Raw genomic sequence first — 102,286 nt, forward strand, 5'->3', positions numbered from 1 at the left:
TCACTTTAAAGTGTCAGTTATAATGAATTCTTCAGAATTTCTCATGACAAACTCCATGAATATATAAAAACTACAAGCTCCATTAGGTTAATTAGCTCAATTGCAATCTTATTGTTTATTTGTAGAAGAAAAAAAACTTTGTTTGAAGAGATGGGTGTCATAGTGATGATTATAAAGTCTTCTAACTATTTATGTTCAACATTCCAAGAAAAAACATTTTCAAATGATGGTGAAATTGGACATATGATTTAAAAGATGTCTGGAAACCAAAATTTGTCCAATATCAAATTACCAATTCCTCTGACTGATATTTGACATAGTGACCTAAACATTAATCTGGGTCTTCTCTTCTTGATCATTATCAAACCAAATTTGGTATAGCATGGACCTGTGTTTCAAAAGTAGCTCCTTTGTATTTAACATATTCTCAACAGCATTACAGATCTGATCTTCCCTTATTTGGCATTATCAAACAAATTTGTTTTAGATATTGATCAGGATTGAAAGCTTTTATTCTGAAATACATCCTGTCTTGTGTGTGTCACCTTTTATACATTTTAATCGTTGCTGTTGGCCACTGATGGACTTATTTTATATGTCCAAGGGCAATAACTCGAAACTTTTTTTTCTTCTTCTTTTAAACTTGGATCATAATATCCTACTGTAACAAGAAGTGTAGGCTTGAGAGCACTTAAAATGCAGTTTCCTCTACAATTTACAGTTCCAAAGATCATAACTCCTTTTAATATAATAGATTTTGGAGCTTGTCACAAGAAAGTAGTCTAATTCAGTGGTAGTTGTTTGTGGCTATATACTGTTTGTTCATTATTTTGTACTTAAATTAGGTTGTTAGTTTTCTCATTTGAATTGTCAATTCTGGGCCTTTATATAGATGACTATACTGCATAGGCATTGCTCATTGTTGAAGGCTAAACAGTAAAGTAGAATTATTACAAACCATTATTCAACTTCATACCAAAATTTATTCTGCAGACACATCAGAACATCAGAATATATTGGCAATAATTTAAATGTGCAAGTCCAGGAGCAGAAATTCTGTGCGGTCTTCTTAATTGTCTGGCCTCAATATGGATATTACAGATGATGCATAAAAAACTTAAGATATACCAAAACAAAATATAATTTTATTTCTTAGAAATATTTTAACAAGTAACATTTGTGAATATGGTATAACATAAAATTTATAAAAGTAAAGACACTTTACTTTTAAATATATAGTATATCATGTATATTTTTTATATTAAAATAAGAGGAATAAAAATGCCAGTTTTACAATTTTTTGAAAATTCAATTAAAAAAAAGAAACATTTGTAAGTTTATACTTTTAGTCTGATATTAAGACAAGAATTAAGAAAATTAAGACCTCTTGACAATAGAATAACTTATATGTAATGTTTCCACCATCTAAATCTACTAATGCACCTGGTCTAATTATTGCCTAAAAATCAGATTCTGTTCATGTGTAATAAGTGTGGACACACAAACTTGTCTCTCCTAAATATTTAGTTGGATAAACTGGTTATCCAACTAAATATGTTTATCATAAACATATTTGTCTAATAAGAAAACACTTAAAAACTAATACAATCACCAAAACATATATATTTTATTCAACAACAATATTGCACTCACTGTAAACAATTGCCTTTCTATCATAAAGCTATCTCAGTGACAGTCCCTGTTTATTACTACCAGATGTCCAATGAATCTTCAGGTAGATAAACTGCATTTAAAACATGTTACTTCATAATGAAGAGTAAAATACAGTTGCATCATAATATTGTCAATTTTTAATTTCATAGTCTAAAATTTGTTAAAAAAAGTTTACCAGTGTAAATTATCCAAGATTTCTCCAAAAAACTCATTTAAACAGACGTGATTTATTGTTATATGTTGTACTGTATATTTTTTAGAGAAGACTTAAATGAACTGAATTGTGGTGTCACTTATATTCATAATCCCCTGTTTTAGTGATTGCAATCCCTCCTATGTACAATTTTTTTTCTTTTTCTATAGTCTCACCACATATAATTACATTAACATGTCAATCTGTCACCTTACAAACACATTTATATATTAAAATATCATGGCTAAGTCAACTGTAAAATATTTAATGTCAATGTCAAAAGACACTTATATGAGCCCTTATAGAGGCATCTAAAGGCAAATTTGGTAAGTCTCTGTGTTTCATTTAACTTTCTACATTTTACTAAAAGCACTTGAATATTATAAAGAAGTCAAGCATTGCGTTATATTTCATAACGATCTGTAATGGGTCAAGGTATATATATACAAACAATATGTAATATCGCTATTTTGTGTATTTTCTTTTATTAATCTTTGAGATAATTTTTAGAGATTAAAAATTATTGCTAGTAATAAAAGGCCTGTTTTCTTAGTTGACTCTTCATCTTCAGCAATAAAACATTTTGTAGCGGTAATGTCTAAGTGTTGCAAGCGATAACATTATACTTTTATCATTTTTACAAACATCAATTTAAATGATTACTTCACACACTGTCAGGTTTTTTTTTTTATTTGATATATTGTACCACAAAAATTAAGAAACATTTACAAAAGTAAATAATCTTGTTTCTCAAAACTCAAGACATATACACATTTATAAATAAACAGTAGCCCTGAAACTGTTGAATATGCCCTTAAGACTTCATATTAAAAGGTTCACAAAATTTATTTTTAAAGTAAATCACAAATATATAAATTATAAAAAAAATTCTCAATGGTACAAAATTATAAATTTGTTCAACAATATCTGAATATTTATAACGTAAGTAGTAATGTAAATTGATTAAAAGACATCAATTGATTTGAGTATTTTACTTCCAGTTCACACAGTTAAATAACTTATTTAATTTCAGTGTAGTCGTCTTCTTTCATGAAATGAAACTGCACATCAGATTCTCAAGTATGCCATCATGACTCTGTATGTGAAATACATCAAACAGACAGTAAGACACTAAATCATTGGTTGAATAGTTTTAACTCTTCTAAAGTACCTAGAAATCTGTACTGTTATATAGTACCTAGAAACCCAGATTGTTGACACAGATATGTGGTATAACATTGAAAGATCACTGGTTATAGTTATTTCATTCCTGTATATTCAACCCTCGTTCCCCACTAAGTTCAAAGTCCACTTCATCTTGAAATTCTTCATATGTATCATTTGGCACTGTTCTTAAGAATGATGGACACTGAAACAGACAAATATTATGTAAGATTAATTAATTCATTCTTATTGCTTAAAATGTCCAGTGACCATGGGAAGGAATAAAAGGGAACCTCTCAGGAGTTATAGTAACAAGTTTGAGCTTTCTAAAAAGCTATGGACTGCTTCGCTCTATCCTAATTTAAGGAAATATGTGTGCATGTGGTTGTTGAATAGTATTGGAAATGTGGTATTTTTAGATATTGATTAATATAAAATGGATGTACTTTAAGAGTCAGTGCGATATACACCCATGCTTTTCAGTAAATGTTTTATATAACTTGTATGAAATTAAAACAATTATAAATAGACACGACTCTTGAGGTGTACCTAGATTGTCAGAAGTTATAAAATACAGATAATGCATTTTTGTAAACATTGCATAGGAACATTGTTTAGCAAAGCAATAGTGCAAATTGCAGAGTAAAAAAGCAAATAAACACACATTAATAATTGATATTTTAATATTGAATTTATCTGTGAAATATATGCATAGAAAAAGCGAACATGAATTAATGACAGTTGATTGAAACTGAAATACACATAGTTATTTCCAGCATTTGAAGTCTTATCCTGACCGAGAAAAGTCTGTCAATCTTTACTGTAAATTCAGAAATTATTGCGTGCATTTATTATTGCAATTTTGTCATTTAATACTTAAATGCAATTTTGACAAAAAATCTTGTTTCATTCATATCAAATATTTCAAAATGCGAGTTTAAATAATTGCGTTTACAACTCTGACGCATTTTTCGCAATAATAAAAACCTCGCAATAATTTCTGAATTTACAGTATCTCATTTAAGCAAATAGCTGTTGCTTTATCTCAGTCGCATCATAATGCAACCAATCAGAATCTATCATGTGATAAGTTATCAATTCAAGATGGTGTGTATGTTAACTGAAACGAATAGCTCTGCACTGTGATGCGAAGCTACTAGGAGATAAGTTATTAATTCAAGATGGTGTGTATGTTGACTGAAACTAATAGCGCTGCACTGTGAAGCGAAGCTACTAGGAGTTAAAACATTGAAAGGAAAGAGATCTTTCTTTGTAAGGGAAAATCTATAATATAAAACTTAACCTTCATTTTGTCAAGTGACATCAAATTTGAAAAGCATTGGTTCAGTGGTTTACAAGTAATTGCACAGAAATGTCATAAAGTGCTATTTTCTAATTAAATTGTGCACCATAACTCTTGAAAAGTAAAATTGAAAATCTTCAATACTAAAATCTACCTCCATTTGTCAACAGTAAAATGAGAAAGGCATTGCCCAAACGGTTCATAAGTTATTTCTATGAAACAGGTGGCAGCCACCACCCAAATAACATATAAAAGAGAGATAACTATGTATTGTTTTGTTGTCACACCACTAGCCCAAATTGACGACAGTTCGAACATTCATTAACTTGTATAATCTCATCAAATAGTTAAGGTATACATGCCCTAGACTGCATTTCAGTGTTGATGTTGGCCTCATGTTTTATTGTTTTTTCATGTTTATTTTTCATTTTATTTTCAAGAAGCTTTTTGAAAGAATATCTTACTATATGATCCTAATTGTTGAAGAAAGGTAGATGTTTGTCCTCTAATCTTTTTTGTTTGGAGAAAGGTGTCATTTTCAGTTATTTCAGTTATGGATGAAAACTTTTAATAGATGATGTATTTCTTATACCAATCTTTTATTTCAAATTATAATAAAAAGACTCAGATAGCTATTAAATTGACTAAAGACTATAAAAATTGACAAATAGAAATGAAAGACGTTTATTTTGGCATCAAAACAATCACCAGTAGAATGTCACATAATATGTAAATGTAGGTAACAATCTAACAGTCTAAGAAATAACAATAATAATATGCATTATGAGTATATGATATGATAATCTAACATTAAATGTCAAACGACCTTTAATTCTAAATAAGTTAATATTATCTACATTATTGCTTTCCATATTCTTCATGAGTTTCAGTAAATCATCCAAAAGTTAAACTTTACATCCAAAACATTCAGCAAAAAAAAAAATCACATTAAAGACAACTCACTTTACCTACAAACACACATGAGCACAATTTTTCAAAAACTTTAACCTGAAGCAGGACAGACAGACTGATGAACAGACAAATGAACAAACAAATGAACAGACCCACAGACCAAAAAAACACAATGCCCCTATGTGGGGCATAAAAATCAAAGGCCAAAAGAAGTAGGTTCAATAAGGCCCAAAAATAGCTCTTATTTGCAGTTAAAACTCAAAACTTAAAATTTAATTACCATTACCACAATGGATAAGAGCCATATTATATAGGTTCCGTAATAAGTCACAATTAACACTCAGAATTTGATTTTCCCTGACTTTCAATGAAAATAGGTTCAATTTCCTTTATGGATTGGAAACAGCTGGAGTGTTGACAAGAAAGGTCTTTTAACTTTGTGTTTGTTATAACAAATTACCTTTAATATTTAGTTTGTTAAACCCTGTGCTATAGGTATAACAAATTACCTTTAATATTTAGTTTGTTAAACCCTGTGCTATAGTTATAACAAATTACCTTTAATATTTAGTTTGTTAAACCCTGTGCTATAGTTATAACAAATTACCTTTAATATTTAGTTTGTTAAACCCTGTGCTATAGTTATAACAAATTACCTTTAATATTTAGTTTGTTAAACCCTGTGCTATAGTTATAACAAATTACCTTTAATATTTAGTTTGTTAAACCCTTTGCTATAGTTATAACAAATTACCTTTAATATTTAGTTTGTTAAACCCTTTGCTATAGTTATAACAAATTACCTTTAATATTTAGTTTGTTAAACCCTTTGCTATAGTTATAACAAATTACCTTTAATATTTAGTTTGTTAAACCCTGTGCTATAGTTATAACAAATTACCTTTAATATTTAGTTTGTTAAACCCTGTGCTATAGTTATAACAAATTACCTTTAATATTTAGTTTGTTAAACCCTTTGCTATAGTTATAACAAATTACCTTTAATATTTAGTTTGTTAAACCCTTTGCTATAGTTATAACAAATTACCTTTAATATTTAGTTTGTTAAACCCTGTGCTATAGTTATAACAAATTACCTTTAATATTTAGTTTGTTAAACCCTGTGCTATAGTTATAACAAATTACCTTTAATATTTAGTTTGTTAAACCCTTTGCTATAGTTATAACAAATTACCTTTAATATTTAGTTTGTTAAACCCTGTGCTATAGTTATAACAAATTACCTTTAATATTTAGTTTGTTAAACCCTTTGCTATAGGTTTTCGGGGCCTAAATTGGGTTGACTCTAAAAATAATTTTGTTAACTTTCATAAAAATCTCTATTTTTGGCATATTCAGAACTTATAAACACCCATTGCAGATATCACATTCATCTCACATCTTAGATCTCTTTAATTAAAAAGGGGAATATAAAAATAATAACGTTGAAACCATTTAGTTGGCACAATTTAAGCTGAAGATGCAAATATTCTATATCTTAGAGAATAACATAAAATTAATGTCCAGTCAAATGAAAATGATAACAAATTATTACATAAATGTATAAATTTTTAAATGGAAAAAAAAGTACAAGCTGTAAAAAATATGTCAATACAAAAAAGCAGATCTGATACGTATACATTTACAAAGCATGGAAGTATGTAAATATGACTTAGGTGTCTATATGTATTGCACTTACTCTATAAAATATTTTATATACAAATATCATTAATACACAGTGAAAGTTAACCACTTGTTTAAACTAGTGTTCTAGCTAAGTTTTCAAAGGGCTTTCAATGCCACAAAGAACATAAATTACAGTTGTACTTTATTACTACAAAAAAATCTTCATAATAATGCCTACATAACATCTGGGACTAAAACATGGTCCCAGATAACATACCCAAACAAACTCATATATATATACACTTTCATGAATTAAAAATTGTCTCCTCAAGGCTTAGTCTAAAACTGAAAAAAATACAAAAGCTAGGACAGTGGCATGCATTTATCTGTAAAAATCTATGGCTTTCTTTACTTTTGACTGTGAATAATCAATATTCCAGATGAATGTTTACCTATAAAATCACCTCATACCCAGTAAAGTCAATGTTGATGGTCATAACCTGGATAATAGGATGTCTGCACTTAATCCAATTATACATTACCCAAAAAAATACAATTTGTCAATGAACAAACTGATGTGTCAAACAAGATTTTGAACAATTATGTCATGTGATCACACAACAACTGGGAACCTGTTTTAGAGAACAATTATGTCATGTATTTTGATCACACAACAACTGGGAACCTGTTTTAGAGAACAATTATGTCATGTATTTTGATCACACAACAACTGGGAACCTGTTTTAGAGAACAATTATGTCATGTATTTTGATCACACAACAACTGGGAACCTGTTTTAGAGAACAATTATGTCATGTATTTTGATCACACAACAACTGGGAACCTGTTTTAGAGAACAATTATGTCATGTACTTTGATCACACAACAACTGGGAACCTGTTTTAGAGAACAATTATGTCATGTATTTTGATCACACAACAACTGGGAACCTGTTTTAGAGAACAATTATGTCATGTATTTTGATCACACAACAACTGGGAACCTGTTTTAGAGAACAATTATGTCATGTACTTTGATCACACAACAACTGGGAACCTGTTTTAGAGAACAATTATGTCATGTACTTTGATCACACAACAACTGGGAACCTGTTTTAGAGAACAATTATGTCATGTATTTTGATCACACAACAACTGGGAACCTGTTTTAGAGAACAATTATGTCATGTACTTTGATCACACAACAACTGGGAACCTGTTTTAGAGAACAATTATGTCATGTATTTTGATCACACAACTGGGAACCTGTTTTAGAGAACTTCAATTTGAAAATAGAAACTGTCTTGACAAACAGCTCTTTCTATATTGGTGTTGTGCATGATATTACACTTGCTAGAACACTAATTTATACAAAGACACATTAATATATTAAAAAACTAATAACTTAGCACCTAATGTTGTTGCAACTACTCTTACAATAATTCTTAATAACAATCGGTGCACTTTACAAAATAGTATACCCTGTTGAAAAGGTTCAAAACAAATGCCACAAAGAGATTATTACCTCAAATATTGATAGCAATCAGTTCACCAAAATAATTACACGTAAATTCATTTTATGGAACTCATAATTCACATTGTGTTGTTACATAGATTTGCTTATGTGCATAAAATAACTTCCATCTTTTTTTTTTTAAAGAAACTGGCTTCCATGAAATCTATAGATTAAATCAACAATTTAAAAATTTTCACAAATATCATTTTACACTTCTGATCTCAGCAGAAACCTGTTAAGCTGCTAAATTGTTTGTACTTTTTAATATCACTATTACATTTTGACAAATATAAATATAATATATGTATAAATATCATAGCATTACATTACATTTAAAAAAATATAAATATAATATACATATAAATAATATAGCATTGCAATCTTTATATCATGCTTTATTTATCTGTAACAAATGGCACAATATAAGTAAAACTGGTACCCTCAAGGTGTATAAATTGTCTCATTGGCACTCATACCACATCTTCCTATTTCTACATTCAATTCCTGTATAATTCAGAAAAATACCATAGTTGCGTTTAAATTAATTGTATTTTCATAATTTCTATTATTTCAAAGTTTATTTTGTACTAAATTGAAAACGAACAAAAACCAGCAATATAGCTGTCTTTAGAAACAAATGTACAGTACATGGACTTAAAAATTCCTCATCTACATCATTTTGCGATATATTTCATATAAAAACACATATTTTTAAAAAGGTTATTGCTGGATTTTAACAAACCATGCAGAATTGCTTATGTTTTTTTTTGTTTATTTGGTCATAATTATGCCTTCAGTTGTTTTCTTTTTTACACAATGTGTATTTGAGTAGAGAGCAGTTCTTAAATCACAGGTACACTACATGTTTCTATGACCAATATAATGTTTAATAAATCTTGATATGTAGTGGAGACAGTTATTAATGTGTTAGTCTTGAACATTTAAAAACTTGAAAAATTATATTCTCAAAATAAAATTGAGAATGAAAAGAACTACTGTAGTACATTTTGTAATTAAATTAACTTGAGAATGCCTGTGTTACATTTATTTCAAATATTTCTTCTTTGAGTTTTATCGCCGTCATGTCAACATATGATATTACAAAGCAAGCTTTCAAACAAAAATGAAGTTTCTTATCTAGAGTTAAAAAAGAGCAAAATACAATTTTAAGTCAGCTAATGTTCCACACTTCAAATGTCTGGATGGCATCAATTTTTAAAAGCCATGTTTTTTTTTTTTCTCAGTGACTGAAATCTTCTTTTGACCTGAAGGTCATCTTATTGTAATACCAGAGAAATATCCTATGCAAAACATCATCTTTAAATCTTCAAAAAGTCATAAAGTCATCTTGTTGGAATGCCCGAAAAATATCACATGTAAAATATCCTCTTTCAATCCTCAAAAGGTAATCTTGATGTAATGCCAAAGAAATATCACACGTAAAATATCATCTTTGGGTCTTTGGATCATCTGAAGGTCATCTTATTTAAAGGTCATAAAAAATATCACAAAATAAAACATTTGTATTTTCTTGGATCTTTAAAACATCTTTTCTTTCAACAGATACATCAGACAAAATGACAAATTCAAAAGTAAAGCCATCAATCTTAGAACTATTCTATCACACACAGTTATCACAAGTAGATCTTCCTTGTATCTTCTCATAATAATAAAGTGTCATAGTAAATATCAGAATGTAGAATATTGTAGATCTGAACGAGATTCTGAGAGGAGAAGTTGGTATCGTGGATAAAAGCTGCGTAGTAGCTGTAGGATAGAAAAAGTATAACAGGGTAAGGTTATTTGCAGGGGTGTTTTGGAAGACAGAAGGATTATTATGGATTTCAATATTCTATAGAAACAATACATATAAGAACCTGGTATGATACTTGTAAATTATGAACTTCTCTAAGTCCCTACTTGCATATAATGTTATAAAGGGCACAACTTGGGAAAAATAAAAGTAACGCTAGTATTGTGTAAAAGTTTTATAACATTTGGTTGAGACAAACTTAAGTTAGAGGACAGAAACGAAAAATTCAGCAATTTTACCATTTGTAAACGGGCATAACTCTAGAATGGTTAAAATGATGACACCAAAATTTAAACTCGATCTGTATTTTGTGGTAATAAACATTTTGTATAAATTAAGTAATATTAAAGTTGAGACAAACTAAAGTTCGAGGACAGAAACCAACTTTGGGATGTCTGTATGAACAGAGGAACAAGGGTAATCCTTAATGCCCTTTGAGGTGACATAAAAATTGGTTGAAGGGTTCAAAAGTCATTGTAAGGAAATAAGAGCAAGTGCCAGTTCCTACTCAACCAAAGACAACTACTAAACCACTAAAAGAATTTTGACCTCCATTTTGTCATCAGTAACAACATATTAAAATTTGATAAGAATTTGTTGAATTTTTCAAAAGTTGGTGAACAAAATTGACATAAAGTGCCATATTGTATTTGATTCCTATCAGACCAAATCTCGAAAAAAATATAACTGTAAAAGTGAAAATCAAATATTGAACATAACAACCATTTGTCCGACATCAGTAACAAACTTTTAATAGGGCAAGCATTGAACAGTTCTACATAACTCCAGTTTCATAACTTACCCCCTATTCTATTTGTAAAATCAACATATGCATCTCAAACCAACTCAAACATAATCAAAAGACAACAGTGTAAACAGAAAAGAACCATGTACGTCTGCTACCATTCCTCCATTATTCCAAATTAAAGGTTGGTAATTCTATCTTCTAGGACTAATATAAATTCTAAATAATAAAATACATGTACATGCAATTCTCCTTTTAGTATGTAGAACCTTTGCCATTTAGTGATGATGTATATTAATCTGTGATTTATAAAAATATGTATGTGATATTCTATTTACTTACTGGTATTCTAGAAAATATTTCTATTTCCATGGTAACAAAACAATGCCATACCTGAAATAATTAATAGTAATACAAATGTTTTATATAAAAACAAGGTGATATAGTATGTAAGGTTGCCAATGAAATCAATATCCCTAAACTTGCTAAAAACAAAAGGACAATCAAATCAAATGTATAAATGGCTCCAAAAATTTCAGTATTCAGAAAGCTTGGCAAAAGGCATTGAATAAAATACTAAGGAGTATCAGATTCAATATATCATTCATAGAGTCTTTGCTTAGCCCTCTACATTTTTGTGTCTGGAACCTCTTGTCTTTGCTAGTTTTGTAAAACTTGGTGCATTTGTATGTTTTGGAGTTTATTGCATTGTGGCATCAATTTCACTGAACAAGTATACACTAATGTTTATTGGCAAGCTGAAGCCGGCCTTGGGATGCAGGATTTTCAAATTAAGTTGAAGACCCATTTGTGGCTATTTTATAGCCTTTGGTAAGGTTGTTATTTCTTTGACAAATTCCCTGTTTCCATTTGTTATTCTATCAACAAAAAAGGTTGAATCAGTTTCCTAAAATAAATATGTTTGTGGTACAATTCATTATTATTCAATAAATGAAACTTACTCATAAAATAATTTTAAAGATATATATATATATATATGCATTAGATACGTTAGATTACTTACCAGATACAAAACAAATCCAAAATAGAGGAGTATAAGTACAGCTACACCAAGGTATATAGCCCAATGGTGGGGTAACTCTTGTATATACACTGCCACAAAATACATATTAATTCCTATTACAACTAATGCCAAAACACCAGATATTATCTTCATTACACTACAAAATATAAAGAAATAGGTCATAGAAAATAATTCCTTTCACAACTGCCGCCAAAACACCAGATATTATCTTCATTACTCTACAAAATATAAAGAAATAGGTCATAGAAAATAATTCCTTTCACAACTGCCGCCAAAACACCAGATATTATCTTCATTACTCTACAAAATAAAAAGAAATAGGTCATAGAAAATAATTCCTTTCACAACTGCCGCCAAAACACCAGATATTATCTTCATTACTCTACAAAATAAAAAGAAATAGGTCATAGAAAATAATTCCTTTCACAACTGCCGCCAAAACACCAGATATTATCTTCATTACTCTACAAAATAAAAAGAAATAGGTCATAGAAAATAATTCCTTTCACAACTGCCGCCAAAACACCAGATATTATCTTCATCACTCTACAAAATAAAAAGAAATAGGTCATAGAAAATAATTCCTTCCACAACTGCCGCCAAAACACCAGATATTATCTTCATTACTCTACAAAATAAAAAGAAATAGGTCATAGAAAATAATTCCTTTCACAACTGCCGCCAAAACACCAGATATTATCTTCATCACTCTACAAAATAAAAAGAAATAGGTCATAGAAAATAATTCCTTCCACAACTGCCGCCAAAACACCAGATATTATCTTCATCACTCTACAAAATATAAAGAAATAGGTTATAGAAAATAATTCCTTTCACAACTGCCGCCAAAACACCAGATATTATCTTCATTACACTACAAAATAAAAAGAAATAGGTCATAGAAAATAATTCCTTCCACAACTGCCGCCAAAACACCAGATATTATCTTCATCACTCTACAAAATATAAAGAAATAGGTTATAGAAAATAATTCCTTTCACAACTGCCGCCAAAACACCAGATATTATCTTCATTACACTACAAAATAAAAAGAAATAGGTCATAGAAAATAATTCCTTTCACAACTGCCGCCAAAACACCAGATATTATCTTCATTACACTACAAAATAAAAAGAAATAGGTCATAGAATATAATTCCTTCCACAAATGCCGCCAAAACACCAGATATTATCTTCATCACTCTACAAAATATAAAGAAATAGGTTATAGAAAATAATTCCTTTCACAACTGCCGCCAAAACACCAGATATTATCTTCATTACACTACAAAATAAAAAGAAATAGGTCATAGAAAATAATTCCTTCCACAACTGCCGCCAAAACACCAGATATTATCTTCATCACTCTACAAAATATAAAGAAATAGGTTATAGAAAATAATTCCTTCCACAACTGCCGCCAAAACACCAGATATTATCTTCATCACTCTACAAAATATAAAGAAATAGGTTATAGAAAATAATTCCTTCCACAACTGCCGCCAAAACACCAGATATTATCTTCATTACACTACAAAATAAAAAGAAATAAGTCATAGAAAATAATTCCTTCCACAACTGCCGCCAAAACACCAGATATTATCTTCATTACACTACAAAATAAAATGAAATAGGTCATAGAAAATAATTCCTTCCACAACTGCCGCCAAAACACCAGATATTATCTTCATCACTCTACAAAATAAAAAGAAATGTTTAATTCTTTTGAATGAACACCAATGTTTTTTTTTTTTTTTAATGAAATGGAAACACCATCTTGTCACACAAATTACCACAAACCAAAACAATTAAATGACTTTTGGGCAAAGCAAAGAATAGTAAAAGTAAAGCCCCCAACTTCAAACTTTATCTGTGTTTGTTGGTTTTAAGTATTATTTGAATGTTTTAGTTGTTGTGTAAAGTATGTGGAAATTGCAAATTTGCCAAAATGTATTTATTTAAAAAGGGACATAACTAGAGAACAGCAAATGTGATGCCACCCATATTCAAACTTGATCTGCTGTTGGTGGTAATAAGCATTGTGTATGAGTTTAAGAGCATTTGGTTGTGGAAAAGTAAAGAAAGAGTGTGGAAAAGTAAAGAAAGAGTGTGGAAAAGGAAAATTTGACAATTTTTCCATTAATAAAGGGACGTAACTCAAGACGGTAAAAATGATGCCACACATATTCGTACTTGAATAAGTTTCATAACATTTGGTTGAAGAAAAAGTAAGTTAGATAAAACAAAAACTAATTTTGGGAAGCATGGACAGACAAATGGAGGTACAGATGGACATCTTACTTAATGCCCTCTTTATGTGTTTCCAATCCATGTATTTCATTTTATTTTCTGTAATTTGTTTACTTAATAGCTATAAAGCATTATAGTTCTTTAACACTGTTGTTTGACATGTAAATTTCTATTATATCATATCACGCTGAAGTATCTACATCAAATATTTACCACCATATAAATCTATTTATATATTAATAAAAATCACCAGCATTTTCACCTCATCGTACTTACATTCCATTTTTAAAATCTCCCATGATATCTGTAGAACTTGTGAAAGCTAAGATTGGTATCAGTGCAAACGGTAATTGTAGACTCATCAGTACATTGAGAAGATCGTTCATACCACTTAACTGTTCTATACCCTCGTATATAGATATAAATATGGTTGGAGCAATGGCAATAGTTCTAGTCAATAAAACTCTCTGCCATCTTTTCCATTTTAAATTTAGGAAACCCTGAAAAGAAATACATAAGAAATTTTTATTAAGTTTTAAACAAAAAAAAATATCTTTGGTCTCATGTGGATAGTTGTGTAACTGGAAATTATACCATATCTTATTCTTTTATCATAGCCGCAAGGGTCCGGAAACGGTCATATTTGCCATTCAAATCAAATCAAATCAAATCAAATAATTTTATTGGTGTAAATTCCTATACAGAAATGATACCAGTCGACATTTACAAAATACAAATACAAAAAATAAACAAACAAACAAACAAACAAAAAAACAACCAAACATATTTTCTCAATGATCATGATAAGAGATACATATTTTATATTTACATTGCGTGGAGGTGTTATTCATACAATATTATTAATTCAAGCTGTTACAATCAGCTTTAATACTATAAAAGCTCTTAACAACATTATGTTTGCTTTAAATGGATGTTCAAATCATACATATCACTTATTCCAGCTACACTTGCAGTACTAATGTCCGTATCATTACTTTTCAAAATGAAACTAAACTTATCTTGTTCACTCATATTAACAAAAGATGGAACTATATCACTTAAATTACAAAAGTGTACATTTCTATTACGTTCTAATGCTTTACATTGAATGAGGAAATGGAACTCATCTTCAATTCCATCCTTACAAATTGGACAAATTCTCTGTTCTAAAGGTGTTCTAGTATATCTACCAACTTCTATTAGTAATTTACTATTACTTATTCTGATTTTACCATTTTAGAAATAACACTTTTGTTAAGGTCCAGTAGAAGATATTTTTCTAATTCAAAATTATTTTTAACTTTGCGATATGTTCTTAGTTTATTACCATGACTATTACCATTATTAGAGTCACAAAAAAGAGCTTGTTTCCAGTATTTTATGAATTCCTCTTCTAATTTCTTTTGAAATGAAAAAAGTAATTTTTTCTTTGACATAGTGTTTTGATTTTCCCAGACATGCTGAAAACCAAGTTTACCTAATAACACTTTTAATTTACTACAAAAACCATTAGGAAAGTTTAAGTCTTCATTTTATGCTTTCTTTACCATACTCTAACTGTCCATATTAATGATATGAAGCCAGAAGTTAATTGTATTTTTAAGGGCTGACAATGAAAGTGGGAATTAACCTAATTCAGAAAGTACAGCATTATTAACAGCACCTTTATTTACACCCAATAAAAAAATAGCAAATTTTAATTGAATTTTATTTGGACTGAAGTTTGCATAATTTGACTCGATGGTAGTATTTTGTTTCACTAAACTAATAGTAGCCCAAACTTCACTGCTATATAACAGAATAGGTTTAACGCATGAATCAAAAAGCTTTAATGTCCTAAACTGAAAGTATTTGGCCTAAATGAGTAATTGGGATTTAGGACAAATTTTATTTTTTGACAGAAATAATTTCGGATATTTCATTGACTCAATGTTTGAAATCGGCTTTCTTAATCGCCATTTTGCACTTGTGATCACTTGTTGTTGTTTATAATCCTTTTCCTGTAATAAAACTGCCACTCCAGTATAGTTTGGTAATCTTAAGGGCCTTCCTAATAACTACACCAAGGCCTCCGGGAAACATTGGCTAATGATCACTACTTACTTTTTACGTGTGTTTTTAATTCACACCTGACATTGATCACAAGCTCAGAATAATATCTTAAAAAAAATAAAATTCTCTGAAAAGTGTATTCATTATGCCCGCGTCACACTGTCCCGATTTTTACGCCGATGGCAACATGATTATGGAAATTTTCAAAATCGGGACTGATCGTATCCAGATCGGGCTATTCGTAGTGCCATCTTTAACCATCGTAGAACCATCGGCCACTTTTTCTAGCCTTCGGGGACAACTTCGGGAAGGGTTCTAAATTTTTTAACATATTAAAAAATTCCCGAAGGTGCGTCCGATGTTGAAGGTTCGTATTCAGTTCGTATCACCATCCTCACCATCGTAATGTCACCGGGAATGCATCTTTGAACATCCTATTGCATTCGTGTTTCCATAGTTTCCATCGGGCAGTTTTGACATTACGATGTCTACACGAATGAATCACGAAGATACCCGAAGGTCTTACAATGGCAACACGACTTCGTAAAGACCTCGTAATAAAAGTTCGAAGGCGACAAGATGGAACTACGACGGCAATGAATTCAGCTAAATGTAAGTTAATTTTTGCACTAAAATACATTTAAAGTGCCATGCGCGATATGCACTGGTCAGTCTAATACGACAGTTAAGAAAGACGTTCACAAAACATGGAGCTCATATCATATGATTCTATGAGAACAAGAAAGGCGACAGCATTGTTTCTATTTATTCCAATGGAACAAGAAGAGCAGCTATTACAGGCTCAGGATTTAGTTTTACCAGTAAAATATTATTTTTTGTCAATTTTTCATATCAAGTAACATAATGAAAATCATAAACGCGCCTCGTACACCAACACTACAGGTACACGTATATAGGGAAACCAACTTTTTCTTCATTATTCTGATTTTTGGCATAATTATGGGTGATTATTCAGACTAGTGCACACATTTTACAGTTCAAACAAGGCAATGCCGAGCTTGGCATCCCCTCGTATGTAACATATTGGGGACAAATATGGACACTATATTTGTATATGACACATGCAGAAAATGGTAGATTGAATATGCATATTTGATACATAAACTATTTTTTTAGAAATCAACAAAAACATTCAGTAACTGGAAATACCTTTAATATTGTCTTTAGAACAAGCAGGTAAAAAATGAGCAACCAATTTCCTGTGTATTATGCTATTTCAAGGAGAAAAAACAAGTCCATCTGCATGACCTTGACCTTTGGCCTTGAACGTAATAAGGTCAGATCATTACAAGGAGGAACAATATACCAAATGTGGTTAAAATCTTTTGAAGCATATTGGTTTTAGAGTGTCCACAAGAGCAATATTGCCTTGTATTACAACTGCCACTGTGACCTTGACCTTTGAACTTTAAAGTCAATAGCGCTTAAAACATTATAACGAGTAGCACCATACCAAGTTTTGAGCATTTTGGTTCAGGAGTGTCTATAACAATTTTATCTACACGCAACTTACATGTTGTAGGCCAGGGGATAATAAACTAAGTTTTATAAGAATTAGACAAAAAGATCGATTTCCCGCCATGCATGGCAGACTTGTACAGAAACGATATGTCGTCGAAATTCTGTTTTACCCTTCAAGCCCACGATCTTCCGTCTTATGATTTAACCAGAAATTAAATGTACTATATAATATATATTCAATATTGATCAAACAATTTAAAACGCGTGATGCCTTCGGCATATAATTTATATGCATTGTAAGCTGTACACGACGTCTTTTAGACATCGTAATCCATCTTGTAGCCTTCGTAACCCATCGTGTAGCCTTCGTGATCCATCGTGTAGGCTTCGACTGAGATATTAAGCTTAAATACCCGTCTTCAGTTAACCTTCGTATGTCCATCTTTTGCTATCGTATATAATTTCGACACCATCGTATAGACTTCGTTATTCATCGTACTTGCTTCGGTCACTTTTTTGTATTTTAACGAGATCGGGACCAACTTCGTACGAACTTACAATTTTCGCATTCGGGTGTCCATCGTATAGAAAAATCGGGACAGTGTGACGCGGGCATTATTTAATTACTTTTCGGTAAAGACAATCATCAATTCTTATTTAAAAATTAAACCTAAATTTAATTTATATGTTGTAAAAAAAAAAATTTCACGAGTAACAATGGCTAGCTATTGCTTTATTTACTATGTAATGGGGAAGTTGTCTTCAGGAAATTAAATATTTAATTGTAAAATGCAAATTGATTTCTTCATGCTACAGTAAACACTTTTAAAGGTAATAAATTAAAAAGCAGCCTGTGATATCCTGTCAATTTGATAAACAAAACTAATCCGGAAATTCTGTAGTTTAATATTATCGTAAACTTCCGGTTTTAATTTTGTCAAATTGAACGAAACATTAGCAATGTCTGATAAATAAACCTTTTTGAGTCATTAAAATCATTTCTATTTTAAACTGCTGCATTCCCTAAACTGTTCTTGAAGGTTTTTAGAAAAATGGTAAGAAATTTACTTGTAGTAAATGCGATGCAACAGCAATTCAAGTTCGTTGATGCTATGAATCTAGTTTGACAATGTCAATGACATCGACATCGACATTGATGACAACAATTGGGGCACCAACTTTAAATATTCTCAAAATGACCGAAATTGTGTGAGAAAATTTCTGGATCCTTGATTATAAGTTTGCTGCAAACAAGAAGAATAGACATTCAAGTGAATAAAATCTAATAGTTTGGTACACAGGTTGCCAATATAAACATTGTACCAAATATCAAGTAGTCTAATTTGTAGCTGCTGACAAAAGTGTTACAAGAAAAAATTAATATCAAAATTGCCTATAAATAATTAAGATCACTTCTCCTCTGACCTGTTCAATCAAAGTTAAGGTAATAACCACAACAAATAAAATATTTCTGTCTTCTGTTAATGTTTGAATACTAACCTCCATTACAAACTGTCCTGTGTAGGTTCCTGTCATGGTAGAACTTTGACCTGCTGCTAAAATTCCTACTGCCCATATATACATTGCTGCTATCCCAAATTGACATCCCAAAAACACACCCTAAAATCAAGAAGTATGTTGGCTAAAAATACAAAATATTCATTTATGAATAAATATATACATGTTTTGGTTGGTTTAAATTTTCATGGTTATATCTTTTTTAAGGGTATCTAACTTCATGATTTCCCTGTTTCCTCCTATCTGACACTACAAATTGGTATTCTCTCATGTAATTTGATTCCTGGTTTCCCTCTATCAATTTTCTTGGAGAAAAAAGTTAGGTGTTCACAAATTTTGACAAACAGTTGATAAAGACATTTCTTTTCTTTTTAAACGTTGTATCCATAGTAGGATAATGCTAACATTTTTATAAATTTACACAAACTTTGCTTTTATTGAGTACTGGAAAAACCCTGTAGAGAAAAATGTGAATTGATACTTTGAAAATGGAGCTACCATTGCTCAAATGGTAAAGATAATATTTTATACATACCCCTCTATAAATATCAACTTGGACCTCTGTTACCTAGAAATGGAGGAAATATTTATAGCTGAAGTTTCATCTTATATAGTATACTCTACAGAACTAATCTATTCATTAGCTGTAAATTAAGGACATAATAGAAACAAAAGAGAATTTTCACATTCATGTCATTTGGTCTCTGGTGACAATTGTCTCATTGTCAGTTAAATCATTCTTTTCTTTTTATTAATACCTGACCTTTCCTCTATCAATAAGAGACACATCACTTCTTTAATGTAAAAAAAACAAACTTGATGAAAATAGTTTTGAAAGGATACTTTTTTGGGAATCATTAATATACCTACATGAATTGTGCATGGCAAATACACTTAACATTACTTCTTCAGGAGGTAGCATTCACTAAATTGAATTCAAAACTGCTAGACCATGACATAGAGGTGATATATACTGATAACCTTTTAGAAAATATCATAGTCTATGTACATGATGTACATGTAGTTCCTATCCAACTAACCTAAGCAAAAAACTTAATATTTAAAATTCCAGTTGTCACATTGAAATATAAACATAAAGTTCTGTTTTCCAATCAATTAAGGACCATATTTTATTATATTCCAAACAGCAAACATGAAACTCCTCAATATCAAACTTAACTACCATTTTGTCATTAGAAACAACATATCAAAATTTGTAAAGGATAAACTTTTGTATTCAAGACAATAATCAACTTATATCATAGTTTATACTTACATTAAATAAATATGCATAAGGATTCCCTTCTGCTAAACATTTATCGTACTGAAAGTAAAATGTTTGTTTATTAATCCTGAATCTATTATAGCTATATATTATATATAGTGTATTATATTTTTCTTTTACCTTTCAGGGGTACCTTTGACAAATGACTTGTGGAACTTTTACCTGTATGTATAAAGCATAATAATAAATCTAATGTACCGATATTCATGATATTCAAAAGTTAGTTAAATTTTACCTTTAAAATTATGCCTACTTTTCATATTCCATTCTTATAAATTCATTATTTTATGATATTTTAAATTCAAATACATAAATGAAAAATATAAAAAAAATCTGTACAAAACTCCACTCTAAAGTTTACAATTTATGTTTTGCTATCCTTCACAGAAAATACAACTGTCAGATTTTAGAACCAGTTATATCAGAATTAATTTTCACTCAGATAATGTAAAAGAACTTTTTTCATGTAAAAACATTCCAACTATGACTCAACTCTAAAGCTTTAGAAACAAGTGAAACTGCCAGCTACTACTCACTGATGATACACCCGCCCCAAGTGGATAATTTTAATAGTGTAAAAATATACAAGTGTTCGGTAAACAGGAAGTTGTTGAGTGATGAATCTGAAAACGCATCACACGGTATAGCTGACTTATTTAAACACTGAAACCCAATTTCAGAAATCCTTGTGTTGTAGTTCCTGAGAAAATTGTGACGAAAGATACTCATGGGACGGACTGACGGACTGACGGACGGACAGATGGACAGAGGTAAAACAGTATACTCCCCCCTTTTTCAAAGCAGGGGTATAAAGGGCGGGGGGTATAATAATAACTAAAGTCAAGTTTCTTGTGGTAAAGTAATTAAGACAACCAATACTTACTATATCTTCAGGACGTCGGCCATAGAAACCTTCAGCAAACACTGATGTTACAAAGACATTAATGATGAATGAGACAAGTAAGGCGATGGCAGCTTCTATAAAGAAATATTTGTTGGCTTCACTCACTTCTTCTTTCTTTGTTCTGTCTACATCTCTAGACTAAAATTATAACAGTATAAAATAATCTGGCATTCCTTTATGAATTGCTTTTACGTAATTTGAGTAAAATATAGACCATAACTGTAGAATGCATTCTTATTAAAAAAAACAGGCCATTACAGCTTAATTTCTATATCTATGTTGTTTATGTTTGTTTACAAAGCTGGTAGATTTAAATAAGATCCATGTCAACTTAGTGATCTTTGAATAAACTTATTTTTAAAGGTTATTTATTTAACAACATAGCAAAATCTTTAAATATTGCTTTTTTTAAAAAGAAAACAAAACTAAATTTACATATTTACAGTTACTCATTGTCCTAAATCCTATTGTTAACTTATATTTTCCATTGCACTTAGCCATTCATTTCTAAGATTGCTTATGAGGTCTTGACACTTAATTCATTGGAGTGTACAGATTGATTCTGTAGTTTGGAAGAACATGACCCATCTTTTTGTGCTTCTTACTGATCTTTTGAGTGAAGCAATTTGCAACTGACTTTTAGTTTGTTCTTATATTGTACTTTTACACCTAATTCCCAGGGTAGGGTAGGGTTGAGCTCTCAAAAACAATTTTTATAGGTGTCACATTCTTTAAGTGTCTGTCCCAACTCAGTAGCCTTTAAATCAATGGTTGCTTTTGCTTCATGTCTGTCCTACTTGTTTTATTTGTATATTGCACCCTTATAAATTAGGCTGCAAGTTTTCTTGTTTGAATTGTTTCCTAATTTTCAGGTCAGGTTATTATCATTGTTGAAGGCCAAAAGGTAATCTATAATTCCTTATATCCACATCTTTTGATCCCTGGTTGATAATTGTCTTATTGGCAATCATACTACATCTTCTTATTTTTATATTAAGTTTTACATATGCATTAAAAAGTTTATTAGACATGTGCAAATTCTATTCACTAAATTGTTAACACAAATGTATGGAAAACTTCAAATTTTATAGGTCTAAAAGGCTTGCGCCAAAGTGATATTTGTTTACTCAAATGTAAATTATGCAATTTACATGAAAAAGAAGTGGTTTCAATAGAGATAAACAGGTTATTATTTGATTATTTTAAATGCCAAAAATTTACGATCACAACTAATAAAGGATTTGACTATCTAAGTGGACATGCAGAACATTGAAGTGATGTTTACGCGCAGCTTTTGATTACATTTGCACGCATTTATTTTATAGGTGAACTCGGGTAAACTCAGGTAAATACAGGTAATAAATTTTTGAATACTTAATTATTTATTTATTTTTTCAAGTACAAGGACCCTTTCCGTTAGTCTTAGTTCCCATTCTCACCAACAAGGAGGTGGAAGTTGATTTCTAGCAGGATCAGTCCGTTTTTTATAAACCAACTAAGTACATTATTGCCAAAAATGACTGGTTATTAAAATAACATATTTTCTGTAATGGCCCTGTTTTTCTGTAATGGCCCTGTTTTTTTCTGTAATGGCCCTGTTTTTCTGTAATGGCCCTGTATTAATGCCCGGTTTGTCTGTATAAAGCACAGTTAGGGTTTTTAATAAGGTTAATAAAATTAAGTTGTAAAGAGTATAATACTTTTTTGTATTTTATTTAATTTAGTAACCAGCAACCAACATTAAAGAACCATATATAGGGATCACTGTTCCTCCTGTTTTTCAACACATGACTTCTGTCAACTTAATATCTTGGATATTTGGTATATTAACACATACACTTTTATTCAGTTGGTCAATAAATGTATTAAGAAATGGGTGTTTTTATAATGGCTCTGTTATATGTCCTCGGTCAGTAATAATGGCCTTGGATGTCTGTAATGGCCCTCGGTGTTGCCTCGGGCCATTACAGACTTCCTCGACCATTATAACAGACCTTGGACATATAACAGGGCCATTATAAAAACACCCATTCATTAATACTATAATTATATTCTGTCAATACAGAAAGTAAATTCATATTTATACTATGAATTATTTTTACCCGGTTTTTTGCAGAAAAACGAAACGAGCTGAATATGAACAATTAGATATATAATATTTGAAGTAACAAATATTTTCAAAATCAATAATTGATCGTTATAGTCATATCTATTATAAAAATTAACAAAATTAGAGTCATTTCTATCTTTATATTATTTTTATTTATATTTCATTTATTTTTATCTTAGTTTACCTGTAAAATAAATGCGCGCAAACGTAAAATAATTTAATCCCCAAATGCGCGCAAACGTAATGCGCCCTACCTGTTATCATGTACAACCTACCTTGACAAGAGCAGAATGAAGATATATATTGTGTGGCATGATTATAGCACCAATGATTCCTACAGCTTGTAAAATTTGTTTGGGTCCACAATCTGCACAGCCTGGTACAAAAAGTCCCTTTAATAGTGCAGGCTGGTCTGGAGCAACCACCACATACTGTAAAACAAATTAATAACAAATCTTACCATTCCTTAAAATCATTCTATACACCAAATACATGAGCCTTGTAGAACCTGAGATATGGCGACCACAAAATCTTATCATTGACAAATGAAGCATGAAAATCAGGTCAAACTCAAATGAACCCTCCCAGATGAACAGGTCCATCCTACAATCACTCATTATGCCAAATAGAGTTCCTCATTTACTATGCAGTCTTCACGCTGAGTGGCAGCCCAGGCAGCCTAGGCTTGTAAAATTGCTCTTGGTCCTTTAAAAATCATTTCTACAGGCCAACAGAATCAAACTAAAAAATTTAAAAAAATTAGCTCAGGGCCTGTAGATTTAACAGTTCATTGTGAAGACTGTATGCATGGTATTCACTTTGTTGAATTTATTCCTATCACTTTTAATAACTGCCAACCAAGCAAGACCTAGTCACTTATCCTATTTGCTAATTATGTGGATTAAGTATAAATAAGTACAATATTTTTAAAAACATACCTCATAACCAAACGTTACTGCCATCACTGTAATGAGGAATGTGAAGAAGAATTCTAATTTACGTAATCCAAATTTGTCCAAAAACAGGAATGTAAAAGTGTCAAAAATTGTGATCAATACACCAGCATACAATGGTATTCTAAAACATACAAAAAACATGGTCATGATAACAATTCAATACAATTTTATCTTTGTAACAATAACGTTTTAAAGCATCAAAATATATAAACATCCAAAACCAACCAATGATAACTTTAGTATTTCTTGATTTAAAAAAAAACACGAAAGACCTTGATAATAATAATAAACAGAAGAAATACAGTAAGGTCTTTCCCTTTTGAAAAAGGAAAGACCTTAATAAGAATTGTATACAGTATCAATGAACTGCTTAGTTTGACAATCTTTTATATGATAAACCATTAATATTTCTATTCAAATAATTTGACAAAATGCGTCTCTGTCAAAAAGATTGCAAGATGAATAATAGATAATGTAGAAATGGCTGCAAAAGAAATTATTTTGGGGTTCTTTATTGTAGGGTAATTGCACCTTTACTTTCTTTTTTTATATTAATGGTTTTCCCTTGATTTCTTTTTTTGAACTGGCTGGTTTTGTGCACTTGCATGAAGACATATAAATGGACATGGATGCCACATTTGTGGACACCAGATTTACTCTTAATACTGCCAACTTTATTAGGCAAAAGTAAACCTGCCATTGATGATTTGAGACAAAAATTTGGTGAAGTGAAAAACTATTACTGACCTTAAGTGAGAAAAAAGTATTCAAACATTATTTTGATGAACTGATTCAGTCTGAATATCTTAACATGCTTTGATAGTGATGTAATTATATTCTATAACTTACTTTCCATTAGACAGTAAATAAAATGCAATGGCTGTTCCTATAACTTCTTGCATATCAGAACCTAAAACAAATAAAGACTGAAAAAGTTTTACATATACTGTGGTTCAATATTGTTGGATAAATGAAGTCAGACAATAGGAGAGCTCCAGTGGGAAATCAACATCTTTTTCTAATCATGAACTGTGTATTCATAATTATTCATGGGATACCAATTTTCAAAGATTCTGTGGGTTAAGGTGCATCACAAATTTAAATATTCAACAAATGTCAATTTTCTATCGGCTAGCATGCAAACATCGGTCAATTTTCTATCGGCTAGCATGCAAACATCGGTCAATTTTCTATCGGCTAGCATGCAAACATCGGTCAATTTTCTATCGGCTAGCATGCAAACATCGGTCAATTTTCTATCGGCTAGCATGCAAACATCGGTCAATTTTCTATCGGCTAGCATGCAAACATCGGTCAATTTTCTATCGGCTAGCATGCAAACATCGGTCAATTTTCTATCGGCTAGCATGCAAACATCGGTCAATTTTCTATCGGCTAGCATGCAAACATCGGTCAATTTTCTATCGGCTAGCATGCAAACATCGGTCAATTTTCTATCGGCTAGCATGCAAACATCGGTCAATTTTCTATCGGCTAGCATGCAAACATCGGTCCATTTTCTATCGGCTAGCATGCAAACATCGGTCAATTTTCTATCGGCTAGCATACAAACATCGGCAAATCCACAAAATCAAATATCCATGAAATCCTTTTTTTCTTCAATCCACAAAAATTGTTATCCATGATAATAGATGAATTAACAATATACTGAAAAGTTGGAAATTTTACAGGGCGTTTACCTTCTTCAATTTCACAATAAAATTAGAATAATCCATCTGCTTAAATTTTTTCTATATAATGGACAAAAAACAATTAAATCTCATCATTATGATTTTTTTTGCACCAGAAATCATGCAATTATATGATAAAATTTAAACTTTGCAATTTTCGATCTGTAACCTGGATGAGATGTAATTTCCCAGAAGGGAGATAATTCAAAATATTTTCTTTGGGTTCTTGATTTAAATAATAATAAGGGATCGCATTAATTTTGTAATTAGCTCAGGTCATGTCGATACCACTTAAACTTATTTCTCTTTCAATCAATCAACAATATAAAGCAATAAACAGTAAATATGAAATTATTGAAACTTTGACTGGTAGAGTAGGTCATAAGATGGCTTGAAAGACATCTTTAGGCAATAATATAATATAAAACTTTACCTATAATAGCTATCTCTATCATTACCCATAAGATAATACGAGGAACTTTAGCATATTTTTTATAGCAAATTTCTGCCAAGTGAAAGCCTGTCACAACTCCTAATCTGGCAGAAAGACGTTGCATCAACAATCCCAGAAATGTGGCAGACATTAACACCCATAACAACTGTAAAGCAATAGAAACAAATATTTATCTTTAAGAATAAAATATGTTTATTTAAAAAAACTACATGAATAATAATCAATAGAGTTTTTAAGACAATAAGAAAATCACATTTTCAAGGGTTTTAATTCTTAAAAGAAAGTCAAATTGAAGGTTCTTGTAAATTAAAATGATTCATAAGTGGTGAGATATAATCAATGTACATATTTCATGATGAATATTTGAGCAAATTAATAGTTTCTTTGAATTATGTTCTTATTTAAATAACCTTTTATTTAAACCATTAACAGTTAAGATCTATGTAAGGTGGCCTTCTAGCCACAGTACTACAGGAGAAACTGGTCTTCATATAAAATTATAATCATAGAAAGGATGATCAACCAAGGGAGATAATCATAAAACTTACCTTAAATCTAGCAACAGAACCAGCTTGTAAATCTGATTCTATATTCCCAGGGTCAAGGTATGCTATACTCATCAGGAAACCAGGGCCTGTGAAAGCCCACAACTTTCTAAAGCTAAAACGTGTCTACAAAAAAGAGCATATATATAGGGGGAGGGTTGAATTCTCATAAACATGTTTAACCCCGCCACATTTTTGCGCCTGTCCCAAGTCAGGAGCCTCTGGCCTTTGTTAGTCTTGAATTATTTTTAATTTTAGTTCCTTGCGTATAATTTGGAGTTTAGTATGGCCTTCATTATCACTGAACTAGTATATATATTTATTTAGAGGCCAGCTGAAGGACGCCTCTGGGTGCGGGAATTTCTCCCTGCATTGAAGACATATTGGTGACCTTCTGCTGTTGTCTGTTCTATGGTCAGTTTGTTGTCTCTTTGACACATTCCCCAAGTCCATCCTCATTTTTATATTTATAAAATATTAGATGATGTCTTTCTTTTCTGGTGTCAGAGGTTTGATAGATTGCTGCCACATTCAAAATAACATCTAATATATATATATCAATAGTTCTGTAAGTTTTAACTTATATACAATGTACCCAATTAACAATATGAGTTAATCCAGAAATGTAACTCTAATGGATCTTATAATGTCTTTTTATTTGTGCTGACCATATCTATTATCAATAAATAGTAAAAAATTTCATTAGGAACTAGATAAGGATGATCCAACAAGATAAATAAAGTAAAAGCAGGATAAAAACGTCCTTAATTTGATATAAGTGTGTACATGTCTTATATCCTACTTAATTAACATTGATTTCAATTTTCTTATTACATATTTTTAAAATATGTTATCCTGAATATGCATCAGACACAAAGAAATTAAAATCAATCAAATGTTTTCAATGAACAAATAACACAATTGCTGTAGTTTGAAAAAAAAATCAATCTTAAAAATTTGAGCATATAGACTTTTGAAATCAATGGTAAAACTCTTCAAGTCTGTTTACTTTAAACATAAAACTTCTATTGGAAAATATTCAATAAGTCTGGACAGATTTTTATTGATTGTCATTAGACTTTTGCCAATGACTGCTTGTGGTTGAACATTTATTCAGATATCTGTTTTCTGCACACTAACCTGAGGAACCTCAGGTATTTGGATTATCTCTTACCTGAGGAACATCAGGTATTGGGATTTTCTCTTACCTGAGGAACATCAGGTATTGAAATTTTCTCTTACCTGAGGAACATCACGTATTGGGATTTTCTCTTACCTGAGGAACATGAGGTATTTGGATTTTCTGCACTCTTACCTGAGGAACATCAGGTATTGGAATTTTTTCTTACATGAGGAACATCAGGTATTGGGATTTTCTCTTACATGAGGAACTGAGGAACAACTGAGAACCATCAGGTATAGGGATTATCTTACCTGAGGAACATCAGGTATTGGGATCTTCTCTTACCTGAGGAAAACATCAGGTATTTGGATTTTCTCTTACTTGAGGAACCGAGGAACATCAGGTATTGGGATTATCTTACCTGAGGAACATCAGGTATTGGGATCTTCTCTTACCTGAGGAACATCAGGTATTGGGATTATCTTACCTGAGGAACATCAGGTATTGGGATCTTCTCTTACCTGAGGAACATCAGGTATTGGGATTTTCTGCACACTTACCTGGGGAACATCAGTTATTGGAATTGTCTCTTACCTGAGGAACATCAGGTATTTGGATTTTCTGGTCAAAGTATGTTGATGCTACAGAACTAAAGTGTTTTTTCTCCATTTCTCCTTCCTGTTGAACATCTCCATTAGCAGAATCATTCTTCTCCATTACATCTCCATTCCCAGGATCAGTCTTCTCAATCACTCCTGATGAATCTGCCATCATCTATTTCATCAGATCTAAATTAGAAGGAAAAAAATGTCATCCCCTACTGTATTCAGTGATTAAAGTTAAAATTTTGGCATGGTAGCAAACAGCTTAAGTTTTGTAGCCAATATATATAGATCTATACAAAAAAAGTTGAAATTGAAGTACTTCCACACTGAATTTTAGGGCCATTGGTGAGTCGGCCCTGCTTATTTTAAACCCTGGACTTTTACATCTGGACGGGAGAAAACTTTAAAACTAGATATATGGATGATGCCCCTTCTGCTCTGCCTTATGCACCAGTATTGTTCCACAAACTTTAGATTTGACAAACAGTGCATTTAAAGTATGCCTGCAACCTCTTATTTTAGAGGTTTTCATAAACATCCAAGCAATATGTACTAACTGGAGCTGAAAAGCTAACACATAAACAAGTTTGTCTTTCAGACATGTGGTCAATATAACAATAAAAAGTTTCAAATTATAAATGGATTACAATTGCAAAAAAAGTTTGAATTAAAATAAAATTTAATTAACTTTTTAAAGAGTAATTAATTAAAACTTAGAAATGTAATTTACTGCAATTAATTTCGAACTGTGATAAAATACAAGTACTTTAGAAATGTATACATGTAATCATAAAATTAAACAATTACTTTTGCAACTTAATCATTTACAATTACAATGGCTTTTGAAACTCAATTAATTACAATTACAATTTTCTTTCAACTTAATTAATTTCAATTACTTTTCAACTCAATTAATTACAATTTTGAATTACAATTATTTTTGCAATGTAAATAATTACTTTAGAAATGTAATTAATTACAATTTGAGGGCCCTCATGGGGTTTTTGATTATGTGATTACTTGGCCGTTTTTTTAATGATTATTTGATTATTAAGCCAAATATTTCATGATTATTTGATTACCTAGGACTGTATTTTTAGTTTATGATTATTTGATTACTAAAGATAAGCAAATATTTAATGATTATGTGATTATATTGGCAAAAAAATGGTGATTATGTGATTACTAGGACCCCCCCATGAGGGGCCTCCAATTTCAATTACTTCAGAAATTATTTTCTGTATACAAAACTGATTATTATTATTAATGTCAACCTGTAGTACAGATTGTATTGTGTAGTGATATCCGGTAATAGGTGGACATTGCACAATTTAAAACAAGTGTCTGTCTGTTGTTGTATTGCATGTATTGCAATACAAATGCTGCACACAAACATGACAAACAAAATCATATGAAAGTCAAAATAATGAAAATAAGAATTCACGTGTATCAAAAACTATTAATACATCAATGACAAATACACTCCGTTTAAACCTGATGAACTAGAGTGAAGTGTAAACTAATGTCCTAATGACTGACAGTCATGACACGACACTCAAAATCAAAATAAAAATACATGATATTTTGTAATTTGTCTTTTGATACCATTAAAACATAACAATACCTGAATAGCTGAATTTAAAATCACTATATTACATGCTTTCGAGATTTTTACTGGGTAGCAGCGCGAGTTGAATACATTATACAGGATCTACCTTTGAACATGCAGACGGGCACCTGATCGGGTGATATAATAATTACCTCCCCTTAATTAACTCTTTCAAGAGAAGGCCGAAAAGGTCTTTAACTCATCTGAGACCGCATTGGGCGCTCAGAAAACATATTTCTCAGATCAAAATGCCAACTGATGGTAAAAAATCTGCAAAACAAAGAGAAGAATTGGAGAAAAAGGTTGTATTTATTTGGGAACTTTCAATATTTTATAACATTTTGTCAAATTAGTCGACAGTTTGATCAAATTATTAAAATTTCTGTCTACAAACTGAGGTGGCAGAAACCAGTTATTTTACAATAAATCTTTAGAATTTCATGGATTTATGATTTTATTTTCTTGAAAATTCATTCAAGCTTATATACAAATAAAATGTATGGTTTCAAGGAACTAAGATGTGTGCGTGCTTATGTTAATATATAGAAAACCTTTAAATTTGGGTGTCTGTCCAGCATGGAAATTTAAAAATTTATAAATGCATGGCAAATAAGGCAAAAAATGTGATGCTCTGATACCAATCTAATCCTCACCTGCAAAATCCTGCTAAAAGCCGACAAGAATTTTAGCCAAAATTCAAGAGAGAAAGGATATTCAGTGAATAAGAGCCTTGTCCGAACCTATCCTTACCATCAAAATCTCAAGATATTTTTGTTTACATAAAACTGAATTTTTCCCCCACTTTGATTGGATGCCGTCAAGTGAGGAGACCACAAATTTGACATCTGATTGGACCTATATGTGAAGGAAATCCCCAACCTGTGTATGCAACTACTTACTTGTGTAGTACAATAGCCTAGAATTTACATTCATTTATTTTTTCAGTCCACATGATGCAATTATATACCTCAATATTTAACTATAACAAAATTTCTGCGTGGGACACATGTTCTGGTACACCAAAACTGGTACCTGCCACCTTTAACCACTCATTGAAAACAATATAATACCATTTTTTTAGTCTGATTGAGTTCTATAGTCCTTTACCATTAAAAATACATGCATTTTATATGGTTACAGCACAAAAGAAAACATTAATAGGCTTTGTAAGACCAAATTTATTAAAGCATTATTTGCGTCTTTTGCCGTCAAACTGCTTTGCATGCCAAAAAATTAGAAAAAAATGATTGTGTTCATATTTAATAAATTTTATTGTGTGAGTTGTCTGGTACAGTGTATGGATTATCCAACAGTTTTTAAAACTACTTAAGTTTATTGTTTCATGCATGATATAAAACCACTTACAACTGATCTCAAGAAGTATTTTCCCATTGTTTGAGGTATAAAATAGTCTCAATTCTTGTCACTATCATTGTTCTGTTGACTGCAGTGCTGAAAAAGGCTTAGTTTTGAATAAACTAATATTTTTGGTACATATGTTTCACTTTGTAGATCCATGATGCACTAAACTAAGTGTACATTTATTCGCAATCAGTCTCATATCTCTTCTCCACATGAGCTAGCTGTGTAGGCCGCATGTTGAAATTTTAGAATTGCCACACTATTGCTGATGAGAGAGACCAGTTTTCTTGTTTCTATAGCTTGTCCTACAGTATCAACTATGTAGTAGACCTATAAAAAAAGAAGAATTCATATATTCATAGTTAAAAAGTAAATAAATAAGAAAATGTCCATATCATATGAAATAAATCATTATAACAGGTAATATACAGTATAATCAGCTTTTTCTTGTACTATTCTGAGGCTTATTTTACTTTTTTCTCTCTTTTTAATTGCTATTTCTATATAATTTATGAAATAAAATCATTGCTTGGTGAACATAATCATTTTAAAACTAATCAATTGAATATCATTGTTTGTATTGGGATACAGAGTTATCTGTCTTGATATTTGATAATTCTTAAAATCCATGTAAAATCTATTTGCTTGCAAACAGACCTATACATTGACTGTGAATAAAAGAAATATATTACCACACACCTGTAGAACTCTTAAAAAGGCACATTTTGTGATATGTTAAAATCATGTTTAGGCTTAAGGTGGCAGAAACCAGTTATTTTACAATAAATCTTTAGAATTTCATGGATTTATGATTTTATTTTCTTGAAAATTCATTCAAGCTTATATACAAATAAAATGTATGGTTTCAAGGAACTAAGATGTGTGCGTGCTTATGTTAATATATAGAAAACCTTTAAATTTGGGTGTCTGTCCAGCATGGAAATTTAAAAATTTATAAATGCATGGCAAATAAGGCAAAAAATGTGATGCTCTGATACCAATCTAATCCTCACCTGCAAAATCCTGCTAAAAGCCGACAAGAATTTTAGCCAAAATTCAAGAGAGAAAGGATATTCAGTGAATAAGAGCCTTGTCCGAACCTATCCTTACCATCAAAATCTCAAGATATTTTTGTTTACATAAAACTGAATTTTTCCCCCACTTTGATTGGATGCCGTCAAGTGAGGAGACCACAAATTTGACATCTGATTGGACCTATATGTGAAGGAAATCCCCAACCTGTGTATGCAACTACTTACTTGTGTAGTACAATAGCCTAGAATTTACATTCATTTATTTTTTCAGTCCACATGATGCAATTATATACCTCAATATTTAACTATAACAAAATTTCTGCGTGGGACACATGTTCTGGTACACCAAAACTGGTACCTGCCACCTGAACAGCTGAAGCTTATAATTTCATCATTTTTAGGGAAAGATGACTTTTGTTACTAAGTGACAATTACCACTGCTACAACACTGAAAATTCCCAAGATCCCACTCAATTTGACTATGTTTTTATTTTTCATAAGATCAAATAATATGATCTGGAAGGATTCTTCTGTAGGGGAAATTCGGGTTATTTCGATCAATAATCAATTGTGCGTTTTTAGAGATGGCTTCCATAGAGTTGACATGTTCGAATTATAAAATTCAAATTGCGTCGGAAAGACGCTTTACTTTACATGCATACTTCTCTGCGTTTTACCTTCATTTACCAAGTAGTAACGGCAAAAGAGCAATAGATGCCGAGATCTAACTTCGGCTAAATTCGATCATGATCGGTCAATTTCGGTCACACATTCGGGCAATTTCGATCACACAGTCTGCATGTTCCTACCTTTTGGAAAACCTCATTTTACCATACTTGTGAGCAATTGACGATCTTTACAGGACATTAATCATGGAAATTAGATCCAATTAGGATGACAGTCTTGACAATGCCAGTTTTTATTAAATATAATTCTTGCCATGTTTGTTTTCAATATTATGTTGAATTTTTAAACATGCGTGCCTAATTTGATTAAATCTGTTGAATGTTCTCATCGCTGGTTATTCAGGAAACATGTACATGTACATGGGTATATAACCCCTCTTTTCGTACGCAGGATTCAGGGTTGTTTTTAGAGCGTACACGGTACATGTACATGTACTATCGTACGCGGAAAAAAATATATGTTCTATGCTAAAACGTTTTGCGGGACTTAATAAAACAATTAAAACGTACGCCGTACTCACTGCGATTGTTTTAGCGTACCTTGACTCAATTTATGTACACATGTAGCAAGCAATAAATATTCCCTGTTCAGTGTTAAGAAGAAACCGGTTATCTGGTGTCACGACAGTCAGTTTGTGTGCGTGTGTGTTTTTGCTTTTCTTTTTTTGGTTTGCTTATTTGAACTTCCGTGTGACCAATGATTTTGTAAAGTTAACTTTTACGTCCAACCCAGTTCCTGAGAAACCCAGTGTGTCTAATTTTTCATCAAGGCAGAAACAGTTATCGGTTCATCAATGATTTAAAATTTTAAAAACATCTTCTCTAGCCAAAAGTTAGGATCCGTGTAGAGAATAATAAAGTGATCGTAACTTTGGCTGGCGAAGATGAGGGTTGAATAATTTGTTTTCTATCTATACGAGGTCTTCCAGGGAACCGATATAACTTAAGTATAAACAAGAAATTGGTATGGGCTTTGCTCATTGTTGAAGGCCGTACGGTGACCTATAGTTGTTAATTTCTGTGTATTTGGTCTCTTGTAAAGAGTTGTCTCATTGGAAATTACACCTGCAAGTCGTGAAAGGGGAATGGTGGACAACATATTGCTGGCAGACAGACAGGCATACAATGTAGACAGATAGGTTAATACCTTTAGAACCCAAAACTTCGTAAGTAAGTAAGTAATTATTTATTATAGTGAGTACAGTAAGTAAGACAAGTACAATTACCAGGAACTTTAAGGCACCATTGACCAACCATTTTTAATTTAAATTTTATACATTTATATCAATTTCCGATCTCACAGCTTTTATTTCCTTTTCTATTTGTTTCTTAGCATTTATCATTTCTCTAATCTTTAGCCGCTTTTCCTTTGCTTGCTCTTTTTTCAGTTTCATATCCTCGATCTTTCGCTTACTCTCTATTACTTCATCAGATGTCAATATTCTGTGTCCTGTCACAGACGTTTTGTTTATTCGAGCCTTTTTCTGCGGCGGTGGATCAACGCTAAAGATAGCATTTACGGATGCATTCCAATCAACAGTAGTTGACGAACAAGGTGTAGATAGGGTCTCTGCTAGTGGTTGAAACACCGAGTCGACTTCATAAATAGTTTCACTGAAACTGCTATCGAGGGAAATGAGGGATTCAACTGCCTCTCTGGTCTCACTATCAACAATTGGTAGAAGAACATCTGCATGGAGAGTGTGCATAAAATGCGGATCTTCTGGACTTCCTGGAACATCGATGACATTCTGTTCGTATGACTGCACCTGAATTTCATTTAACGGGACGGTGTCAGTGATTTCAGTAGTGATACATCTAGCTTCGGGGCCGGCTGATGGTTTTGTCCTCACTACGGTGACTTCTTCTACTCTAGACTCGGTTTCGAAGGACTTACGGATCACCCATTGTAACGGATGTTCATTTGTGTCAGGCTTGTTGATATCAAAGGCAGAGGCAGGAGCAAAGGCAGCAGATGGAATGTTTAAGGGGTTCCAAGGGAATATTCCGCATGATCTGAATCCTGATATTATGTTCTCTGGTTTGAATGCTGTTTCGAATGCCCTCCTGAACAGACCTGGCCAAGTAATTTTATTAACAAGATTGCCAGGATTTTGGCAATATTCTGAGCAGATCCTATCATAATTTTTACTTAGAGGACCGAAGACAGTTCGGTCCAAGGGACAGAGATAATGTGTTGTGTGTGGCGGTAGAGTTAATAGTGTTATATTATTTTCCCTAGCTTTTTCTATTAGCCCAAGCACTTCGTGTGAATGGTGACCGTCCAGTATCAGAAGTTGCGGCCGCTGATTTCCGCATTTCTTCAAAAATATGTTGGTGAACCATTCAATCCCTAGGACATCTTCCGTCCATGCTTTGGCTTGGTAAGTCCATGTTGCACCTACTGGCCCGTCTGCGGTGTTGTAGCTCATAACTGCTTTTTGTGTTTTTCCTTTCACGATAATAAGTGGGGGCATTCTGTCACCTCGGGCATTGATACACCCGAATATTGTGTTTCTTTCACGTGTATTTGAAACCCTTCCAGGTATGGTCCTAGACGATTTGGCAGCGACTACTTTGCTTGGGGTGTGTTCAAGTGGGACACCTTTCTCGTCCATATTCCAAACTAGTTCTGGTTTATCATTCAACCCTAACCTATTCATCTCTTTCTTTAAATCCAGAAAATACTCCCCTACTTTTACGGAGTTGAGCGCTCTTGCTCTAATGCTTGTCAATTTTTCCGGAGATCTAAGTGTAACAGTGGGATTTCTGCCCTTAAACCCATACCACCAGTCTTTGCCTGGTGTATTGTTCTTGAAGTTTTGATCAAGATTAAGCTCTTTGACTAAGTGCCCCACCTTTTCCATTACTTGGGCCTTATTCATGCCCAATCCCATTTCGGCAGCCTGGGCACATTTTTTTACGATTTGTTTCTCTATTTCTATGGGTATTACTGGCTTGCGTCCGACAGGTGTGTTATCTTTAACTCGACCTCGCATGTGGTCGCTTAACGTGGCTTGGGGTATTGAATAGAGAGATGCCGCCTTCCTCTGTGATACTCGCCCACTCTTGATGCCATATATTGCCTTGATGAAATTTTCATCGGTATATGTCCTATAAACACTTTGCTTCCGTTTCTTTGGCATTGCTGAAAATTCATTAAAACACAATATTTACAAGATAATTGACTACATAGAGATAAAATGCATTTAGAGACAAAACCATAAAGCCATGCAGAGACCTTAGAACTGGGAGCTTAAGAAAGTTGGAAGTTTATTAAATCTTTATAAATAAATTTTAGTTTGCAATGGGAAACCGATATTTGCAGCATGTTCATTCACACATGCCCAGGTGAGCGATTCATTCACCTTGGAGCCTCTTGTTATGTATATCGCGCTTCATCTGAGGAAAGCAATAGAAGTTTATTTTCAAAACTGCAACTAAAAGATTTAGCTCTAATGAGTATTTGAGTATTTTGTAGGTCTATTGACTAAACAATTAAATTGTTATATATTTTTTTTATTTTTCGTTCAGATAAGTCACTTAATTTTAGCGTCTTTGATTTCAAACTGGAAACCATGTAACTTTAAAAGGTCTGTTGCTGATTTCAAGTTTATTTCTTCATTTACTTTTAATCCAATTGTACATAGCTGCTGAGGTCCCACATGTTTGTTCTTGACCAGTGCGTCTTCTTTTGGTTTTAGTCTAATTACGTTTGATATGTTCATTTTTAAAATTCTTGTTATCACAAAAGAGTGATTTTTCTTGAGGTAGGCCTTTCTTTCCCCGTCGTATAGTATGGCCACTGCATTAGGATCCTTTGGATTCTCTGGTTCCCGTTTAACCCTATACCCCAGCCCAACTTCCAGATGTCGATGTCCCCAGTGGTGCATGCCGACGGCCAATAGATTGGGTATAATGAGATATTTCATGCTGCAAAAATATATTTAATATATATGAATTTGGTCAAATGTCGCATTGAATGAGTATACAAGTTAACGTTATCGGATATATGGCATGTTTTCGCAAATTATTGTAATCTTTCAAGAACAAATTCCAGAATCAGAAAAGAAGAATTCGAACAACGACACATCCACCGTGCAGAGAAGGAAAACGGCAATCTTGTGAAAAAATAAGTAATTTTACAGTAGTTTTACTATCACGTTTTAGGTCATAGGTAAATGTTTATGGTTTTGTCTCCAAATATAGGAACTTATTATTTTAATGTCAACAACATTTACTATTGTCTTTGTATTGTTTTATAATGTTTTCTACTAGAGACATAAATTTGTCTCTGTTTGTACCAAGTCAGGAGTAGTCTAGGCAAATAACTTTGCTAATATTTATTTTATCTTGTCAGAACTTCACATTTCGACATTTCACTTGTTGTTCACAGTAGGGGTATTTTGTTACTCCCGTTACATTGGCGGGCGGATTCAGAAATTTAAGAAAAAGGGGAGGGTCCACTCAGGGTGCAGGAAGAATGGAGACATTTTTTTGTGCAGTTTTGCCGAAATCTACAAAATTTTTCAAAGAAAAAGGGGGGTTCCTACCCCGGCAAGCCCTTTCTGAATCCGCCACTGCAATGATTGATAATTATTCTATTCAAAGATGATTGTGGTATAATATCGGCAATTTTATTTTTAAAGAAAAATCATCAGAAATCGTTATCAGCATTATGAATATCCATTTGTAAATCCTAAATGATTTGAATAAAATATAAAAGGATGTGATCGAAATTTGCCGACAATGAGAAATTATGTTGCGGGTAATTTCGATCGTTTTAAAAGTCTTAAAACAATGACAGTAATAGACTTTTAAATGCATACAAGATGTTTTTCTATTCTTTAATATTATAATTTCAAGAATGAAAGGTTTTAACACTAAAATTATATGTTTACTTACTTTTGTATAGCTAAAGAACCGTATAGTGAAATCAAATAAAGTTTTCAAAATTCCCGCAGAATTGTGGGTGTGGCGGATAACGGTACTCTTCGGCCAATCAAACGACGCGAAACAGATTGCTATCATGTGACACCCCATGCCGCTGGTCGAGAGAAATGCCGCAATGCGACATAGTGTATTGGCTTTACAACAGTGATGGGGACAAATGTACTAAAAAGGGTTAAACGATGTGATCGAAATTGCCAGCGTGATCGAATTATCCCGAATTTCCCCTATCTAATGGATCATATGGGCCCTGCCCAGGGCCCCCAAAAATAAAATCAATGGGCCAATTTGAGAATTATTAGACGGAAGCAGGACAAATCGCCCCACTGGCAAAACTTGCCACACCAAATCACCCCACTTTTTCACCAACTCTCCCCACTATTAAAAAAAAAAAAAAATCGCCTTAACCTGGTTAACCAACTCACCCCACTTTTTAAAAAGATCGCCTCATGCACTTGTGAAAAGGGTTAAATCCAGTAAATTTTCCCCCTGTCAACTGGCCCCACTTATTGAAAAAAGGAAAAATCTACTTCTATATACAATTTTCAGGTCTACCAACTAGCCGCACTTAAATGAAAACTTATTTTTGATTTTTGTAATCTACACAGAATACAAAAAAAAAAAACCGAAATTTACCAAACTTTTTTAACATTCTTAAAATATAATTTCAAATACATTTTCGTATCATTATTGGAGAATAACTTTATACTTGTAAGCTTAGTTATTTGTATAACAATTGAAAAGAAACCTGTATCATAATCATACAATTGATGTGTGATAAATAGAGAATATCATATGGCTTTTTCAATATCGCATCCGTATCAACCCGAGACACCAATATAATCCCAAGAGCTCTGCTCGAGGGATTATATTGGTTGAGGGTTGATATGGTGTGTGATGTTGAAAAAGCCGTATCATATACACTTTATTATATACATATACCTCAAGTAGATGTTTTTTATGTAACATGACGGCATACAGATTATAGGTTTGACATTACGTCATACAGATTAGGGATTTGAAAGCCTTTGCAACAGTGACTGCAATTGATGACGTGACGTCATACAGATTAAAGGTGTGATAAAGCTTTTGCAACCGTGCTGATATTGATATCATCACGGGTGGCTGATACAGCACGCTTGCCAATGATTGTATTACACATACAATTTATCTGTATTTACTACTAAGTATATAATAAACATTTATATATAATTTTATTGCAAAAACAGAGATTTTAACAGCAATTTTTTTTTTTTTTTTTTTAACGATAACAAATATTTTATTCAATCATTTCCTGATATATAAATACTAAGTAGCCCAGGTCGCATACTTAGGGACCCCTGTATTTTAACAGCCTCACTTGACCAGGGAAAATATCAAATGAGCAATTTGATTTTATAGCACTTCACTTAGGTTTTCTAAGGTATTGACGTGGGCAGGGACAAGATATACAATGGGATTGCATCTTTTTTATAAATGGTTTATCTATTTGTCATAGTGGGGACAGTTGACACTGTATTTCAGCGGGATTTTAACACTTTTCATAAGAGGGGCATGTTATCATACCTATTTGCAATGGGAGTTTACCCTTTTCATACATTGTCAAAAGTGGGGCGAGTTGGTAAACAAGAGTGGGGCGTTTTTTTAAGAAAGTGGGGCGATTTGTCATGGATTCTATTAGAACATGTTGTTGAATAAGTACACCATAGGTTTATAGCAAAAAAATGAAAATGTATATTATAGCAAAGAGGTACTTGCCCCTAACTTGGTCATGTTGGTATGAGTTTATATAGGATCTGCTTACCCTTCTGAAGCACCTGAGATCACCCCCAGTTTTTTGTTAGGTTCGTGTTACTTAGTCTTTAGTTTTCTATGTTGTGTTATTGTACTATTATTTGTCTGTTTTTATTTTTAGCCATGGCGTTGTCAGTTTATTTTCTATCTACAAGTTTGACTCTGGTATCTTTCGCCCCTCTTTTAAGAATGACATTTATGAAATGTAAAATCACTCAGAAATTATAACCTTTAGTTGCCTACCGAAGAAGTTACAGTCGATTCCACTTAATTGCATACCGCTTAATAGCATAATTCGGTTAATTGCATAGTTTTCTCCTGCACAAAACCATTTCCCATTCATGTAATGTTAAACTGTCCGGTTATATGCATAGCTCTACAAGTGGCCTTTCGGTTTATTGCATAGAAAATTATTGCCTTGATGTCTGCGCAGGTAAAGTTTCCCATGTTCTATTTTAAGCCTCGAGGTCATAAACATGTCAAACAGATATTGTTGTAAAAACACTGACCATTCTATCTCAAAGGGTGTTAAAAATTGATTGGATTTAAACAATTGTTCATAGATTACATTTGGGGTTAATTTTAAAAACAATAACTCCTGCTAATTATCGATCATAGCTCTATTAATTGGGCTTGGGTGATCTGTATTAATGTTAAATATTATAATAATAATAATAATAAATTCTTTATTTAAAGAGGGTAAACTCAGTTAGTTACAATAAACTAATCTTCCCTGAGGCCCTCACATACAAATTACAATACAATCAAAACAGATATTTACACATAGTTAATTTACACTCATGTAGTTCAATGTATTGTTATTAACATAAGATATAATGCTGTTTAAGATGTATACATGTAGTCAAAAAATCAAATGAAAATGAAAAATAAAAAATACATTACAAATACACTGTAGCAAACATTTCTTATCAGGGTTGTATTAGGTACTTCTTGATACTTTGCTTAAAAGTAAAAGTGTTTTGAGCTTTACGCATTGTGTGTGGTAGTCCATTCCATAATACTGATCCAGAATAAGCAAACAGTGATGTCGTTAGAAGCCGATTTTCGCCGGTTATTGTCGTTTTCCCGCCGGCTATTTTTGCATGAGTAAAAAAAAATAATAAGATAAAAAAGATAATCAGGTTAATATTAACAAATAATTGTTCAATGCATCAGCTTCCATGATTAAAGTCGCGATAAACAAGGATGTAAATCAGTGTTTACCTTTGACTAAATATAGTTCATGTAAATGCAGTCCGCTGATTGGTCGTCTATTTAAAGTCGGTAAGTATTGGGTATCGGGATCGTTCGCCCTGATTACATGTTCGCCCTAGGTTCGTTCGCACTGAGTTTGTTCGCCCTGGTAATCCGTTCGCCCTGGGTTCGTTCGCCCTATTTTCATTTATGATATGTATATATTACATTAACGAACGAAATATATATTTATATATATTAAAATTTATGTATATCTATTAACAGTTAAATACAGCATATTAATTAAATAAAATTCTTGGCTGCATTGTTACACTTTATTTTATAATTACTTTTAACAAGGATTTGTATAGTGAGACTCATTATACAAATCCTTGCTTTTAATTACTGTTGATTGAATTTTTATTGCTGATTAGGTATGATTTGAAATCTTTGATATCACTGATTGGTATATGAATTGCCTTTGATGGATTAATAATGAAAATAACATTTTTCTCAAATAAAATAGTCAGCTTGGATGGGTAAAAACACTGATGTACAAATTGTTAGGCATGAACTTATAACCTAGTAGCAGCTAGCTGTAGACAACATAATACTTTGTAAATATTCGGCGAAATTGTAGACCGACTTCAACATATTAAATTAAATACACACAACACAACACTATACTAAAAAATAAAAATCGTAAATATTCGGCGAAATTGAAGACTGACTTCAACATATTCAATTAAATACACACAACACAACACTATAATCAAAAAATAAAAATCAGGGCGAACATACCCAGGGCGAACAGGTATCAGGGCGAACGGTCTCAGGGCGAAACGGAACTAGGGCAAACTGTAATCAGGGCAAACCGAAATCAGGGCGGACGGACCCGGATTCTAAGTATTGTATGTTTGCAAGGATAAAAAGAGAGACGTTCCGATGGACATTATGACCCTGTTTGGTTTTGTCATCAAGAGAAGGAATAGGCCAAGGATGACAATAGCATGTTATGAAAATATATCAGTCAAATAAAAGGAAGTATAATATATATAATGTTGTCAAGAATCTGGAAAACAGCACCTTTTGTAGTTCACATTTCAAAGCCCACGACCACGTGGTGTCCAGAGAATGAAGGTCAATAACGAAAGTAGAATATTGTCGACCACAAATAATTTTTAAAAATATCTTTAGTTCAAAAGGATTTTAGTTTACTGCTTACTGAACAGTTAACAAATAAGAGAAAATAAAACGACATAGCTTGACAACATGTTTGAAATACGCGTACAAGTCTTATGAGAAAAAATGGGGTCATTTGTCACTAAATACGTACGCAAATAAATCGATCAAGATATTTAATAAATTCGATTATTATTGAAATATTATTATAATATTTCACCTATTATTTCACAGGCACTTGCCTGTGTATTATTTACATATATTCAAGAACAGACTTCCCAGAAAAAAATCTAATATAGATTAGCCTTGCCAGGACTACGGATTCTCATTTAAAAAAAAAATCAAATGTGATTGAAGTCAACAACAAAAATAAGACAAAATTAACATTTTCCCAAGCATCTAAATCACTCCCAGGTATGCTCAGAATGCAGGAATTTTAGTCTAAATTTTCAAATCTTTTTGGGGAGAGTATACGATTTTATAAAATATAGCACCTCATCTGTAACAGTTTTAACTTTGAAATCGAAGCTCCAGCTGACTACTAGTCAGTGAATATTGTTTTTAATTTTGTAAAAACAAAACCAAAACTTTTTTAATATAAAATTAAAACATAATGTTCTCAATGTCAGAATTACAATTTTCATTTAAAACTAAATTATTCAAGTGATAATTCAAACCAGAGACAATATGTTTCTATTCAAAGTAAGATTTTTGGATTCTTTCAGTTCAAAAATATTTACTAGCAGTCAACCTGCAGGAAAATGCACAAAAATGTATATTGGTCCATCAAGATGATCAATGATGTGATCACATGTACAGAACATTTACCCATCATGTTGCTAATTTTAGTTAATCATTTACATTATCTTCAGTAAAAAATGATGTTTTCAGAGGTCTGAATAAGGGTCTAGGACACCCCCAGAATGCAGGATTTTGCACCATTTACAAAAAAAATCCTGGGGCCCTTAAGCGGGCCCCAGACCCCCGGCCGTAGAAGCGACGAGCAAGCTCGTCGCAGCGAACGGCTTCGCCGTCCGCATATACTTGCCGCCTATTTTAGAAATTCAGCCTGCTTCTTCAAAACTTAGTGACATCACTGGCAAAGGATTTCTTAAATAGTTCAGCTTTTGGCTTAGGAACTACATGTATCAGATTACCTTGAGTGACACCTCTTAAGGAGTAAGGATTATAAATTTATAGGGCATTTATAAATGGTTAAAGAATTTTATGCATCAATCATTTATTTTTAATGTTTTATGAAAAGAGCATTTACTTTTAATTATTATATTTTCTCACTTTCAACACTTGTTTCCAGCAAATAACCCGTACAGGGCCTCATTACTGCTTTGCAGATACGAAACTAACGAGGTGTTTCTTCACTGTCCAACTGCATATCAAAGGCAATTCATTACACATCCATTGTTAAAATAATTATAAACTGTGAAGTATTGTTTAAAAGTTTTTTTAATCAAAGCATAACAATGTACATTGTACATATGGGTCATAGAAACAAATCTATTTTTAGAACAGTTCATTTTCGTATCCCAGGGAAAGGAAAGTCGGAACGCAAATAAACTAAACTAAAACAAAATGTGTTTATAATCTTTATTTAAAGAAACAAAATAAAATAACACATATGACACTAGACAGATAATTTTTAACCGGATTTTTGTGACAAAAATGTCGGTTATTGATTTGGGGATGTACGGCGGGCGGGCGGCCGGCCGGGCAGCAATCAAATGTTGTCCGTGCATTAACTCATGAACCGTTCAATCAAAGCTTTTAAAGTTTTAATATGTTGTTACTGACAACTAAATGAAGGTCAAGAACAATAATGGCGATTTTGACTTTTACCGTTCAGGAGTTATGGTTCTTGAAAGATTGAAAAATGGAGTTTCCAGTCGTGTCCGTGCATTTACGCATGAACTGTTCTACCAAAGCTTCCCAAATTTTAATATGTTGTTACCAATGACAAAATGGAGGTCAAGTTCAATAATGACGATTTTGACTTTTACGGTTCAGGAGTTATGGTTCTTGAAAGATTGAAAAATGGAGTTTCCAGTCGTGTCCGTGCATTTACGCATGAACAGTTCTACCAAAGCTTCCCAAATTTTAATATATTGTTACTGATGACAAAATGGAGGTCAAGTTCAATAATGACAATTTTGACTTTTACCGGTCAGGAGTTATGGTTCTTGAAATATTGAAAAATGGTGTTTCAAGTCGTGTCCGTGCATTTTCTCATAAACCATTCAACCAAAGCTTTTGAAATTTTTATATGCTGTTACTGATGACAAAATAGAGGTCAAGTTCAATAATGACGATTTTGACTTTTACCGTTCAGGAGTTATGGTTCTTGAAAGATCGTAAAATGGTGTTTCCATTCACGTTGTTGCATTTACTAATGAACCATTCAATCTAAGCTTTTCAAATTTTAATATGTTGATACTGACTACAAAATGGAGGTCAAATTTGATATTGACGATTTTCACTTTCAGCATTCATCAGTTATGGTTCTTGTGATATTGCCAGGACACAAATAAATGTTAATAAATCCGGTTTGCTGTCGTTGTGACAGCCTCTTGTTATTAGAATAAATCAACATTCATTGTTGTATATGGATTTCTTCATGGATTTCTTTTACTGATCTGTTCTATCGATGTTATTTGGCTCTGTCATTTGGCATTTCGGATATAAACATACTCCGCTTTATTGCATAATTTTGTCTGACAAATAGGCTATGCAAATAACCGGAATCTACTGTATTAGATAATTCATAAAAAAAAGGTTTAATATTGTAAATAACATTTTGTTCTTTTAATATGGCAATAGTCATAAAATTCATTATTATTTTATGGTTTTGACTAAAATCTTTACATTCAGACATATTTTACATGACTGTTGGACCAAATACCAACTGTAAACATACCTTTTTATATGTAGCCTTATAGGACACACAAAACTAACAGACAACATTGTAACTTAGACTGGACCTGTCTGTCCCTTTTCTGTATAACCAAATTGTGTATATGACATGAAAACAGGTCAATATCAACTCTAGCCTGTATGAATTTATGATACTGATTTTTGAATATCCTTACAGTACATGCATGTACATGTATCTGTCATACTTGTGGTGCACTGATAATTCAAAACATCATTTAACCACTTGTTTAAAGGTCTATATTTGGCAGAGTTTTATCACTATCAGACAAAAATATCAGGTACATGTATCAATCCTTATACATGTTTAAAGGCTATTTACCATGTGTCAGATGCGAGTTTGTCAGTATATAATGTTTGAAATTTTTTTTGTAGGTTGAAGATTTTAAGGAGAAATTTAAAACAGATGTGAGTACAGAAGGAATGAATGATCCAAAAGCTAAACATGAACAATATTAGTTTATAGTATATCTACTGTCCAGTAATTCGTATTATGAAAATAAGAAAATCTGGTATGCTTACCAATGAGACCAAATGATGTAGAATATAGCATACATGTATAAAGCATTTATAGATATGATCAGGTATACTGCCGTCAATAATGAACAAAACCCACACCACATAGCAAGCTTTAAAAGGCCCTGAAATAGCAAATGTAAAATAATTCAAACAAGAAAGCTAAGAGCCTAGATTATGTACAAAACAATGAATAAAAAACAAATATGATATATACAGAAATAAACAATAAAACGCTGAATTAGAGGCAATTGACCTTTACTGAATTGCAGGCTTCTGACTTGGGATTGGCACATACATCATGTTTAAACATGTTTATAGGTATAGGCACCCAACTATCCCCTAACCTTGGACTGTGGTTGAATAGCACAAGTTACACAACATAAGATTAAACTACATAAATCTGTTGAATTCATCAGATCTATACACAGCAAAAAAACAACTAACAGAAATACAACTTGAGCTTCATAACTTGTCAAAATGAGCTTCATAACTTGTCAAAATCCTTGCTGGACATCTAATAACGAGGCTAAAAGACTCAAAAGTATAGATCTGAGAGTTTCTTAAAGCTAGTTCAAAGCCTGGGTTTTTCCAACACTGGTAGACAATTCTATTATTAGCAGAACTGAACCAACTGAACCCATGAAAAAATATATGAAAATTAATCTAAGTTATTAAGCTGTTGTAACTTTACAAGAACTATTGTATTTATGAGTTAGCAAAACAATTGTATATAAATACATGTATGTTGACTTACATTAATAACTTAATATGTTATAGGGAGATCATCTTGTACATCATGTCTTCCCAAGTAAAATATTAGAACTTGAAGATATATATCAGGTAAGAAATTAATATAAGAACTTTTTAATTATATTCATAGTTTAAATCGGATGCTGGCATTAGAATCAGGGTAGATATTAGTCTTTAACTCAGTTTGACAGCTTCAGACATTCTTATGTTTGACCTTTTTCAACTGGACAATAGGTACTCTATTTACAGATAATATTTTTGTTTTTAGACCTTTCTGGCATAAGCTGATCTCAACAATATATAACATGTTTGTTAAATACAGCACAATTGTCAAAAAGTTGATATGTATATCAACTGTGTAACTGTCTTACAATTTATACCAATCAGCTTATTCCATGTTATTGTGTAATATTTTATTTCTGTTTTCAGTCATTACATGTGAAAGATGCTGCTACTTACCACACAGATTTAAATATACCCGTTCCTGATCCAGTTCTGTTCTACAATAATGATACATCAGAGGTATGGGTTAATAATAACATAACTCGATGTCCATACAATGTCTATACACACTAACACAGACTGATACAAGCTGCCATTTCTAGTTTGTTAAATATCCAATGTTTCATGCTTTTTCAGTAGGCAGATACGTTTCAAGGGGGAGTAAAAGAATTTAAGGGTAGAAAATGTACATTACCATTTCTGAATAAGAAAGTAATTTTGGGTTGGTGAATAAATTACCAGTATGCATGAAATAAACCATTTATTGTATTGCTAGTCTAACAAAATGACATGAGAACCAAGTTTACCTACCAATGATATATTTTCACACCATAAGATAAGACACTATCATAAAAAAAGTATGTTAATAGATAAGATGACGATGTATATATAGAAATGTTATACAATATATAAAAAAGTAAAATCATTGATAATTGATAATGATATCCTACTAGTAATTTCCTTTCTATGCAGTATAATCGTTTTATGAGAAAACTGTTTAGGATAAAAATCCCATGTATCATGTAATAATTCAGTAGAATATTTATTTTATCGTATATTCCATTGTTTTTCTTTCTCAGCCTGAACGTAAAAGAAAGAAGTTAGAACACAATAATGATGATAAAGTAGAAGATATTGCAGGTAATGTAACTAAAACTAATTGTAATTAATTATTCAAAACATATTTTATATATTTTCAGTGATGTCCCTGTCTGAATTATAATTATCTGAAATGATGAATTGTTATAAAGCACCACTTTCAACAGATTCAGTTTGAATTTGAACTGTTTTACTTTTTTTTTTTTATCTTTCAATATTAATGCCCCTTAAGAGGAAATTGCTAAATTATTGATTTCTGCTTTAAAAGTCAAGAAAGCCTCCACAAATCATTTGAAATTTGGAAATGCTGTGAAAGACCACTAGACTAAAATCCATAGATAGTCTTCAAATTGGCTAGTGACCTTTAACCCTCAGAAAACCGAGACCATGACAATTTCACGGAACTTCACAAACCTGATCATCCAAAACTTAACATGGACAATGTATTAACTTAACTGAGGTATCCACCCATAAACACCTTTGATTACATATTTACAAACGATGGCACTTGGCATAAACATATTGATGTAATAACTGAAAAGGCATAAAAACGACTGAATGTTCTACGAAAATTTAAATTCATTCTTGACAGACAAACACTTCTAACAATATACCTAACCTATATAAGACCATTATTAGAATATGCTGATGTTATCTGGGACAGCAACACACATCTTTTTGTACTGTGGACACGTTCTTGTTGTTATTTATTTTAACAAAACTAGATAGCATATTCCACTTTGAAGATGATAAACATAAGAAAGCATATCAAGTTGTAAATTGTACACTTTCACAGTTTATTCATGCACAAAAAATAATTATATGTGATGTCAAAAGAAACCTTTACTATTAATGCTTTCCTCAAAATACCATCAAACTTTGGGTCGTTTTAGAACCATTGATGTGTTCACTTATAATTTGTAAAAAATGATTGAATTGTTTTAGGTACAAAAGTTCAGATTTTGCCTAATGGACCAGTTCCTTGTAATAAGAGATTAGCAGGGTTAGCAGATCAAATAAAGCCTTATATACAAGAACTCATTGACCATGCTAATATTGTAAGTACTAGATGTAATAAGAGATTAGCAGGGTTAGCAGATCAAATAAAGCCTTATATACAAGAACTCATTGACCATTCTAATATTGTAAGTACTAGATGTAATAAGAGATTGGCAGGGTTAGCAGATCAAATAAAGCCTTATATACAAGAACTCATTGACCATTCTAATATTGTAAGTACTAGATGTAATAAGAGATTAGCAGGGTTAGCAGATCAAATAAAGCCTTATATACAAGAACTCATTGACCATGCTAATATTGTAAGTACTAGATGTAATAAGAGATTAGCAGGGTTAGCAGATCATATAAAGCCTTATATACAAGAACTCATTGACCATGCTAATATTGTAAGTACTAGATGCAGTCTTCTCATATCTATGGGGTGATAGCTATTTGCTTCCAAGGGAAGTAACTTTATCTTATTATTTTTTTAAATGTTTCCAGAAATTAATTTTAGAAACACTGATAAATTTAAAAAATTGATTGATTTGTATTTAAGGTGGTACCCAACACCTGCACTAAAATTAATTTGGCTCGTTTAATTTTCATAAAATTTTGACAAAGTATTTACAAAAATATAAAAATTTCAAAAGATCTGAACCAACCAATTTATCAGAAAAAGAACACTGGTTATATAGCAGTTTGACAAACACTAATTTTGATCATTGAGAAGCTTAACATTCCCTTAACAACACAATGTAATAAAAACGTTTAGCTGATTTTACAGAGTTATCTCCCTGTAGTGTTAGGTACCACCTTAAGTCATTTGAAAAAGCATATGTAATTGCCATTACCAAACAAATTTAAAAGATCAGCAATTTATAATTTAAAAATAAGTTGCTTGATTTATATTTAATGCTGACTTAGAAATTTTAAATGTCATCATTCTTAACTATTAGAAAAAAACTTTTTAAGTTAAAATAAAAATCAATGAAAACAATGTGAAATTTATTGTATTTCCATTATTTATTTTAGTTGAAGATGTGGATCACACTTTTGATACCTAAGATAGAAGATGGTAACAATTGTTTACATTATTTATTTTAGTTGAAGATGTGGATCACACTTTTGATACCTAAGATAGAAGATGGTAACAATTGTTTACATTATTTATTTTAGTTGAAGATGTGGATCACACTTTTGATACCTAAGATAGAAGATGGTAACAATTGTTTACATTATTTATTGTATTTCCATTATTTATTTTAGTTGAAGATGTGGATCACACTTTTGATACCTAAGATAGAAGTTGGTAACAATTGTTTACATTATTTATTGTATTTCCATTATTTATTTTAGTTGAAGATGTGGATCACACTTTTGATACCTAAGATAGAAGATGGTAACAATTGTTTACATTATTTATTTTAGTTGAAGATGTGGATAACTCTCTTGATACCTAAGATAGAAGATGGTAACAATTTTGGTGTATCAGTGCAGGTATGTTACTTGTTGTCAGTCAAAAAACTATATTTATTGTTGAAATTCTGAGGCATCAGGCTTTCCAACCAAGATATACCTGTATAAGCCACTAGATTTATCACAACTTAGATATAGTTCCCAATAACCAAAATAAATTTTCAGAACTCCAGTTAAAGGTAGCACAATACAAAGATTTTATACCTCCAATTCCCCAGTTTTAAAATGCTGTAAATTTCTTTATAATGCTTGAAAATTTATAAAAGTGGTATCTATGGATAGCTAACAGATTACTCTTTCAAATTTATGCAATGTTGATATAATACAACAATTATGTAAATTTGCTTTTTCATGGATCCCCCAGAGGGTTGATTTTATTATATGTTGTTCCTAGAGCCATTATCTACAAAAGGGTGTCTCACGTTTTGGATAGAATATATAGATCAAATTTTACACCTAATCAAACATTACCTACTTTTATGTGGTAAGGATGTTTACACTAATTACAAATTTATGAGAGAATGGATAATAGGATAGCGATAATTTGAGACACCCTTTTGTAGCTCCTGCTGTGTTGATTAAGATAACGTTAAAATTTCTTACACATGTAGTTATAGAGATGAAAGAGCTAAATTCATTCAAGTGAACTGACCAAGATTTTGCCATTAATTGCATAATAATTGATTACATAATGATTGCATAACAAAAATATTGCATTCATTTAAAAGATTAATCTTTTTATCTATCTATATGTACCTCTTTAATTAATTTACATGCAGTTTTAAGAAAGTAACAGCATTTTAAAGGTTGGAGATAGGAAGTAAAAAATTCTTTGTATTGTGCTACCTTAAGCAATAAATATTAAGATTGATGCATTTGCCCCAGTATATTGCTCTTTACTAGTATGATGATATATTTTAAGACAGGAAATGCATTTTCGCAATGAAGAATGAACATACAATTTTGATTATAAGAAAGTTTTACTTAATTAGGTGTTGTCCATGCTCTAAGAAAATTGTGTTTTTACATTCAACACCATACTTAAAATTTCTCTTACCATCCATATCAAAACCAATGACAAATGTTTTAGAGAAAAAGTTAGTAAAAGATCTATGTAACTTCTTTCAAAAATGGAAATTATTTTACATTCAGACTTTGAAAAAGATGTAACACAACTTTCAATTTATTGATGGGAAAAAAAAACGTAATAGAAGGTTGTGGAAATGAAAATACATATGGAACACTACAACTTATAATATTCATTGGTAACTTATTTTTGTTAAAAAAAATACAAGCAATATTTAAGTGAGTTGGAAAATAGTATACAGCATAACCTATGTACAGCCCTCCCCTTTAAAAGTTAATTCTTGTGGACCAAATCTTTTTATTTATTGGTCCAGGATTCTATTCATGTGTAAATTTAGTAATCCACTGATATTTACACACATTAAACTCCTTATATCTCCTAAAAATTATAATTATTCTAAAGAAGTGTAATATATTTGTAAGTCAACAGTTTATTAATAATCCAGATGTCATTTCTTTATAAATAGTATTGTCTGTCTCATTTATTTGTACATTGATTGTATTTTAGGAAGACACTCTTGGTGAAGCTAGACAAGTAGAAAGTGAGGCAGCATCATATTTAGACCAAATCTCTAGATATTATATAACTAGAGCTAAATTAGTATCTAAAGTAGCAAAGTACCCTCATCTTGTAAGTATTACCATGACCTCTGTATTCAAAAACTTCAAAAACCTATTTCATAATAATATTTTGGACTTAGATTTAGAAAATGGGAGCGAGATGCTCTGGAAGATATATTAAGATGAGTCCTTCAAGAACTTATTAATCCATATTAAAAAGGGTTACAAAAGGAAGCTATATAACAGAAATAAAGGCATGCAACTTACTGGTATATAATTGATTTTAGATGTAAAGGGTATAATTGTTAAACCAAAAAAAAGTATGTGACATGATGGAATAGGTTTGATTGGATTTTATATAGAAAGATTTTAAGACATGTTGACATCTTGATGTTTTGCTTAATGTTTCATTGGGTTGTTGACGTAAACACTTTTTTGGGGTTATTCATGTTCGAAATTATCATTAAGAGATATAGGAAGATGTGGTATTAGTGCCAATGAGAAAACTCTCCATCCAAGTAACAATTTATAAAAAGTAAACCCTTATAGGTCAAGGTACGGCCTTCAACATGGAGCCTTGGCTCACACCAACCAGCAAGCTAGAAAGGGTCCCAAAAAATTACTAGTGTTGGAACAGTTTGAACTTGAATCTTTTTAGCTCACCTGTCCCGAAGGGACAAGTGAGCTTATGCCATCACTTGGCGTCCGTCGTCGTCCGTCGTCTGTCGTCCGTTGTCTGTCGTCGTAAACTATTTCAAGAATCTTCTCCTCTGAAACTACTGGGCCAAATACTTTCAAACTTTAACTGAATGTTCCTTAGGGTATCTAATTTATAAATTGTATCCGAAGTTTTGATCTATCAACAAACATGGTCGCCATTGCTAAAAATAGAACATAGGGGTCAAATGCAGTTTTTGGCTTATAACTCAAAAACCAAAGCATTTAGAGCAAATCTGACATGGGGTAATATTGTTTATCAGGTCAAGATCTATCTGCCCTGAAATTTTCAGATGAATCAGACAACCCGTTGTTGGGTTGCTGCCCCTGAATTGGTAATTTTAAGGAAATTTTGCTGTTTTTGGTTATTATCTTGAATATTATTATAGATAGAGATAAACTGTAAACAGGAATAATGTTCAGCAAAGTAAGATTTACAAATAAGTCAACATGACGGAAATGGTCAGTTGACCCCTTTAGGAGTTATTGCCCTTTATAGTCAATTTTTAACCATTTTTCGTAAATCTTAGTAATCTTTTACAAAAATCTTCTCCTCTGAAACTACTGGGCCAAATACTTTCAAACTTTAATTGAATGTTCCTTAGGGTATCTAGTTTGTAAATTGTATCCCAAGTTATGTTCTATCAACAAACATGGTCGCCATTGCTAAAAATAGAACATAGGGGTCAAATGCAGTTTTTGGCTTATAACTCAAAAACCAAAGCATTTAAAGCAAATCTGACATGGGGTAATATTGTTTATCAGGTCAAGATCTATCTGCCCTGAAATTTTCAGATGAATCAGACAACCCGTTGTTGGGTTGCTGCCCCTGAATTGGTAATTTTAAGGAAATTTTGCTGTTTTTGGTTATCTTGAATATTTTTATAGATAGAGATAAACTGTAAACAGGAATAATGTTCAGCAAAGTAAGATTTACAAATAAGTCAACATGACGGAAATGGTCAGTTGACCCCTTTAGGAGTTATTGCCCTTTATAGTCAATTTTTAAACATTTTTCGTAAATCTTAGTAATCTTTTACAAAAATCTTCTCCTCTGAAACTACTGGGCCAAATACTTCCAAACTTTAACTGAATGTTCCTTAGGGTATCTAGTTTGTAAATTGTATCCGAAGTTGTGATCTATCAACAAACATGGTCGCCATTGCTAAAAATAGAACATAGGGGTCAAATGCAGTTTTTGGCTTTAAACTCAAAAACCAAAGCATTTAGAGCAAATCTGACATGGATAATATTGTTTATCAGGTCAAGATCTATCTGCCCTGAAATTTTCAGATGAATCAGACAACCTGTTGTTGGGTTACTGCCCCTGAATTGGTAATTTTAAAGAAATTTTGCTGTTTTTGGTTATTATCTTGAATATTATTATAGATAGAGATAAACTGTAAACAGCAATAATGTTCAGCAAAGTAAGATTTACAAATAAGTCAACATGACGGAAATGGTCAGTTGACCCCTTTAGGAGTTATTGCCCTTTATAGTCAATTTTTAACCATTTTTCATAAATCTTAGTAATCTTTTACAAAAATCTTCTCCTCTGAAACTACTGGGCCAAATACTTCCAAACTTTAACTGAATGTTCCTTAGGGTATCTAGTTTGTAAATTGTATCCGAAGTTATGATCTATCAACAAACATGGTCGCCATTGCTAAAAATAGAACATAGGGGTCAAATGCAGTTTTTGGCTTATAACTCAAAAACCAAAGCATTTAGAGCAAATCTGACGTGGGTAATATTGTTTATCAGGTCCAGATCTATCTGCCCTGAAATTTTCAGATGAATCAGACAACCTGTTGTTGGGTTGCTGCCCCTGAATTGATAATTTTAAGGAAATTTTGCTGTTTTTGTTTATTATCTTGAATATAATTATAGATAGAAATAAACTGTAAACAGCAATAATGTTCAGCAAAGTAAGATCTTCAATTAAGTCAAATTGACCAAAATTGTCAATTGACCACTTAAGGAGTTATTGCCCTTTAAAGACTTTTTTCACAGTTGACTTACTTTAAAAAGTCTTCTCCTTTGAAACTGCTGTATCAATTTCAGCCAAACTTAGGCTAAATGAGTTTCAGAGTATCTAGTATAAATTTTATATTTTATTTCCTTGTATGTCAAGAAACATAGCTCCTATGGCTAAAATAGAACATAGGAGAAAATGATTATTTTTTTTGGCTTTTGAAGAAAATAGGACGATCCAAAAAACATTTAAATAAATTGAAAAGCCAAAATAATCATTGATGAGAGATTTAACCAAAAGAATTAAGGTGAGCGATTCAGGCTCTTGAGAGCCTCTTGTTAATTTATGCAATAATTGAAAAATGTGATAAACATATTGGTTTAATGGTTAATTTTCTGCTTGTTTGTTTTTATTTAGGATGATTACAGACAATCAGTGAGAGAGCTTGATGAGAAGGAATTTATCAGCATACGTCTCATTTCCTGTGAATTACGTAACCATTACGTAAGTAATACTCCAGTAAAAGTGTTTTTCTGCTCATGTGGTCCATAAGCAGTTTATATGTTTACATGTTTAACCCCGCCGCATTTTTGCGCCTGTCCCAAGTCAGGAGCCTCTGACCTTTGTTAGTCTTGTATTATTTTAATTTTAGTTTCTTGTGTACAATTTGGAAATTAGTATGGCGTTCATTATCACTGGACTAGTATATATTTGTTTAGGGGCCAGCTGAAGGACGCCTCCTGGTGTGGGAATTTCTTGCTACATTGAAGACCGGTTGGTGACCCTCTGCTGTTGTTTTTTATTTGGTCGGGTTGTTTTCTCTTTGACACATTCCCCATTTCCATTCTCAATTTTATATCACTATTTTGTATTTGTTTGTTGTCCTTTCAAAAATCAAAACTATTATCATGATTATAGCAATGTTCAAAGTACTAGTGAATTGTTTCTGGTTAAGAATTTTTTATAAAGGGAAATAACTTGTATTTAGGTATGAACCATGCTTTTATAAATCATGTTGCACTAGATTGAGCTCATATGCTAACTCTTAATTTACTTTTTCTATCACTGGGAACACCATCAGTTCTACTTGAGAGTTGTATACATTTGCTTAATTCTAAAAACGGAAACTGCCTGTACTTTGAAAATGAAGAATTGGAATAGAACTTTAATCATCCAATGTGTCAGTTGTGTCACATATATACCATGAGCAAATAGCCAACAGTAAAATGCTGTAAATTAAGAAATTATTGAATGACATCATTTCTTGCTATTATTGAAGAATGGATGAAGATGCAAGATTCAATGGTTTAATTATTACAGGAAAATCTATAGAATGTGAGTTCTTATTACTGAGATACTCATCCAGTCACATTATTCCCATTAATATACACATTGTGATTATTTCTGAATTTACAATAATTGAACATTTTTTTCTTTGTAGGCAAGTCTGCATGATATTATATTGAAGAATATGGAAAAGATCAAGAAACCAAAAAATGATAATGCCCATCAAAACTTGTACTAAATATTTACTGATTTAGATTGGTGCAGGACATTTCTCTACAGTTGAATTGTTGTTGTTTATTTTACTAAAATATGTTATTTAAAAACATCCACACAGAATTTCAAAAAGAAAAAAAAAACTCAAATAAAGTGCTATGGAAGTGAAGTCTAAAGTAAAACATTTATATTCAATGATTTTAAGTTTAAAAACAGATTCAGATATGAACATGTATATTAAAAGAAAAACTAGTTTGAATTGAAACTATTTACTTTTCAGTAACTTTAAGTATACCAAAAAAAAAACGGAAATGGCATTTATTTTTTATGAGTGGAAAACTTGGGAAAAAGAAAAATTTCTTGCATTGAATATGTTACCCATGAGTAATTTAAGAAACCAGTATGAAAATTAATGTTTTTCGTTATAACTTGTTACATCTTCAAATCCAATATCAATATTAAAGATCATCTTGCAGTTGCCAACTTTATTTCAGTTTCAAATACATAGGCATTGTGATAAAGACATGAATTTATAGTTCCAAATTACTAAAAAATATCATTAGGGATTTGAAGAGTTTCAAGAAAGCATATCAAAATTATTATGGATGTCAGTAAATAGTCTTAATTTTGTTCTTTTATTTTAACATTTAACATTTGGGAGCAAGTTTGAGAATGTTGAAACAATTGTAACTCTTATTGCAAGGATGCATTTAATTTGTGACATTTTCATATCAACTCGGCATTAGGTGTATATGTGTAACATAGTGTACAAAAACATGTATCATTATTACATTGGTAATTGCCATGGTATAAACACATAAATGTGATAGTTTCTACTCATATAATTTTGACAAATACACAAAATTTTAAAAACATGTTTTAATAAATTTGTTCAGAATTCTTTTAAAAAATTGCAGGAAAAAAATGATAAAATTTAATTCACTCAATCATTGAACATTTTCGGAAATTTCATGGTCTGTTTAAAATAGAAGTATCTAGTACATGTGTTTCTATAAATTCATTGTTGAATCATTTATAAACTAAGGAAGAAGTTAGTTGGTATTCTTCAGGGCATTCTTGTACATTAAAAAATATCTTAAAGATGAATATGTTTTAATATAATAATACAAAAATTAAAAGTAATAACTCGAACATATTCTAAATAATTTAATAGAGAATTACAGTTTTGAATTAAACTAAGAAAATAGACAAATTTAATGATACTGTATATGTGTAATTTACTAATTCCTGTTCCGATATTCAATTCTAGTCAAATATTTGCAAGTGCTTTTGAAATGAATATATTTAGATAAAGATTGTTCAGGTGGAGTTTCAGTAAATCCATAGTTTAGTTACCTGTAATAAAAACTTAAAACACCTACATGATTTAAGATGTAAATAAACCAGTAATAACCATTTTGGTATGATTGCATTTATCTTCTGAGTACAATAGATAAGAGTAATGTGAGAAAGTGTAAAAACTTAATCTCTCCAAAACCTAGGTATGAAATCATTGTCTGAAAGTTCATTTCATTAAATCCTCAAAGTGCTATTAATATCTTGTATGTTTCAAGATTTTCTAGGTTTGCATGATGTTTTGAATATTTCATTTCATTATAGAAATAAGTCTTGCTGTAAAATGTTGGTTAAATACTTGACAGTTTTAGTTTTCCGAATTAATTTATAATACTATAGATGTTACATTCTGTAACCGTGATATCTCTTCAACCTCTTCAACCGTTTCAATATTATCTGCAACATGCAGTTTTTCAATGAGGAAATAATCTGTTTATATCTTTATGACACACCATATTTTAAAGTTTTTAGTGCTATGACAGAAATTTTTATCTGTGTTATATACATTTTCAGTTCATTGCTTGATATTATCATTTTCATCTACCAGGCTGTCATCTTTGTTTATAGTTCATTATGTTATACCAATAAAGTTGTTGCAAAAAATTGGAGTTGATGTCAGATCCCTAGAAATAAAACTGATGTCCTTATCTACATTTAAAGATTGTGAATGAATTAAACAGAGAAAGAAGTATCTGCCATGAACTCCTTATTCCATTAGAAACAAAGATAGCCACTGTTCCAGTTAATGACTGACCAAGCATATAAACATAAGAGAGGTTCAACTTACTTTTTATGCTCTCACTTCATAGTGAAGGGGGATTTTAAAAAGTGTTACCCTCGTCTGTCTGTCGCATACATCCCCTAAAGTTACCCTTCTCTAATTTAAGTTTGCTACAACCAAATGTTATAAAACTAACTTATACACTGCTTTTTACCAAAAAAACACAGTTCAAGTTTGAAATTGGGTGGAGTCACTTTTACCATTCATGAGTTATGCCCCTTTATAAACTTGAAACTTGTATTTTTATTTTCCGTTCTTACTTCAGTTTGCCTCATAAAATGTTTTTTACTAAATGTTGAATGCTGTACAGTGATAATTGATAAAATGATTGCAGGTAGCAAGGTCAACTGAGCATTGAAACTAAATCTGTACTTCAACCACATATATACAGGAGTAGAATTATCCTCCAATCTTGTTTGATTTGGCACCTGGTATTTTTCCTTGTGTTATTTCATTGTTATTGTGCTCCAGAATGATCTGATAAGTCAAACTTTCTGATAATTATAGTGTATTCTTATGGTGTTTTTCATCACTTTCCCACATTATGCATGGGCCTGTGTCAAGTCTGGAGTCTGTATTCATGTAGTTGTTTGATGTTGCCTGTCATTACTTCTCCAGTAATAATCATGCCATTTGGTTTCACATTTGGTCTTCCTAAGACCTTTCATAGCTCACTTTTCTTTATTGGGTTGTACAAGGGTAACTGGTAGATTTTACATCATCATTGTCCTTTGGTCTTTTGTGGATTAAAGTATCAATGGCAATCATACACCATCTTCACATTTTAATATTACTATTAAAATACTGGTCATCCCTCTGTAGTGATAACCATCAACACAACTTTGATAAATATTTTTATTTTTATCTTATGCATTGCACTTCTGCATTCATAACATATAAATCATTTGTCTATTGAAGCAATGGACATGGAATTCAGGAGGCATACAATCCAGAAACATACAATCCTTTCTTTAATGATTTAGGTGATTATACATGATTAAACACTGGAAACAGATGAACAATCATAGCATAATCAATATTGTAGTGATTAAATGATTCACCACAAGAAAGCAATTGATAACATGGCGAAGAAAAAATGAAGCCTATCTTAATAATTAAACAGCATTATAGGCCATAAAAAGCTGATATATGATCTAACATTGTATCTTTCCATAATAATTATTTATTACTTTAAACTTTCCTTTATGTTACCTTTATTAGTGTTTAAATATTCATCAATATTTGTTATGAAATAACTGTTAAAAAGTATTTAATTGTTAACTCACAAGTTTTGTCTTAAATGCATTTCACAGAAAAAGAGGAATGTAAAAACGTTTTGTGCCAATGTAACTTAAGAGTGCCAAAATATTGTCAAAAAGGTGTGCATAGGCATACAATATGGAACAAACTCGAAGCATAGCGAATACAAGCAAATACTATCACTTAAGTTTATACAGTTTATATCACAAAAGTAAGTCTTTTTATATTGTTGAAGAGTTTAAAAATTGTCATGAGGAAACAATAATTGTTTCTATGGAATTCAGTACTCCTGTAAAGTCATTTATGAAAAGGTCACTCATAAAATAACCAATTTTATTCGAATTAGTCATTTTTGTTAAGGGTTACCAAAACAGTTAAACAGAAAAGACCACTTGCAAGAACATTGAAAAAAAAAAGAAAATAGACCAAATGATGTGAACAACCTGTTTGAATTTGTGAATACTTTAATTGTGTTTTTTAATCATTACAATGAGATGATAATCATGCCATTCTGTCAACATCTTATTCAACAAGTCTGTTGATGTATTTTAATAATCAGAACACCGTCAAATAACACATTATCGACTCTTCAAAGTATATAATATACATAGCAATATTTTACTATAGCTTTGGGACCAGTATTTTACCACTTAAATCATTGATAACAAAATCTAGATATTCCAACAACCGTTCCTTATAACATATAGGAAAGTTGTGTATTTTATTTGATGGTAAGGGAGAATCATATCACACAGTCACACAAACACATAACAATCCTACATAAATACATAGTACAAGATACAACTCTCTAACAAAACATTTTCTCCTTAAAAGTTATATCATCTGTGCTATTGAAAGTTTTAAGTCATCTTTTAATCAAACTGATCTTATATGTAAAATACAGTTAAAAAAACTTCTGTTCTATTTTATGGTCAAATCATTTGCATCATCTCAAAATCTTAACAAACCTTCAAATGTTCAATTCTACAAAACAAACACACACACATTCTCCTCATCTTGCCTCATTTCTCAAAATCATTGAAGATTTTTAAGTATACATTCGTAGAAAATAACAATCTACATACAGTCTGAACGTCTCAGTCATTTTGACCAAATAATCCCTTCTAGTAAAACAAACCTATCAAATTCTAACTTGGAAAAAAATTATGCTAAATTACATTACGAGACAAAAGTACTGAAAAACTAGTCTTTCCACACATGACATTCATTCTATAAATAGGGAAAGGAAGTCAAGCTCACAAATAGACATGGGGCAACACTTATTATATTTATAGCACCAAATGTTAATGTGTAAAAATTATATATCTAAGTTTAACAAAATCTCTATTCTATGCTTTGATGTTGATCTTAGTAACTACAAAAGTTGCAGAAGAAGAGATTGATCTTAGTAATTACAATGGTGGCAGACGTAGAGATAGTTTTCATGTAGGAACTGTTAAAGTTATTTAACTTATCAATTTTCAAAAAAATAAAAAAGTCAGGTTAATTCAATTATTCCTTGAAATTTTGAAATAACAGAAGTTGTTCGTAGAAATATCATTTTTTAAAACCTACAATTCCACATTTCACAAACTTCTTATGACCTGTTAACTACAAATCAGACACTTATATTTCTTATTATAAAAAAAACAATTGCATTGATATATCTCTTGAAAAAACACTCCCTGACAGCAGATCCCCAACAAAATGAAGATTAACTTCTTTATCCCAACTTTCCATTTTAAAATGCATAAATAAAACAAAACAAATATGAAATGCACCAATTATTGTCTTGTACTTAACAATAGAAAAACAGATTTGTTCCATAACACAGCAAGAGGCAAACATTATATGAAGAATCCGCTTACATCTGTACATAAGTGTTTAAATAAACAATACAAATTTTACATCTATGGAATATATGTCTTATAATAATACACCTTATAGTTTAATGCCATTGACAGTGATCAATAAAAACAGAAATGGATCTTCTTAAGTTATTCATTTCCTTGAACTAATTTTGAACTTTAAGTATAAATTTAACTGTTATATTGCTTATCACAACTATCTCTAACATAAAATTGGCAGACATATTTTTTAATGAAACAGTATATATTACAAGCAAGAAATAAGAGAAAATGTAGATTCCTCATTAAATGTTTAGATTTCCTTCTTTGTGTCTCTGTTTTACGAATAAGAAGATGGGCATCCTTATTTCTTTTCAAAAACTTAATCATTATAATCGTTTGTCTAATCAATATCATTTTGCAGTTATTATAATACATATTTCAAATGATTACTCATTACTATCAAAATCTAATGCTTCAAAAACAAATTTCTTCTTTCTTCTTGTGGCATTGAAAATCTCATTTAAATCTGCCTTACAATGTATAAAAGTCAGTATTGTAGTCAGTTATTCATTTAAATTTTGTGTTTCAGAATTTTCATTTATCTTTAAGTCCTTCAAATCTTTAAATTTCCATTCACTGGCACCAAACTTGTTTGTAATTTAAACATAGCTTTTCAATTTTAAGTTAATGACAAATACAACCTCAACATTTGTTTTAATGTTATTTTTTGCTTATTTAAACACCTATAAAGTGTTCTTGAATCATTTATCAACATCTCAAAAACTATTATTTATCATTAGAAATTTAGGAATTAAATTTTTTAAATAGAAATAACCCAAATGCCCATATATGACTTGAAACTTCCATAATTTTATCGAGTCAATAAAAACTTTAGTTTCCTAAATTCCTATGGTCATAATGGGTGCAGATATTCATCAATGCTGATTAAAAACAACTATCCCCATGAGAATGCATAAATACCCTTAAAAATGAATTACCATATTTTGTATGAAAAATTAATCAAAAGGTCTTTATTTATAAATTTAGTTAGTTCTCTTTTTGTGCTTAATATGACTAAAGGGAAGGTACTGAAAATGTTTATCAACGATTAAGAAATTAAGTATATTAAACTAATAAGCTATTATTACATGTTATTTATCTGCCCATAACAATTTCCCTTAGTGATTGAAGACTTTTAATTCCTATGCCGTCATACAACAAGTCTTTGGTCCAGCAGTACCACATTATCACACTAATTACTGAGCATTAACACACTATGATATGTCTAAATAATAAGGCCATTAACACATCAAAAACTCTCTTCTACAAATCTACATCAAATGCTAAACATATTTTCTTCACTTATGAAATGTGCATTTAATAGGGTTACCTTAATTTTTACCCAACAGATTTTAATTGACTAAAATGTTTATGTCTTTCTTTTGAAAATTAAATGTAAAGAAAAGTAGTTGTTCTATATTGTAAAAGTTGATTTCAATTCTTCTCTTTCTGTAAATGAATCGTTAATCTAAGCTATTAAAAGTTTTGCTGAAAAAATGATTATTTATCCTCCAATGGAAGTATTTCAAAAAAGATATGTGGCAAGTGAAGGCAGTATTGCAAACTTCCATTTAGTAAACTGATATAATGAAATATTAGTTTTCTTAACCTTTTTTGATAATGTGCAACTACTCCAATGAATTAAAATGAAACCCTTTCTATAGAAATTACAATGATATTAAAATAGCTAGGAAAGCAAAGTAAATAGTTAGTTCAGTAAGTAAATAGTGTATATAATTTCTATAAGGATATCTGGAAACATCATAGAATGCTTTATAATATCATGATCTTATAAAAATCATGGCCATATAATTCAAGGCTTTCAATGCCAATATCATCTCATTTGCACCAAAAGTTAGTTTTTTCACAACATGGAAGTCCAATATGTTGATAAGAAGGAACAAAATAAACATGAATTTATAAAATTCATAATGAGACAAAGAATATTATGGATCACAGGAGAATCATTAAAAAGTTTTAAAAATTAAATATACAAGGCTTTAAAAGCATCAGCATCTCTATAAAAACAATGGACTGATCCAAATATAACTTGGACCCATCCTCGTCACTGGCTGTGGCTGACTTTTGGAGGTACAGCGATGATAACAGATGCTGTCATTGGTTTACTAACGCACTTCTTGCCGCTACTTTTCTATCTAGTCTGTTTTGTAAATGTCTATTTGAATTTGTTAATTCCTCCACACGATTTTGACATTCTCTCAACTAGAAAAAAGAAAATACTTTAAAAGACATTTCATTGCAAATTCAATCATTAAATTACATATCATTTATCAGATTCTTTTAATGTCCATTGAAATTCAATTTTCATGATATTCATAATTTCATACAGTGTTCATCTGTAGAATCGAAGACATGAATGAGTGTCCTTGATTTGGTTGTACCCTTACAGATAGATATGTAATTTTCTATAGAATTACAATTTCTTAGGGCATAACTCCTTTCAAAATAGTTATTTGTCACAGATTTTAAAACTCATTAAAACATTGCCTGTATATTAAATTTCATAAAAATCTTCCAAGAGTTGTACAGGTGAGAAATCTTACAAGACTGGACAGAAAGATGCATAGACTCCTGGTTATTTTATGTCCCCCACAACAAGTAATATTATTAATTCATATAATTTAACTAATTTGGTTTGTTCAGGGATAGTTACATGTTAAATTATATTCGAAAGTAGATAGAAAATGGCCGCTAGCAAAAAGCATACTGCACGGTTATTTTTAGAATTTATAAAAAAAAAACGATATACTTTGATACGTCATGTAATGAATTTCATGATATTGGTAAAAGTTTTTTTTTAAATATATATTTATTATTGATTATCTGAAAAATATACATAAGATATGAAAAAAAATTAACAAATTAATGAAATAACTTCTTTTATGTTGTTATTGTCTAGGAGACAATATGATATCTATAAAATTCCAATAATATCAAATGGTCCAATATATTATACTAACATTTTGATACAAATATGGTCAGAAAATAATAATATAACAATTATAGCCTTTGTATGAGGTCAATACAGGATATATCGACCCAAAAAAGTGTATCAACCTCTGACTTTGTCCTCAGTCAATATACTTCTTTCAGGTCAATATATCCTTGAGTCGACCTCATACAAAGGCTATAATTGTATACTGAAGAAGACAGAAATTTTATCAAAATGCTGAAATCTTTTAATTAAAGTCTATAAATAATTGTTTTCAATATAAATATTACCTCTCTTTGCAGTTTTCTTCGTTCTGTTTTTAATTCATCTTCCAGTTTTTCATAATCTTCTGCCTCAGTTTTATATCTTTTAACTTGAGAATCTAATCTATTTACCTGTAATTATAAATCAAATATTGTAATGTTTCATACAGCGATATTACACATTTACCATACCAATGTAAAATACCAAACTTAAAATTGTTAAGGTCCACAATGTCTAAAACTTTTATTGATCTATAATAAATCATCACACAATATATCAAGACTTGAAAATATTTAACTAAAACAATTTAACTTGTAAATGATATTCCATTAACTGTTCTTCATTTTAACAATGTACATGATTTCTAACTTATATAGGCATGCATAATGAGAATAAATACATGAATATTAAATAACTCACAGTTCCTTCTAAATTAGTCATATCTTGTTCAGCTTTCTGTAATTTTAATTTATATTCATGAATCTGTTTACTGGCCTCTCCTGAAATTTTAGAATATGTTTTAATAAATTATTCAAACTTATTTTATCTTTCTGAAAATAAAAACAATGTACGTTATACCAAATTATCAATTTTCAGTTTTGTCTATTCCACAATTTATGTTATATGCATTTTATCAGATGAAGGTTCCATGAATTTAATCAGATGAATGTTTCTTTGTATTTCTCTCTGGAGAAAATACACTTAACAAATTTCTTCAATTGAGTATTATTTTATTTTTGTTTCTTACTGACATCTACAATCTAACCAACTAATATTTTCCTTCAACACCAAACATACATACTTTGTACTTCATATAATTGCATTTCTGGTCCATTTACTTCAGGAACTTCTTTACTTTTATATCGTTTAGATTTTTCTTCATGTAATTCGTCTTGAGAACTCTGAAGCTGTAAAACGAATAATGTTAGTTTTTAATAATTCTGCACACATGTACATCTTCAAACTTTTATGCTTTTTACTTGCTTAATTAGTAATGAATTATATAAAATTGGACTGTATTTGGTCTTTAGATCCATTCTATATTCTCTTTAAAATGTTGTTGGTATATGAATATTTGGCCAACGTTATAATTATAGCGATTTTTATAAGTTATTTTTAGTTCATATATAACTTGTTCTGCCACTGATTAAGCATTGCGGTCAGTTGCAAATCAGTATCCTGATGGGGCTACTATCTCTTTTCTTGTGTATGTAGGTTTTAATATCTAAGTTTTTAAATTTAAATCTTTCTCTTTTTGTTATTTTAACATTGATCCTACAACTACTTTTTATTTACATGTAAAATGTGTTAGAAATCTTCCATAATGCATACATAAGACCAACGGAAGGCAATTTGAAATCTCCACTTTGGATTGGTGTCAAGAATTAAGGATTTTTTTTTTTTCAATGTATAGGTGGTTACTCCTTTTTAAAAGTTTGAGTAGGTTTAAATGGAACAGCTTTTACCATAAAATAATGTATATAGTACACATTACTATTTACTTGTGTGTCTCTTATACACAATTTATCTGCTTTTAAGCTTTGTTATACTCCTAATACAGATCAAAATCTATATATTTGAAAAATGCAACAACTTGTAAGTGCTCAAAAGACCATTAATATACATAAATACATGTTAACAATGACATAATAAAATTGAGAATGGAAATGGGGAATGTGCCAAAGAGACAACAACCCGACCATAGAAAAAAACAACAGCAGAAGGTCACCAACAGATCAGGGGCGGATGCAGGAATTTTCGAAAGGGGGGGTGCTAAGGGGTGCTAACCCAGGGCAAAGGGGGGGTGCAAAACATATGTCCCGATACAAATGCATTGATCGGCAAAAATAAAGGGGGGGTGCGCACCCTCGGAACCCCCCCCCCCCTGGATCCGCCACTGCAGATCTTCAATGTAGCGAGAAATTCCCGCACCCGGAGGCGTCCTTCAACTGGCCCCTAAACAAATATATACTGGTTCAGTGATAATGAACGCCATACTAATTTCCAAATTGTACACAAGAAACTAAAATTAAAATAATACAAGACTAACAAAGGCCAGAGGCTCCTGACTTGGGACAGGCGGGGTTAAACATGTTTGTGAGATCTCAACCCTCCCCCTATACCTCTAGCCAATGTAGAAAAGTAAACGCATAACAATACGCACATTAAAATTCAGTTCAAGAGAAGTCCGAGTCTGATGTCAGAAGATGTAACCAAAGAAAATAAACAAAATGACAATAATACATAAATAACAACAGACTACTAGCAGTTAACTGACATGCCAGCTCCAGACTTGAATTAAACTGACTGAAAGATTATGATTTCATCATATGAACATCAGGCACAATCCTTCCCATTAGGGGTTTAGTATCATACCATCATAACATATATGAGAAGAACATAACCCGTGTCATGCCAACAACTGGTTTTTGAATAAATGTGTTTAGTTCCGATGCAAAGACCCTATAAGTGAATCAATATTAATGCCAAAATATGCAATCTTTAATGACCTGACAACAGTATCGTAACTATATCCCTTCTTAATAAGTCTATTCAAAGGTTTTGTTAGTTTTTGAGGTGAATACTGACACCTTTGTGCTTTATAAAGAATATTTCCATAAAAAATTGGATGTGAAATACCTGAACGTATAAGAAGTCTGCATGTCCTTATACCGATGATAAAATTTAGTAAATGTTTTGACTAGTTTGTGATATCGAAAACCCTGGTGTAATAATTTTTCAGTAATACATAAATTTCTCTCGTTAAAATCTAAAACATTGTTACATACACGAGCGAATCGTACAAGTTGAGATATATAAACACCGTAAGATGGTGACAAAGGAACGTCACCATCTAAAAATGGATAATTAACGATAGGAAATGAAAAATCATCTCTTTTATCATAAATTTTAGTATTCAGCTGTCCGTTAGTGATATAGATATCAAGATCGAGGAAAGGGCAGTGGTCATTGTTAGTATTAGCTTTATTTAAAGTAAGTTCAACAGGATAAATTTCTTTAATATACATACTGAAGTCGTCATTATTGAGAGCCAAAATATCATCCAAATATCTAAAAGTATTATTAAATTTGTTTATCAGATGTTGTTTCGATGGGTCTTTGCTTATTTTTGTCATAAATTGTAACTCATAGCAATACAAAAACAGGTCCGCAATAAGTGGTGCACAGTTAGTCCCCATTGGAATTCCGATAATCTGACGATATACGGAATCCACAAAGCGAACAAAAATGTTATCTAGTAAAAATTCAAGGGCATATATAGTATCAAAGCATAAGCTCATTTGTTGCTTCAATTTCATTAGTTGAATATTTTTTCTAACTAACAGTTATATTTTCTAACTTGGTGTAAACACCTTCATTACAGAACAACATAATTCATAACTTACATCCTTTTTTAAATTTGAAATTTCTTCTGATAATTTCTTTATTTTGTCATCTGAAATAGACAGAATTTAATGGCATTGAATGATTTGTATTCTCAAAATACACAATTTTTAACAGCAAAAAAGAATACAAATTTTATTGAATATAAATGTTCCGGACCATATGAGTATTTGGACCATACGCGTATGGTCATGACCATATGCGTATACTCATATGGTCCGACCATATGAGTATATATTCGTATGGTTATTAACAGGACGGACCATATGAGAATTTTGACCATATAGGTATTTTTTTCAAATATGCATTACAAACGTTTCAATAATACAATAAACTTTATTGAAAAAACAACGATGGTTACATAACAATGTACTAATTCAAAGGCTACATTAAAATTAAACATTATTGCCAAAGTTAATTGTCATTGCTTATAACATTCTAGCATGTTGGCTTATGGCAACATTTACTTCTACACAGTAACAACAACTTTTTTCACATTTGCAAGTCATGGTTGTGCACGATCCTTTTAAGTTACACCTTGTGTTTGCAAGTGAAAAGATAGCCTTCTTTGCAGCTGCGTGCAATGATGCTGAGGTTTTGGGTTACTCCAATGTGTCTACAGTGTCTATGAAGCTCTAGATTTCAAATATTCGGCGTAATATGACTACAATACATGATATTCACAAAACAACTTAAATAAATTATGTTCCTTGCCAGTGATTTCTTGTGTAACCGTTTTTGGGAAAATTTTTGGAAGTTATCTTTCAAGTCGACATATTGCTATTCACTCGTAATAACAAATCGGTAATGGACATCGGTATAATATGTGTTTATTATAGTTTTGACTAGGTATTAAAATTAACTATGTGAAACTTTTAATTTTTATTCAGTTAATTTCTTTATTATTATATGATAATAAAATGATCTATATGATAGCGTATTTTTAAGGAACGGTCATACCATATGAAGAGTTTAGAAGTATTCAAAGTAAACTGTAACAGAGTGTTAGTTACCCTGACCATAAGCGTACGGTCGGACCATATGAGTATATACCCATATGATCCGGAACATAAACATATTCTATATCATCCTTTTTTCTTAGTAATTAAATCTTATGTATTTTTAACTTATGGACACTTTTCTATAGCAAAGTAATTGTGCTCTTTATCAAAATCAAACAAACTGTTCACAAAACTTGAGTTGATGATAGCAATACCTACAAAGTGTATATCTTGTATAAATAATGTAAGTAAGTAGCCTGTTGTTCAGTGGTTGTCACTTGTTGGTGTGATTCATAGGTGTTTCTCGTTTTTGTCGAGCCTGCAACTTTTGTTGCAGGAAGCTCGACATAGGGATAGTGATCCGGCGGCGGTGTTAGCTCACTTCTTAAAAGCTATATATTTTAGAAGGTGGAAGACCTGGGTGCTTCATATTTTGTATATAGATGCCTCATACTACGAAGTTTCCGTCAGTCACATGTCCATTGTCCTTGACCTTATTTTCATGGTTCAGTGACCACTTGAAAAAAAAGTTCAGATTTTTTGTAATGTTAAATTCTCTCTTACTATAAGTAATAGGATAACTATATTTAGTATGTGCGTACCTTGCAAGGTCCTCATGCTCGTCAGACAGTTTTCACTTGACCTCGACCTCATTTCATGGATCAGTGAACAAGGTTAAGTTTTGGTGGTCAAGTCCATATCTCAGATACTATAAGCAATAGGTCTAGTATATTTGGTGTATGGAAGGACTGTAAGGTGTACATGTCCAACTGGCAGGTGTCATCTGACCTTGACCTCATTTTCATGGTTCAGTGGTTATAGTTAAGTTTTTGTGTTTTGGTCTGTTTTTCTCATACTTTATGCAATAAGTATACTATATTTGTTGTATGGCATGATTGTAAGGTTTACATGTCTAGCCGGCAGATGTCATCTGACCTTGACCTCATTTTCATGGTTCAGTGGTTAAAATTAAGTTTTTGAGTTTTGGTCTTTTTATCTAATACTATATGTCATAGGTCAACTTTATTTGGTGTATGGAAATATTTTATGATCTATATGTCAGTTGTGCAGGTTTTATTTGACCCTGACCTGGTTTTCACGGTTCATTGCTCAGTGTTAAGTTTTTGTGTTTTGGTCTATTTTCTTAAACTATAAGCAATAGGTCAACTATATTTGTTGTATGGAAGCATTGTTAGCTGTACATGTCTGCCTGGCATATGGTTCATCTGACCTTGACCTCATTTTCATGGTTCATTGATCAATGTTTAGTTTTCTTGGTTAATGTTAAGTTTATGTGACAGTTGTAATAAAGATTTATATTTAGGAGTATCAACATAATATCAATGATTAGTAAAGAAGGCGAGACATTTCAGTGTGTGCACTCTTGTTTATATTGGTTAGATGATTTTCCTGTTTGAAATGTTTTTCACTAGTCATTTTAGGGTCCTTCATAGTTTGCTGTTTGGTGTGATCAAAGGCTATAGGTTAAAGGCCTTACTTTGACCTATAAAACCTTTAATACATTGTGACTTGATGGAGAGTTATTACATTGAAACTCATACCAAATCTTCTTATTTATAAATACATTACCTAAAGAGCCTTCTATTTTATCAAGGATATCAGCTGTTTCAGAAGATATTAATAAACTTCCCGTCGTTGATGTTATTGTTCCATTTAATGTTGCACATTTTTCTATAGAAAATTCTCCTTCTTCACTTGTTACAAGAGCAAAACCACTTTCCTATAAAAATAAAATGCTTACGATTAATATATATACTATTTTTAACTTAAATTAATATGTGAGTGACTGAGTTCAAATTAACTTATTATTGAAGTATAAACCACACTTGTGTTGTCATATTAAAACAAATTAATCAGAACCGAAATATTTCTAGAATAAGTATAATAAACTTTTTCAACAGCATTTCATAGTTTGATTTGTTTCACATTTTTATGAAGTTTTTGAAATTTAAGAGAGTTAACTCAACTTAATCTAATCCTTTTCAGATCATACAACATCAATCTATTTCTTAACATTATTGACTTACTATTGTTCACAAAGAACTTTATATATAAATAAATCAAAAAATAAAAAATTATATCAACTCACCTTAACTAGTTTGTCTCTTAGTTCTAATTGTTCTTTTACACAAGAGAAATTTGTATTTAATTCTGAATAAGTTCTTTTCTGGTTTTCTAATTCCTGTAAAACATAATATTTACCATTAACTATCATACACTATCAGCTCATGCTGTGAGCTACTACTCAAGAACGATACCTTTGCTATAACAATAAGTTATCAATAAATCGACTCTTTAATTGTAAGTGTTTACTTGTGATCTATCTTTATAAAGTCTCTAAGATTGTCAGTATTTACCTGTGCCTTTTTTTATATTGTCTCTGATTGCAAGTATTTACCTGTGTTCTATTTTCATATTGTCAGTGTGATTGTCAGTAACCACTCATGAATTTTTTTTTCAGTATTTACCTGTGATCTATTTTGATATTGTTAGTGTAATTGTAATTATTCACCTGTGATCTATTTTTATATTGTTAGTGTAATTGTCAGTATTCACCTGTGATCTATTTTTATATTGTTAGTGTAATATACAATTACTGTCTTTTGATGAGGTAAATATGTAGTTTTATTGACTTTTGAAAAACTGATATTCACTGAGGCCAACGGCCGAAGTAAATATCAGTTTTTCAACAGTCAATTAAACCACATATTTACCGAAACAAAAGACAGTAATTGTTTTATTCCATATTCTGAGAGAAGTGTATGTAATGGCAATTATTTACTAAAACCAATTGTACATCAAACGTTTTTTTACCAAAATTATTCACATAAAAGCATGCGACGTTTTGCGCGGTGAATATCCTTTTTCTGCAGGTGAATATGCTTATTTATTCAAAATCCCTTTCATAAAGAAAAACCTATTAAATACATCAATATGGAATAATTGTCATTATTCACCTGTGATCTATTTTTATATTGTCAGTGTGATTGTCAGTATTCACCTGTGATCTATTTTTATAATGTCTCTCTGGTTATCTTTACAAAATACGTGTTTTTATACCCCACCATTCTGATTAAGATTGAAATGTCTGTCTGGTAAGTCAGAATCACACAAAAAGCTTCAAATTAATAAAGTTTAGTTTGACTTTTGAATGTATCAAAGTATATTGATACAACTTGGTATCATAATGACCAGTTACAAGTATTTAAATGTGGTTTATCTCTATATTGCCTTTGATTGTGTCAGCAATTAGCTGTGATCTATCTTAACATTGTATCTGTTTATGTCAGTATTTACCCGTGATTTATCTTTATATTGTCTGTGATAGTGTCAGTATTTACCCGTGATTTATCTTTATATTGCCTGTGATTGTGTCAGTATTTACCAGTGATTTATCTTTATATTGTCTGTGATTGTGTCAGTATTTACCCATGATTTTTCTTTATATCCCCTGTGATTGTGTCAATATTTATCAGAGGTTTGTAAGAATTTACCTGTGATTTATCTTTATTTTGTCTGTGAATGTGTCAGTATTTCCCTGTGATTAATCTTTATATTGTCTGTGATTGTGTCAGTATTTACCCGTGACTTATCTTTATATCGCCTGTGATTGTGTCAGTATTTATCAGAGGTTTATTAGTATTTACCAGTGATTTATCTTTATATTGCCTGTGTGTGTCAGTATATACTCGTGATTTATCTTTAAATTGCCTGTGATTGTATCATTACTTACCCGTGATTTATCTTTATATTGTGTCAGTATTAATCTGTGATTTATCTTTATAATGCCACTGTATTGTCAGTATTTACCCGTGATTTATCTTTATATTGTGTCAGTATTTACCCGTGATTTATCTTTGCATTGTCAGTATTTACCCATGATTTATCTTTATATTGGCTGTGATTGTGTCAGTATTTACTACTGATTTATCTTTATATTGTGTCAGTATTTACCCATGATAAATCTTTATATTGGCGGTGATTGTGTCAGTATTTACCCTTGATTTATATTTATATTGGCTGTGATTGTGTCAGTATTTTCCCCTGATTAATCTTTGTGTTGAATCAATATTTACCTGTGAGTTATCTTTGTACTGCCTGTGATTTTGTCAGTATTTACCCGTGATTTATCTTTGCATTGCCTGTAATTGTGTCAGTATTTACCCATGATTTATCTTTGTACTGCCTGTGTCAGTATTTACCCGTGACTTATCTTTGTACTGCCTGTGTATGTGTCAGTATTTACCCGTGATTTATCTTTGTATTGCCAGTATTTACCCATGATTTATCATTATATTGTCTGTGATTGTGTCAGTATTTACCTGTGATTTATCTTTATACTGCCTCTGTAAGTCTGTCAGTATTTACCTGTGATTTATCTTTATATTGTCTGTGATTGTGTCAGTATTTACCCGTGATATTTCTTTGTACTGCCTGTGATTGTGTCAGTATTAACCCATGATTTATCTTTATATTGTCTGTGATTGTGTCAGCATTTACCCATGATTTATCTTTATATTGGCAGTGATTGTGTCAGTATTTTCCCCTGATTTATCTTTGTATTGTGTCAGTATTTACCCATGATTTATCTTTGTATTGTGTCGGTATTTACCTGTGATTTATCTTTATACTGCCTGTATGTGTCAGTATTTACCCATGATTTATCTTTAAACTGCCTCTGTAAGTCTGTCAGTATTTGCCCGTGATTTATCTTTATACTGCCACTGCAAGTCTGTCAGTATTTACCTGTGATTTATCTTTATACTGCATCTGTAAGTCTGTCAGTATTTACCCATGATTTATCTTTCTACTGCCTGTGTATGTGTCAGTATTTACCCATGATTTATCTTGATACTGCCACTGTAAGTCTGTCAGTATTTACCCTTGATTTATTTTTATACTGCCTGTATGTGTCAGTATTTACTCGTGATTCATCTTTATACTGCCTCTGTAAGTCTGTCAGTATTTACCCGTGATTTATCTTTGTACTGCCTGTGTATGTGTCAGTATTTACCCGTGATTTATCTTTGTACTGCCTCTGTAAGTCTGTCAGAGATTCCTCTTGTTCCTCCATTTGATCTTTCAGAAGTTCTACTTGATACACCAAAGAATGTTTTTCATTATCAAGTTGAGCATTTGTCATCATAGCTTTTTTAAATTTCTCTTCCATTTCTCGTAACTTTGACTGTAATCAGAAATAGAAACATAACTATGGTTTTGGGCCAGGTGAGCTAAAAATAACTACAATTTTTCAAAAAGAAAATTAAAATCATGTAGGTAATTTATGAGGCCATACATCATTCATTTGACAATTGCATAAGAAATTTGCATCAGCTTCATAGCTGTTTTAATATTTACCAGACTACTGTGCATCACAATTCATGTATGTAGTTTATGTTTAAGTTGGGTCAGAATCCTTCCATATTAAGAATATGGCCATAGAGATACACCAATCAGAACTACTTTAAAGTAAGATATGACCAATCAGAACTGCTTTAGAGTAAGATATATATGACCAATCAGAGCTACTTTAGACTAAGATATGACCAATCAGAACTACTTTAAAGTAAGATATGACCAATTAGAACTGCTTTAGATTAAGATATGACCAAACCAGAACTAATTTAGAGTAAGATATGACCAATCAGAACTACTTTGGAGTAAGATCTGACCAATCAGAACTACTTTGGAGTAAGATCTGACCGGTTAGAACTGCTTTAGAGTAAGATATGACCAAACCAGAACTAATTTAGAGTAAGATATGACCAATCAGAACTAATTTAGAGTAAGATACATACCTGTCAACTCACCCGTTTTTTGCGGGTGACACCCGTTATTTTCACCTCTCACCCGGGAGTTTTTCTTTACCCGGCGGGTCCCGGGAATTTCTAACATTACCCGTTTCACCCGGATTTCTGACCGGAATTGTTTCCGGTATTTAGAAGTAATGCGACCTTCGGTTTTATCGGTCTTTTTCAATGTAACCAAAAGTCAAAATGTAGGACTGTTTACCTGAGCTGTGAAATAGCTTCAGGTTATTCCTGTGGAAAAACTAAAACCACCCAAATAGTAAAGAGGGCCCTTTCAGTTGAACATAACAAAGTGGTAGTTGAAAACAAGCCAAGATTTTTTGTTTTGTCAAAACTTGCTAAAACATTACTGGTTTTGCCAAACAGCAATGCAGACAGTGAGAGGGCATTTTCTTTAGTAAAGAAAATAGCTACAGAGTGTAGGGCTGATCTTAATAAGGATACACTGTGTGCTCTTCTTTCTTGTAAAATGAATACACATTTGCATTGCTATGAACTGAAACCAAGTGCAGTTCTTTTAAAGAATGCCAAGTCTGCTACTATGGAATATAACAATAGTCTGAAATAAACTTGTATACATGTTCTAACTGTTTCATATACATATTGACTATATAAATTATATGTAAACATATTTTTGTTCTTCAATTGAGCCCGCAAAATGTCGTACGCGTTATGACCTGAGATTTTTTTTCTCAATGCAGGTCATGACCTGACTTTTCATTTTCAGAGGTTGACAGGTATGAAGATATGACCAATCAGAACTACTTTGGAGTAAGATATGACCAATCAGAACTACTTTGGAGTAAGATATGATCAATCAGAACTAATTTAGAGTAAGATATGACCAATCAGAACTACTTTAGAGTAAGATCTATGTATGAGTATTTATAGCGTGACTGTCATACTTTACCTTGAGTTCCCTTGTAAAATCTTTAGCGTTTTGGGACAGGTCAAGGTCATCAACAGTTGATGTAGATTCTTCACTACCTCTTCTGTGTTCAATGCGTGTCTGAAATATAAATGTAATAATTAAGACATGGAAGTCAAATAGAAGTTTTGGTTAAAATAAAGTTGGTTTGTCTGATCAGTCAATTTGTTGCCCTGCAGTTTCAATGGGATGAAAGTTAAATAAAACTAACGCTAAGGTTTATGACTTTATTGCTATAATGAGAGGAAACAGACAGTAATAAATGTTGTACTTGTGTAATATTTTCAAATAATTAAAAGAGAAAAAAAAAAACGAAAAATATGTGTTAATATGTAAGCGTAGTTCATTAAAATAACATGTGCATTTCTTTTTAAATATCTATCGCATTGAAAAGTTACAAGAACACACAAAATGAAATGTTCAATTATAAATTTCCTGCTACTTTGCGGAACTCTGATATTGAAGAGTACAAATAAAGAGTACTTTTTTTCACACTCCCTGTTCACTACATGGCATGGGGGGGGGGGGGAATTATTTTTACAACTGTATTGTAAATTTATGTATACTTTCATGATCATGTTGTCTTCATTTAGTAACTGTTCCACAATTGCTGATTGGATCCCGAAAAGTACTTGTGACATCACAAGTTTTAGAAATATGATAGCTGTCAGTTACCAGGAAAGCTACTAGTATTTTATTTAATCATCCAAAATTTAAAGATCATTCTTTTAACAAGTTTTGGAATACCCCTCTTCTGTGTAGATCAATCCACACACATTCTTTATTGAAATCAAAACATAACTAAAACAATTTGAAAATAACTTCCAGAGTTTGAAGTAAATAAAACTATCATACCCTGGATTCGTCATCTTGAGCAGCTTTCTGACGTTCTTCTTCCTGTTACACAAAGCAGTTAGTACATTAACGCAATAATATAAAATCTTCAAATACAGCAAACCAGATTTCAAAATCCTTCTGATGGAGCATTTAACGCAATTATTGCATATAAAAACTTCAAGTACAGCAAAACAGATTTCAAAATCCTTCTGATGATGCATAAAACTATGAATCATACACAAACATGATGTCAAATCTATGCACAACTTCAAGGTCATAATTACTGTTCAATACTTAGCAGCAGAAAATGCAGTTTAACACCAATCTTTAGACATACCTGTACATTTGTTTCAGGAATATTAAAGCCAATAAGGTCAAACTTAAGACATTCAAATGGTTAGTCTATGTATTTAAAATGTTTATTTTCACTCAAAAATACATGTTAACTGTAGAGAAAAATTAATTTATTTTTGTGAACTGCAGATCTTAGAGCTCTTTGTAGAAAAGGGACAGTGACACTGAATTGCATTCTTTTTATGTCTACTACAAAATATTTCACAGAAAAGGCAAGATTAAAAAGGTATTAACAAATATATAGTGCATTACAATAAATTTCTAGAAAATAATTTTTCTTTGATTTTTTTGTCCTTTTGTTCTTTCTGCTTGAAGGAGTTAAAACATTGTGTTGACATATATAATAACTATAAAAAAAAATTGGTCTGAACTTAAATTGTTTTATAAGTACATGTATTACAAATGATTGTGTATCATAAGCAGAACAAACTTTAGGCAAACATTTCTTTCTCTTACCATAAGTTTAATATAATATTTAAAATATAAAATGCATTAATGAAAGGTATCACCAAACTTAATGAATCAAACAGCATACACAATGTCATATGAAGCCAACTACATCTGACACATTAAATCATCTATAGCAGAAAATAGGATGCATGTAAACTTCAATGTAACAAGATGCCTGTATAATATGCCATACCTCTCTTTGTTGTCTTTCTATTTCTTTTGTTCTTATCTCACGTGCTTCCGCTCTTGCTGCTCTCCTAGCTGCTAGTCGTGCTTCAGCCTGTAAAATATAAATATTACTTTATTGATTAACTCTCCTAGCTGCTAGTCGTGCTTCAGCCTGTAAAATATAAATATTACTTTATTGATTTACTCTCCTAGCTGCTAGTCGTGCTTCAGCCTGCAAAATATAAATATTACTTTATTGATTAACTCTCCTAGCTGCTAGTCGTGCTTCAGCCTGTAAAATATAAATATTACTTTATTGATTAACTCTCCTAGCTGCTAGTCGTGCTTCAGCCTGTAAAATATAAATATTACTTTATTGATTTACAAAGACAAACTGACAATACCAGGCAAAAAACAGAAAACATTGAAAAGACAAACAACAAAACACAAAACCAATATTGATACCTAAATACATTTGATATAAATACATTAGAGCAAACTTAATATTAATGAATCATGATTGTACCGTTCCTCTGTCTATGAAGTGTGAAATGATGGCCTTAGCATGCTTAGTGAACTATTTTATTTAGAGGTTACCTTTTTTATATACTCTATGAACATGCAACATCATATTAAGTTATACTAGTTCATTCAACATTATAGAGATTTTAATGTAGGTAGTAGTAAACAGCTGTACCTTTCACTGATGAATGAAAGTTCAAAACGCAAGTTATGTAAGTGATCAACTTAGGTGGGTGGCTGTTTGTATTTTTTCCAGATGCATCCAAACACCTCTGCCTTTCAATCTTAATTAGAACATTGCTCACAGAGTTTACAATATAAACCAATTAAGACTTGAGAACTGACTGTGGACTCAAATGTCAAGCTTATAAAAATAACAGGATGTGGTACTCCATTTTCCGTTTTTTTTGTCCATTCTTTATTAAGATGAACTAAAAGGAATAGTTAGAGCAAAAAACTATGACATGAATTTCTATCTTTCAAGATATTTCTAAGAAAACCATTTTGACTACACAATAAAAGCTAATAAGAACAATAAAGTAATTCCTGGACGGAGGATAAAGTGATAAATATTCTTTGCAATACCTTTCATTTAATACACATAAAAAGTTGGTTGAGATAAAAACAGCCAAAGGATGTTGTTGTGTGTGAATCATTAGTTATATCTACAATGTAAATCACAGTTCCATGTGTTACAGTCATGTTATAATTATCCCAACAGAAGGGAAACTATTATCTATAAATAAAACAATACCACGTTTATTTTTGTAAGCACTTCATCATAAATCTAATTTAGTCAAATACATGATAAGTGTCAGATACATGGCGGTAAAATGCTTGAAATTTGAGTGTTCTTTTTCAAAAAACATTTTCAATATTACACAATCAGATCTACTTTTGGTACAGTATTAGTAAAAAATCAGTTACCTGTCTTCTCATAATTTAACCCCCCCCCCCCCCCCCATCTTTTTTTCCTCACCTTTTCCCCTTTTTGGACTCTGATACTGATGGGATACTGATCCAATAACAAAACTTCTGAGAATAACATTTAAATGTGTATCAAAAACACAACTTCAAACATGTTAAGGAATTGTTACGTTTCTGTTGGTTTTATACTAAGTAGATTTTTTTTATAAAATTGTGAAACCACACTTAATTGTTTTATTTTACTGCAAGGAAATTTTACATAAATAAATTCTTAGCATTACAACTGGAAGGTCTGCACAAAAGTAACTGTTTGAAATCTATGTGTATTATAAAACTCTGGGCATTGCAATTGGAGGGTGTCTCCCTGCACAAAATTAAAGTAACTGTATGAAATCTATATACATGTACTATAAAGTGCAGCTGCTGTTATGCATGCATATATCAATGAAGATACATCTTGATAGGTCAAATGTAATTTAGAATAAGTTATAGCTATAAGATATTATGTATCTATTGCTCAGAGAACATGTAATTTTTGTGATGATGTCAGATACTTAGGTATGCCTTGTATGGCAGTAAATTTTATAAGATAAAGGTGCCAGCATTGTAAACAATGGTTGTCTAAGAAATTTTTTTTTAAAATCAACCTCGATAAGTTACCAAACAACACTTTATTCAAAATAAAAAAGATGACATTTTCTTTAATCATGAGATTTCCCCCTTTTTTGGTACTTTAATCGTTATATTACTCACCCTGTCCCCCTTTCTTTTTTTAATCAGTGTCATAAATTATGTAAATGTTACTGACAAGTTATTGGTTATTAAGTTAATCTTCAGTCACCTAGTCATTTGGCATAAGTTTTACCAGGTCAATGAACAAACAAAAGATCATCTGTCACTTCTATAACGCAATAATCAATTAATCATTATTTGTTAAAACATTATAATATTTCTTACATACAATTAACCCTTATAATATAAAAAAAGAAGATTTGTTATGATTGCCAATGAAACAGCTCTCCACAAGAGATCAAAATGACACAGAAAAACAACTATAGCCTAGGTCACCATACAGCCTTCAACATTGAACAAAGCGGCTTAAGCCCATACCGCATAGTCAGCTATAAAAGGCCCCGAAATAACAATGTAAATCAATTCAAACGAGAAAACTAACTAAAGGAAAAATAGCCTTTTTTTCAACTTTAAATATTTTATTTCACTACTGGTTGTGAACAATGTCCCTAAGCACTACAACAATGACGCTAAGGTTCCTCCTCGTGTTGTTAATTGCTAATGAAACCAGGGAATTTGATTAGCTAAATAGATCATATATTTATATCTTGTGTTAGTTGAATTTTACAAAGTATTCGTACGAACACACAATACATATACATTATTCAGTGATCCTATATATATACATTCACATAAGAAAGAAATTTAAAAAAAACAACAACAAACTAGTATCTCAATTGTTTGTAAAACAATTGAAAGGTCTTTCCTGTAAAAGTGATGTTTTCGTAATGTACTTTGTATGAGCTTTCGTTTGATATACGACAAGCATACCTTCTGAAACTTTTCGCTTTTTACACTTAATGACCTCATCCGCCTATATTTCTGAGATCGGAATTATGATATATGGAACAGAGTAGATTAGCTTTCATTTGATATGCGACAACACCATGTTCTAGAAAGTTTGATTTTTGCACTTAATTACCCTATCCAACTAATTTTTGGAGGTCGGGAATTTGATATTTTAAATGTATACATCATGACCATTCATTCGATATACAACAACCCTACCTTAAAAGAACATTTATTTTTTGCACTCAATGACCCCATCCAACCCATTTTTGGGAGACATCAATTTGAAATTTGAAATGTACGCTTTATGTTCTTTCATTTGATATGCGACAACCTTACCATCTGAGAAATTTGAATGTTTGCACTAAATGACCCCATCCGTCCCCCTGGGATGAAAAGGGGGTTTAAAATTTTCATTTTTAAGTAGAGTTTATTAAGACCTTCAATTTGATATATCAGATGACCCCATTTGACAAAGTGCAAATAATGATGCAATATCAACTATATAAATAGAAGTTATGAAACTTACAAAGTCAATGCAAAACTTAAAAATTTCAAATTGATTTTTTGGTGTTTTTTTCCATGGAATGTTTTTGGTATTTGGTCAAACATATAACTATGTCAACCTCTTCAATTTCTAAAACATTTTAAGTGGTAAGCTCTTGATGATTCAGAAATACATGCCTCCGCTCGCAAAACTTCAAACTGCATTATCTCTAAAACAGCAATAGATATCTCAAATCTGTTAAATGATAAATGATCTACAGTTGAAGAACAACATTATACAAAAAGAATTGGGACAATTTCAAAGTTCACCAAGGTCACAATTAATCATCAAATATATGATGCAATACAAAACTTGAGAACCGGAAGTCGTAGAGACATGGGACTACCACCATTCAACTCAGGATTACTTGACCTTTCAAATATCACAAGGTCAAGGTCATAGTAAACTGTGAAGGTCAAGGTGAAATTTCATCATGACCTGACATTGACCTCAAATTGAAGGTCTTGAATTACTGATCATCTTTGCAGTTTATAGTAGGTTGATATCTGTTACATTTAAAAAGATATACACACAATACTTTACTTTTAAGAATCATCCCGTTGTAACTTTTGAACAGACGGTCGGACATTTTTGAGTTTATTGTATAAAATGTAGAACTTGTCGAGAAGAACATTTTATACGCTGTATGTATGCAGCAAAGTCTTATCGTTTTCCTAATATGTAAGCTTTAAATTGCAGCGTATTTTTTTTTTTTGCACTCGGTGAACTTTGACCTTGAGTGCATATTAAAGGTCATATGAATTTAAGATTATTGGTGAAGGTTCAAAGTCTCTATGACTTCCGGTTCTTGAAATAAAATTTTTGAATTATTTTTTTTAATTTTTAAAGGGAAATAACTCCTTATAAGGGTTAGTAACAAATTAATTGTTTATGTTTATAAACATTGCCTTCTGTTCTAATACATGCTGTCATTTTCAATTAAATTCTATCTCTAATACTTTTTGAAAAAAATGCAAATAAAAGAAATTGCTTCAAGGGGATATAACTCTCAAAGTAGATGATGAAATCCTATGCAGCTTCATATGGTAATACATCATGGTGAGATCTACCTATTGTCCAAATAAAGTCATGATATCTTTAAACACATTTTGGGGGGACCATGTTGAAAAAAATCAATAAAAGGGAGATAACTTCTTAAGGGGCAGGTGAAATCCTACAAAAGTTCATCTGGTAAAAGTTCATGTTGAGGTCTATCAATGGTTCAATTGTGGTATTGATAACTCCAATAGAAGCGGTAGGAGGGCGTGCCAAAAAAATGCTGGAAGAAAAAAAAGAAAAAAAAAAACATTAGAAAAACTAGTATCTCAATTGTTTGTAAAACAATTGAAAGGTCTTTCCAGTAAAAGTGATGTTTTTGTTATGTACTTTGAACGACCTTTCGTTTGATATACGACAAGCATACCTTCTGAAACTTTTCGCTTTTTACACTTAATGACCTCATCCGCCTACATTTTTGAGACTGGAAGTATGATATATGTAACACAGGGTAGATGAGCTTTCATTTGATATGCAACAACGCCATGTTCTAGAAAGTTTGATTTTTGCACTTAATAACCCCATCCAACTAATTTTTGGAGGTCGGGAATTTGATATTTCAAATGTACACATCACGACCTTTCATTTGATACACAACAACCCTATCGTAAAAGAAAATTTATTTTTTGCACTCAATGACCCCATCCAACCAACTTTTGGGGAACGTCAATTTGAAATTTGAAATGTACGCTTTATGTTCTTTCATTTGATATGCGACAACCTTACCATCTGAGAAATTTGAATTTTTGCACTAAATGACCCCACCCTTCCACCTGGGATGAAAAAGAGGTTTTAATTTTTCATTTTTTAAGTAGAATTTATTGAGACCTACAATTTGATATATCAGATGACCCCATTTGACAAAGTGCCAAAAATGATGCAATATCAACGATATAAATAGAAGTTATGAAACTTACAAAGTCAATGCAAAACATGAAAATTTCAAAATGATTTTTTGGTGTTTTTTTCAATGGAATGTTTTTGGTATTTGGTCAAACATATAACTATGTTAACCTCTTCAATTTCTTAAACATTTTAAGTGGTAAGCTGTTGTTGATTCAGAAATACATGCCGCTGCTCGCAAAATTTCAAACTGCATTATCTCTTAAACGACAATTAATATCTCAAATCTGTTAAATGGTAAATGATCTACAGTTAAAGGACAACATTATAGAAAAAGAATTGGGACAATTTCAAAGTTCACCAAGGTCACAATTAATCATCAAATATATGATGCAATACCAAAGTTGAGAACCGGAAGTCGTAGAGACATGGGATTACCACCATTCAACTCAGGACCACTTAACCTTTCAAATATCACAAGGTCAAGGTCATAGTATACTGTGAAGGTCAAGGTGAAATTTCATCATGACCAGGCCTGGGGCCATTACATTGCAATGTAATGCATAACATTACAATTACTTTGTGATTCTTCCATTACAATTACAATTACAATTACATTTTTTCTCACATGTAATGCATTACATTACAATTACTTTGCCTATGTAATGCATTACATTACACATTACTTTTTCAATATAAAAACTAAAAACATTTCAAAAAACAGATTTTTATAAGAAATTGATAAATAATACAGGGGTATATGAAGATATATATACAGTGTTAGTGACATAGACTTCAAATACTGGTTAATCAATATGTCCATTGAACTTTATTATCATAAGAGGTTCAAAAGTGATGTCATTAAGAGAACAGCGATCAGTTCTGTACACCTTTCTGGCAATACTAAAAAGCCTTTCTACAGCAGTTGATGTGTGTGAAATGGCTAAATACTTGATAGCTGTATTAGCCAAAGAAGAAAGGCACACTGAATTTGACTTCCATCATTCCAGTGCATTGATTGAAATTTCTTCACATGGCTCAGACAGTAGATGTCAACATCATGTACTGCACCATACCTGTGTCTATACTCTTTGATGGAGTAGTAGGAGGCATGAAACTGGAAAAGTCACTTTCAAGATTCTTAGGTGGTGGTAAAAAATAAATAAATTATCATATAATTTTGTTTCTTACATTGATCACTTAATCATTAAGACATCATTAAGGGATTTCAAAGGAATATAATAAATGTGTCATTAAAGGATTATCTTTTGAAATGCTTAAGGGCTCTGTGAGGACAAACATAAGTTGAGAAGATTTGATTGCAATAAAAACATTTTGATATTAATTAGGTGAAATAACAACACAGACAGGACCCAAACCACAGTTTGGTTAAAAAATGTTGTTTGACATATTCAATCTTTCACTGAAATACATGTAATGTGTGTATAGAATTATGAAAATTTCATCTTCATACTTTTTTCATTCATCTAAATAGTTTTGTTTGATAAATTTTTATAAGATTTTTCATGGAACACCAAACCACCAAACACCAAAATATTCCTAATATCATTTTGAACAAATATCAGAAACCAAAATCAAGACTTGATAATTTTTACCATTTTATATTTATTACCTTAATGTGTGTTTTAAAGATTGCTGTAATTTATTTAATACAGTGATTAACTGTTACAAAAATTTTATTCCATACTTTCTTTTGTTTCTGTTAATATTTTATTTTTATTATACAATATTCTTCAATTTTATGTATTTTACCAATTTGTAATGAAAAGTAATGTACTGTAATGGAGGCACTACATCAATTTTTAACTAAAGTAATCATTACATTACATGTAATTGTAATGCAGAAAATGTGCATTACAAATTACTTTGCATTACATCCAAAAAATGTAATATTACAGTGCATTACAATTACAAATTACCATTACCCCAGGCCTGATCATGACCTGACATTGACCTCAAATTGAAGGTCTTGACTTACTGATCATCTTTGCAGTTTATAGTAGGTTGATATCTGTTACCTTTAAAAAGATATACGCAAAATACTATACTTTTAAGAATCATCCCGTTGTATCTTTTGAACAGACGGTCGAACATTTTTGGGCTTATTATATAAAATGTAGAGCTCGTCGAGAGGAACATTTTATACGCTGAATGTATGCAGCAAAGTCTTATCGTTTTCCTAATATGTAAGCTTGAAATTGCAGCGTAAATTTTTTTTTGCACTCGGTGACCTTTGACCTTAGTGCAAATTGAAGGTCACATGAACTTAAGACTATTAGAGTAGGTCCCAAGTCTTTACGACTTCCGGTTCTCGAGATACAATTTTTCAAAAATTGTGTATATTTTTTCAAGGGAAATAACTCATTATAAGGGTTAACAACAAAATGATTGTATATATTTATGAGCAATGCCATCTCGTCTTGTACATGCTGCCGTTTTCAAATCGATTCTATCTTTAATACTTTTTGAAAAAAATGCAAAAGAAAAAAATTGCTTCAAGGGGACATAACTCTCATATTGGATGATGAAATCCTTAGCAGCCTCATATGGTAACACATCATAATGAGATCTACCTATTGTCAAAATAAAGTCATGATATCTTTTAAAATATTTATGGGGGGCAATGTTGAAAAAAATCAATATAAGGGAGATAACTTCTAAAGGGGATGATGAAATCCTACAAAAGTTCATCTGGTATAAGTTCATGATGAGGTCTATCGATGGTTTAAATTTGGTATTGATAACTCTTATAGACGCGGTAGGAGGGTGTGCCAAAACAATGCTGGAAGAAAAAAAAGAAAAAAAAACATTAGAAAAACAATAAGGTCTTTCCTCGCGGAGAGGAAAGACCTTAAAAACATTAGAAAAACAATAAGGTCTTTCCTCGCGGAGAGGAAAGACCTTAAAAACCGGATTTTTGTCCGTCATTTGTTTTGATAAGGAAAAATAGCAATGTATTATCTATATTATCTGTTACTACTCATTACCCTGTAAAGGTTTGAGATCAAACAATCTCCATGGAAATGAGATTTACCAATGCAACGAAAGTTTATAACAAAAGTCAATAAACCCTGACTAAGGGGCTAGGGTTACTAATCTAATGACATGAAAAAAGAATACAATAAAACTGCAAACAAAATATCATTGAGCTAGTCCTACCACTAGAGGTTTCTGATAAACTGACCCTATCAGTATGACAAATGAATACATTGACCAATAGGCATCTGAGATATATAAAGGGAGTAGGAAGATAACTTTTACTGGGGGACGTTTATTTCCAATCTGTCACCATTGTGTAGATATATTCATTTAGATTTACGACATAACAAATTTGAGAAGGATTGACAACAGAGAAATCGACATATAATAGAATTTCACGACCCTGTGGCATTTTTCAAAAATTTTAATACAGTACCTTGTGTTATATTAAAGTATATAAGCTTAAGGGAAAACATATCTGAGACAAGTGCCTGTGCAGTCCTACTCGCATGAATCACCAAATTCTAATTCGCAGGAGAAACACAACAAATTTGAGCTGATTCTATATAGCTAGTGTATGATAAAACCAAAGGTAATGAACCAACAGCTCTACTCAATGAACTTTGTGTATGATAAAACCAAAGGTAATGGGCCAGCAGCTCTATTCAATGAACTTTGTGTATGATAAAACCAAAGGTTATGGGACAGCAGCTCTACTCAATGAACTTTGTGTATGATAAAACCAAAGGTAATGGGCCAGCAGCTCTACTCAATGAACTTTGTGTATGATAAAACCAAAGGTAATGGGCCAGCAGCTCTACTCAATGAACTTTGTGTATGATAAAACCAAAGGAAATGGGCCAGCAGCTCTACTCAATGAACTTTGTGTATGATAAAACCAAAGGAAATGGGTCAGCAGCTCTACTCAATGAACTTTGTGTATGATAAAACCAAAGGTAATGGGTCAGCAGCTCTACTCAATGAACTTTATGTATGATAAAACCAAAGGTAATGGGTCAGCAGCTCTACTCAATGAACTTTGTGTATGATAAAACCAAAGGTAATGGGCCAGCAGCTCTACTCAATGAACTTTGTGTATGATAAAACCAAAGGTAATGGGTCAGCAGCTCTACTCAATGAACTTTGTGTATGATAAAACCAAAGGTAATGGGCCAGCAGCTCTACTCAATGAACTTTGTGTATGATAAAACCAAAGGAAATGGGTCAGCAGCTCTACTCAATGAACTTTGTGTATGATAAAACCAAAGGTAATGGGTCAGCAGCTCTACTCAATGAACTTTGTGTATGATAAAACCAAAGGTAATGGGTCAGCAGCTCTACTCAATGAACTTTGTGTATGATAAAACCAAAGGTAATGGGTCAGCAGCCAGGGATGGCGTAATTGAAAATGTAATGGTAATTAAGTGTAATGCATTACAATTTCCCATGTAATTGAATGTAATGTGTAATTGAGCATTTTTTCAATTACATGTAAATGGTAATTTAATTAATTACATTGAAAAAAGCATGTAATGCTCAATTACTTTTGAATTACATTTGAATTACATGTACTTTTATGATAAGTATTTGTGTTTAATCTTAAATATAAATTGTAAAATTATATTTATTTTTCAAATATTGATATCACATACTTTTTTAATATATGGAGTCTGTAATTTATTCTGAAGTTTTTATATTATTTATTTCACCTAAAAAAATTTTAATAGTCTTATAATTTAGAAAAATGTTAGGATCATATATTAGTGTTGTTCAGTTTTCAAGAAAGATCTTCAAATAGATTGATAAGTAATTTATCACCTTGTTAAACAAAAACAAAAAAATGTGTCACTGTGAAAATCTTTCTTAGACAGTTCATTTAGAGTTTAAAATCACTGCACACAATCATTTTGTCAAATTAGTATACACAAAAGGATTATAGAAATAAAAATTAACAGCTGTAAAAACAAACCAATTAGTCAGATTAAAATGTCCAGGGCCAATGCCCATATTACATGTATTTTATCTAATTAGCATAATATTGCTAATATTTAGACATTATATACATTGTTTGTACTCAAAATTATTTTCATTATTGTGACAAGCACACTTTTTAATATTTTTCATGTTTTTAAAGTAAAAAAAAAATATTTATAATTTATTTATAATTTCCTAATTTAATTATGTTTAATTTAAATGACTTCATTTCTGAGATGTCAAAATACCCCTTGATGTTTTGGCAAGTTAATAGGAACAAATTCCTTCTCCTCCCAATATGATGATCTTCTGATCATGGAACTTCCATGTTCTGATCAAGCAATATATCCTGTCGAAAGTCTGTTTAGAATTGCTGTCAAAGTGTTCAGACAAGAGAGATTCAGACTAAATGACAAAACATTAAAATAACTAATGATTAACAAATGCAACACTTAAACTATGCTTACATCAATATTTTACACATGCATTATATATACATGTATAATATTGTTAAAAAATATTATGATGAAATGTAATGTGTAATTTAATTAATTACTTTAGTAAAGTAATTGTAATTTAATTAATTACATTTCAAAAACTGTGTAATGTGTAATTAGTGTAATGGATCATTTTTGCAATGTAATGTGTAATTTAATTAATTACATTCCAATGTAATTGACCCCAAGTCTGTCAGCAGCTCTACTCAATGAACTTTGTGTATGATAAAACCAAAGGTAATGGGCCAGCAGCTCTACTCAATGAACTTTGTGTATGATAAAACCAAAGGTAATGAACCAACAGCTCTATTCAATGAACTTTGTGTATGATAAAACCATAGGAAATGGGTCAGCAGCTCTACTCAATGAACTTTGTGTATGATAAAACCAAAGGTAATGAACCAACAGCTCTACTCAATGAACTTTGTGTATGATAAAACCAAAGGTAACGGGCCAGCAGCTCTACTCAATGAACTTTGTGTATGATAAAACCAAAGGTAATGGGTCAGCAGCTCTACTCAATGAACTTTGTGTATGATAAAACCAAAGGAAATGGGCCAGCAGCTCTACTCAATGAACTTTGTGTATGATGAAACCAAAGGTAATGGGCCAGCAGCTCTACTCAATGAACTTTGTGTATGATAAAACCAAAGGTAATGAACCAACAGCTCTACTCAATGAACTTTGTGTATGATAAAACCAAAGGTAATGGGCCAGCAGCTCTACTCAATGAACTTTGTGTATGATAAAACCAAAGGTAATGGGCCAGAAGCTCTACTCAATGAACTTTGTGTATGATAAAACCAAAGGTAATGGGCCAGTAGCTCTACTCAATGAACTTTGTGTATGATAAAACCAAAGATAATGGGCCAGCAGCTTTACTCAATGAACTTTGTGTATGATAAAACCAAAGGTAATGGGCCAGCATCTCTACTCAATGAACTTTGTGTATGATAAAACCAAAGGTAATGGGCCAGCAGCTCTACTCAATGAACTTTGTGTATGATAAAACCAAAGGTAATGAACCAACAGCTCTACTCAATGAACTTTGTGTATGATAAAACCAAAGGTAATGGGCCAGAAGCTCTACTCAATGAACTTTGTGTATGATAAAACCAAAGGTAATGGGCCAGCAGCTCTACTCAATGAACTTTGTGTATGATAAAACCAAAGGTAATGGGCCAACAGCTCTACTCAATGAACTTTGTGTATGATAAAACCATAGGAAATGGGTCAGCAGCTCTACTCAATGAACATTGTGTATGATAAAACCAAAGGTAATGAACCAACAGCTCTACTCAATGAACTTTGTGTATGATAAAACCAAAGGTAATGGGCCAGCAGCTCTACTCAATGAACTTTGTGTATGATAAAACCAAAGGTAATGGGCCAGCAACTCTACTCAATGAACTTTGTGTATGATAAAACCAAAGGTAATGGGCCAGAAGCTCTACTCAATGAACTTTGTGTATGATAAAACCAAAGGAAATGGGTCAGCAGCTCTACTCAATGAACTTTGTGTATGATAAAACCAAAGGTAATGGGTCAGCAGCTCTACTCAATGAACTTTGTGTATGATAAAACCAAAGGTAATGGGCCAGCAGCTCTACGCAATGAACTTTGTGTATGATAAAACCAAAGGTAATGGGCCAGCAGCTCTACTCAATGAACTTTGTGTATGATAAAACCAAAGGTAATGGGCCAGAAGCTCTACTCAATGAACTTTGTGTATGATAAAACCAAAGGTAATGGGTCAGCAGCTCTACTCAATGAACTTTGTGTATGATAAAACCAAAGGAAATGGGTCAGCAGCTCTACTCAATGAACTTTGTGTATGATAAAACCAAGGGTAATGGGTCAGCAGCTCTACTCAATGAACTTTGTGTATGATAAAACCAAAGGTAATGGGTCAGCAGCTCTACTCAATGAACTTTGTGTATGATAAAACCAAAGGTAATGGGTCAGCAGCTCTACTCAATGAACTTTGTGTATGATAAAACCAAAGGTAATGGGTCAGCAGCTCTACTCAATGAACTTTGTGTATGATAAAACCAAAGGTAATGGGCCAGCAGCTCTACTCAATGAACTTTGTGTATGATAAAACCAAAGGTAATGAACCAACAGCTCTATTCAATGAACTTTGTGTATGATAAAACCATAGGAAATGGGTCAGCAGCTCTACTCAATGAACTTTGTGTATGATAAAACCAAAGGTAATGAACCAACAGCTCTACTCAATGAACTTTGTGTATGATAAAACCAAAGGTAATGGGCCAGCAGCTCTACTCAATGAACTTTGTAACATTTCATATGTAAAGACCTATAATGATCTTAAATATTCAAATTTACTTTTTTTTTGTCCTAGAAAAATGAACTGTAAATTCAGAAATTATTGTGTGCATTTAGTATTGTGACTATGTCATAATAGACTAAAATGCAATTTGAATTTTTTAAGATATTGAGAAAAATCCTGTTAAATTCATACAAAAAAATTCAAAATGCGAGTTTAAATTATTGCTATTTTTAATCCTATCGCATTTTTCGCAATAACTAAAACATCGCAATAATTTCTGAATTTACAATAAGTGAGTTTTAGCCTTGTGACTATATCTATCCAATCACTAATTGAACAGGTAGGGACTGGTTTTTATGGTAAAGTCCTATCAAAATTTCAATTGACCAGTATTTTCATCTCTGAATTTGGATTGTAATTAAATATTTTGACGACATAATAGATTTCTGACACTGAATAACTGTAGTCAAAGAACTTAACCCTTTAACCCCAATCCTGCCTGTAGGCGTGATGGCGACAACCATTCTTTGATGGCCCGTATAACCCTCCATACCTTGTTTAAACTGCCCCACCTGAACTGTCATGATAGCAGGGACCTCAACCAAGCAGTTCATGGTCCATATACTCTCCTCAGACGTCTGTTTATGAAAATATGGCACTTTGAAAGCTGTTTAAGAGTTCAAAATCAGAAAAACCTGAAAAGTAGCCAAAATCAGGTGGGGGTGGGCATCTTTTGATGGCCACTATGTAACTGGTAGTCATTGAAGGTATAAACTGTTGTCGTAAATCCATGCATAGGTAGTATAGGAACACAAAGAGGTATAATATGGCCAAAAGGAAACTAGAATGTAAAATTTAGGTCACTGTCTTGCCAAAAATCCGTAAAAACAGACATTTAGGCAGACCTGACTTGACAATAATAATTCGCCAGCAAGACACTTAAGTCTTAGATACTCACAGTTAGCATGAATGGACTGCAGTAACTATAAGGTAAGACTTGAATGACAAAGAAACACAGTCTGGTCAATGTTCACCTCTCAAGGTCGTTTTAAAATAGAAAAAAAGACGGAAAATGACCATTTTTCAGTGGGGGGGCGGTTCAAACCCACGAGAAAATCTTACACCTCCCACCCCACCTGCCACCCATGCCATCCACCCCCAAATCTCAATATATAGTTTAATAGATGAGCATCAGTTACAGTATCAAGAGTCTGCTAATTTGCATATAATTTCCTTATGATTGCAAATTTTCGAAAACGTCTGATTTTCCCAAAAACTCTTTGGGGCGAATGACTCTTACGTAACCCAGCCACGTCCACTTGTATTTTTGTCCATCTGATGAGTTAAGCCTTTTTCAACTGATTTTTATAGTTCATTCTTATGTTGTACTGTTATACTACTGTCCCAGGTTAGCCTAGGGGAGGGTTGGGATTCCGCTAACATGTTTAACCCCGCCACATTATTTGTGTATGTGTCTGTCCAAAGTCAGGAGCCTGTAATTCAGTGGTTGTCGTTTGTTTATGTGTTACATATTTGTTTTTCCTTCATTTTTTTTACATAAATAAGGCCGTTAGTTTTCTCGTTTGAATTGTTTTACATTGTCTTATCGGGGCCTTTTATAGCTGACTATGCTGTATGGGCTTTGCTCATTAATGAAGGCCGTACAGTGACCTATAGTTGTTAACGTCTGTGTCATTTTGGTCTTTTGTGGATAGTTGTCTCATTGGCAATCATACCACATCTTCTTTTCTATATAACCCCAAAAAATGTGAATAAAATTAAGAGAATATTTCTGGACAACCTTTTCCTTATTTAACTCTTGTGTAAATACTGAAAAATTTCTGGACAACCAATTCTTTTTTTGTTTTTTGCTTAAAATACTGTTAAACATATATATATTAAACAAATCTAACATGGGTGCCGAATTGACTATATCAAGTGCCGATTTAACCAGGTGCCAATTTGACTAGGTGCTGATTTGACTAGAATTCCAAAATAGATTATTAACAATAACAGTGCATTTGATTTTGTCATAAGTTAAGAGCCTGTTCAGTGGTTGTTATTTGTTGATGTGGTTCATTTATAAGTGTTTCTTGTTTTGTTTGCCTGTGATGAAGGCTGTACTTAGACCTATTATTGTTTACTTTTTACACATTTGGTCAATGTGACTTGGATGGAGAGTTGTGTGCTCCTTCTTTGGAAGATTAAAGGCAGTACATAGAATTGATTTATTTTTGTATTAAAAGTGAGGGCAGGCAAAGACAAATATGTTTGAATTTGCTATTTGCTTCGACCGGAAAACAAGTATAATGATGTTTTTTACAAGTTGATTATAGTTTTTCAACTACATGTACATTTGACTATCTGTCAATTAAGTTTTCTTCATGAAACTACAGTAAGGCCAAAAAAAAATATATGTCTGTTTCCTGTTTCCCGACCGACCCCGACTCAAACCCCTAGACCCTACATCTTTTTATTCAAATCCAGAAAAAAATCGTTTCCGGTCCGATCCAGATCCGTATTTTACTATGCCCAAACAATCAAAATGGCTGCTCCCAGCACAAATGTGCTACAATTAAGGTTTAAAAAATGTCAGCACTGGGAGGATTATTCAATTAAAGCTTCTTTAAAGGGATTAAATCATTTTGGGGTACAGGACCCTAACCAAACATGACATTTAACCGACTGCAAATCTGACAGGGAGTGCAAAAATTAAAAAAAAAAAAAAAAAAAAAAAAAAAATCCCGACCTACCGACCCGGATTTATTTGCCTCGGAAGCAGGAAACAGACATATATTTTTTTTTTGCCTAAACATCGTAAACTGTGATGTCGTATATATATATTTCAATTGACCGATTCTATTTGAAGTATTCAATGATGGTGATCATTAGTTACCCATCCGATAACAACAGATTATGACAACTGTAATAACCTTTGATTAGCTTGAGGTCATAAACAGTCATTAACTTGTCGCAAGGTAAAATATCATAATCATGGAGGATCCTTATGACATAACAAAACGAAAAACATAAAATACAATCAATCTTCAAAAAGGCAGGGCCACCTGGAAACTGCAAAAAGGGCATAAGGCAGCATTCAGGAAAGAGGGGGTAGATCACCCCGAGAAAACGGCCTAGTTGGAACACTGTTGGGAAAGTGCATGAATTCGTAAGTCACTGTTGTAGATATCCTGAGATCAAGGGTTTAAATCTCGCTGGTACCATCCATGGATTTTCACATCATTGGCGCTGTAAGCAATTACTACTTGAACAAACAAGTGTATAAACATGTATACAAGTGCCTGATATGGTCATTGTGGTAGACCAGCAGGATGACCATGACAGACCTATAGGAACTAGCCAAAAGGTTTCTGAGTAGGAGTCATGGGGTCGTCATTAGTGGACCTGCGAGTTGGTCCGATGGATGTTAAGCAGCCTGAAAAAAGAGAAGGGGGAAGAGTGTTGAAGACAGGAGATATAAAGGTGGTCCTAGAGTGAGGTAGTCTTTAGCTAAATTGGTTAGAGCGCTGCCTGTAGATTCCATGTTTGAGAGTTCGAATCCCATGGATTTTCACATCATCATTTTATCATGTTTATGATCTATAGTATTAGTCTATACAAGGAAAAAAGAGATTTTAAACTTACTTCTTTCGATATCTGATTTAATGCTTGGTCCTCAGCTGAAAATTGTTGTGTTGCTGACCTTCTCCTTCCAGATGCACCGCTCATTTTGTAGTTGATAAGTTAGTCGGATACTCAAAAGTATCCTGAAACTTGAGCCTAGCGGTACTCAGCCGCAGGAGTTCGTCTACACACCCACTAAAATTTGTTGGTTTACGGTTGTTTTGTAATGATTTCAAGAACACTGTAGTTTTTTCAATAAACCTTAATTGTCAAAATGTTTAGGGTAGTGTATTATGTAAGATTCATCATTGTTCCTGTCGAAAAAAAGATACTTTTGAGACTACTTTCCCATTAAGAATAGCAATATGGCCGAAACCCGGATGTGAAGTCATTTTTGGGTAAATAAAATTTTCGTATAAAAATAGACAAAACGAATATATTTTATGTACGAAACGAATATATTTCAAGTTAAAAAGCTTTATTTATAGACAATAATTATACAGAAAAAAATAAGCTCTATAATGTATTGAGTCTTTATTAAGTCTTATTTTTAATGAACCATCAGAACCCATAGTTAATATCAACAGAACCTGATCGTTTGAGCCACAGAAAATTTTAGCTCTCCTTAGAGCATGCATGTGTTGCTTATTTGTACTTATGCCGAATCAAAATAAAGTTTCTTATCTTAAAACACGTTTAAAGAGGCCAAATTGACCCCCCGGCATAAAAAGAGTGACCAATTATTGAAACAAACTATAGATCAATTATTGAAACAAACTATAGACCAATTATTGAAACAAACTATAGACCAAAATCTTTTCAAAAAAATGTATGCAATTCAGCTATAAACTGAATACTTTGATAAAATATCTAATCCTTTTTTAAGTGCATTTGGACCTGGACATGAATGTCAGACCACACTTCTCAGAGTGTTAGAAGATTGGCGTGTAGCTCTTGATAAAACTTGAAACAGTACATTGCAGCGTTACTGGATCTTTCTAATGCTTTTAACTGCCTGGATCACAATATCTTGCTAGATAAATTATCAGCATATGGAGTATTCCCCAATTCAGCTGCACTTATAAAGTCATATTTCTCTAATGGTAAACAACAAATAACTTGTGAAGTCAACAATGTTCTGGGTTTTTGGGCTGACATCCATACAGGCGTACCACAGGGTTCTATACTAGGGCCATTGTTATTTAACGTATCTGTTAATACTATTTTTCTTTTTGTTAAAAATTGTAGTTTATAAACTGAACCGTATGCAGATGACAATACTTTGTCTTTCTGCACTCCAGATTTTGATTTATTAATTTTAACTTTGGAATCTGAGTCAAAAATATTTATTGGCTGGTTCTGGATCAATAAAATGCAGGCACATCCCGACAAATTTCAAGTTTTGGCTGCTGGCTAAAAAGACCTTTGAAGATAAAACCATCTAAACATATTCAAAATTCGAACCTTACATGTGAAAAAAAAGTACAATATTTGTCGAGTGTCAAAAATTCTAAGTATTCTTTCAGGTGTGTAAATATTTAAGATATTCCACAGCTACATACAGAAATATTTCAAATTTGCTGCCGCAACTTTATGGAACAGCTTTCCAGACCATTTCAGGACTGAAAATAGTTTTTTACATTTTAACAGTCTTGTTCAGTCCTTGAACGGAATGCCTGAAATGTCTCTGTTCTGCTTGCAGATCGATAACTCTTGAGCTGTTTATTATTTGTGATGCTTTTGGTTGCTTTGGACTAGCATGTTTACTTCATTCTAAATTTGTTGTTTAGTTGTTGCATGATATGTATGTGAGATTCAACTTTGTATTACACGTTGTTGTATATGTCAAATTAGACTGTTTTTATATTCGATCAAAAGCTCCTTAGATCTTGTGTTGTACGAATCAAAATAAATGTTTCTTATTCTTATTAAAACGAAGCAAGCATGCTACACACAAGCATACATCTAAGTTGCTAGCCACTCACATGGTATTTTGGTAGTGTGAGCGCAACAAAATAAAACAAAAATGAAAAACTGCAAGAACGAGCACTCTGATTCATTTACAATAACTACAATAACTCATAGTGGAAGGCAATGAAGTGGTAATAGATGCTCTAATGGCTTTAGCTCGTGCTATGAAGGTTGTCTTGACCGGAAAGATCGAGGACGCATACCGAACTGGTAAGAAAACCCCAGGGAAAAACAGGCAAGTGATCGTAAAGTTTGAAAACCGCACTGATCGTTTTAAATTCCTTGCTAGTAGGAAAGAACTTAAACAAACTGAGTTTAAAGACGTATATGTAAGCGAAGATTTGACACCGTTGCGTTTCAAACTCTTTCAGTTGGTAAGGAAAAATGATGACGTCAAAAACGCACACACGCGTGATGGTAAAATTCATTGTTTTATGAAGAATGGTGGTGATAGAGTGGTGATCGCATCCCCCGACGACCTATTCAAACTAGGAATCGTGGACGTTGATTATAAAAAGTTGGGACTTACTGAGCTGTAGGAGCGCGCGGAAGGGAAATGTCTAGACACCGAGTCAGTGCTTGATGTCAGTGATGATAAATCTGTGATTCAAAAGGAAGTGCTTGAAAATGAAAATATCTTGCAATTTAAAAATATAAAAATTTTAACCCTTAATGTGTGTGGTCTTGTCTCTAAATTGAAAAATCCAGATTTTATTGAATTCATGTCTTTATATGATGTCATATGTCTTACTGAAACTAAAATTGATCAATATGATGATGTTGAGGTTAATGGATTTAATCTACTACCCTGTGTTATAAGGCAAAATTGTACATCTAAATCAGGTGGTATTTGTGTTTATGTAAAAGAATATATATGCAACTATGTCCATGTAAGGGACCCATTTACTTGCTCTAGTCATTGTGTATTATGGTTCACCATTGATGATAAGCTATTGTTTCAAAAAACTTTATTTGGGGTTGTTTATATTCCACCTGATGGTAGCTTATATAGTAGTGTTGATATGTTTAATGAAATTGAAAATGTTATAAATGAATCAGATTTACAAGTTTGTTTACTTGGTGATTTCAATGCACATTGTAGTAACTGTAATGAATATGTTGACATTGACAATAATATTCTTGACTTTTGTAATGTGCCAAATATTGAGCAAAGTCTTGTTAATAATTTACATATATTAGAGGAATGTGGTATCCCTGTTGTAAGACAATCTCAAGATAAGCATAAAGTTGATAAATATGGCAAAAAATTATTAGAACTATGTAGAAGTTTAGAACTGTTCTTTGTTAATGGTAGATTGGGTAATGATAAGGATATTGGGCTCACGACTTGTAATAATTCTGTTATTGATTATGCCATTGTATCACCAAATCTATTCCGATCGATTGTTGATTTCAATGTATTGATATTTGATCCAATTCTTAGTGATATTCATAAACCTATTTGTTTACATTTGTGTACAAATTTAACTTGTGTTGTTGATGTAGATTTGAATAACTCTTATGTAAATGACAATGATATGGACAATACAAATGTACGGAAGCCGATAAGGGCCATTCAAAAAAAAAAAAAAATTATGTCGTAATTACGACATAGCATGTCGTAATTTCGACATAACATGTCGTTATAACGACATCGCTATGTCGTAATTTCGACATAACATGTCGTTATAACGACATCGCTATGTCGTAATTTCGACATATCATGTCGTAATAACGACATCACTATGTCGTTATAACGACAAAGCTATGTCGTAATAACGACATCGCTATATATTATATAAAAGAATATGTATTATGATTGCCAAGAGACTAAATGACACAGAAATTAACAACTATAGGTCATCATAATGCCCCCAATAATTAGAAAAGCCCCACATAGTCAGCTATAAAAGAGGGAGGAAAGATACCAGAGGGAGAGCCCCCGAAATGCTGTGTGGCAGACAGTGTTATTAATCAATTATTAGCTCCCTTGGTAAAACTCCAAATTTCATATTTAATGTATTTCATTGTTAAATAATTTACATGAAGCTTAATAAGTATATATTTGTTAATTGCATAGATTTTGCTATTTGAATTCATTGGTTAAAGATATTTATTTATATTGTAAAGTTTATTATTTGCATCGTTGCAAAATCTTTGGTTACCTTCTTTGAATAGATTCAGTGAGAAACTTATATATCTTATAGATCCGAAGTAATTATATCGACCGTGTATGTTTGTTGTAACATATATCGACCGTATATGTTTGTTATAACATTCATTCCTTCCAAGGCAAGCCAAGCTATCCATCTCCCTATAAAACTTCAAGCCTTTTGTATCAAAGTTGAATTCAAGTCTTTGATTGCACGATTTCTACTTTCAAACGGTGGGCACGATGTTCCTACAACGCCTAGGATTTAAAACAGAATCTTCGAAATTTCATCCGCAAAACAAAATAAAAATAAAAATGTTAGAAAGCACGAAACAATATTGTAACAAATTCAGTATATGTTTTAAATTATGTTTTTACAGCTCCTGATCATATACTAAGTAATATCTAGTATATTTGAGGATTAAAATAAGAAAGCTATGTGAAAAAAAAAAAACGGATGTCCAACGTTACATTTATGAAAAACTGTTTTAACTCTTATGTATAGTGATCCTATTTCTTATTCTCTGATCTTCTTGATTCTTGGCAGGAACAACGACATGTGTTGGTTCTCTGTGCCGTTAAAGCCGTTATTTTGCCAAATTTCATTTGACTCGGTGGCTGCATATTAAGCTGGAATAAGAAAAATGTCCAACGACGTTTTTCATTAACTCAACGACTGAAAGTGAATTTTATAAGTAGATAAAGCAGACAATGAATAAAAAGAGTAAGACAATAATAATATCTAACAAAAGTACAAATATTTGCCTCATGTGAGTTCAAATATTGCTGATTCAATAAAATCTTCTCTACACAGTCGTTTTTCAAACGGTAGCCATTTTGTCCAAGTTGATATTTCATTTTTCAAAGCAGTTAACGCGTATTTTTTATAATTGATAAAAACAAAAGTTAGATACACGAAGAGTAAAAAATGCCAAGATTCTTTTCTTATTACCTACATATTTGGGTCTTAAAGGAATAAAATGCTTCCACACATTACAAAACGGTAGCCAATTTGTCCAAACGTCTGAAAACGTCTAAAATCCTAAAGACGCTAATTTCCGACGTTATATGTGCTAAAGTTTCAATTAAATGTTCATGATAATTAAAACAAATCGTGTTATGAAATTTGGAAAAAGAGGTTGATGATTGCTGCCGAAAAAAAAGAATAGTGCATGTTGCTATAGACTCCGCCCGGGGACATAGGTTCGACACAGGTTAAATTTTGCAATTTTTATTAATCGTTTATAGCTTTTAACGATTTATTTAAAAGAATTGGGAAATGGGGAAAACATCCCATTACATGAACTTCGTCCAACTTTTGCAAAGACAAATTGGAGACACCAAGACAGTCCTCTAAATGTAAAATGCGAATTGAAAATTACGTTACGGAAGTACTCCGAAATAGATCATTTAAAGTCGTCACTTCAGTAAGGTGCAATCACCAATATTAAAAGACTTAATACCAGTTCACGGAATGTTTTACTTCGCGATTTGTCCTGCTATTCATGTTATAACGGTCGTGATGAAAATAATTCCTGTACTAGCGAAGCTGGAACTTTTCGTCAATACAAACTTGTGCATGAAATGAAGGTAATTGAAAGACGAATCCCAAACAGCGACGAAAACCGTTTCATCAAATTAATAAAAACCCGGGATTATATTTGCCATTTTCGCTGACGATCCAGGAGTAGATTACTATATTTTAGAATGTATATCAGAAGTAAAACGATATAGATGACTTGGGAAATAAAGCCAAGGTTCAAGTAATTGAAGGGGTGTATTTCGACAACTTTTGTGCCAGGGAAAATACAATTCTATTCAAATTTAACCAATGGTAAAATGTTTGATTTACTTTCAGAGTGTCAGATATATTTGTATTGGTTGAATTAAAATATAGAAATTTTACACAATGACAGATGATATGCACCTTGAAAGTTAAACATCCTATGATAAAACAAAAATATGGAAAACCGTATACATGTACTTCCGTCCCATCTTTCCTTCCTACATTACTTGCGACAGTACTGCATTTTTAGTTGAAATAACTTAAAAGGTAAACATTATTAAATCGATTTCCACAACTCGAGGTAATTTTTGATAAAATGACATCACAAAACGAAAAGAACCAGAATCAACCAACAATATAAAAAACCGAATAAAACTTGCAAAAATTAAACGAAGTCAAAAACCCTCTTCGACGCCGCATGTTTAAAAAGTGTAACGTCGTGTTGTAGGACAGGGATGGGGTTGATTACTTTAAAATGTAATCGATTAAATTACAATTACTTTGCTAATAAAATGTAATCGATTACATTACAATTACACCCTATTTCATATGTAATCGATTACATTAGATTACTTTTCTTTATTGTAATCATGATTACTTTAGATTACTAATGATTACATTGTATATTGCTATATCAAAGTTTTTTTATAACTTTTTATCCGCTTATTTTGGTGACATTTTTTAAAAGCCTTAATTTATTCATCTTTTAAAAGAATTTATAGACAAGACAGTTACAGTTACAGTGTAACATGTGTAATTTGATAATATAGCTATAGACAAGTGTCCTTTCTCTATGTAAAAGATGTAACTTTATTTTTAACTACAAATTGTAACCAACTACCTAATTAACAAAAAAAACTGACAATAAGGAAAAATTAATTAAGTATAGTTTTATTGTCTGTTGGGACATAATTGACACATCCATTAATGTTTTTACAGGCGTTAATCACTACTTCCATTTTTTAAAACAAACAATGGGTGGGCTTGGGTATTTAAATTTCATTGTCTTAATAATGATATAAATAAAGTTAAAAGTGGTTGATTGTCATTATTTGTTTGAAAATTTTTAATACTTGATCTAATTGAAATTAATAGAATTATTGCCAGGTGAAAACACAAAACAGTTATGTAACTTAGGAAAGATTATACATTTCTCTTTATATTAAGCAACAGTTTATTGTATTGATGAAACTACTGACGTCACCTATTGTTTACTATGCATATTGTTTGCAATATTTATGCCATATGTATACACTGTACATGTACAAAATGTACTTGTTTATACTGGTGAGCCTTAAGGCTAATAAAGTTAATAAAGAATAAAAATAAGAAAGCACATATTATACCCAAATTTATGGAAAATAAAATTCATTCAATTTTGTCAATAAATGAAACCTGGTTTTAACTTCCATTTTGAATTAAGTGGGCTTATATATTTATGCCGACCGTCAAAGTCAAATAGGAACTAAATGTTTTCTGCATTTGAATTTCAATGTATTTATGTAAAAATATTGGGTAAACTAATATGAAATTGGAGTTAATATCAGAAGTTTTCAATCAAGGAAAACAAATGCTTTCAAGGCATATTCTTTTATCATTTGAGCTCAATT

The 102,286-nt window shown here is 31.6% G+C and overlaps 3 protein-coding genes and 2 long non-coding RNA genes across 8 annotated transcripts; 1 reads left to right on the forward strand and 4 right to left on the reverse strand.

Annotated features, from left to right (window-relative positions):
* Positions 1 to 1,125: 1,125 nt before the first annotated feature.
* Positions 1,126 to 30,724, reverse strand: LOC143065447 (natural resistance-associated macrophage protein 2-like). 4 transcript variants are annotated; one of them, XM_076239020.1, is made up of 15 exons: positions 30,589 to 30,724; positions 28,954 to 29,147; positions 27,240 to 27,362; positions 26,671 to 26,836; positions 25,396 to 25,456; positions 24,529 to 24,667; positions 23,866 to 24,021; positions 21,460 to 21,618; positions 20,568 to 20,615; positions 19,827 to 19,859; positions 19,274 to 19,393; positions 14,516 to 14,739; positions 11,970 to 12,126; positions 11,288 to 11,338; positions 1,126 to 3,236 (listed from the first exon to the last, which is right to left on the reverse strand). In XM_076239020.1, exons 2-15 carry the CDS (start codon positions 29,131 to 29,133, stop codon positions 3,132 to 3,134), a joined length of 1,722 nt encoding a protein of 573 aa, XP_076095135.1. In that variant the 5' UTR covers positions 29,134 to 29,147; positions 30,589 to 30,724; the 3' UTR covers positions 1,126 to 3,131. The 4 variants fall into 4 exon arrangements, with proteins under 4 accessions (XP_076095135.1, XP_076095139.1, XP_076095137.1 ...); XM_076239022.1 differs by lacking the exon at positions 1,126 to 3,236 and adding an exon at positions 8,619 to 10,154; XM_076239024.1 differs by lacking the exons at positions 28,954 to 29,147; positions 30,589 to 30,724 and adding an exon at positions 28,411 to 28,432.
* LOC143065450 (uncharacterized) lies at positions 5,003 to 7,713 on the reverse strand. Its single transcript, XR_012975473.1, has 2 exons — positions 6,491 to 7,713; positions 5,003 to 5,706 (listed from the first exon to the last, which is right to left on the reverse strand). It is a non-coding gene; the product is annotated as an uncharacterized LOC143065450 (long non-coding RNA).
* An 8-nt stretch (positions 30,725 to 30,732) lies between the features above and the next one.
* On the forward strand, positions 30,733 to 61,770 carry LOC143065449 (proteasome activator complex subunit 3-like). The gene is made up of 10 exons (XM_076239026.1): positions 30,733 to 30,875; positions 46,094 to 46,126; positions 47,015 to 47,077; positions 47,417 to 47,509; positions 48,070 to 48,130; positions 49,034 to 49,146; positions 50,519 to 50,587; positions 52,161 to 52,283; positions 55,323 to 55,409; positions 56,347 to 61,770. The coding sequence occupies exons 1-10, from the start codon at positions 30,822 to 30,824 to the stop codon at positions 56,428 to 56,430; spliced, it is 780 nt and encodes a 259-aa protein (XP_076095141.1). The 5' UTR covers positions 30,733 to 30,821; the 3' UTR covers positions 56,431 to 61,770.
* Positions 31,818 to 33,333, reverse strand: LOC143065451 (uncharacterized). Its single transcript, XR_012975474.1, has 2 exons — positions 32,949 to 33,333; positions 31,818 to 32,265 (listed from the first exon to the last, which is right to left on the reverse strand). It is a non-coding gene; the product is annotated as an uncharacterized LOC143065451 (long non-coding RNA).
* LOC143065448 (leucine-rich repeat flightless-interacting protein 2-like) lies at positions 59,384 to 95,163 on the reverse strand. The gene is made up of 12 exons (XM_076239025.1): positions 94,789 to 95,163; positions 77,929 to 78,015; positions 76,950 to 76,991; positions 76,077 to 76,175; positions 74,371 to 74,541; positions 71,446 to 71,538; positions 70,926 to 71,076; positions 68,337 to 68,386; positions 65,732 to 65,837; positions 65,350 to 65,429; positions 64,956 to 65,060; positions 59,384 to 63,935 (listed from the first exon to the last, which is right to left on the reverse strand). Exons 1-12 carry the CDS (start codon positions 94,870 to 94,872, stop codon positions 63,828 to 63,830), a joined length of 1,176 nt encoding a protein of 391 aa, XP_076095140.1. The 5' UTR covers positions 94,873 to 95,163; the 3' UTR covers positions 59,384 to 63,827.
* Positions 95,164 to 102,286: the final 7,123 nt, after the last annotated feature.

Source organism: Mytilus galloprovincialis, chromosome 2, assembly GCF_965363235.1.
Source record: "Mytilus galloprovincialis chromosome 2, xbMytGall1.hap1.1, whole genome shotgun sequence".
In the NCBI taxonomy this organism is placed as follows: Eukaryota; Metazoa; Mollusca; class Bivalvia; order Mytilida; family Mytilidae; genus Mytilus; species Mytilus galloprovincialis.

What these genes read in the sequence shown, in the direction of transcription:
- LOC143065447 (XM_076239020.1), bottom strand. Translation starts at nt 29,133, where the DNA reads ATGATGGCAGATTCATCAGGAGTGATTGAGAAGACTGATCCTGGGAAT. An exon ending in TATTTACTGTCTAATGGAAA is followed by an intron (nt 24,668 to 25,395) that starts GTAAGTTATAGA and finishes TGTATGTTTTAG; the next exon opens with AATACCATTGTATGCTGGTG. An exon ending in TTCATTCTGCTCTTGTCAAG is followed by an intron (nt 21,619 to 23,865) that starts GTAGGTTGTACA and finishes TTATAATTTTAG; the next exon opens with TCTAGAGATGTAGACAGAAC.
- LOC143065449 (XM_076239026.1), top strand. Translation starts at nt 30,822, where the DNA reads ATGCCAACTGATGGTAAAAAATCTGCAAAACAAAGAGAAGAATTGGAG. An exon ending in TAAAGTAGAAGATATTGCAG is followed by an intron (nt 48,131 to 49,033) that starts GTAATGTAACTA and finishes GAATTGTTTTAG; the next exon opens with GTACAAAAGTTCAGATTTTG. An exon ending in TCATTGACCATGCTAATATT is followed by an intron (nt 49,147 to 50,518) that starts GTAAGTACTAGA and finishes TATTTATTTTAG; the next exon opens with TTGAAGATGTGGATAACTCT.
- LOC143065448 (XM_076239025.1), bottom strand. Translation starts at nt 94,872, where the DNA reads ATGAGCGGTGCATCTGGAAGGAGAAGGTCAGCAACACAACAATTTTCA. An exon ending in ATTTTACAAGGGAACTCAAG is followed by an intron (nt 74,542 to 76,076) that starts GTAAAGTATGAC and finishes TTCTGATTACAG; the next exon opens with TCAAAGTTACGAGAAATGGA. An exon ending in AGTACAAAGATAAATCACGG is followed by an intron (nt 71,539 to 74,370) that starts GTAAATACTGAC and finishes TATGTTTTACAG; the next exon opens with GAATTAGAAAACCAGAAAAG.